Here is a 144179-nt window from a genome sequence, read left to right on the forward strand (position 1 = left end):
CAGTAAAGAATGGAAAAAGAACCAAATGCAAGTTGGTGTAGCACCATCAATATTAGGCAAAACTGATGTTAGGGCAAAATTATTATTAGAAATAAAGTACTCTAGAACAATTGTATTAGTCAGGGCTCTCCAAGAAACAGGATGTTCATATACTAGTGTGTATAAATATATAGAAAGATATTTATTTTTTAAATTGACTCCCAAGATTAGGGAGGCTAGCAAGTCCAAAATCTTCAAAGCTCGAGTCCCAGTGAAGTCTAAGGGTTGACAACCTGCTATAGATCCAGGAGATCTGATGTCCCAGTTCAAAGGCAGTCAGGCTGGAGAATTCTCTCTTACTCAGAGTAGGGCCAGCTCTTAGTTCTATTCAGGTCTTCAACTGATTAGATAAGGCTCACCATATCATGAAGGGCAATCTACTTTACTTAGTGGACTTATTTTATTACCCTCATTCAAAAATATCTTCAAAGAAACTCCCAGTATACTAGTAATGTTTGAACAAATTTTGGGGTACCCATGGCCCAGTCAAGTTGAGAAATAAAATTAACCATAACAATAATAGTAGAAGCAACAAACCAGGAAGATAAATAGAGTCCTAAATGTATGTTCTCCTCATGAAAGAACCATAAAATTTATAAAGAAAAAATTGAGAGTACTGCAGGAGACATGAAGTGAAAAAACCCACAAATACTGTGGGAAATTGTAGCACACCTTTTAAAGAAGCTTATATATAAAACATTGGTTAGAGTTTTGTAGATTTGTACATCATTTTGAATAAGTGATCAAATCGATCTAATATAGAGAGAGCCCTACACTCAACATATAGAGACTGCAAATCCTTTACATGTGTACCTAAAACAATTTTTTTAACTGAGCACATAGTCTGCTAAAAAAGAATTTTCCACTTAAGTTTTATACAGAGATATTATTTGACCCTAAAGCAATATAATTAGAAATTACTTATATGTAGAGGACCAAACCCCTCCCAATTCCCTGCATTTTTGAAAGCTTACAAAGCCACATCCTAAACCAAAATGAAAACAATGAATTCACTGTTTTGTTTGTAAATCTGTAGAACACAACCAGACCCCATAATTTCATGGTATTATAACAACATCATAATGATGCTTATGTTCAGCTTATGGAATATTGGAGTGTAGCCTACCATTTTACCAATGTATACACATGTTGTAAACTGTCAAAACTAGGATTTTGACAACTGGTCCATATATGTAGGTAATACATATTTACTGTCTATTGTCCTGACATATTTGAGAATATTATTGAATGACGTCTAATATTAAATTTCATTTTTAAACAAGCTGGTTAAAGCCAGTATTAATAATTCAATATACAACACAGAGAATTTTCATGATAAACAGACTGAGGGACTACCATGGACCGAAGCAAACTAGGGACACAAGACAAGTAAATAAAACACAGGATGTTGGATTGGAACTTGGACCAGAAAAAGGACATTAGTGAGAAAACTGGCAAAATTTGAATTGAGTATTTACATTAATTAAGAACATTGCATTAGTGTTCATTATCTGTTTTAATTACTGTGCTGGGGTTTGTAAGCTGTTCATAGTAGGGGGACTTAGATGAAAGGTATATGGGAACTAGATGTGTTGTTTTTTTGCAACTTTTCTGTAAGTCTAAGTCTAAAACTATATCAAACTAAAATGTTTTTAAGTTAACTTTACAATTCAAACTTCTGTCTCCCCAAGTCCTCTTAAATAAATAAAAAAAATTTTTTTCTCTAACATTGGGTAAATTTTAGCAAACTCAAAAAGAGGAGAGAGAGAGAGAGAGCTGCTTACTATAATATTTCTACCTTTATGGCTACAAAGTCACAAGGACATAGTCATTGAATTCAGCAAAGGAGAATCAATCAATTCTGAAAACAGTGTGACCTTCGGAAAAGAGGAGTTATTTTGCCAGATCTCTGACTTTTTGTTTTATTTACTCTTTATCTACCATCGACCAACCGTCTCCAAATTAATATGGATAGCTCACCATTAAAAATCATAAACAGAGTACAAGTGTATAAAACAGATCAAAGAAAAGGTGTTCTCATCAAAGATAGGGTGGAGGCTTAAGCGTCTTCCATGTAGCATTCCCACATGCCATTGCCCATCCATACTTTAGACCTCTGAGATTGGTTCCAGAACATTCCAGAACAGCTTGAAAAGAACCATCACAGAACATGGGACATTTGATTGACACCTTACAAATTATGAGTACAGTTGAACCCAAATAATGACATTAAATCTACTACTTAACCAGGGCACTGCTTCTCATATAGGGATGAAATTGTTCTGCTTGTCTCTTGAAAGGAGCAGTTCCAAAAGGACCCTCCTGTGTGAAAAGTGCAGAGGTCAATCCTCCGAACATCCTCATTGCCACCTTTGTGTCCTCCAGGCATTAAATACTAACAATGCATGTGTGTGACCCATGTGCACTTCAGTTACATAAGTTAAATCTAGGAACATATTTTGTGGGATTTTTTTCATTCTTCAGAAGGAAAAGAGTTGTGCAGCTGGGATTAAATGCTGAGGACCAGGCAGGTACTGTGGAAATCACTGCCCGCTCTTCTAGCCTCCAAATTATTCTCCTGCAGAGGGTGCCACTGGCAGCACCCTCCCGTGATAGAGCCATCAAGTCTGAGATTTATTATGAGTTTTCTTTTCAGGTATTTAATGGGAAGCGTCCCATAGGTGTGTTCGCATTACAGAGATGGATGAAGATTAATTGTGTGCCCAGGTGCTGAAATGCATTGACGTATTTTGTAAGATTTAAGTTGTGCTAATGCTTTACCAGAATTCTCAAGGACTAAAAGAAAAAGCAAAGCAACCATCATTTCCCTCTAGGAAACAGCAACTCTTCCTTCACCTTGAAGCCTAAGATTTTATTTCTGTACTGGAGCCCTGGTGCATGAAACTCATGCATGGGGGGTGGGGATCCCTCAGCCCAGCCTGCACCCTCTCCAATCCAGGACCCCTTGGGGGATGTCCGACTGCCTGTTTAGGCCCAATCCTGGGGATAGAGCCTAGACTGGCAGTTTGACATCCCTCTCACAATCCTGGACCGCTGGCTTCTAATTGCTCACCTGCCTGCCGGCCTAGTCATCTCTAACTGCCCCCCCCCCACCGGCCTGATCGCCCCTCACTGCTTCTGCGTGCCGACCTGATTGCCCCCAACAGCCCCCCACTGCCTGCCAGGTCACACCCAACTACCCCCTCCCTGCTGGCATGGTTGCTCCTAACTGCCCTCACACACACCAGCCTGGTCACCCCCAACTGTCCCTCTCTGCTGGCCTGATTGCCCCTAACTTCCCCTCCCCGCCAGACTAGTAATCCTTCACTGCCCCCCCTGCCAGCCTAATCGCCCCTAACTGCCCCCTACTGGCCTGATAGCCCCTCACGGTCCCTCCACCAGCCTGGTTGCCCCAGGCAGCCTGCTGTTCAGTCATTTGGTCATCCCTCACTAACCCCCCTGACAGCCTGGTCACCCTACACAGCCTGCTTGTTCAATCGTTTAGTCGTCCCTCACTAACCTCCCTGCTGGCGTGCTCATAGCAGCCATCTCGTGAGGGTGTGAGGGTTACTTTGCATATTGCCTCTTTATTATATAGGATTCCTGGATGATCCCAATGGGAGACCTTGGAGGTTGACCAGATGCCCCATGATCCCTTAGTCTCCCTACCCAATGTAATATACTTACTCCTGAATTGTACGTCATTCAGAGCCTAAGACTCGGGGAAAATACGGGGCCAGCTATCATTTCAGTACAAGTGGCCTTGGCCAAAAACAAAGTTAAATCAAACTCCTGGATGTTCATCTTACTGCATTTGCTTACTTTAGCAAGGATGCTGGAACTCCAGCTCATATTTTTTCCCTTACACATGTCTAAGACTCCACATGTGGGTGACAACATTCTCTTACATTGTGGGGGACTTACCTCTAGTCACTCTCATTAAGCTCTGGAAGGAGAAATGAGTCCATCTCTGTTTTTGTGATTTGGGAGAAGAGTGATGTCATTAGCAAGTGAGGTTGCTGTGGAAGTCCAACAGTTAGCCCACTTGTGATTAAGAGAAAGAAGGCGTTTCAAACCCTGTCTTGTCTTTGTGCACTATGAAATCAGTTATTCAGCCTGGGGGGCGGGTCCAAAACAGGATGCCTATTTCCAGGGGCTGCAAACCACAGCCTTGGGAGAACAGGAGATACCTAGTTCAGTCAATAAAAAGCGGATAAATGTCCCTAGCACTCACTGCCCCCATCAGATGGCTCTGAGACACATGCAGCACACAGCTCTCCTAGGGGCAGACAGGACCTCTGCAAACAGAAGCTGCAAAGATTGTCAAATGGAATCCACATGACATTATCTCGCATTGCCAGCTGACCTTCACAAAGCGGACAAGCTTCAAGAACTTCAGATCTGAAATGATACAAATAGGCAGATTAAACATGAAGAAGTAGCAGAAGTGACCTTTCTCCTGCTTCTATCGTGAGCTTTTTCTTAGACAGATTAAAGGAAAAGATTTCATTTCCACAATAATTGGAAAATAATCAAGAAGATAAATACTTCTCCCCCTTATCATGTTCCTATCTGTTCAGGATGCTCATGTGAAGGAGTACAGGATTACTGGAACAACAGCAGTCATTTTGTAACCATGGGGTATCAGCATGAGAACAAAGCTAAGCATGCTAACGAGGGAAGAAAGGAAAGAAAGAAAGAGCATAGGTCCTTGATGACATCACAGAGCTGCTATTCCATCTTGCAAAGACATATTGCACAGTTTGTTTAATACCTTCATGACTTTAGCCACTGTGAGTCAGGTTTTCTGTCATTTACAGCCAAATGCATACTAAATGATAGCATTTTCTATTAACAAAATGGTAGAAATCTCAGCTTTTGGGGGAAGAAAACATGTTCGTAAATGTTTGGAAAGACACAGATGACTGTGTTTCCTTAATCTGTAATTTGTAGTTAAAAATGATGTAAAACTGTTATCCCTAAAAAATAAAAAATCTACAGCTGCAAACTTGAGGAACTTAGACTCCTCTGATCTTTTTAAAAGTCTTTCCCCCAAACATGACTGAGAATGAACAGAAAAGACACATCTTCTATTCGTGTGCCGTTACTCCTGAGTGGCAAAGGAAGAAGGAAGGCAAATAGCCAGAGCTCCACAAAGTCTTTGCATAACAGTTTGAAAAACAAATGGCAGGGGTTTGGAAAACAAATATTCCAGCCTGATTGGGTAAAGCTCACAAGGCCTTTCTCCCCCTTGGAATTATGCATCTCTGTGAAGGGTTTTTCATTCTTTAGTTTTGACAGCTATTGAAATCAAGCAGTAAAACAGACAGAATTTATAAATTGACATTTGAATTGCTGTGTTTTAAAACTTTAGCCAAATTTTGCAAAAATAATAAAGTATTTATTACTCTTAGTATATTATGTTATTATTAATGATTTATGTTATTAATATATGTAATTTAAAATTACTTAAATATTATTTCTAAAAGTATCTCATCTTTTAAATGCTTTTTTTGTGAATGTTTTATGATCATAATTTATAATTGATTCATACAGTGATTAAATCCTCTAAAATTTTACTGGAAAATGTCACATGGCAAATTTTGGAAACTGTGTTTTGTTTACCACTGAGATCTATGATGTTGACTGTGACTGCCTGTCCCCAGCCCTGACCCTCACTGGATCGGGCACACAGGTTGGTACCAGGGAAGGCTGCCTTTTCACTCACCTGCTCTAACGTGGCTGTCCTTTGGGATTTGCTGCTTGTTTACTCTCCTGTAGCATTCACATGCATTAGTTCAGGGACTGTAAAAAAAAGCCCTTAATAATGTGTTTTCCCCTTTCCCATTGATCTCCATCAAAAGGGATAATTATTTAAGAAACAGCAGCATTTGAAGAGTAGCATGAGAACTTACCAGACAGTTGGGTGAGGCCAGGATGAATGCTATTTCACCTCACATTTGGCCAACTTGTATAAGACTGAAGACCAGACTCTCTAGAAGATAAAAGTGAAACTGAAACTTCCACTTTTCAAAAACTGATGAATTCCAGGTGATAAGCAGCCAGGCATTTAGGGGAGGAAAGGAATCCATCCAGGTCCCCCAAAGCCACCAGCAGCTAAAGGACCGAGAAATGCCTTGGACAACATTCTTTTTGAAAGGATGAAAACTGCGAATGGAGCCTTGGCTTTTCCTGGCAGGAGGAACGGTGTGAACAGAGGAAACAGAGGCCGGGGTGGCTTGGTCAGCCTGAGGGTAGGCGTCCAGCACACTCCAGCTCTGACATCACTGTCCAGAGGGGTCAACTGCCCTGTCCACAATGTGTGTCCACTGAGGGGCTGGGGTTGGTGGGACGCTAATGAACGAATACTCACTACCTCATCTCTCTTCTGCTGAAACTTACTTCTTGATGGGAGCGAATTGTCAAATTGTCAAATGACTACAAAGGCTCCTGGCAAACTCCAATTTTCAGTTAACTCAATTATTAAAGAAGAAGCAGGTCACTCTCTTCCTCAAAATGACCTTTCTACCAGGAAGCTGGTTTAATTTTCTAATTGTTCTGAAATTACTATAATTTTACAAAATGAGCCACAGTTTCCTTATAAAAGCTCTAAGATAGGGGTAGGAAAAAAAATGTCAACTTTAAATATTTACTGCTTTGTCATTGAGCAGCTAAAAACCTATTTCAATTTATTCTTGTCGACCATAGTTTAGTCTATTAAATATTGAGCTCCTGAGTTCTGTGATCTGCAGGAAATATCAGAAATCAAACTCCAAGTTCAAGTATAACTTATATGTTTGGGTCCTCGGGCAAGCCACTTAACCTCCGGGTCTAATGAGAATAAAGGGTATGCTGACCTACCTCATAGGGTGAGTGGAAAGATTAACTAATTAATAATGGTTGAGTACTTTGAAAGTAGAGGTGCTATGCAAATGTAAGTAGCATTATTATTAATGTTTCACTTAAAATTAGAGCTTGCAGGGATAACAATTTTGATGTAAGAACATAGTGAATATTCCAAAATGAATCCTTTATTCTAATTTCACTTAAATCATAAAGAGAAATGTGTAACTAAATATTTTATATTATTGTGAAATAGATAAAATAGTCACTTGCTATTTTATTTAAGGAAAGATTAGGTAAGAAAATAAGATAATATTTTTAGGGACTTTTTCAAGTCTAGAAAGCAAAGGAGAGAGGGGAATTCAATTCTAAACCTTATCATTTTATTTGGGTTAATCAAATTCTAGGCAAAATAAATTAACCTTTTATTATGGATGTCTTTCAATGTAAAAACTGAAACCATAAAAGTCCTAAAAGAAAACTTAGTAGAAAAGCACTTTGGCATGGCAATTATTATTATTTTTTGTATATGATACCAAAAGTACAAGTAACATAAACACAAATCAGTTAGTGGGGCTACATTAAACTAGAAAGCTCTACACATCAAGCAAAACAACATACAGAATGAAAAAGCAACCTATGAAACAGAAGAAAATGTTTGTAAAGCATATATAGGAAAAAGGATTAATATCCAAAATATATAAGAAACTCGTACAACTCATAGCAAATAAAATAGCAATCAAATTAAAATGGACAAAGCATCTGGACAGATGCTTTTCCAAAGACATACAAATGGTCAACAAGTATGTGGAAAGATGCTCAACATTGCTAGTCATTAGGGAAATGCAAGTCCACACTTCAATGAACTGTTGCCTCACACCTGTTAGAATAGCTATTATCAAAAAGGCAAGAGATAATAAGTGTTGGTGTGAATGTGGAAAAAAGGGAACCCTCGTACACTACTGGTGGGAATGCAGGTCAGTGCAGCCACTGTGGAAAACAGTATGGAAGTTACTCAAAATATTAAAAGTATAAATAGAATATGATCAGCAATTCCACTTCTGAGCATTTATCCAAAGGAAAACAAATCACTATCTTGAAGAGATATCTGCACTCTCTGTTCAAGCATTATTTACAACTAGAGGCCAGATGTAGGCCTTGAATGCACCGGTAGGGTCCCTCAGCCTGGCCTGCTCCCTCTTGCAATCCGGGACCCCTCAGGGATGTTGAACTGCTGGTTTCCGCTGAAACCAGCAGTCCAACATCCCCTGAGGGATGTAGTAGTGGGGCCTGGAGCCACACCACTCCCACTCATCCCCACCCCGCTGCACCACCCAGTAGCGTGCTGCCGTGGAGGCCAAGAGGCTCGAACCACCACAGCTGCACTTGCCAGCCATGAGCCCCGGTGTCTGGTGCCTGTCAGAACATCTGCCCCCTGGAGGTCTGTGTATGTCATAGCAACCAATTGACCAGTCATTCAGTCTTTTGGTCACTTAGGCTTTTATATATATAGATAGCCAAGGCATGGAAGCAACCTACATGTCCACTGATGGATGAATGGATTACAAAAATCTTATATAATAAAAGTCTAATATGCTAAGTGTCCTGTCGTGTGGTCATCCGTTCAACCAATCAAAGTGTAATATGCTAATAATATGCTAAGGCTGCTCAACCACTTGTTATAACATGCACTGACCACCAAGGGGCAGATAGTCGACAGGTCGACCAGTTGCTATGATGTGCACTGACTACCAGGGGGCAGATACTCAATGTAGGAGCTTCCCCCTGGTGGTCAGTGCACGCCCACAGGGGGAGCGCTGCTCAGCCAGAAGCGACAGCGCTAAGGATGTTTGACTGCCAGTTTAGGAGCAGACCTAAGCCATCAGTCCCAGACATCCCCCGAGGGCTCCCAAACTGCAAGAGAGTGAAGGCTGGGCTGATGGACCCCCTTAAGTGCACAAATTTCATGCACCAGCCCTCTAGTGTGAATATATTTGGTTATGAGAAAGAAGGAAACTTTTCATTTGCAACAACATGGGTAGACATTGAGGGCATTATGTTAAGTGAAAAATGTCAGACAGAGAAAGACAAATATGATATGATCCTACTTATATGTGGAATCTAAGAAAACTGAATTCATATAAAAAGAGTGGAATAGTGCTGCCATGTGGGCAGGGAAGAGAGATATTGGTGAAAGAGTATAGCCTTTTAGTTATGAGATGAATGATTTTCAGGGACTAAAGTGCATCGTGGTGATTATAGTTAATAGTACTATGTTGTACATTTGAAGTGGCTATGAGAGATCTTAAACTCACCATGGCAACAACCATGGTAATTATATGTTAACTAATTTTATTGTGGTAAATTTTTTGCTATATGTATCACATTGTACACCTTTAACTTAATTTATATCAATTATATCTCAAAAAAAGTGGAAAGAAAACTAATGAAAACAAAAAGAATTCCTAGATGGTAACTGTCACTTTTATTGACTCTTGAATGTGCTAAAGTTATTTTATATATCATCTATATATATAAAACTCTAAGCGACCGTTCAACCGTTTGACCGGTGGCTATGATGTGCACTGACCACCGGAGGCAGACATTCAACACAGAAGCTGCCCCCTGGTGCTCAGTGAGCTCCCACAGCAGGAGTGCCGCTCAGCTGACCAACGGGTGCCAAACTCCAGGTTCACGGCTGGCAAATGCAGCTGTGGCTGCACAAGCCTCTCCCCTCACCTCCCTCCCCCACTCCCCTACCCGGCAGCACTACTGAGCGGTGGTGACAGCAGGCACAGTGGGGCCAGGATGAGCAGGAGCAGCACAGTGCCTGGCCTGGGCTCAGGCTCCTCCCCAGCCGTCTGCCACTTCATGTACTACTACTTCCCCAAGGGGTCCCGGATTACAAGAGGGCACAGGCCAAGCTGAGGGACCCCACCAGTGCACGAATCCATGCACTGGGCCTCCAGTTTACATAAAAACTGTACTATACTTCAAAAATATTTCTCAGAGCTTACAGTCTTAAAACATAAAAATAATATTTAAAATTTTAAATATGTGAACATAGGAAAATAGAGATAAATTTAACAGTAGAAGGGTTCTGTTAATTATTGCAGCAAACAATACTTGTAGTAGCCCTTGTATGTTCATTTATATTTTACAAATTATATTTCTTTTTATTAATTTTATTGGGGTAACATTAATTAATAAGATTATATAGGTTTCAAGTGTACATTTCTATGATACATCATCTGCATATTGCATTCTGTGCCCACCACCCAAAGTCAAATCATCTTCCATCAGCATATATTTAGCCCACTTTACCCTCTACTACCCCACACTCCCTTTCCCTCTGGTAATCACGATACCGTTGTCTGAGTCTATGAGTTTTTGTTTGTTTCTTTTTTTTGTTTGTTCATTTGTTGCTTTCGGTTTTAGATCTCACATATGAATGAAATAATATGGTTTTTGACTTTTTCTGACTGACATATTTTGCTTAGCATGATATTCTTAAGGTCCATCCATGTTGTTGCAAATGGCAGTGTTTCATAATTTCTTATGGCTGAAAGGATTCCATTATATACGTGTACCACATCTTCTTTAAACAATCATCTATCTAAGGACACGTTGGTTATTTCCATGTATTGGCCACCATGAATAATGCTGTGATGAACATAGGAGTGCATATATCTTTGCAAATGAATGCTTTTAAGTTTTTTTAGTAGACACCCAGAAGAGGGATTGCTGGGTCATATAATAGCTACATTGTTAATTTGTTGAGGAACCTCCATACTGTTTTTCCATAGTGGCTGTACCAGTTTACATTCCCACCAGCAGTGAAAGTGGGTTCCTTTTTCTCCACACCCTCTCCGACATTTATTATTTGTCTTGTTGATAATAGCCATTACATTCAAAGAAGATTTGATACTATCATGCTCAAATTCTTCCAAAAAATTGAAGGAGAGACAATATTTCCTAACACATTTTATGAGGCCAACATAACCCTGCTACCAAAACCTGGCAGGGATACCAAAAATTACATTTCCAAAAAAAAAATCTCATTTAATTATGCATTGTTTTCATCTGTGAGCCTCTTAGCAACCACGGTGGGGGGAAAAAAGTAGTTTACACAGTCTACGTTAAAAAAAAAATCTTACACATTTTCTTGGACTATTTCCTGAAAAAATATATTACTTGAACTTTTCATTAATGACTTCAGGGAGCAACTAGTTTTCATCTTTCTCAATATTTTGCAAATTGACAAAAGTTGTCTTCATAGGAACTTTTGCCACATCATTTCTCAACATATGCAGAGCTTCTATCTCCAAATCCTAATTCAGTGCTGACAGGTCTTCAAGAACATAAGTGAATATGGTACAAATAAAATTAAGAGCATCCCTCAAACTATTCTTGCTGTGTTGAACACTAATATTAAAAGTAAACAAAACTTGTGTGTGTGTGCGTGCGTGTGTGTGTTCCAATCAATTAAATCAGGAACTTTATATTTAGGAACATCAGAATTCAGGCTCTAAACATGCAAGTAAATTGCAGCTATTAAACACATTTAAAACCACAGGAAAGTGAGCCTGCATTTTGCATTCCTCCTTGAGCAAAGTGTGAAGTACAGGAGAAAAGAAGCTATGTTTCGAGAAATCTCCATGTGCCAGGTGCTTGACAGATACTTTCTCAAGCAGCTCAACAAAAGACTGGTGAAGAGGTTGGAACCGTTTCTCCAATGAGGAAACCGGGGCGTGGAAAGGTTAGACGGCCTGGTGTCTGAATGTGGACCCTTCGCCGTGCTGCTGGTCGCATCCCAGAGCTCTTTTGTTTCTGTGTAAAATAAAAGCATGGTCATTAGATACAAAGGTCACCCTTGTCTGATGTGTGGGTCTGAGTCTCTGACTTTGTTCAAACAAAACTGGTGGCTCCATTTGTGAGATACCCTTATGTTATTGGTACCTGCTCCTTTTTCTTCATATGAAAAAACTCCAGATATTCTCTGCTGGCTGGTGATGCTGCCTTCATAGACAAGCAAATAGTCTTAACTTCAATTACATTTACTACATCAGGAAGCAGAATACGCTTGATTTTGTCCTTTAGACATAACCTAATGACAGACCAATATTGAAAGTAAGCAATTGCCTCAAGTCCATTTCAATTCACAGCATCCAATATGTCTAGTATAAAATAATAAAGTGTTCCTAGAAATATTAGAAGAAACACCATTATTTAATTACCATAAGGCCTTCCGGGACAGAAATAAAACATGATTTAGGTGGATGAGCAAGAGGGGGTGGGGGAGGGGTAAGGACCGAAAAGACATTATACAGATGAAACATGAAATGCTCGTAGAAAAGAAAGCAAATTGTGGATCAGCCAGCAAAATGATAGATGAAATGCTAAATAAAATAAAATAATAAAAAAGGAGAAATAAATTCCACAATGCTATTTTGTATTATTGAGGCTGAAACAAATAGTTGAAGCTCGAAGGGGCAATGACACTTCAGAGATTAAATAAAGTAATGTGTTTTCGGAGCCAACAGGAAGAGAAGTCCTGAGATAAACTTTTCCGTTTCTATTTCTTACAAGATGGCCTATTCCTTTAAAGGCAGCAGGCAGACAAATGTGTTCTGACCTTGGTGGCTAGAAACAAAATAACAGGCATCTAACAAAAGTGTATTCAATGAGAAGTTGGTTAAGAAAATACTAAATAAAAATATGCCTAATATCCATAGTAAGAAAGAAATCTAAAGTTGTAAGGAAGCCAACTTACTATAAAACATCAGTTATTTTACTCCTGAGATTCACTCCTCAGAAATATAGATGCCCCGTGGTTAGATGGGCAGGATTGATTGAAAAAGTATAGAATATAGCTCAACAGATGGTAAAATTCGACATGGGAACTGAATTCTGTCAATTCACTTTATAAAGTGCTTCGGAACCCCAGGCCATCGTTTATGCCGTGATTTCGGTCACCCCCTCTCTGTGAACATGGGAGTTTCTTCCCTTAGATTAGCCTGAGTCCCAGTACCCACACTGTCTGAAGGGATTTTTAAATTCATTGCAAAGTTTAGGCTTCAGACTAGCTGATATCTTAGTTATTTTCCCTGGGTCAAAAAAATAATAAGAAGGCATATTTCATTTTAATTTCTATAAAATATTAAAATAAAATAAATTTTAAATAATTTTAAATTTATATAGAGGCTCTCAGAAATATTAAATAATTTTTTAAAAATAGAAATAGAGAAAAATGACAGTGCCTGCACCAGAGGATATTATTTTAAGACCTTAGAATGACTCAGGTTTACTTCTTGCTCCCACTCCGTGCCCTGTGTTGTCCCCGCTCTGGGACCTGGATGACCACAGCAGTGGGAACATGGCTGGACACTGGCACAGAGGAAAGAGACTCCCACCCTGCTCGACAACGCAATGACATCCGTAACAGATGATGTGAGGTCCTGCTATGTAATGATGTAGGGCACCACTGTGCAACCTTTTCATCTCATGGTGTATGTAAACTAATGACTAAAATTCATTGACAAAAAAAATAGGTATAATTTTGATTCATTCACACAGGACAGCTATTGTTGTATTTCTGTTGTCATTGTTTTTATTTGACAATCTAAGGGAAAAGAGGTCAGTGCCCCTGACTAAATAGTCAAGTATTACATGTTATAAAAATTCTTGCAGTACATGGGTCAAAAGTCGCTGATGTAAAAAATGCTCACAAGTGATGTTAAGTGAATACAAGTAGAAATAAAAGTTGTACATAAAGTTCCATTGCAGAGAGGGAGGCCGGAAGGTGATACTGCAGAACCATTCGCAATATTCCTCCTGGGGTCATGGGTGGAGTGGGAATTGGTGAAACCCTTCCAGACAACAAAATATTGCAACATCCTCAAAATGCATTATGCCCATTGAATTGGTGATTATATTTTTAGAAAGATAGCCAAAGCATATAGTAAAAATGCTATTGATTAAAAAATAAACTTCTATACCTAAAAATTAAGAAGCCACAAAGAAATTATAACTAAATCCATCAAAGTCATATATAAAATTTTAGGTTTTCTTTCACAGCCAAATAAAAAGTGAGAAAATTATTATAAATATACTACATTGTATATTTTATAAGTTTACATCCATATATTTATGTAAATATATTTTATAAGCATATATTTATATATGAATATGAATATATATACCATACAAATGATATATACATTTTTGCAGTTATATTTATTACCACAAAAATTTAAAAATAACCTGAATATCCATAAATAGGAATTAGTTATATAAGCTTTGACCACCGATAAAAAAGAATGTACTTATGAAATGTTAATTGGGATACAAAATTCCCCAGACAAGAAAGCCCCAATTATGTATAGTGAAAAAAAAAAAAAGAAAATGTAGGAATATTTTAGCAGGTTCATATTATGAAAGCTTTTCATTTATACTCTTATATTTTGTGTACTTCCAGTTTTCTTCAAAGTTCACTTTTATAACAGATAAAATATGTTTAAGTTTTTATTTAAAAGTCAAAAAATATTGGTTTGAGTTGAAAGAGAATTATCAAATAATTTTAACATTGACTCTTAAGATTCCAATGCAGTCCCAAATGACAATCTTTTTTAAACATTAACTTTTAATTTTTGTAGGAGGAATATTTTAATATCGTTTCTGGTCTCATTTCTTAATTGGTATGATATTCAGGTACCAATTCATATATACCTAGATAAAAACAAACCAATGCAGGCTGTTTCAATGGGCATTTTGTGCTGAGAGGAAAATCTTGCCCCTACAAGCGTGCACTATTTCCTTGGAACAAGAAAATTGTTTGGGTGACTCATCTACACCAATGTGCTAGTTTGCTATGGGCAATTCCCCTAAAAAGCTATTTGAACAAAAGAGTGCTTAGGACATCAACTCACTGAATGACACTCTTCGTAGAATCTGGCAGGAGGGACATAAAAGTGACACTTTGTGGTCCAGCTGCAGAGTCTGGTGGGTGAGTGACTTGGGCAGATCAGATCCTTCTAGGGATCCACTGTGATTGAGTTGAATGATGCCCACGGGCTCATAAAGTCCAGCTGCAGCCCAAATTGCTCCCCTGTTCCTTAAGATCTCAGTGAGATAAGAGAGAGCAGCCCCAACCAACCGCTGTCCCAGGCAACCACAGTGGCAACAAATACCACTTTCTTCAGGTCATGATTCTCACATTAGGGACAAAACTGAAGAATCTGAGGTTAATGAGAAGCTTGAGTCATGTGAAAATGCATCACCGGATCTGTAAATACAGATAATTCCATTTGTATTGAATGATGAGGCACATTGAAAAGCACAATCGTGGATTAGATTACCTGATTTGTCACCCTTGCTCTGTGATCAACCAAAGTCTTTGCACAGGTCCCCAAATCTCCTCCCATTCCTCATCTATAAGATGGGGGAATGATAACCACCCCAAACTGTGATTTTTTTGAAGCTCAATTTCAGAAAGAAAAAAAAACAAAAACGCCCTATGTAAATTGAAGAAAGCCCTTTGTAAACTGTGAAGTGTTTTACAAAGAAAGCGAGATTGTACTAGTTCCTCATACACCGAGCTTTGTGACTCGCTGGGCATCATGTACTGGAGATGCCAGATGATGACTTCAGAGTACCAGCCACACCTGGAATCATCATACATGTCCAGCAAGAAGACTGGTGGCTTCATCCGGGGTAGCCCGCCATAAACAAGCTCCCCTGTGTCACCTTGTCATCGTGGGGCCTCCTGCTCACGGAAGGTCCGGCTGATCCTGGAAGGAGATGTGTAAAGCACACTTCTAATCATTCTGCAGCCACTGTGGTCCTGACCCAGAGAATCTAATCTGAAATTAGTGGGCATCTAATTGCTTTTTAATTTAAAGCAATTAGAGAGAAGGATGCCACCAAACACCATTTGTGAAGAAAGTAGCTCGATGGCAAGTGAAGAAATGCAGGTTGGACATCTGTGAATTGAAAATGTACTTCTGTGCATAGCCAGCCCTCAAATGCCTGAAATCAATGGGATGGAAAGGAAAGTTATTATATCTGCCCACAGTAGTGTGTGGCCATAATTGTAATAGTTTCATTTTAAAATATGGATCCTTTGAGCTTCCTCTTTAGTAACTTATCTTGTAACTTCTTGATAACCCTTATACTTGCACTGAAACTCAGAATATAAAGCCATTTGCTGGGCCTTGAACCTAAGAGGAGGAACTCTGAGCCTGATCAGCAATTAAAGGAAAACGGAAAGGATGCCCTATTTCTTTCCCCTCCTTCCTTCCCTCCCTCCCCCCATTCTTCTCTTTCCCTCCCTCCTTCTCTCCCTCCCTCCCTTCCTCCCTTCCTTCCTTCCTTCCTTCCTTCCTTCCTTCCTTCCTTCCTTCCTCCTTCTTGCATTCAATAAGTACTTACCCACTATTTACATGCCATTCTTATGGGAATGTAAAAATGAAACAGAAGTATCATATTTCTAAATATAACACAAAACCATAAGAAAGGGAGAAGCACCAAATTTATTATGTGTTTCTCAGAAGCTTTCAGAAATCTTTTCCATGATATATATCAAGGAAAATCTATGAGAGTGTAGGGAATAGTGGAATTTGGGGCTTTTCCTAAACAGGCAAAGAGAGGGACTTAATTCAGGACAAGTATATATTTAAATTCTGCAATCTGAAAAACATGTGCTTCCCTAGATAATAGCAAACAAGATGAAAACTGATGTCTGAGTTCAGGATATGGGAGCAGATACGCTGAGAAGAATAGGACATCACCTATGTCCTCTCTGGAAATTTGACTCAAGGATGGGCTTTGAGTCAGACTCCTTTCCTACAAAAAGCTGTCTACCAGGTGGTAGACACTGTGCCAACCCTGCTGGGAGATCCGCATGTGAGTAAGACCTGGGCCCCACTTCCAGAGGCTGGTAGGCTGGGGAGGGAGAGAGACGCTGTCTTCTCCCCCTAAAATATGACAGGATAATGGGAAACACAACGTGATACAAGCCAAACGATGCCTGGAGGAGAGGGACCGAGGCCTGGGAAACAACCAGAATTGCTTACTGGCTGGTGGGATGACTGTGGAAGATAATTGCGACTTCATAAGGGTGGAAAGGAAAGCCAGAGGAGCTGAGTGTGAGGAAGGGCAGCAGCAGAGACGAGATCTGCTCCTCTAGGGCTGAGGGAACGAAGATGGTGTGGACACTGGAGGTGAGTCCGCAGTTAGGGATTCACTGGATGGAGGAGAAGGAGAGTCTGGGAAGACGGGCAGGAGGAATCCAGTCCAATCTGCCAGCCACAGAGGCCCTTTCTCCCTACTGATGGCCAAGGGTGCTTGGCCTCTGGTCTAGAAGACCCCAGATGTCAGTGCCCTTAGGGACCCTCCCCCCAGCTGCCTAGGGGAGCAGCCCTGGGCTTCCTGTGCACACTCTGAGGTCATTCCTGCAAGGTCGAGTTTACTGTGACAAGGCTGTGCCACGGGGACAGTCACCAGCGGAAGGAGTAGTGCGTATCCCTCATGAAAGCACGAGCACCCGTAACATCTGTTTTCCTGGTCTGTGATGCTACTGGCAGGACATGATTTTATGATAATCCTAGATTTCCAGCTCTCGGGCAGCCAGTCACTGAGAACAATGGCATTTGCCAAAGACTTTTGTACTTTGAATTTGGCCAGGCTGCTCTTCCCTGGGATGCAAGACCGTGCCCAGCCCAGCCTGCCTGCCCCTGCGTGGGCATCCCTCGGTCTGGGCGACCTGCCATGCGGTCCCTCTCTCTGGAAACTGTGCACTGCACGCTCATTTCTCAGCGAACAATGAAGACATTGCGGTTGTTTCCACCCATGCGCAGTTTATGAGGAGCTGATGGTACCGGCAGCAGTTGCAGGAAAATCTCAAACTGCAGTTACAGGAAAAGCTCCCACATGTGGGTAATTATGTCCCGATTCAGAGAGTTTCCAGAAGAATGGAACAGCACAGACACAGTTTTATTTTTTGTTTTTCCTCCTGGATCATGGGGGACTAATGAAGAAAAAAAGGGGAAAAATAATATGCTAGCTAGGTATGAAAAACTAAGGGATTCTGATGGTAATAGACGATTACATCATGCATTACCATGGCAACTAAACTTATAAAATAACAATTATGTTAGCAGAAGTTATTTGAAATAGCTTCCTTGATAGTTGATATACAACTCCGGTGAAAAGATGAGACAGATAAATAGAAAGATTTGTTCTTTCAATTGAGGTTTGATTCACTATTTGTCTCTGCTCTTGATTTTTCCCCATTATCCTCTGAACTCCTTTAGAGGAGAGAAATATTCTTTTGTCTCTTTGATGGAATAAAAGCAATGCTTAAACCCTTTTCTCTACCTTTTTCTGTTTGGGAAGAGCTGCGCCATTATTTACTTTACTCAAAAGGAAGCCGTGCGCACGTTCAGCAGGTACAACACATGTAACAATAAGAAAAAGACCGTGGGGAAGTGTTTCCCCAGAACAAAAATAAAATGAAAAGAAAGCGTCAGTGAAACCAGCTACAAAGTTCACTCCGGTTTTGAAGGCACAAAGTAGAAGTGGTTTGAATCTACTGCTTCTGTAAGTTTGGGTTCATTTTTGTTGAAATCCAAGGTATGAAAGAAACATAATAGGCTAAATTTACCTAGTGGAATTGAAAATTTTTCATTCAAATACACCTTATAAGTACCTTGCTACAAAGTCCTTTTAATTTTTAAAAAGGTATTTGAAGTTCTTCAGAGTCAAAATGTTCCGAATAATTTAGTGACCTAATAGACTTATTTTACAACCAATATTTCCTTTCTCTTTCTTCCTTTCTTCCTTTCTTTCTTTCTTCTCTCTCTCACTCTTTCTTTTTTTTCATTTCACGAAATGTGGAAAACATTAGCTAAAATTGTGTTGGTCTGCACAATTTTATTCGGTTAAAGACAGGTTTTATGATACATTTAGCCCTTTAAATGACACTAATAGTCTCTGGAGACACGTGGGTTTTCCTCTCGTGCAACAATTAAGTCCATTTCAATGCTATTTGGATAAGTTGAAACAATTCAGTTACTGTATGTCTGCTGCTAGGTCTGCACTGTAAGCCCAGAGGAGGGGACCAAAAGTTACCTAAATAACATAGTTCTACCCAGCTTTAGACATGCACCGAACTATTGGCTTTTCCCACGTTTCACTCCCTTATTTTTCTCTCATTTCTTATATGAGGGGAATGCTGAGACCTGAGTATAAGGGGAGTGACTGGGTAATGAGCATTATTAATCACAATTGGGTTCTCTCCTCCTCCCTCCCTGGAGTTGGGAGTGTGATTCCACCAGAACCGAGGCGGGTTTACTTGACTTATTTATCGCATTTTTCTAATCAAGTGAGTTGGAATAAATATGTGGCATAATCACACATACACATTCTGCAGTTCAGGTGAAAGCATATTTTTGTAGGTACAAATCTGCTCAGAAGATATATTTGTATGCCGCTCAATTATAAAAGCTCAATTATCATCAAATTATTACTGACGGAGAAGTAAGGAAGTCAGAGGAAGTAATTTAGCGAATTCCAGATCTACACATTTGGCTGAGCTCATACTTTTAAGTTTAATCGCTGGGAGAAAAGTCAAAGTCTAGGAATGCCTCCACTCAACCAAGGTCCCCAGGTAATATTATTCACTCCTGTCAGACATCTGATCTGGTGAAATTACCTTATTAGAGAAATTGCTGGCAAAAGTTCTTTTTTCTTTAATATGGGCACATGTTCTTTTGTCGTTCTATGGGGGAAGAAATAGAGATTCTTAATGAAGCTGGAGACATGATTTCAAGATTCTAGAGATGTGGAGGCATTGCGGATGCCTTTCCCTCTCCCTGGGTTCTCATCTCCGAGTCCAGAAGGAACTTCAAGAAGCAGCAAAGGCCATGGACACAGACTATTGTGCAGTGAGGGCCTGGGGGCGAGAGAAGGGGGGCGATGCAGGGTGGAGAGGGTCAATGGAGGGAAAAGGGGACATCTGTAATACTTTCAACAATAAAAATAAACTTAAAAAAAAACCCTCAAAACAACCACCAAAACAAATGAACCAAACAGGGCCCCTCTCTGGAAGCCTGGTTTCAATTGCTCATCAGCATATTTTCACAGGCCCTGCTTTTTTCACAATTTCCTCTTAAATTCAGTAATAATCAAGACACTCAGGAAATAATAGAGTCTTGTCACCAGCCCTCATGCATTTGAGGATGAAGAAGAAACATGAGTCACTGTCTGCATCACTTTGCCACAGACAGGAAGGGCGCCCAGTGAGGAAAGTCTGTGCGCCCAGGGCCACGCTCGTTCTTCAGCGGCTGTATTTCTTCCCACACCTGCCCTCTTCCAGCCACCCAGCCTCCAAGCACAGGGCGCCTCCCGCCCTGGTCTCACCGGGTCATGCAGCGCTCCATGGTGCCATTGTCTGTGCATCATTTTGTCCTCTCCCCTCAGGGAGATGAGAACTGCCTGAAGTGGTGAAGCCATGGTTTGGCCCGTGTGGATACCCAATAAACCTAGCGTGGTGTTGAAAACTCTGTGGGCCAACATCAGGTTCTCCAGGCCTGGTGGGTTAATAGTCATAGTAAAGAGGCTTTTCCATTGAGTACATACATAATGAAAAAAGAAAGAAAGAAAGGACTAGAGAAACAAGGTAGTATATGTCTCACCATGAAAGCATGAGAAGGAAATAATTTTTGCAAATCCAAAAGAAAAATGGAGTACTTACAAATTTATTATCTTTTTATATATATTTTGTTGTAGTGAATAAGGGTTTTTCTCAGTATTGGGATTAAACAAGTTGAAGATATGATACGCATGTTTGTATAAAAATTTAAGAAATGTATATAGCTCCTGTCAAATAAAGTTATGTCTTCAGAAAGCTTTCTGGTTCAAAACTGTATAAAACACCATTTTATTGTTTTAAACAAGAAAGTTGTAAAGATAAATGAAAATGTCTTTAAAATAGACAGAGAAGGCAATAGATCTTTAAATGCAATGCGTTTTTAAGTAATTTTTGTAACATGCTCTCAAATTGTCCCTGGGAATGCAGTTTCTATGGTGAATGTTAAAGCAGTAGGTTTGAAGCTCATACCAGAACTTCAATATTGAACGTCTGTACACTTTCTCTTTCCTTCTTTCTGTAATTGGACAAAGAAATGTTAGTTTTGTGCTCAAATAATATATTATAAGAGGAGATAGGGATCAATACAATTTCAAACTAAATAAGCTCTCTCTGTTTTTATTTCTCATCATTTACGAAACAAAGTGCCTCCATGTTTCTGTCCACATTTTTAATACAGCAAAGAATCTCTAAGCCAGCTAGTGTTTTAATATAATGGTAACAGTTCCCTAAATTTCTCCTGGGTATTAGAATGTTAAAGCATCATTTCATATTGTTAATTTCCCATCAGATCCAGGTGTCTCATCTCCGATACCTTAAAATTAAAAGAATTGTGATTAAATTCACCAAATATTTAAATATAAATGAAAAGTCAAGAACCATGTAAACTGCTGAGAATAAAGAATAAATAAAACACAGTTTCTATGATTAAGGAGCCAGAGGGTTTGGTTAACGCTGAGTTCAGGTTATTTAGGATTCCTAACAAAGAAAACTAAGCCCATTTGAACAACTTTATACTTGCAAAAAAAAGAGAAGCTTTTGCTATTTGTAATTTTATTTTATTATTTAACTCAAAATTTAAGTTTCGCCATAAAGCAGGATGAAAAATCTACAATTCAGAGGATACTGTTGGACCAAAGTCCTTCTAACAGTAGAGATGAGTGCATCATGTCAACAATCATCTTTTTCCCCCCCATTTCTTACGAACTGAAGGTAATAGTTTCTCATTCTAATCAGAAGAGCATAGGCTTTAGAACAAACACACACGGAATTCAAATCCCAACTATGTTTCTTATGAGCTCAGTGGCTTCCAGAAATTCCTTCGCCCGCATGAGCACCCAGTTCTCTGTGCTAACAATGAAGTCAGGTTCTCCGGGAGGGTCAAAGAAAGCCAAGCTGGTGAGGCCCTTGGCACCTATGAGTCAGCCCTTCAGTGGCAACTAACGTTCATTACCTGATGCAACAGACCTCATCCTTGACATTATGAAAATGTGGTAGTTATCAATGAAAAAGTGGGCATCTTTGGGTATTTTAAATTTAAAATGTTTGCCAGAAGAACTTAAACTTCATGCCCCTGGAGGAGCCAGCTAGCCAATGGTGATATGGACCTTAAGCACTTGCTTTCAAATGTAAACAGTTGTAAGAAGCTCGTTGATTTCTGTCTTCTATCTTTCCCAAATAATCAGGACAAGTTTGTTTGGAGGTAGGTCAGGGAAGGACTGTGCTTGTTACAATTACAACAGGCAGACCTGCTGGGTGGATGTTAAGACTAAGGAATCAGACATTTTAGACCAGGGGTGGGCAAACTTTTTCACTCGAGGACCACAATGGGTTCTTAAACAAAAACATGGATGGAGTGTTTGTGTGAACTAATATAAATTCAAAGTAAACATCATTACATAAAAGGGTATGGTCTCTTTTTTTTTAGTTTTATTCATTTCAAAAGGGCGGGATGATAACGGCCTGCGGGCCGTAGTTTGCCCCCGGCTGTTTTAGACTCAAACCTCAGCTCCCTCCTTCCCCAGGGGTGTAACTTTGGATAATTTACTTATTCTGAGTCTCAGCATACTCACTTAAAAACAGGCGTCCGTCAGGTTAGTAAAATCTATTAAGACAATGCATGCAAAGTGCTTGGCTCAGTGCTTGACACGATAAATGCCCACAAATGGCAGCTGTTTTAATATTGAAGGTGATGATTGTGATGATGATGCAAAGTAGACTTCCTAGGGGTGGTGTGGCAAACATCTTATCTTTCTTTTAAATTATGGAAGCATTGCTCTTAAAGAGTTTGGTTAGAACACAACTTTAGTATGTCAAGAGGTTCTCAGCTCTATGTGGCATTGAAATGGATGCAACATTGAGGAAGTCCAAAACTGGAATTATTTATTTCCACTTTGGGTGACATTCACAATTATAACCTGAAACTCCATGCAGGCAAGCTGTGGCCCAGTAAATACTTCAGCTTAATTATTTGGATATAAGTCATATTGTAAGAGAAGAAATTGTGTTTAATATTTGATTCTCAATTCATAAAGAAGACATAAGATTCTAAATATCTTTTCAAAGTCAAAATAAGCCAAGCAAAGTACTCTCATATAATTCAAAAGACAATGAAGAAGAACTCAAAAAACTCTTAAATCTACTTTAATTTATGTTTAAACATTTAATTGGGGTAACTGAAAGAAAGCTTCTCAAAATACACATCAATGGATTTCATATCCGTTATCCCTGTGATAGTTAGTGGAACTATTTAGAAACACAGGTACTCAGAATCGGTAAGCCACAGGTCCAGTCGCCTTCCGCAGAAGAAAACCTGAGCATAACTAACTTACATGCAATATCTGTTCCCTGGTGTGAATATCGCATACATTGTGGAATCACCACTTCAAGTCTGGCTCAAATGTTATCACTACCACCTTACACAGTGTGGGCTTGAATGTTGGTGAAAATGCTGCCTTGTAGTCAGATTCAAACTGTTCTTGCTTCAAACTACCAGCAAGCACATAAGTATTTCAGTGAAAGAACTTTTCTAGCTGCCCACCACCCCCTAACTCCTCCCCGGCCTGGAGGATGAGGGCGAGGGACCTGAGTGGGCTCAGAGTGCCAGGGTTCTAAATTGTATTGTGATTTCTTGAAGGTTATCCCAGAGTAGGAGCACTCACATCCCCTTATGTTCTGACTTGCTTGATCAAGAGTGATGAAAAGATTAGAATAATAGAATCCAGCCTCATAGCTCCATGCACAGCCTGGATGAACACCGTTACTGACACACCATCGACATCTGTGGCAATTATAAGTAGCCTCATGCTTCACTTACAGGCAAACTTGGGGCATAGGGAGGGGACTGGGTCCCTACAGAACATCATCAATGTTGTCTTTCATGTGTGCTTTTAGAAAAAAAGGCTCAAATCACTGTTCTAGATAAGGGCTGGGCAAACGTGTCCTATGAAGGGACATACAATAAATATTTCAGGCTCTGTGTTCCCAGAGTCTCCACTGTAGCTACTGAACTCTGCTGCATAGTGTGGAAGCAGTCTTCAACAGTATAGTACAGTACAGTACAATGCAGTGCAATGCAATACATTACAATACAATACAGTACAGTACAGTATGATGCAACACAACACAATGCACTACAATGCAATGCAATACATTGCAATACAGTACAGTACAATACAACACAATGCAATGCAATACATTATAGTACAATAGAGTACAATGCAGTGCGATATGGTACAGTACAATATATACATTACAGTATAGCACAATGCAATACAATAAAGTATAAGACAATACAATGCAATACACTACACCACAACATGACACAACAGGACAGGACACAGCACAACACAACACATATATGACTGAACAATGCTGTGTGCCAAAAAACTTTTTGAAAAAGGAAGAACTCCTACCATTTGCAACAGCATAGATGGAGCTGGAGAGCATTATGCTAAGTGAAATAAGTCAGTCAGAGAAAGGTAAATATCACATGATCTCATTCATTTGTGGATTATAATGAACAACATAAACTGATGAACAAAAACAGATCCAGAGACAGAGAAGCATCAACCAGACCGTCAAATCTCAGAAGGAAGGTAGGGGAGGGTGGGGGTAAGGGGAAGAGATCAACCAAAGGACTTGTATGCATGCATATAAGCCTAACCAATGGACACAGACACCAGGGGGGTGAGGGCATGAACTGGTGGAGGGGGTAATGGGGGGATAAGGACACATATGCAATACCTTAATCAAAAAAACCTTTATTTTTGAAAAGTAAAATTTGAATATCATAGGATTTTCATATGCCATGAAATATTATTCATCTCCTGATTTTTTAAAAAATCATATAAAACTATTCCTAGCTCAGGATCCAACACAATCAGGTGGCAGCTGGATTTGACTCATAGACCCCAGTTTGAGGAACTTCTCTGTGAATCATCAAGAAAATCAAGAGACCAATAGTGAGTTCATGATGGGTCAGGATTTGTAACCAACACTAAAATGATCAAGCATGTACAAATATCCAAGTACTTTCTGCAAATATTAAGGATAGATAAACTACACTAGAAGATATATTTAAAATCACAGGATATTAACAGGTTAACCCACCTAGAAATGCAGCAGAAAGTTAAAAAAAAATATCCTCGCATTTCATAAAGGAAGAAGATGTCTTCCATTTAAAATCTTAATTAGCCTAATGCAATATTTATTTTTAAAGTTATAGCTAACTGCTGGTGAAATTTAAAACATGGCATCTATGTCCCAAATCACAAAAGAAGAAAATGAAGTCTATATTTCAAAATTCAGGAAACAAATAGTCATGAAAATAATTCTTTAAAAATACAGTGTAGAAAAGACAACTAAGGCCCGACATTCTCTTGTATTTATTAAGCAAGAGGTGACCCAAGGCCTCACAGCTACAATTCACTTAGACCACATTCTAAAACAGGAAACTAATAAAAATGTATGGAAAAAAATCTTTTTATGTATTTAAAAATACTCTTGCAAATTACTATTTGGCGAAAGAGGAAATTAAAAGTGCAATAATAGAAAAAAATAATTCATAAGTATTACAGATTAAAATCTGTGTAACTAAAGCTGTACCCATAGTAAATTTATTTCCTCATCTGCATTCTATATGAAAAGAAGACTAGTGAAGGTTTCCAATCACGATTTTAGAAAATAATTACAAACCTTCCTAATTCAAAGAAAGCAGGAGGAAAAAAACAAAGAAAAGAAGAAATAAACTATCAATTTTGTTAACATATATTGTTTTCTTCCTTTCTTCAGAAAAAATGTCCTATAATCCATTTTTTCCAAATATCTATGTTTTATTATTATGAGGCATATTTTTATACTTTTAGTCTCTCTTTTTAGTTTTTAACTATCCTCTCCAACAGATTTTTTTCCCCAAGACATTGTATTGTTAAGTTGATCATGAACTCCTTGGAGATAAGAGATTTGTATTCACCTTTGGGTGCCCAGAATTCCCCAAAGTGCCTATCACTGGTGAGCACTTGATTGAATGAATGAGTTAGTATAGCCACAATAACTAGTACGTGTATACTGCACATCTAAGTAAATATACACCTTATCCTCCATGAAATAGTCATGTCAACAGTAATCCACTCTCTATTACAAGCCAACATGTGACCTTCTGTTTAAATTCTATTAATGTGATGATGAACAAGCAGTCTGATGAGGTAGTTCACCATATCAATTAAATTAGTTGTGGATGCCAGTTCCAGCCCAGAGTACACCACTTTCCCCAGGAGTGGGGAGAACAGAGTAGGGAGGCTGCATATTGAAATCTGCAGTCTGTGTGGCCTCATCAGAGTGAAATTCAGAATCATAACGTGACTCCTTCCATTCTAATCATCTATTTTCCTTAGGCCACTTGTCATTTGTTGGCCACAGAGTGAATTCTAAGCTTTCCATCCTTGTGTTGGCACATGACATACTGGATTTAATTCCCATATGAGGACGTCTCTATCTGGGTTGAGATGAAAGAAAAGGTTGAATTAAAAGGTTGCACGTTTTTCTTTGTAAAGATCACTAAATAGTAGCACCTGAACATCCCATATGTCTGAAATACAATGCAGAGAAGTAGAAAGATTAATTTATTTCCTGTTCAAACTTGGTTTCCATTTGATTTAACTGAAATAATTGCCATTGAATATCTTCCCACAGGTCAACTCCATTCCCTCAGAAATGAACAACCAGGGGACAAAACCTTAACACAGTATTCAGACTGACGCCAAGGGAGGCCAATCCAAATGCATGATAACATCTATCACCAATTTCAAAGCTCTTCTGTCCTGTTTTCCTCTTTCAAACCCACTCTGCCTTAATTTATTGTTACTAGTCTCTTCCCCCAAAGCCGCCTGTCAACCAATGTATGTAATACTACGCCACTCAGCATTCTCTGCATTAGGTAATGCTGGCCTTAAACGACAGTGCAGGCCATTTCTTTGTATGAAAAACCCTGGGATAATGTTGACCATCATGAATATTTAACTGGAGATCTCTGTTTGTGAATGTTGTGTATCTGTGCAGCACATATTTGCCAGACTCGGATAGCCACAGTGAAATGATCCCTAACCAAAGTGTGCGAAGGAACGAGGGATGTGAAGTCCAGACATCACGGGAAACCCCATGTCAGGGCTTTGGGAGGTGATTACTAGTACCTTCTGAGCTGTGGAACTCTGAACTCTGAAATCAAGGGATGTCCGTGGAATTTCACATGGAGGCGGGGGGGGGGGGCAGCAAGGAGGTGGGCGTGAAGGAGGGAGATAAAAGTAGAAAGGAAAAAAGAGAGTAAAAATGAAATAATGGACAAATAAATAGGAGCTGAAAATCATTAGTGTCAATTAGCCTTGTGCTGCTCATATGTGACCAAATGTAAAAATGGTTTGGGGACTGAGTTGCTGAAAAATTCAACAGATAGAATTGGGGCATAGTCATGTCCTTCTGGAAGGCTTAATTTGGGGTGTGGGGAAATAGAGTTTTATGTTTCATATTCTTCATCACTCTGATGAGCAGCATGTTCTAGTGAGAGAGAGAAAATGACAACTAATGGAGTCTGTAGGCAAGAGGACAATGGAAGGACAAGAGGCTCTCTACAACATGAATCCTTTCTATTTAAAAGCAGAAAAAAGCTGCTCTTATCCAATGAAAAGGACAGTGTAAATACTTTGTAAACACAAAAAAACGTAGTTGTTTTAAATAGGGCTGTAAAGGAAGGCAGAATTTTTTATGGCACAAACTGCATGTTGGAAGGCCTGAAGGATGAGTTGCCAGGTTACATAAACCCCAGCCCTGTGCTCAATAGTGTGTTTCTACTACATCACAACCCAATCCCACCCCACCCCACCCCAACACACACTGAAAGGAATAAGGACCGGGAAACATGTATCCATTCAGCAAATTACTAAACATTTAAGTATATGAGGTGGTCAAACGAGAGTACAGAGTGGGCTGTTTATAACTGCCGGCTAGGAAATTGGAAACCTGATGAGAATTTCTGGAGACTGGACCGAGAATCAAGACATATGTCGCCTAGTCCTGATTCCCAAACGCCCTGGGGAAGCTGTCACTCATAGCTTTTGACCTGGTTACCTCCATCTTTAAACTGAAAGCATGGGATTTAGTGATCGCAAGGACATTTCTGCTATAGTATTTAAGGAAAATAAGATGGCAGCAAAATCGGATACATACATTCAGTATAGATATGTTTAGACTAAACCTATCTTTACTTTGTGTGCCTTCTAATCTTATCTGTCCATGTTTAGTTCTTTGATTTCTTTCACCAGTATTTTGTAGTTTTCAGCATACATGTTCTGTGTGTTTTTTAGATTTACACCTAAGACTTTCACCTTACATATACAACAAAATTTCACTCGCTGACAAATGTAAGAATTACTGTAATTGATAAAGTCCAAAAGTAGTGATACGCTTCCAAGAGAAGGCCTCCTGAATGTATCCTGTGCATTGCCATCATGCTCAGCAATGGCTGTGGGTAGGGGGTGGGGAGAAGGGTTGGGGGCCACTGTATTTTCTCCTAGAGACAAACTGCTGTGGGAGGCTCTGAGCTTCCCAGGGACCAGACTTTGATATATAGTGAAATTAGGAACTGGAGAGAGAGACCTCATCAAGCCATTGGGTCACCATGCCCAGGCAGTGGCAACAAGACACCATAATGAGGAGTTAGCATGTGAAATACTCAATTGCGTCATACAATGTCAGTGGCAAATGTGCCCACTTACACCCCATCCCGCCTGCCCTCGTGAGTCCCATGATGACAGAGTTTAAGTCCTCGTTATCCCTTCTCATTGGAAGGGCTCCCGGGACCCTGCTATTCTCCAGCCTCCTGTGCACAATGAATAGTTACACAGAATCCCCCCTGAGCAGTGAAACTTCATCTCCTGCTCTTTGGATCCACTTAATTCATAACCATGTCATGTTTTTAAGCATTTCAGTTCCATAAATACATGCCAAACAATATCTTGTCCCTTTAGCATCCCATATTTGTTTTACTTTAAAAAAGGGGAAATAGAGAAATAGTAATTCATTCTCCTGTAGTTACGAGTGTCTTCTAGCTTTTATTTTAAATTGTGAGAACAAAACAAGCAGAATTTACTGATCAGGCAATTGTACATTTCGGCTAACGCTGCTGAGTACTAGACATTTTCTTCATACGACTCCTACTTCATGTGCCTTCCCTTCCCTTCCTGTCCTTTTTTTCCCACTTTCCATGCCTCTTAGAAATAACACAGGAGATGTCTGCCTACGACATTGCTCCATTTCCTGGTATCCCTGGATTGTGAGCTCTCAGAAAAGCCCTGGCCCAATCCACTCTTTCTGGAAAGGCTGGCTGATGGCATGTCAGCCATGAGAGGTACAGGTGTGGCTGGTACTCCCCTCTCATTAGTTGCCAGGCCGGCCAGCAGTTGGCATTACATGGGGGAGAGGACACAGACTTAGCTGTCAGCTCAATGGTGTAGAAACACACTCCCCAAAAAGAGAAAGAAAGAACTATAAACTTTTAGCAGGAAATGAAATGCTGGTTTCTTGATGAAAAACTGGCAGCTAAGAAAAATAGAATTAAAATTTTGCAAGGTATCCCCATTTAATCTGCTTCCCACCTCCACCTTTTCCCCTAGTAACAGACCTTTGAGAGCCACTTTTGCAGGAGATAATGGACATATGCTTATACCTAATCAGTCTGCTTCTTTATGCTCTTGAAGGATATTAGGAAACTCCAACCGGTCTCCTACCTGCTTTGCTCACCAGCAGAGCCTTGGCCAAGTCAACCAGGGCAGTCCCTATCCCTTTAACAGTCACTGCACTGAATGACTGAACTCGGCTGGTGGCCCTGTCAGTCTGACCTTCTCATGCAGGACGGGGCCTCCCACAAATGAGAGGCTGCAGGACACAGACAGCATTGGGGGGGCTGCGGGGGGGGGGGGACACGGTGCTTCTCTGTTTGTAACGAGGCTGGAGATCTTCGAGGGCAACGGGAAAAAACTGGAAAAAGCAGGAAAGCAGGCAAATTACTGGAATCTAGCAGAGACAAGTACAAATCAATTATCCTCAAAAGTAGATGTAAAATGAAGCTGCACAAATACATAAGGCACTTACATTGTATTAAAATAATGCTGAAATTATAGAGCTGTCTGTCATCCGGAGGCCGCTAGGTGCCTCTCCCTGCGTGCTGCAGTTTTGTGTCTTCAGGAAAGGATGGAAGAACAGACATGAGAGTCACTGGGCAGAGGCCGTCAGAAACCACATGGGAAGTACTCCCCCACTACGTGCAGAAGTCAAGGTGAAGCGCCCCAATGCGGGCTGTGCTTCCATTTACAGGTAACACTATGCTCCAGGGACCAAACTAGCTGAAGTTAGCTGAACCCCCATCTCCACTAAGAAGCAAAAATAAACAAAATATTCACAGCTGGGCTATGGAGTGTGAGCAGGTAACATTGTAGATGGGCTATTTTCTTATGGGACTGCAGGATTATTGTGAAAAGGATGACATAGTTTTCTTTCTCAGACACGAAGAGCAAACAATAGGAAGCAGCAAGGCCTTCGGAGGACAAGGCAAAGCTTCATAGGTTCCCTTCTCAACCACCCAAAGCAGGACTCAAAGTTTTCAGACTGCCCAGACGTGACTTTTCTAAAGTTTTATTTTCCAACTGTCACTCTTGCTAACCTTTAAAACAATACCAGTAGATCATTGCTAAAGCAAAATGCTTTATACTCTTTTCATCACTGAAAAAGAGACCATAACCCTGGGACTCTTCCAATATGTAATTTTTAGTATTTTTTTAAAATGTAATAATTGAGACTAAATAAAATGATGTTTCTCTCATTAAGGAATTGGTCTGTGCCGTCCTCACATGGCCCCTGCAATCCCTGGGTTCAACGGGGCTGGGGGGCGGGGGTGGGGTAAGGGGAGAAGAGGGAATGGCAAGAGAATTCCACAGCCAGGAAAGCTCTCTTCTCTACCCCAGGATGCTCCTCCCGCTTTGTGCTGCAGAGTGTCTCCTGATGGCTGTGCGTTATTGTTCAATGAAGAGCTGGTTTACAGACAAAGGTGGCCTGTCAGAAGTTCTGAATAGCTCAAAGCTAATTGCTGACCCTAACAGGCCCAATTAGCTGTTTCAGGCTCAGCAAGGCAGCCCCTGGGACCCATCCTTTCTCGCACACATATTGTGAAACTCTCCCTGCGCCGGTACCTTGGCTGTAGGCTTTGTAGTCACCATTCAACAGATCAAAGGTTTATTAGAAAGAATGACGGCCATATCGGCCTCAGCAGACCTGACACGGGCATCCCATAAAGCTAGACACACATCACAGGAAAACCCAAAGCACCCACAGGATGAGCAAGAACCCAAGGTGGTATTTTTAGCACAGGTCTCAAATGATGCCTTGATGGCTATAATTTGATAACATAATTACAAGCATTTAGTTCCAATAAACTCCCCAATAATCAACACCCACTGGTGTTGGGAACAAGCACATCCCTCCCATCTCCAGCCCTGCCTGAGCTCAAGCACACCCACATAAGCACACATGTTGGGCATCTGTTTTCTTTTCCTAAAATGTGAGCATGTTCTTCTTGTTCTAGAAGTCATACATGATCATGATAGAAAATGTGGAAACAGGCAATGGGAAAACAAATGAGAAAGAAGAGCACCCATAATTGCCCTATGCAAAATTTGGACTTTAAGTTCCTAAAATTTTCTCAAGTTACTTAAGATGCCTCATAAATTTCATGAGTAGTGACAACATGGCCATCATGGGCCGTGGTTTGCTCCCCATTCTCGAATACTCTTGTCCACTTAAATAGTTTTCAATGTTTTTGCTATTCTGAACACTGTATATAAAACTTGTTCCATATTTTTGGGTTGTTGTCTTAGGATTTATTTCTAAAGTCAAATTATTTGATCAAAAGATATTGACTCATGTTGTCAAATTGATGTCCAACAACACTGAAATAACTTTTCTCTGTCCAGTGTCGTTTGATGGTGGTTTACCAAAATGCTTGTCAGCATCGTTACCCTTTTTGGGGAAATATTTATGAAATTTTATGCTAAGTGATTATTGTAATTAAACTTTTGCCATATGTGTATTAGAAGTTAGTGAGTTATTTGATGTCCTTCATTTATCTACTGGGCTTTCAATGGCTTTTCTAATTGATCGCATGATTTCTTTATGTAGCATAAACAGTCCTCCTTCACTGTTATTCATTATTCTATATTTTTCTTTCAATGTAGCAACCATTTTTATCTAGTCAAATCTATCAGTTTTCCTACTTATTCCATTGATTTGATTTTTTCACATCAAGAATGAGATACATATTAATCCACATTTTTAAAAAATCTCAAGTAAACAACCTAACTTTACACCTCAAGAAACTAGAAAAGAAAAAAGAACAACCTAAACTCAAAGTTTGCAGAAAGAAGGAAATAACAAAGATCAGAGCTGAAATATATGAAATAGAGGCCAGAAAAATAATAGAAAAAATCAAGGAAATAAAAAGCTGTGTTTTTTAAAAGATAAGCAAAATTGACAAACTTTTAGTATACTAAGAAAATCAACAGAAGACAAAATAAAAATGAAAGAGATAGAATTACAACTGATACCACAGAAATACAAAAGATCATATAAGACTACTACAACCAATATATACCAAAAAAGTGCACAACCTAGAAGAAATACATAAGCTTCTAGAAACATATAACCTACCAAGACTGAATCATAAAGAAATAAAAAAGCTGAACAGATCAAATGCCTAAGAAGATTTAATCCATAATCAACAATTTCTCAACAATAAAAAGCCCAAAACCAGATGGTTTCACTGGTCAATTTCTAGAAAGCATTTAAAGAATGCTTCTCAAAGTCTAGTTATCAAAGTCGTCTAAAAATTTGAAGAGGGAACATTCTCCAGCTCACCCTCTGAGGCCAGCATTATCCTGATATGATACACCACATTAACAAAATGAAGGATAAAAATTGTAAGATTATTTTAACATATGCAGAAAATGCATTTGACAAAATAAAGTATCCTTTCATGATTAAAAAGAACTCTTGACCAATCGGATATAAAAGGAACACACCTTAACATAATAAAGGCTACATATGACCACTCACATAGCATTTAGTGGTAACTAGCTGAAAGCTTTTCCTCTAAGATCAGGAACAAGACAAGGATCACTCTCATTGCTCCTATTCAACATAGTCCTAGGAGTCCTAACCAAAGCAATCAGTTAAGAGAAAGAAGTAACAGATCTGAATTGGAACAGGAGAAGTAACATTTTCTTTATTTGTAGACTAGAGGCCCATTGCACGAAGAGATTTATGCAATAGGCCTTCCCTTCCCCTGGCTGCTGGCACTGGTTTTCCTCCAGCACCCGGGACCCAGGCCTTCGCTCCGGACAGAGCCTTCAGTCTTTGCTCTGCCACTTCGCTCCTATGTATGCAAATTAACCGTCATCTTTGTTGGGTTAATTTGCATACTCTCCTGATTGGCTGGTGAGCATAGCGGAGGGACAGTTAATTTACATGTTTGTCTATTATTAGGTAAGATGATATCATTTTATGGAGAGAAAATCCTAAAGACTCTACAAAAAAAAAAAAAACTGTTAAGAACTAATCAACACATTCAGTAAAGTTGCAGGATATAAAATCAACAAAGAAATCAGTAGTATTTGTATGTACATATGACTGCAGATTATCTGGAGAAGAAATAAAGAAAATAATCTCACTCACAATAGCATCAAAAACAATAAAATACTTAGGAATAAATTTAACCAAGGGGGGGACACTGAGTTTAGTCATCTCTTCCTTTTGCATCCTATTGATCCTAAATTTGTCATATGGCCCCACTCCACTGGAGAGAGAGAGGTGGACCACACTTTCTCTACAGGGCAAAAGGCAGAGTAGTGGGGTGATCAGTTTAAAGGAAGTTGAGGATACCAGGACCTGGTGGACATCCAATTTTCTGTCAAGACACCACCCTTGCCAAAACCGGTTTGGCTCAGTGGATAGAGCGTCGGCCTGCGGACTGAAAGGTCCCAGGTTCGATTCCGGTCAAGGGCATGTACCTGGGTTGCGGGCACATCCCCAGTAGGAGATGTGCAGGAGGCAGCTGATCGATGTTTCTCTCTCATCGATGTTTCTAACTCTCTATCTCTCTCCCTTCCTCTCTGTAAAAAATCAATAAAATATATTAAAAAAAAAAGACCCCTTCACTAAGTACATGCTGGAGCTGATTTTCCTGGGAAATCGTGGCAATCTCCTTATGTTGACTCCCAGACATCCCAAAGTCTTGGGAAAGGGTTTCTGCACATGGATAGCATGCACTCTCAGGAATTCCCTTGGACTTTTAGTTTAATAATCCCTTTAACAGAGGAATTTAATTTAATCTGACATCTTTTGTTCCTTGAGAACTGCCTGCAGCTCATTGCAATGAAATCTTCTCCTATGTATTTACAGACCCTTTCAAATGCACTATGGAATTTGCTCAGGATTGAAACACAGTGTACCAATCTCTGTTTAATAAGCTCTGCCTTCTGCATTACTCTCCTTGAAAACCAGAATATTTGCCTTGTTTCCAGCCCCCCTCCTCTTGCAGGTCCCTTCCAGGGTAGGACCAAACACTTCCTTCTCATTCTTCAAGTCCCATGATGTCCAGTGATACGTAAGCCAGAAGCCAAAACTCTTCAGTTGCAGGGCGATCTGTGTCAATCCTTCCACAGGCTTGTTTTATGCTACCTTGAAGCAAGATTTATTTTTACCCTTTTCAGTTTGAGAATTATTCTCCTTGACAGAGAAAATGGGGACAAAATAGATACAGAGATCTTCTGCTTTATCTATGTCACTGGCTTCAAGCTAAAGACCTGTTTGGACCTGTCTTTTTTTTCTGAACCTATCTAAAATGTCTCTGATACTTCCTGGCATTCTTCATACAATTCTATATCACAGTCTCATCTAATTTTCTGTTGCTCTGGGTCTCTATTAGCTTACCTTTCCATGTGTCTCTATTCATTATTATGGGTTTATTTTTATTGAAAATTTTAAACAGTAACCCTTTAAACATGCAGATATTATTCTGCCATCCTCAGGTATAAATCCTCCTAATGGTTTCCCATTGCTCCCAGAATTCAGGCAGTAATTCCTAGAAATCTCTGAAAGCCCTGTCCACCTTTCATCTCATCGCATGTTTCACTCTGTTTACTCACTACCTAGAGTGGCCTTCCTTTAGCTTCCACTCGCCATGCTTGTCCACCAAGCGTCTTTGTACATACAGTTCTTTCCAGATAAAATGCTTTCTGTTCCTCCTTTGCCACTTTGTATGGAATCTGGAGGAGCAACCTCCTGCATGGCTCCTTCCTGACCTCCCCACAGTTGCTAGTTCACCTTTGTTTATGCTATGATTGCATTAATTTCTGTCTCTTCTAGCCACACACCACACCGTAAACTTCACAAGGGCAATGATGTAGCAAAGGGCATACTGTAGACACTAAATAAAAAGTTCAGAATAAGTAGATTATTACAAACACATTTTGAGAGCTTTCTAATTATTTTAACATATGGAATTTCAAATAACCTTTAATAATGTGCATTGAGAAACCCTCAGAAAAAGCCATAGAGTGTCTCACATAAATTACACCATTGAGTCACTTACTTCACGTGCGAATTAGTTCAGATAAATAGTATTTCAAGGGAAATATATTGGCAAAAGCAACTTTCTACTTTGTCAAAGCAGAGATCTCATAAAATGCTTCATGTTATTAGAAGAGGTGAACTTGATTCTCTGGAACATCTTAGGTGAACAATCATATTATTTAAAAATAAGGACACTTTTCTTTCCCTTTCTGATGGGTATTCTTATTTATTTTTATTATCTTATTATAATGCCTAGAAGCTTCTAGAAGATATTTAATAGTAATAGTAATAAAATTCCTTTTGTTAATTTTCTGGAGAATTCTTCTCATGCTTGGCTTTTTAGTCAACTATACTATACATTGAATAAGATGATTTTTTGTAGTTTGAAATGAATATCCGTTGTCCCAGCATCTCTCTAATCTTAGGTTACATAAAGAATGTGTGTTTTAATTGGCAAAGTTATTACATTTTACTAAATACCTTTTGGACATTTGTCAAAGTAATGTGGTTTTCCTCCTTTAACATAATAATCATAGCCAACATTTGTTTATCACTGGGAGACTAAGAGCCAAATGTGTTATGCCTATCTCATTTAATTTCTGAACAATAATATGATTTAAATACAGTTTTTCATGTTCCTTTGCCAAATGAGGAAAATCGTTTAACTAGATTCAGTATCTGGTGGGTGGTAAAACCAGAATATGAAGAAGTTATGTCTGATCCCAGAACAAATGTGACTTTTGTAAGAATGTGATAAACCACATATTATTTATTTGCTAGTAGTAATTCTATCTATATTCTTTGTGTGTTTAATTTGCTAGTGTTTCATTAAGAATTTCTATATTTATATTCCTGGATTTTTTTCCTTTTTTTTTTTTTGGTCTTTCTTTTCTTATTCATGCTATAATTACCAGGTTTGGTATCAGAATGTAAAATCTTTATACACTACATTGGAAACATCCCCATCACATTATCCTTCATGAAAGTTTATAACTCAGGAACCTTTCGCCCTATTCTTATCCAAAATATAGCCGAATTACCCACCTTTTTGCCCTTCCTCTTTTCATTGCATATTTGTACCCAGATGTGAGTACAGAGACTTTCCTCATTCCTCTCAAATTGGCTAATCCTCCACTGTGGCCTAAATCACTATTTATTAATTTAGCCATCTATTTCTGGACATTGGGGTTGCCTCTGATATTTTGTATTCACAAAATTGTATAGCCTTACATTTGAGTTCATTCATTTTGTGGAGGTATCTATTCAGATTCTTAGAGGAGTTTTTATTGGCCAAAGGGTCAAAGTATATATAATTTTGTTAAATATTGGCAAATTATCTTTATAAATTGCACATATGTAAAAATATCTATTTTTCCACAGTTTCATCACCAGTAGCTTCTCAAACTTTGGGTTATTTTGCAAATCAGATAGGAGAGAACTGAATTTCCATGGAGCTTTAATTTGGATTTCTCTTCTAATGGGTAAAGTTATCCACGTTTTCACCTGAAGAAGGAAATTGATGATATTTTGCTCTGTAAACAATCTATTAATTATTGTTAGTATTTAATACAGGAAATGTTTGTTTACATCAGGGATGGGGAAACCATTTTTTGCCAAGGGCCATGTGGATATTTAAACATAATTTGAGGACCACACAACATTACCAACTTAAAAATTAGCCTGCTATATTTGGTCAAACATTTAATTAACTCACCCTTAATGCCTTGGCAGGGCCAGTTCAAATGATTTTGCAGGCCTTATACGGCTCCCGGGCCAGAAGTTCCCCGCCCCTGATTTACATCCACCAATATGTCTTCCATTTTCAATTTTTTTTTAATTTATTGAGATTTTATTTGTGATTTGATAACTTTACAATTTGAGTAAATTTTCCATGGGCTCCAGAGAGCCAGCTTGAGTCCTCAGAGCGAAGCCTGGACTCAGATTCACTAGGCAGGTGGCTGTTGTCATCAGCCACTGGGTTGTGGGAGGTTTGCTGTGCAGTAGTAGACATCTGATACACCATCGTCAACTGTGGTCATTACAGCCCCAGAGCTCAGCCCCTTAAATTCTCAGGAAGGTCATCAATTCACAAAGAAAAATGAGGCTTTGAATGAACTATTTTCTCTGTCGGTTTTTTGGCCCAAATTCTTCCCTCCCTTCCTCTTCCTAGGAGTACAGTGGCGTTTCTAGCTTTCACTAACTTCCTTTGACCCATTCCATTCCTCCGGGAACTGATTTTTGAGGCTCCATGGGCCACCCTTTATCACCTGTCCCCATCTGCATTACGTCCAGCAGAAATCATAACACTTCAGTAGCTGGTTTACCCTTTCCTCGCAGCTTCCCCAACACACCACACTTGTGTAGTGACCAGGCCATTTCTGTAGCAAGAAGGAGTTGAGACAACTTGGCATTTTTCATCATACGCCATCCTTAAAACACTTCATACAGTCAGGTGAGGCAGTGCTGAGAGGAGCACAATGTGACCGTTTATTTTCTGGTGAAATTTATTGAAAAAAACCTTACAGATTGCCTCAGTGTGCTGGCCTTCTAGATGAAACAACAGCTTTAGTTTTGTTTTGAAACTGCATAGCTTTGTGTTTAAGAGCTCAGATTGTGTCTTTGAAGTCAGACTGCTTGGATTCCAATTGCAGACTAGACTTTGGCGAGATATTTCACTAATCTGTGCCTCAGTTTCCTGGCCTGTGAAATGAGGAAGCTACTAGTACCCATCTCATGGGGTTACATGAGGCTTAAATAATTACCATTTACTCTGTAGAGCATATTAAAATTCAATTAATCGATGTTGGCAACTATTTTCATGTTTGTAATAGTTTAACTTTTATATGTGTAAATATTTAACTTTGACATATCATTGGCCATTTCTTTCTCATGAGGAAGTCCTTAATTTTTTTAAGTTTATATTAAAACACTTAAATATTCTAGATCAGGGGTCCTCAAACTACAGCCCATGGGCCACATGCAAATACAAATATTGTATTTGTTTCCGTTTTGTTTTTTTACTTCAAAATAAGATATATGCAGTGTGCATAGGAATTTGTTCATAGTTGTTTTTTAAACTATAGTCCGGCCCTCCAATAGTCTGAGGGACAGTGAACTGGCCCCCTGTTTAAAAAGTTTGAGGACCCCTGTTCTAGATTTTCCCACAGATAATCTAAAATATGGTAACACACTGCAAATATATATAAATATATATACATATATATATGTCAGATATATTTAATTTAATCTTTTGTTTCCTAGCTGCTGAATGAATGTTATACCTTCCATTTATAATGAAACAAAAGACTTCCTAACATACTACGAACTCGATGGAGACCAGCAAAAAAAAGCATGGGGTGGCGATGAAAACTGAATGTTTCTCCCTGAACACATTCAAGTTTCTGATATCTGCTATAACAGAAAGTCACTTTCCTTGGTTGCTCATCTTCCAATTTCTCCTGGCCATTCGGTATCCAGTTTTACTAAGCTGTTAAAATGAGTTCTAACCTGCTCTAACACCCGAAGTCCATGAAGTGCTAAAGAAAATACTGCATATAAAATGCATGGACAGGCAGAAAAGGTTTACATAATGTTAATGTAGACAAATGGCATGTACAAAATTTTATCTAGCTGCAATTTAATTAGATTAATTGGATCAATATAATTATTAGTGCTATGTTACTCTAGTTAGACTTAAGAGCTACACACACACACACACACACACACACACACACACACACACCAGCTAAAAAATGGTTTACAACCGTAAAACATTATAATAGCACACAGAGTCCTGATGCAGTAACACATCAATTTCACCATGAACACACCATTAAGAGTGGGAGTTTGTAGGACACTCAAGAGACACATAAAATGCTACCCTGGTAGGAAAAAAAATTTGATAATGTGGACTGAAAAATATCCCTACTGTCAAAAAAAATGTTTATTTCACATTAATCCCAAGTTTAAGTCTGGTCATGATTACACAAAAGTGAATTTAACAAACAGGTTCTGGAGTTAACCTAATGAATAAAACAGACTTACTGTGGCTTTAGTAAAAAACCCTGTAGAAGTTAAGTGTCAAACACCCACTAAATCACAGATATGACTAAGTGGTTGGGCCATCCATTGAACACCTCTTGGATGGCACGGTCCATAAGCACCCCATAACGTTTAGGTAAGATGGGTGAATGAAGTTCTCAATCAATGAGAAGACAAGTAGCCAGACTAATTGGTCTTCTGGGTCTGGGGAAGAGACTGCTCCACCCTGGCCTCTCTGATTTGTTTTGTTTGTTTGTTTGTTTGCTTAATGCTTACTGTCATATCTCCTTAATTACAAAAATAAATGTTTATGGTTACATCTAAGTGATCTTAATGGAGTTAAAAAGATGCATTGACTAGAATAATCACTAATGTAGATAACAACTAATGTGTTCATCTTCATCAATACAGTCAAAAATTTTTGTTAATCCTCGCCTGATGATATTTTTCCTATTGATTTTTAGAGAGTGGAAGTGAGGGAGTGGGAGAGAGAGAGAAAAAAACATTGATGTGAGAGAGACACATTGATTGGTTGCCTCCCACACGTGCCCCTATCAGTGCCTGGGATCAACCTGAAACCCAGGTACATGCCCTTGACCAGGAATTGAATCCTCAACCCCTTATGTGCAGGCTGATCCTCTACCACTGAGCAATACCAGCCAGCACAATACAGTCAATTTTTGTGTTTACAGGCCTACCAGATGCTTTTCAGTTTGGCTTTTATGTGAAACCTAACATAGTTAAAAATTACAAAATTGACAGAAGCTATAGAAAAATAACCAATTATTCTATTCAGATATATTGCTGATTTTAGATTGTAAAGGATTTTTTTTAAAAAAAGAAAACAAAGAAGAGGGAGAGAAAGAGAGAGAAATATAAAATCTTGCAATTGATTTGTATAGACTAACGTTTAACTTAAACCACACCTGGGTGCGGCTCTGCAATGGAGCTCATTTCCCTCACTCTCTGCTGGACTCCTCAATTCCCAATGCCCTGAGGCCAATGCCTCCTCATTATTGTGACCCAATTGGTACTTTGACAAAATGTTAACATCTATTTTGAAGAGAATGGCGTACATCTGATATTTTTTCATCTTTCCATTCTTAGGCATAAATTAAGATATTCTGCTAAATGTTAGCTTCTGCAGCTTAATTACACTGAATACACTATGGTTGATAGTGTTTACATACTGCAAACTACTTAACATCTTATACATAGAAGGAACGATGTGTTTAAATATGGTGCGTGGCTTGTGATTTGAATAATCATCAAGCATTGGCATCACCAAGTGTGTGTTTTTTGAATTATAATTAATGTTTCTTGTATTATATCTTCAATTTTTACTCTAGAAAATGTTGCATTGTAATGATACATTCAAGATCAAATTAATGCACTTCGAAAGTAATTTGGGCTATCTTTCATTTAGGAATATCATAATTTGGTGGTGGTGTTTGAGAAAGAAAATTTGTGTAAATATTTCAATTAGTGCCCAGTTTCTGCATCTGATTTTTAGAGAATATAGTGGGATAGTCTGAAGGATAGTCAGCTCCCAGATAGAATTTTGTTCTTCTCACCCATTGTTTCTCAAACTAGGGAATAAAGTCCAGACAAATTATATCATCAGAACACACAACAAGAGTGAGTTAGACGCAATATAGGCCTCTTGGACATGTAATATACTGCATTGGTAGAGAGTGCATTGAGGAAGCAAGAATACAAGGTCAGGGTTGAACACAAACTCAAATTAGTGACTCTGAGAACTCCTTAGTCGACTCATCCACAACTTCCTCACCTGTAGAGAGACTCGTCATGGTCTCAAATCATCAACAAGAGGATCAAATCATCGCTGAAGACATTAAATTATCTGATGTGTACGATATGGTCATAGCATGCTATGCGGTTCATAATAGATAGTCAATAGATATTAGCAATTATTACACTCAGTTTGCATTAGTCTTCAAAATAACCCTTACCTAGTATAAATAGAAGAGTGAAAAGGGGCTGTAGTTTACTAATCCCCAGAGGAGAAAATCACCACTCAGTCATTAATGCTCTCAGACCAAAGTTGACAAGAGGCTACCATTTGGGAGAAATTGCAGAGACTTTCCTGTTTCCAGATGTCCCAGGAGTGTCCCAGCGCTGTTTCCAATCAGATCACCTGAGAGGTTGAAATCTACATGTTAGTGTGTACTCATCCATCATTGAACAATTATTTGATTATTGAGCACCTCCCATGTGACTGATCCTAAGGATCTGCAGTTGATAAACACAAATACCCGCTTTCCTCAAACATACATTCTGGTAACTCACCTCTTTCTGGAATGGAAACAAAGACATTTCCTACCTCACTTGGTTGTAACAATAATTAAGCAAAGTAATGCATAGAAAACACCTCACATTGTGCCTCTCAGTTGTCAATCACATTTGAAATATTAGGGTTACTATTACCATGATTATTTGTATCATGATCATTATTATTACTTAGCAATAGCTCAGGAGCTCACAGGAACGCATTTGCCTATCACCCCCTCTCCTTGCCCCATGGCATTGGAGCTTTGCAGGATATTCCTTCAGCAGTACAATGAAGTAGGACTCAATAGGGCTCTAATAGGAACACTGAGATACACAAATAGATCAGTATTGACCGGGTGTTGGTCCTATTTATCAGCATACCGAGTTGTCTAATCTCACACTCCAACATAAAGATGAATGTGTATCTGGAAACTCTTGTAGATACAAATGTGTGCCATATACCAGAAATGACATCAACCACCAAATTAATGTGTGTGGGCTTGACACGAAAGCATAATTAACAATGTTTATAGCCTTAATTTCAACATAATGATGTGAAATTAGAACATTATGATCTGAAGTTAGAAACCAAGACATTTTGTAGTGTATGTTTTTTTATGACGGTATTTAAGGTATCTTAGACTTTTAAAGCACATGCTACTAAAAAACATTCCACAGAAATACATTTCTCTTTACTTTGCTTCTATCATTTTTAAATTGATTTTTAAGATGCTGTTAAAAACTGATGTTCAAGATGGTCTCTTTTTTTTAAGGAAAGTTAAATGAATTTCAGATTTTCAAAGGCACATACTGAGGTTTGGAATTGAGAATAAGCCTGACATTGAAAAAGCACTCTTCGTTTTAATTTATTCAAGCAGGATTGCTAAACCTTTAATAAACCACATAGGAATTCGTCTGGCCATTTCAATGACGGCAACAAATATCATTAACAAATGTGAAACAGCCAAACATCTCAAAAGCAAATGCATGGAAATTCAATTACAGGGAAAACGGGGCAGGGGAATAGCCACATTTCCGACTTTGTGTTCTCAGGACTAGGCAGCTAGGAACGGAAGAAATTTTATTTTTTGCTCAAGATATTAACTAGGAAAGAAAAATCATCTGAAAGCTTAAGGTTCTGATCATACAGCAGATTCCAGGCTTCTGAAAAATCTCACCAGGAATTAGCTGAGCAGAGAGAGAAGCTTTCAAGATGGGATACAATGTGATGAAGAATGACTTGGACAAAGAGCTGGAATCCCTCGGAGACACACCCTCGTTGCTGGTGGCCACGCTGGCACAGTTGACTTATGGGAACCAATGTCTCCAGCCCTGAAAACGCAGTCAGTCGGATATCCTTCAACATAAGTGTTTAAAGCACCGGTTTACAATTACAGAATTTAAAATAAGCTGCTCAAAATGGTTTCCTTGGGGAAAATGCTCACTTAAAAATGCCAACAGCTGCAAAAAGGAGATGATCCTAAAATGGAGCATTTTAGACAGCTTCCTACCACCAGTGATGGGAACATCAGACAAAAGGTGGAGCCCCTTGCCCCCGCCCTTGACAATGACCTCACTAAGAGCCACACAGGGCTTCTGAGAAAGAGCTGGAGGCTGGAGTGTCTCCGATGAGGAAGAGCCGGCTCATCCAGGGAGGGTGCAGAGTAATGCCCATTGTAAATTCGGCCTGGAAAGCTTCTCTCTAGAAAAAACACAAGGAAGCCCATCTCAGAGGCACTGCATTTGACTTGCAATTTGTTAGTGAGCTTTTAAATAAACAGTCAGCTGGGGCCCAGGGTGACTCTAACAGCAGAGAGATGCTGGGCAGAGGGGGAGACACATTTCCAACCACCTCTTCCTGCCTGCCCTGCCCTGTGTGGGCTGCTAGGGGACTGGAGAGGCCCATAGGGTGAGGCAATAGGAGGGATGAGTCTCCTTAGAGGCACAGGCCAGGAGCATGGGGTGGGGGGAGGAGGGGAGCCAAGCTCTGCCTGCTGGAAATGTTCTGCTCACTTTTATACCAGGATGGCCCCACTGTTCCTATGCGACCCTCACATGGCCAACTGTCCTGCCCTGACCCCTCCGACTCTGTCTCTGCCCTGGTATCTGTGTCTCACCCAGCCAGGAGGAATCTCTGTGCTCACTCTGGACGCTGCTGTGGCGCCTCACCGAGAGGTCAGGGTTCACTCTGGAGCCCATCTCTGTCTCTAGGAGGCCTTTTTCCCTGACACAGAGGAAAACAGTTGTGCGGGTGGGAACATCAGGAGTAGCATCTTGATAAGAGTCTAACATATCAGGTTCAAGAAGATCCTCATCGTGTTAAACTTCTTGCTGCTCTGTGGAATTGAAAAATATTTGGTAAATAACCCTCATTTTCCTATACCTCAGTATCACTCTCCTTTCCAGTGACTACGTTAAAACTTCTTCCTTCTCCTATCTCAACCCTGATTCCCCACATCAAACCCAACTGCTTTGTTCCAGGACATCTGCCTCATTTATATTCCTCTCTATCTGTCTTTACAAAATCCACCATCAGCTAAGGGTCATCTCGCCTCTTAATCTGCTGCGGACCACCCACCATCCTGGGACACAGCCACAGTGAGGTTCTCGGACTCCAGGGTGCCTAATAACGGTGCATCCTTCATAAAATAATGCACAGGTCTGGGCTCCAGAGTAGGGTCCAGAAGTTCATCTCTAGCCAGGTGACATGTGATTTTGAGGTGGTGGTCCACAAACTATGGAAGATGAGTCACAGATGAGTCGTGTTTATCTGCCACGATCTAACTGCTTTAAACTGGGTGTATGGTAGGTGACAAATTGAAAGAACTGTCAGTTCAACCTGAAACCCCAAAGGAGTGACTTCCGGTGACTCCTTAGAAATTATGAGACATTCTTTTTCTTGAACCTTCTGGTGATCAGTAAGACCTGCATCAATGAGACCTCTAGGATAAGGCAAGACCTTAAATTGCTCCTTAATGTCCCTGGGTCACTTCCCATGTTGGCTCAGGGTCTCAGGTAATCAGTCACCTGGGCACAAATACCATGGTCTGCAGATGTTTAATAGAGGTAGAGACGCAAGGCTTTAGACAAAATTTTATGCATGAACATGAGATCATGTTTGTTTCATTTGTAGGGACAACTTAAAAATGTACATATTTAAATGTGTTTCTCTATTTAGTCTTCAATGTTCAGTATTGCTTTTTTCAGACATGTAAAGGAAACTTAACTTTTGAGAAAAGTAGGAGACTTTTTGTTGTTATTTTAATCTGTTTTGGACTTGATTATCCCCAAAGAAAATTCAATAAACATGAGTAAAATGTCAGCAGAAAGATATAATTCTATTTTTATAAATATGAAAGTTTCTTACAGAATGCTTCTCTCCTGGTTTTGAAGGTATTGAAGACTCACTCTGATAGCTAATTAATGGTAAAAATAAGTCACATTAACAATGCTCAATTAAAATGCAGTCACCAGTGGAGCACCCGAAATTAACAGGTTGGGCTGTACTCCATATCCACACCCATATGGGAGCAATGGCTCTGACCCACTGTCTCCTCTGGGGCTGTCCATTCCAGCAACAGTTAAAATAAATAGACAGTAGTTCTATCCAAGTGTTCACAGAACCAGGAGAAAGAATTTGGGAGAGACACTTAAAATAGAGTCAATTGAGGAGGTTCCTTTTCACCTACAGAGTCTCAGAATCCTCTCAAAAACTGTTGGGTGGGGTGTTTTGGGTTTTTTGGGTTTGGTTTTATTTTTATTGATGCAATTAAAAAAACATTCACTTCATAATGCACGAATTGCAGCTTTCTATATCTTTTAACAAACTCCATAGGGGTAAAGATCAAGGCTATCTCTACCTGCAATTTGCAAGCAAAGCTCTAAGCCTTTTCTCTCTCAGAAGAGATGAGGGAAATGGCACAATAAAATTCCTTCTGCAAGAAAACAATATATAACTGCATTAAAGAAAAGGCTAATTTGAGCTTGTGAGCTCTACTGAATATATATATATATATATATATATATATATATATATATATATATATATATCTTTTCTTTTCGTTCTATCCTTTTAGTTCTGTTTGTAATGCAGCTTCAAAAATATAGAACCGAGTCTTGTTTATTTCCTGCTATGCAGCTATCCAAAGATTTTGAGCCTGTTTTGGAAAAAAAAATTAATTTGGAAAGCATCTTATTCTGTAGTATTTCAAATTTAGAATTCCACTTCGCTGCAAAATGAAAACAAAGAGATAAAGCACAGTCCTGTGTGTTTCAAGTTCAGATGCATCTCAGCCACATTCCATAGATTATTTTGATTTAGTTTTAACAAAATACCACATTAAATCACTCTAATGAGCTGTTTCTGTTCCCCTCTCAGCTCAAGGTCATTAGGTACAAGACAGCATCTTTCTGCACCGTCTTCACTATTTCATGCCATAGATGTCAGAAAAGACTTTGATGGTTTTTCCACGGTGGAGTATGGGACACAACTGTTCCTGGAGGAGCAGGCTGTCCCCTAGCAGGGAAGTCATTTGTCACGCTTCTGCAGGACCAGGTCCAGGCTCTTCACGTACATGTCTGGTCCTGGGAGAAAGGTTCACCAACCCTGCTTCTTTCCTGCTTGCTCAGAAACAGGCTCATCTCTGGGTTTGCCTCACCAGGACACCCCATCCACATGTATACATCCTGGGGGTGAAGAGAAAAACCTTAAAATATCTGTCATTAAATGAATTGTGTGTGGGGTGTTTTTTTTTTTTTAGAGTAACAACTATCTTTGTAATTAATGAAGTTGCAAATGCATCCTGCTCACCAAGTATGAAGCCGCACATTCCGTTCACCCAAGATAGGCCAGGCACTTCCTCCTGCCTGCAGTGAGACGCAGACAGCAAGGTGAAGCCACCAGGTATTGGAAAGTGACTGGCTTAACGTTACAGTGTGATGTGCTAATTATAGAGGAACGGCTCGAGTTCCGGCTTCCAATTAGGGGCTGGGCAACCTCATCAGTTCTTTTTGCAGTTGTTAGCATGTCTAATTATTTATCTCCTAGTGTAATTTCTGTGAAAGCTAGTATTCCAGTGAATGGTGTGGTGGGTGGACTCCCATTGACGTGGGGCCTGGTGGCAACACTCTAGGAAACAAAAATCTAGATGAATGGTCAGCAAAGTTTTCTAAAATGGAAGGGCAAGCCCCAGAAGAGGTCCCATTGGCAGAAAAATGACCGTTCTTCCCTCAACAAGCATGGAGCTTCGGCAAACCTCCAAGCCCCATTCTCTAGAGGAGACGAATCATCCACCACACCTTCAGAAGTACCCGAAAGAACGTTTGCCTTCACTGCAGGGATGGTTTAAGAGAAATGTGCAGCTCAGGCACAGGCATAGCAACCAACCCAACCAAAGACAGAATGGGACCTGCTTCTCCTGTCGCCTTCCAAAGTCCAACTAGGTGCTCATGAAAGTGTAAAGACCTAACCCATGAATTATTGAGAATAAAACTGGCAGTGATTCACATTATTAAACAGTTCTTACTGCTGTCGAGAAGTATTTGCAGTCAGGTCAGTATAATTTTTACTATGTGTGTTATTATTATGTTGTGGCTGCTCTCTCTTAACCAAGTAACATTTGTGTGCACTGGGGTGTCAGTGACAAGAAGACGTATTGTCATCTGTGATCACATCTTAAAGGCATTGCTACCAATCTCAAAGATAAAATTCTGCCCAATGAGATTTGTGTGAGGAGATTTCCGAACACACAAAGGTGTTAAGCAACTGGGGGGAATCAGGTGTGAGGGTGAAGTGGTTTGCAAGTGGTACCCATCTTAGGTTCAACAGAGACATTCTGAATGAAGACCATCCAGCCCACCAGCAATATCACAATCAGAATCCCTTCTCTCTGCTAAGACGTAATCACTCTTCACTTCCTTTGCCATCTGATCCTTACCAGGTGCAGAAACAGGTGAGTCGCTCCCTCTCTGATGTTGGATGAGGGGATGTTGGTACAGAAAGGGATTGAGGTTGAACAAAGCTTGTGGGTGTAGGAATAGTGAGCCGGTTAATGACAAGAAGTGGGTAAAGGAGTGGGGAATGGAGAGGGGCCAGCACTAACTCTCCAAGGCCCTGGGATCAGTTTCCCTATGAGAATTAAGCTACTATCAGCACAGCACAACCAGAGGCTGACAAAACAAGATCCCATCCAACAACTGGTGTCGTGCCTTCATGTCCAACAAGAATTAACAACACTTCCACTAAACATATTACTGGGTGGTGGGAGAGAACCTTTGGCATTGTAAGAAGAAGTAGGTCTGAAATAGAAGCATGGGAAAGGGTAGTCACATAGGCAAAGTGTCACAAAACTCATCTATGTACAGATCTTAGGAGCAGGTTCACTGTCACCTGGACAAAGTGCCCACTCTGCTTAACAGGTGTGTCACATTATGAAGCTGGGCATTAGGACAATCATACCTGGTGCTCTTGGTCTGACTGCCCGTCCCCCGGGCACTCCTCTGAATGTCTGACTTCCCAAGAAGCTTGCCTTCAGGGAGAGAACGTGTCGGTCAGGATGAAGCGAACATCTGGTCTACCTGACAGTTATATTACTCACTGTAAATTAATGAACTGGCACTCTGGTTTCCTATGTCAGTCTCCAGTGAGATGTGTTAACATGAGTCAGCGTTCTTGAACTCTGGGACCCTGAAAAAATCCGAGCCTGCACAGGAGGGACGAACCTGAGCCAGGCCAGAAGACCATTCTGTAAGGTTTCCAACGGTCTCAGTTAAATTAAAATGTCATCCCCAAAGATTAACACCTAAACAATCATTTTTTCAATCAAAAGTTGGCCTTAGAATTTGGAGGCAGTGTGATGTAATCCAGAGACACTGGGTCAGCATTTGGGCTAAGTCAAGACCAGGCAGTAATCAGTGTGGGTGCCATGGACAAAATGATGGAGAAGGACCAGGTGACCACTAAGACCTCAGGGGCCTTAAACTGCTACATGGGGGCAGGAAATGGGCTGGAGATATTTTAATATTGAGGAATGACCTTGTAAGTATTAAGGGTCAGAAATCCATGTAAAGGGAAACCCCTTGAAGGAATTTTGAAATATTTATAGAGCTCTTCCCCAAATGACATTTCTTATGTGATCATGATGGCAACATGACAATAACATACTTGTTGTCATAAAAGAACAACACAGACCTTGACTGTTTCTCTCCAATGAAGCCACTGCTTAATAAAAAAGAGAAAGAAGAGAAATAGGAAGCAGACTGCTGTTACTGTAGCCCTAGATAGAGTCCCTTGCAGGTTGTCTGTGGTTGTTACAGCTCACAGCCCACAGCGTGGGTGCAGGTGCATACACATGTCTCTACAACACCCAATCACACGGAAAGAGCGGACTGAAAGTGGAGCCGGGCAGGCTCTCCTCGGTCTCTAACACCTCTGTGACTCAGTGGATCTGCAGAGGGCTGTCTGGATGTTGTAGGGCCTGGTGAGCTCTCCTGGGAGTGCAATTACAGGGCATCATGATGAAAGGTAGCCCTGGGGACTGTGCAAAGTGGCAGCCCAAGGCCCAAGAACGGTCAGACAGCACCTTTCCCAGACACATCCCCCGAATTACTGAGTGAGACACACAGCATGGAAACCAAGGACACCATGCAGCCCTCCATCCCTATGGCTCTGTTTCCCATTTTCACATCCATTACCTTCCCCGCACTGAGTCATTCCGATTCTGACAAATCTCAGAAAAATTGCAGGCGGGGTTCTCTCCGACTGTCGGGGGATGGCTCGCTGTGCTATTTAGTTTCCCGCAGTCAGGTCACACACTCCGAATGGCATGCATTGCCTTCATTAGGAGTAAGTCCGTGAATAATGACCGCCCTGCTGTTCTGTTCGGGGGAGTGTGGACCGTTAGGGTGCTGGCCGCATCCAGCATCGTTCAGACAGTTGTCTGTTCCGGAGCGGGGAGGTAGATCACATGGCAGATAATAGCACAGTAGGGACAGAGCCCGGGGGAGGAAAATCGAATAATACCTGAGCCATTTCCTGTGCTATTTGCAGGAATAGAATATTGGGAAATTTCAAAGACATTTGATAATTCTAAACAGCTCGTTAAATTGCCCAGCTCACTCGGAGAGAGAGAGCTTCCAAATCTGCATTCAGATGGCTGAGGGGGGCGTCGGGAATGACTCCTGCACAGATTTTTGGCGAGCATCGAGCATCGGGCACGTTTTTTTCCTGAAGACATTCTCTCTATTGCCTGCTGCTCGCTGCTTCATAACACTTGACAAATTCATGGTTCTTAAAAGCCCCCGTAAATGTTTTGTCAATGGCTCCATTTTATCAGGGAGTTCTCAGAGCTGGTCCCGATAGCCAGCAAGTCCTCATTCCCCATTCCTTCTTTATCTTTATTTGCATGCATTTTCCAACATAAAAAGGCTGTTATTATGGCTATCAGAGTCCTCGTTATGATTATCATGATGGGAACCACAGAAAAGAGTCGCCATCGGCACTCTGGACATTCCCACGGCCTTCAGATTCTCACCACTCCTGAGAAACCAATAAAAATAAATAAATAAAGCCAGGGAAAGCCCAATGCAGAGGCATCTTAAGTTATCAGGCTGCTTCAGGAAAGACACACATGCCCACGTCCACGTCCACGCCTGATAAGAATGTGTACGTTAAGCAGAGAGCAGGGCGTGACTCCACCTCAGAAACGAAGGAATTCTTCATAGGACGCATCCGGGCAGGAGGGGTTGGAGGGCATGTGGCTGGGAGAGAGGCAGCAGAGAGCCCTGAGGCGATGATGGACATGGCAGAGAGGGAGTCGGGAGGAAGGGGGAGAGGATGTGAGTGAGATTGCACTGGAGACGGAAAATTATGGACCTGTTAGGAATATGAATCCCCACAGCTGCGCGGAGGAGGCCCGCCGATGGAAACTTGTTGGGAATACTTTCCTGGACAAGTTCTATTAAAAATGAGATAGTGAACTGTAAATACAGGGTCATGTGCTCAGTATTTTGTCAGGACACCAGCCTGCTCCACTCCCAACAGCACAATCTGCAGGATATTACACCAGGACCGTGAGAAACAGCCGCACACGTTGCCATTGCTCAGGACGGCTACCTTTTAAACACCAGCATGTAAATGAAATACTTCCCGGCTGGGCCACCCCGGGCCTGGTACCCAGGTGACCACAGGGGGGTGGACGGGATGGAATGCAGCTCCCCTCCAGGCCTGGGGAGGCCAGGGCAGCCCAACAGCAGACACATTAAAAGAAAAAGAAATCCAACTGGAAACCAATTTTCCTTGAACAGCTGTTCATCGATGTTTAATTTCTGCCTGGAAGTCCACTTTTCAGAGACGGTGTAATCACGCTGCAGAGCTGGGGCTCGGCAGTCATACATAAATAATACCCGCCCTTCTCCTCCAATCCTGAGCCAGTGCTCACAGTGATCACTAAGATATTTCACAACACTTCTGAGAGCGCCCGGGCTGTTAGGGGGTTCGTGAGGATTGTGCAAAGATATTCTTCCCCAAATGACACCAAGCGGGGCCCTCCGCTAGCAGCGCTCATCTGGGGCCGCCCGGGAAATCTTGGAGCTGTTCTCCGAATTCCTCATTCATTTCTGGGATGGCCCGTCTGACGTTAGTGGCATTAGCATTAAATCACAGCCGGGACACTAAATCACACCCTCAGAGGGGGCGAAGCCCGCGTGACTGGGATGGAATAGCGTCCTGGGCTCCCCGGGCAGGTGCACTGCCAGTGCCTGCAGGGCAGAGCGCAGTTAATAAAGGGAACAGGTGACACCAGCCCTGCCGACTCCATCTTTAACTGAAGGACTTGACCTCATGACCTGGACGGTTACAGGTGGAGCTGACATGACACCTGGGGCTGCTGGGTCAGGCCAGCCTCCCGTCTCCCCTCTCCTGAGAGGAGGGGGTGAAGGAGAGAGGATTTCAACAAAGGAGTGAAGTGTTCACATTGGAGGTGGGGGTGTGGGGGAAGAGGACACTGAGAGCCCTGGCTCCTCAGGTGGGAGGACTCAGGATGGTTCCAGAAAACAGCATGTGGCAAAAGAAACTAGAAAGATAACCTGGAAAGTGAGATAAAGGTACTAAATTCGCTCCTTACCTACTTTACAGGTTGCCTTAGGCTTGGCCTTGGTCCACTGGACACAGAACATACACAGATCCACACGTGAGTGTATATGATCTCCCTGTGGGGAGGCCTTCATCTCCACGCCCATCTCTCCCGGTAGTTGCTCCTCCTCAGAAACCCCTGTGACCCTTGCCCTCTGGCTGTCAGAGTGTTCTCACAGCAGAAGTGGCATCGGGGCAGAACCCAGTGGGGATCACAGGCCTCTGCCGTCACTGGGCCTGGTTCATATCCTGTGTGAGCCCTGTGGACATGCCACTGAGTTATTACCAGGCTGTAAATCCAAGACTTTAACATTTATAAAGCCCAGAGAACTGCTAAACCCAAATGTGGTTTCAGAAAGTGACACCAATGAAGCTGTTGGAAAGGGGCTCATTTCCTATGTTATCGGGTGGGGTGGGGGCTGGGGGGAAACCCACAGCCCAAAGGGGTCAGGGCTGTGCAGTTTCCTCTCAGTGGCTCGGAGCAGACTGAGCATTTTTCGAAATTCAATTACCACCTTCAGGGGATTGAATAGTGATCCCCAAAGAGATACGTCCATGTCCCAACCCCCAGAGGTTATACATGTGGAAAAGAGCCCTTATTTGGGAAAAGGAGTTATTCCCCAATAACTCCTTAACCCCTAGAAACCACTAATCTGCTTTCTGAACCTATATATTTACCTATTCTGGACATTTCATATAAGTGGAATCATATGTTATGTAACTTTTTATGTCAGTTTTCTTTCACTTGGAATAATGTGTTTGAGGTTCATACATTCTGTGGCATGTATCTGAACTTCATTCCTTTTTCTGGCTGAGTGATATTCCATCCTGTGGAGAGAATACATTTTGTTCATCCTTGCTCTTGTTGAAGGATAGTTAGTTCATTGTTTCCACTTTGGGGCTACTGTGCCACTCTGTGGCTAGTTGGAATAGCACTGCTATGAACACATATGTTCATTTATCTGTTTGAACCCTTTTTTCAATTTGTCAGGATCTATACCTGGGAGTAGAATTGCTGGGTCAAATGGCAGTTCCATTTTTAATTTTTTAAGGAAGCTCCATACTGCTTTCCACAGTGACTGCACCAGTGTGCATTGCCATCAACAGTGCACAAGGGTTCCCTTTTCTCCACATCCTCACCAACAGTTGTAATTGTGTATTTATTGGTGATAGCCATTCTGAAGGGTGTGAGGGGATATCTTGTTGTGGTTTTGATTTGCATCTCTCTGATGAGTAATAGCATTGAGCATCTTTTCATATGTCTATTGACCATCTGTATTTCCTCTTTGGAGAAGTGTCTATTCAGGTCCTTTGCCCATTTTTTAATTGGATTGTTGTTGTTGTTTTTTAGGGGGTGGTGTTGAATTGTATAAATTCTTTATAATTTTTGGATATTAACCCCTTTACATTGTGATATTTCCCCCTTTAAGGAGCTATAAGGGCAAGAATATCTGTGTTGTCTTCAATGAAGACTCCATCAGAGACGCTGGCCTCATTTTGCAACCTAAGCAAGCTTGCTGTGGGTCTGACTGAGTGGCTGCATCAGGGCAAAGACAGATCTCTGCTCCCTGACCTCAGTACAGACACATATCCCTAGACTTTTCAGTCCATGGTTGATATCCTTGGACTGGCCAGGCTAAGTAGCAACATGATCATTTAAATTATTCCACTCACATGAAATCGTTGAATTAAGCTGTTAGGAAATATTCTATTGAAGTATAGTCCAAACTTCTCTTGCCATAAATTGATGCAAAGAATGCTTATCTATTTACTATACTCAGGTCCCAAAAGCTAGAGAGAAAGAGAATGAAAATGAGGGAGTGTCTTAGAGAAATATATACAAACTAGAGGTCAGGTGCACAAAAATTCATGCACTCCGGGGTTCCCTCAGACCAGCCTGCGCCCTCTCACAGTCCAGGAGCCCTCAGGGGATGTCCAACTGACAGCTTAGGCCTGCTCCCACAGTCCGGCCTCCCTCTGTGGGAGGTGACAGGCAGGCTGATAGGGGAACTGCGCTGCCTGGTGAGCAGCCGGCCTTGCCCCCCATCACCCTGCCACCACAACCAGTGGCCTCCCTCTGCAGGAGGTGACCATCAGGCCAATCAGGATGGTGCCAGCCATCAAGTGGCCAGCCCAGCCCCCCATCACCCCTCTGCTGCTGCCCCCAATCACCATTCCCTCCCTCTGCCCACTGGCACCCGCCTTAGCTGGCCTGGCGCCACCCGCTCGCTGGCTCCGCCCCCCACTGACTGATTGTTCTCCCATTCAGTCAATTTGCATATTAGGCTTTTATTATATAGGATAAGCCAACAGTACTCTAGAGGTGATATGTTTGAAGAGCTATTATGAATGTATTAAAAGAAAGAAAAACCAATCAATCCAGCAATAATCCCAGAGGTCCAGCTTCAGCTGTCGTCAAGGTTACACATTGGAGGGCTTGACGTGCAACCTCAAGCCCTGTGCCCTCAGTGGTGCTGGGGGAGACGGGCAGACTCTGAGGTCTGTCACTTGGGCCCCCAGGCCCATTGCCCCTTGGTGAGCAATTTCTGTCCATTTTCATGTGGCCACTGTAGGTGTCAGTGAGTTGTGATGATATCTTCACAAGCAGGTGCTGTTCTTGATGAGTTGTTGGTCTACACCAGCCGTGGGCAAACTACGGCCCATGGGCCGGATCCGGCCCGTTTGAAATGAATAAAACTATTGAAAAAAAAGACCGTACCCTTTTATGTAATGATGTCTACTTTGAATTTATATTAGTTCACACAAACACTCCATCCATGCTTTTGTTCCAGCCCTCCGGTCCAGTTTAAGAACCCATTGTGGCCCTCGAGTCAAAAAGTTTGCCCACCCCTGGCCTACACCTATGGTTGAAATCCATGTAGACAGCATTTTGGAGGCCTAGTGACACTGCTCCAGTCACAGAGACTGAGGACCCGCCTACGAAGCTGTTTAAGACTCTGGAACCAGGATATGTGTGATAACACAGGAACAAACATGCATTAGCAATTCTGCATTAGAAATTCTGTTTCAAGGGCAGGGACCCAACCAGGTGACCCAGCAGGTGAACAATGCAGCTAAGAGGTAGTTGCTGGACAGAGTGTTTGGTGGGAGGACCATCCTGCCCAATCTGCATACATGCATTGCAGTTCAGGAGCATCAGGCCTAAGTCCCGGAGTGGGCAGGAACAGCTTGACCACAGCCCAACACTCTGGTGAGACCAGCTCTATCAGGTCCCTTTCTCCAAAAAACAAACCAAACGAACTCTTCCCCCTTTCATCCCAGCAGTTGAGAGCCCATGCAAGTTACCCAAGGGTCACATCCACTGACCCACAGTCTTGCTCCCCAGACAGCAGCCAGGAGTGTCCATGTGACAGCAGTTCAGAGCTGGTGTGGCCGAGGGCCATGTCCCCCTGGAAAAAGGGGGCCCGCGGAATAATCAGTGGCAGGAAGCTACCTGGCCACTCCATCGTTTCTTAAATAATAAATAACTTCTGTTTAGACACCTTCAAATAGGATCTCTTAGTAAAGCCAGGTCTATCAGTGTTCGTATTGGTAAAAATATCAGCACATTGTATTCCCTTCTTAGATGCTCTGTCTACTGAACAACAAATGGACCGAAGGGCACTTTTCCATACGCAGTAAGTGGCTGAATTCTGGCGCGATGCTGAGTTCACAGCAGGTTTCCTGGAGGCTGCCCAGCTCCCTGGGGTGCTACGAGGGGAGGCCCACCCCACTCCACCGGCAGGTGTGCTGCTGACCTACAGGTGGCCTGGGGTCTGGCAGGGAAGCCAGTGGGGATGCTTTGTTGGCTCAGGGTGTTGCCAGCATCCACTATGGTCCAGCTGCCAAGCATGCCCACGCCCCTCCCATTCGACCCTCCCAGCCAGCACAGGGGACCCAGCAGCTCTGAGAACGCAGTGCCCAGTGGTGGGCTGCCCACAGCTGATAATGGTGAGTGATGGTGGCAGCGCAGCACAGTGGCTGCAGCCAAAGCTTGTGGCAGTGTTGGGCTATCAGGCTGCCACACAGGAAACCCACATGGACAGGAGACTGACAGCTTCAGACTGCGGCCAGAATCCGGACCCCACCCTGGCTGAGGACTGCAGGACTGGCCGGCAAGAGCCTCCCACGCTGCTCCCCTCTGGGCCTGGCATGCTCCCCCGGCAGCCGTGTGCAGCCACGGAAACAGAGAGAACCTGGAGGAGCCAATTGCATTCCAGAGTTAGGGTAGCAGAGGTCTGCAACAGGAAAATGTAGGGCAGGCTTCATAACGCTTCTTTTTCCCCTCTCCCTAGCTCATTCTCATCCCCGGGAAGATCAGATGAAGATGAAGGTATTGATCTGTGCAGCATAATCTAATTTCAAAAGAAAAACTCTCCAGGTGCCATATTCATTCACAGGCAGCAGCAGCGAATGTGGTCAGCAGCCGCTGGCATCTTTTCTAGGACTGTAGCCATCTCCACGGCAGTCTCCAAGCCTAGAGATAGATGTCCTCCCTCCCAGAGGGCCAGAGAAAGGACACAGAGGGACACAGAGGGATGCAGAGGCTGGCAACACGGCGTCCTTGTGAAGATCACAGACTAGCAAATGCAGGCCATTCCCTGGAGCTGCCCACCAGCCCGGGTCCTTGTGGTCATGTCTGACATTTCTTTATAGTCTTGCACACATTAACGGACTCTCTCTGTCTTGTGGTGATTTGGAACCAATCTTTGGCCCACAGCTGCCCCCCCCCCCCCCGCCCCGCCCCGCAATCAAGGTTTTCTTGGGCTTCCTCCGTTCTCCATAAAAAACATGCAGTGGGGTGGGGTGTAGGATAGTGCACTGGCGGGTATTTCCCTCCCTGCAGGTAGTTTAAAGTTTTGGCAGGGCTTCGGTGGGAAGAGGAGCATACAAAGGAATGGTGAGGCCGACTTCTGGTAGGGGTTGGAAAAGGAAAAATAATCAAAATGGGTAAATTTATGTCCCTGTGAAAAGACCTCCACTGTTGAAAAGTCTCCTAAAGAAACAAGCGCAATGCAATAGGGACTAGAGTACAGCACAGCACGGCAGACAGAGCAGGCACCGGGAGTATGAGAGACCCCAGTGACTCAGATCTCACCATTTGGCCACCGTCACAGTCATGATGCAAACACAAAGGATGCAAAACCTGTGGGTGGCAGTTCCATGAGTAACAGGATAATTACAGGGTCTCCAAGCATCTCCTGGTAACACACATGCTAATTACAAAAAGTTAGAACAGTGCCTTTAAAGTAACATTGCTAGAAAAACAGTAACCTCACAGTGGCCAAACTGCAGAGCCCACAAAACCATTTGATCAAAGTTGACATCACCAGAAATCAGGCAATCGACACCCTGTACCTCCCGATACATTATTAAAAATACATCAACTTGGTGATATTAAGAAAAAAATACATAGTTGGGATCTAATCAAGAGGAACATCAGACAAATACAAAGGGAGGTTCATTCCATAAATAAATGACTTGTGTAGATTAAGAATACCAAGGTCATTAAAGACAAAGAAAAATGAATGGACCAGTCCAGATTAAAAGAGGTGAAGAGCCACGATAACTGAATACAACTTTTGGTCCCCCTTTTTTTTTCTATAAGGGACATTATCAGAAAAATTGGTGGTTTGACTAAGATCTGTAGATTAGCTAATAGTATAATAATACTAATGTTAAAATGTCTTGATTTTTATATCTGGACCATGGTTTTGTTAAAAATAGTGTCATTGCTTTTGGTACATGACCACCGAAGTATTTAAGGGTAAAAGGGAATAATATCTGAAATTTATTCTTAAATGGTTTAGAAAAGAACAAATAGATATATAGAGAAAGATAGAGACAATGATTAAGGAAGTGGTACAAAATGTTAACACTGGGGAGTCTGGGTGAAGGGTATACAGGTATTCTTTGAATCATTTATATATCTTTTGTTCAATTCTAAAATTATGTTAAAATACAAAGTAAAAAAATACATAAAAATTAGAACTTGTTACCTCCATGAAAAAAGAGTCTAGTTCAGTGAGTTCCCAGTGAAGTTCCGTTAAAATAAATTTCTATTAAAATAATATCTGTGAGACCTAACCAGTTTGGCTCAGTGGATACAGCGTCAGCCTGCAGACTCAACGGTCCCAGGTTCGATTCAGGTCAAGGGCATGTATCTTGGTTGCGGGCACATCCCCAGTGGGGGGGGGTGGGGTGCGGGAGGCAGCTGATCGATGTTTCTCTCTCATCGATGTTTCTAACTCTCTGTCTCTCTCCTTCCTCTCTGTAAAAAATCAATAAAATATATTTAAAAAATAATAATAATATCTGTGAGATTATTTCAAAAGTATGCACATGCACAAAACACACTCTAAAACATGCCACTTCTATATAAAATTGCACATATTAAAAGCTCATTTCATCGCCATGGTGTTGAGACCAATACCCAGGTCCCTACTGCTCCGTGTCTGCTTTGCCTCTGTGTTTCTAGTTCTTTAGTCAATGTCCCTAACAAACAAGAGTTTGATGTGTTTGTTTGTTTTACTGTTTTCTATAATTATTCCCAACATCTTTAAAGCCAATCGAATGTGTACCAGTCTATATTTAGGTTAGTAATATCTCTTAATTAAGTACCATCTGTAAACGTCATGAGTTTGTTGTTTTATCTCCTTTTATTGGATCATTAATTAAGAGATAAATTAAAGCTAGTCCAATAGCAAATGCAGATATTGGCCAGGATATAAGACCGTTTATGGTTGGCCCATGTTTGTAGCCTCTCTGACTCTTATTCTGAGTACATCTGCAAGTCGTAATAATACAAATACTACAATAATTACTAAATAAATTATCATGTAAGAATGAACTCTGTTTTGCAAACTCACACCTGTAAACCTACTATTTCCAGCTCCTATATATACAAGGAAAATAGCAAAAGTTGATGTAGCTTTATTTATAATAGATAAGATAAATTAACTGTACTGGCCCAGCCAGTGGGGCACCAGGAGGTTGCCAGTTGGATTCCTAGTCAGGGATCATGCCCAAGTTGTGAGCTTGATCCCCAGTAGGGGGCATGAGGAGGCAGCCAATCATGTTTCTCATTGATGTTTCTATCTCTCTCCCTCTCCTCTCTCTGAAATCAATAAAAACATATATTTTTAAATATATTTAAAAAATAACTTCACTAGAAATTTCAACTCACTGGATAGATTTTAAAATTTCCTATATTTCTATGCCTCTAATAACATTGCTGTAAAAATTATAAGGCAAAATTTGATATCACTACAAATAGAGTCTTACAAATCTATTGTAACAGTGGTGGTGTTAATATCTCTTTCTTAATATATGCATCAAGCAAACAATGTCGATACATAGAACATCTGAATGGCAAAGCTAACAAGTTTACTCTAATGAATATATGTCAAATACTACAGCCATAACCAGGAGACCTGACATGACATTAATGTCAATGATGCAGCAAGCATTTAGAAAAATTAACTATGTTTTAGTTTATAGGACTTCAAATAGAAGGGACCTTCCTTAACTTGGAAAAGGGGTACATAAAAACTGATAGTACGTACCATTTTAAATACTGAAAAGTACTAGAAGGATTTCCTTTAAGATAAGAATAAGACTGAGATACATGTTATGTATTCTGCTTGACATAGTTTTGGGAATCTTAGCTGCACAATAAGTTAACAAAAATAAAAGTATAAGGAAATAGAGAGAGAAAGAAGACAATTATTATTCTTAGACAATATGATTGCCCACATAGAATATGACCAAAATCTATAAATTGATTTTTCAAATTGATAAGATGATTTAGTAAAGTTGTTGGACAAAAACAAATACATACAAAAGTAAATTGAATTTCTCTGCATGAGCAAATATCCAATGTGCAGTGTAGAAAGAGATGCCATTACAATGTCAATCAAAATGTAAGGACTCTAGAAACACACCAAACAAAAGTATTCAAAATTTGATGGAGAATGTATTAAAATTTTGTTGAAAGATATTAGCAATTACCTAAATAGATAGACATACCATATTTATGAGTAGGAAATCTGAACACAGGCCCTCTTCACATTTAACGTGTCTCATACCTACAAATTTTAGTTACCACAGTGTAATTATATAACACCCCTCCCCCACAACACAGTTCAACTGTGTGTTTCCAGGGTGAGTTTATAGGAAATAACTGAATAAAGTAGGAGCTCTGCTTCTAGCTCTCTGTCCCCAAATCAGGACATAAGTAACTGATGGGTATCACAGTCAGTAACCAACCACGTCACATCTTCTAAAGTTGGTTGGCAAGTAGCGATTTGTTATTACGTTCAGTCTCAGAGAGCAAAACTTTCAGTTGTATTGCTTCCTTGGTTCCCAGTAATCAACCCACATGTCATTTTACAAAGAGGGATAATTGGAAGAGGAACTTGGCAACAAAGATGTGAGATACATTCATTTCCTATTGCTGCTGTAAAAAGTTACGACAGCTCTGGCCGGTGGTCTGAGTGGTTAGAGAGTCCACCCACTCACCGAAGGGTTGGATTCCTGGTTAAGGGCACCTGGTTTGCAGGTTCGCTCTCCACCCTGGCTCAGTTGGGACACATGCAGGAGGCAACCAGTTCATGTGTCTCTCACATTGATGTTTCTCTCTCCCTCCCTCCCTCTCTCTCTTTCTCTCTCCCTCTCTGTCTCTTTCTCCCTCCCTCCTTCTCTTCTACTCTCTCTGAAAAGCCATGGAAAAAAATATCCTCAAGTGAGGTTTAACAAAAAAAGTTACAACAAATTTAGTGGCTTAAAAACAATGCAAATTTATTCTCTTAGAGTTCTGGAGATCAGGAGTCTGAAATGAATCTTATTGGCTAAAATCAAAAGGTTAGCATAGCTGGATCTTTCCAGAAGGTCCAGAGGAATCTGTCCCAGGCCTCTTCCAACATCTATAGGCAGCTTGGTACTCCATGGCTCATAGTGATATCAGCTCCATCTCCACCTCTCTTCACTCCACCTTCTCTCTCTGATCTCCTGTATCCTGAGGTTCCATTGGGGCTACCTGGATAGTAGAGCCATCTTCTCACCTCAAAATCCTTAATTAATCCCATCTGCAGAGACTTTCTGCCATATAAGGTAATAGTCACAAGGTCTGGGGATTAGGACATGGACCTTGAGGGCTATTATTCAGCCTACCATGCAGCAAACAAGGAAAACATATAACACTACAGGTGACATTGGAGGTGATCATGAGACAGCTGACCGTGGGGATGTTGGCAGGATCACTGTTTCCAAGACTCCATACGCGTCCAGCAGAACTTCATGAAGGCAACTTACAACCGAAAATGAGGAGAGCAGTGTGACAAAGGGATGAAGATGTCTCAGAGGAAGTGAAAAAACTCCCAGATATCTTGCAATGAAAGTGCAGAGAATGAAAGGTTGGAAGCTGATCCAAACTTAGAAAAGAGTATGACAATTCTACAAGGTATAGCAAAGATGCTGAGGCCATATCCAAGTTCAATGCCGAGAAGGCAAACACTGAACGATTCTTAATTAGTGTTTTACAAAGAAATAAAACACTGTAGATCCCAGTGTTGCTTATGTTTTAAATGACAGTGTTCTACATAAGCATTGGTTTTCCTCTTTTTTTCACTTTCTACATATGTGTAACTCTACAAGAAATGTTAATGTTTGACAAGAGGTGCTACAGGTCACAGAGCATCCTAATTATCAGGACAGCGTTGCCTGGTTCTGGCTCGCACAGGCATCTGACATCCCCACAGTCTTGCAGGTAAGGACAGCCTGTCATGTCAAATGTCAGCCTGAAGTAGAGACCAGGAGACTCTCTGTGGCGGCCGTCAGACCAAGTGGGAGGCACCATAAATAAGACGGTGTGACGTGGGCACTAGGATAACTAGGTCTCTGGAACAGAACACAACACGGATACTTGTACCTACTAGGAAAGGAAGAATTACTCCAGATGGATAGAGTGACTGCATTCAATCACTTTAAACATTCAAATTCAAAAAGCAAAACTTCAACTTCCAGGAAAAAAGTATAAATGAAATCATTATACAAGGTTAGGAAATGTCTTGATAGAGCTCTATGAGGGAAAAATTCATATATTGGACTTCAAGAATCACAGTAAGAAAAATAAATGCTCCAGATTGGAAGAAGTGATGTGCAATAGATATAACTGAGAGTCTCATTATGCAGAATAAATAAAAAACTTCTATAAAACAGTTAGAAAAAGAATTACCACTCAAAATAAAATTGAACAAAAGACACCAGTGGACAGTTCCCAGAAAAAAAGAAAGCTGAATGGACAATAAATATATGAAATTTTTAACCTTATACACAATCAAGAAAATATGCATTAATACCACATTATCCAGAGTGGCAAACATCATAAGTTCTAGCAATAGTTGACAAGGAGTTAAAACAATGAAAACTCTCATGTACTGTTGATGATAGTGTACATATATAAAAGAACTTTGGGGAAAACTGGCATTACTTAGAAAATTTTATTATCTGCCTATTTTAAAACCTAGCATTTACAGTTGTCATAGACCCTAGAGAATGTCACCCAAATGTACCCCAGAGAATAAACAGAGTACACTGCCCGTGTGTGAAAAGTCAGGAATGACCCTACATCTACGCTGAGAGATTAAATAAACAAAATGTTGAGGCATTCACACAATCCACTAGCAAAGTGAAAAGGAATGGTCATAGCTACAGGTACCAACACTCAATGTGGGCAGAAGACCAATTAAATGATCAGACTGACATTTTGTAAAGTTCATTCCAGACCCAGGGCAGACAAGGGATGGGGAGTGAGGCAGATGGAAGGCAGAGAGAGGAATCCTTGGAGTCCAGGCAAGAGGGAGGGAGGTGTGATCTCTGATTAGGTAGGGTCAGGGGGAGGAGGGAAGAGAGGACAGGCGGGACCTTCAGAACACAGAGACACAGGACGTGGTGACAAACTGGGCAAAGGTGGAAGGTGGGGTAGGAGAATGGCAGCTGAGTCTGTGGAGTTTCTAATCTGAGCTACAGGTAGAAGCTATGCAGGAAACACAGGAGGAGAAATAAAGGTTGGAGAGAAAAACTAAGGATAGAGTTTGAACATGTTGAGTGACACAGAGACAATCTATTTATGAGTCGTTCTTTTGTTAATGTTTTCTAACTCAGGGACAGTGTCTTTGGGTTTCCTATGTAAAAAATAAAACACACACACACACACACACACACACCTCCAGTTCCTTGAGAATGAGGTTGACAGCTAATGGGCAAAACACTGGGTGACGCTGGATGACCAGGAACAGTCATTCCTCTGCCACCTCAGGACCAGGGAGGAGTCCCTCACTTGCCTGACTCTTTGCTCCCAGGTCAGAGCCGAGCCCAGCAACTCTGCCTGAGACTCCTTCCCTTTTGGAGCCACGGGCTATGCTCTACATAATGTGAAACTTCTAAGGGTGCAGTCTGGCTGTGTTTGTAACCCAACCAATGCAGGTATCTCAAGCGACTGCATCCCTGGAGTGTGTTCATATGCTTAGAAAGTGTATACCTGATTTCACAGTGAACTGTGTAGCACAGAGACTCCCTGGTTCAGAACCACAGGGCTCTTCACTCAGGGCCACATGTTAGACCTTAATTAGTGAGGCAGGAGATTCTTTCACTCTCGTCCTACTCTGAGGCCACTGTAAGGTAGACTATTTTGATTGGTTCATCATGCAAATTATGGAGTCCTTGCCCCTGAACCACAGTTGTACCAGGAGGTCGGGTTGAGACGGGATTCTAGTGAAAACCATGGCTGATCCTTTAAGCAAAACACCCACACATTTCCTGGAGCTGCTAAGTATGTTTTCATGCATAGATCTGTTCAAGACATTGCCAAATAAGGTTTTTCACTGAATGCAATGATCTGACTTACTTACATGTGGAAATTTTACTCACTCAGACTACGGATGCTGAGTCTGGGATCCATTTGAGTGAACTCTGCATGAAACCCCTTGAAGATGACACAGGCCTCTCCCTCCTGTCATCCAACCGTTCCTTTGCTGCCTTTTAGACTTAGCAACCACCATGGGCACAGTCTCCCCACACTCAGCTCCTACTGCTTTTGAGTGCAATGTAGACACCACACAGCACAATCCTGTACACTGCCTTTACTCACCCGTAGAGTCCCCAACAGGACTGAAACCATGGGATACAACGTTGAACCTAGCTGAAGGGCTGCTGCTCCCAGTAGAAGATGTTCCATTAAAATGCCACCTGCTCTTCCCAATGCTCTACAACATGAGGCACATGCAAGTCCTAGGATGAATGTGCTCACACAGCCCTTCAATGCACAGCTTCCTGCACGGATGGGCTGGGTGCTGGATGAGGAACTGCGCCTCTGATCCAACAAACTCTCCTCTCCTATGGGCAACACTGAAGACCCGGGTACTTGGAGTCACAGTGACCTCAGCCCCTCAGATTGGCTATGACATTGCGAGTCACATGGCCTCCCTACGTCATTTTGATTTCCTAGAGCGAGGTTTCCTCATCTATAACATGAATATGACAGTGTCTCTCTCACAGGAAGGGTTCTATGAGCACCAGGTGAAATGAAGTATTTTGAGTGTTTATACAGTGCCCAGCACATAGGACTCAGTCCCCCAATGCTGACTGTTACTATTCAAATCAGATCACCGGACCATCTCCTGTGCCCATTCTGCTCTGTCACAGGTATTTATTGTTACAACGTGGGTTTGTCCCAAGGTGTGATACCTCACAGAGATTCTCACTAGATTCTTAGCCACAGATCTTTGGGAAGACTAACTCCTTAATGGGCTGTGTCAAGAAATCAGAGCCAAACTTCAGACAATAAGGACATGGGGGTGGACAAACAGCCAAGATCCTGGTTCCATAGAAAACTCTTTAGTTAAGGTCAGGTTAGTAAGAGCCGAGGCCCCGAGTGTGAGGCACTCACTTTCCTCATGTCTAGGGAAAGAAAGGCCTTTCTCAAATAGTATCACCCACCACAGAGATGTGTGGGTGGCGGGGTCTATGCATCCTGAAGGCCCCGAGGAAAATGCAGGAACATCAGGCTGAAACTCACACCCCCAGTTATGTAGACAAGGGTAAGGTATCTGCTTAGAGGGGCATTTCCAAAGGCCACAAGTACCCTAGAGGAATGCTGGGAAATGCTGAGTTTACCTGACTCCTTTAGTGCAGAATTCTCTAGGGAGCCTGCAGGAGGTGAGATGTGCTATGGGCCAGCAAGAAACTTTGGGGTATTTGTGTATCTCACACCTGGTGTATCACAGGGTCCTTTTCACAGAGCACCCGTTGCCCTCATGAGGAAGACAGGAAACACTGGTGTGCAGTATCCTGGAAGCAAAACAGATCAAACAAGAGTATATGTGGGTGTATGTGTGTGTTTGTGCATGTGTATATGTGTGCATGCCTATGTGTATTGTGTGCACATGTGTGTGCACACGTAGCAGCTGTGTGTGAGCATGCATGTGTACGTGTGTGCATGTGTATGCATGCATGTGTGCACATGTGCCTACCTGTGTTTTTGGGATGTTCGCTGTTGTTTTCAGACATTACCTACTCTGCTCCTTCGAACTTTACGAAGGTGCTACAATACCTAAACTATTTGAAAACCCATGTCTTGTACAAAACATCTGAATAAACATTTTTATTTAACATTTTCTTGACCGTTTCCCTGGAGCCCAGCACAAGTCGCCTAATAAATGTGTTTGATGGAAAGGCTGTCTTCATATCAAAATAGTATAGAGACACACACAGAGACATAGGTTCCATCCTTCCAGAGATCTGATGATGGAAAATGTTCCAGAAACTGGCGTGGGACAGTGAAATTCCCCATCGGCAGACCTGGACACTGTTGTTGATGTGTGCATTGCCATAGCATTTTCTATTTCAAAAATTCTGAACACTGATCAGGAAAAGTCATCTGTTCTTGCTTCAGAGCATCAGTAGTTTTCTACTCCTGCTGAAAGCAGACTTTATGCCTTACCTCTCATTTTCCGAATCTGTCTCATGTTTCAAATATTTATTCCGGCTGGCAAGCACACAGAGCACTCCCTTTTCTTGGTTTCCTACCCCCTCCTAACATTTTTATACTGCTTTTTAATTAAAAGAAAAGTTTAAGATGTAATCCAACATGTCAGGAGAAAAAGAAAGGAGAAAGGATCCCTGAGAGGGAAAAAGAAAGTCACATATTTGCAGATTTTTAATGAAGAGGTTTTTAAAATATTTTCTTACACACACAAAGTTAATGCTTCAGTAGGTGAGTTGTAAACGCGTCTCTTCGTCCATAATTATACGTGAAATGTTCTTTAATGTGCAATAATAATGTTCACGCTGTGCTATTTTGCAGCTAATAATTACACACAACAGCGTGGGGCAGGAGAACTAACGGAAAGTTTTCCTCCTTAATGTCTCACCCACATCTCCTCTCTCCTGGTGACCTGCTTATTGGCAGCGACTCTGCTTTTTAATCCAGTCTTTCTTCTAGGAATAGAAGCGCCAGTGAGTTCGTTTCTCAAGGAAAGAATCTGAGGCAAGACTGCTGACTGGCTAAAATCACTTTCCTACAAAGTGAAGTTGCTAATAGGCTTGCTTTTTAAAAATAAGTAAATAAATACGCCCGCGCGGCGCACACACACACACACACACACACACACACACACACACACAGACACACACACACTACAGCTAAGCTTAAAATGTGCTTGCCCGAATCCTCAGGACTAAAAGGTTGCTGTGCCGTTGAACACAGTCTTACTGAGAAAAGACCGGAAGTTGACCATCAGAGCTGGTCACCAAGCCCTGGACCAGCTCTCAATGTCTTCGCAGTGGAGAAGCACATTTATCATTGAGCAGCCACATTTGTTCAGATGGACAAGCACCATTTCCCAGAGATCTTGAGGTTTGCCAGCTGTGTGTCCGCAGCGGCTTGTCCATTAGCTTCTCAGCCACAATATTCCCTTGAAATTGCTGAATATATGATGTGATTTTCTTGGGGGGAGAGGAGGGAGAAAAAGGGGGAATAAAAGATGCCACATGTATTAAGAAAAGCCATACCCGATAAATTAAGATTTGGTTGGAGACATTTGAGGAGACCAACTTCCCTCAAATTGAGTGTTCTAAGTAGTTCGGATGAATTAACTTGTGCATAAATTTGAGGAGTCATAAAAGGAATGTGTTCCGGATGCAGCCGCGGATTCCGCAGAAACAAGCATGCCTGGCTCTCAGGACACCTAATGCTCATTTGGACAGCTGCCTGGACTTCTTCAGCTAACATTTAGCTCATTTCCAGCTGCTCTCGACATACCTCCTTCTTAATGGTTCACAGTAAAGTGACCATATGGGTTAATACCAAGTCAATCCTTCGTTTTCCCTGGCTATTATGAACTAAGGAAAAGTATTCCTTGGCATAAACCGGTGGTATATGTTCAGCATACACTAAAGAGATTATTGGTGAAAGCATACATTTAACCTAAGACTATAGGACAGTCAGGCACGCAGGTCAGAAGGCCAGCTCTGCTACACAGTCCAGGACACTACAAAATTAGGTCGTCTTCTATCCCATATGCCAGAGGCTTAAACATGCTCTATGCCACATTACAGAATCCAGAAATCTCTCCTGTTTCCTATTGTAATATATAGCCAGGATTTTCTAGAAGCTTCCATAGGTTTATAGCACAACTTAAGTATTTCACAACTTAAAGTTAACAGACTACTATAAAGTTAGAAGCTGATAGGATCTTAGAAATCACATAGTCTTTCCCTTCACTTTCACAATGAAGCACACTATGGTTCAGAGGCTATGCTGCCCAAGGTTAATACAAGGTCAACCTCATTGCAACCTCTGTCACCCCATGAATCACCAAAACAGACTCCAATGGTGAGACAAATGTTTCCTTCCCAATTGCTGCTCTATATGCATGCTCAGTTTGGTGTGTGCTTTATCAAAGAGCAAGACTTGTACTTCCCCATCTGGTGATGGAGGACTAGATTATTTCAGTCTACCCTCACATATCAGAGCACAAAAAGGCATGAGAGAGCTAACCAAGCTGGATTCCTTGTTAACTATGAGGGCTAGAAGCCCTCCTCCCCATGAGGTCTTCTTTCACATGCTCCTGCTGGGAGCGGCCGGGGTATTCTCTCCACGGGCCTTCACGTGGCACTGGGTGCTTGCTGATGACATCCTGGGACAGGAGCTTTGTTACAGCCTGGCAAGGGTGACAGTCTAGGCTCCCACTTGGCTTTTGCCAAGGGCATGGGTGGGGTGGAGCCAAAGCCTTTTCCATCATGTTTAGATGAAGTAGAACACAATAGCTGGACAGGTTACTTTCCATTAGGCTGCCCCTTTCCTGGTCTTTGGCTGGAGAGAGCAGGCTCTGCCTGCACCCTTGGCATTTCTGGGTTTTCATCTTCTCCAGAACCCACTCTGGGATCCATGAACCAAAGAGAAACCCAGGGACGCTGCAGTTTCTGAGTGGGCCCTAGTCTTTCTCCCTTGATTGTTATAAGTACAGTGTCCAGCATTTTATCTGTTTTTGGTGGGAGAAATTGGAAAGAGTATATCTACTCCACTTTTCTGCATCTAGAGAACTTTCAGTAAGTGGTAAGAGATGTCACTGAGTTGACTGGTTGAGGCTCACACCAGAAGAGTCTCACCTGTAGGGAGGGAGGATTGAGAACCATTGATGAGTCTCAAAACCAAAAACAACTGAAAAGCTAAGAACTTCAGCAACTCCAGTTATGTGAATGCATTTGTTAACTTTAATTTTATCCTGAAGAGTTTTTTTTAACCTAGATTGCTTTAAATATTTCTAAAATGTAAATGTACTTTTGTAACTTATAAAATAAGTGAGTATAGATGAATTGTGTTGATTACTAAGGATTCATAATCTGACAAAGTCATTGATATTTCAACAATTCTTTGAGGAAAAAATTCAGGTATAGGAGGCAGTCAAATGTCATTTCAAAATATCCCTGGAAGTTTGGTATTGTGTTAATACAAATACCCACATCTGTTTTCTTTTTTTGAAATATTTTTCCTGTGATTCCGATATAAAATCCAGTTAGTTCAGGACTTTGATTTGTTGGATTCAAATTAATTGAAATATTAATCTTAGAACAATAAAATGGCAATTTTTAGTAATAAAAGATTAGGCAGCATATTTTGTTACAAGTAAGTAGAGTCAGAACAGAGCCTATGGAGAGCATATTTTTCATTCTCAAAGGAGATGGTCAAGGGCTTTCTAAATGAGTAGCACTGAGTTGTTGTTGTTGTTGTGTGTGTGTATGTGTTTAGCTAATATTCTCCTTGTGCCTAGAAACAAAAGTAGTAGGTAAAGAACAGCAATGGAGATTTTAAAATGTGGGAAGTCACCCAGCTGGTGTTGCTCAGTGGTTGAGCATGGACCTATGAACCAAGGAGGTCACAGTTTAATTCCTAGCCAGGGCATATGCCCCAATTGTGGGCTTAATCCCCAGTAGGAGGTATGAAAGAGGCAGCCTATCAGTGATCCTCTCTTGTCATTGATGTTTCTATCTCTCTCCCTCTTCCTTTCTCTCTGAAATCAATACAAACATATTTTTTAATTTTTTTTTTAATGCAGGAGGTCACATATAAATTAGGAAATCAAGGAAATCACACAGTGGAGTACCAGGAACATTTTGAAATAGTTATGGAACCCAGACAAGCCTGTTAGGAAGAATCAGTTCCCAATTTCCCATCGTTCTGTGATCAAAACTTCATGTGAAAATTCATCTGGAGAAAACCAAATTTCTGCAATCAGATCACCGAGTGGTTGAGAAGTAGGTGAGGTGGAGGAGAGCTAGCCACGCTGCTTCAGGGCTCACATGAAAGAACTCGGCGTTGTGATGACCCAGGGAGAGCTGGCAAATGCGTATTCACCATGCTTTTGCGTGCTCTGAAACTGACTCCAGACATTTCATAAGCAGAGCATTATTTCTTCAGGGTTAACAAAACTGACCATATTTCACTTGGTATTTATTAAAACCTAAAAGCTAGATTCCAAAATGGTCCATAGAGTGGGCTCTATGCCACCTCAGAAGATCTGATGCTCAGTGGTAAGTGTTAAAGTCTCTGATCAATGAAATTCTGTGTTTCAGGGCACATTTCTGTGAAATGCACTTCCCACAAACATAAACAAGGAGCTTCGATATTTACTATCTGAGCTCTTAGAATTCTGTGAAGGACACATTGGAATGTTGGTGAAAAGATTAAGTTTACTTACTGATGCTCAAAATACAATAATTTGTTTAATCTCACACAAGTCTTTATACTGAACAGGAAGTCTTCGTTTGGGGTCTCTCCTGGGGGCACAATTAGAGACTGGCTTGGGAGGGGTCACTGGAAGGCTCCACTGGATAAAATACCCAGGTGGCATGCTCAGTCACACACCTGGCATCTCAGTTGGAGTGGCTGGAACAGCAGGGCCTGGACTGGTAGGAAATGTGATTGTTCATCACGGAACAAACCATGGATTACACAATCAAAATGAATTAGGAAGCAGACCCAAATGAGCATGCCTCAATGGGACCCGGAGCTGACAGGAGGTACTGAGGTCTAAACCCTAGATGGTGAAGTCACAGGAAGTACCAAGGGAAGCAATATAAGAAAACTGGGAGGGAGATCCAGGCAAGTCTGGACCACTTTGGTCAATAGCATTTGTTCATGATCCCTCACCCTTCCTCACTCTTGGCATGTCTCCCTGTCCCCTCAACTTTGGGGTTGTTGATATGACATGAATAGAGTGTGAGGAAATACATTTTTCAAGGCTACTCAGAAGCCTTCAATTAGATACACTTTATGACTCTCTTGTTGCTGCACTCTGCAGTGATAAAACAAGATACATTCAGTCTGTCCCCTGTAATAGAAGCTCTACCCAGACCCTGTAGAGGCATGGAGCCACAGACAGAATCAGCTTCCATTGGACATGAAATGTGGGTAACAAGCACACCTTGCTATTATAAGACACTGAGATTTGGGGGTTGTTTCTTATGCAGCATTGCTACTGCAAAAACCGACTGATACATCTATGTCAGCATTTGTCTAAGGACACACTATTCACAATTTTACTCTTCAAAACTGTTCAAATTATAGTACTCTTGAAAGTTGCATATGTTCCCACATATGTAATAGTAATATTTTTATTATCTTACAGCCATCAAAACTCAAATAGTCCTAAGTTTGAGGAAACAAGAGTGTTCCTCATTTAAGAACAGCTGCGTTAACCATATTGTCCAAATTCTTCTCGAGGAATATTGATGAATGTAGCGTTAATATTTCCAATTGGTCCTGCTGAAAGGTTAGTCATCTAACAGCCTTCCAGCTTGCCAATATCCTGCAGGGAAATTAAAGGAAGCTTAGACTGAATGAAATCGCTTTAAAATATTTTTTTACATGGCAGACAATGTGCAGCTGAGCAGTTAAAACAATAATGCAATCATAGCACAAGAAAGGACTGGGAAACAAAACTCTCACACAAAGGTCTCATGGCAAGAACTTCATGATTAAAGAAGTCATTTGATCCTATCCTCATGGTTTTGTATAACCTCAGTTCAGTTTTTGAAACTAAAAACTTAAGTTCAGCCTCATCTGTACTGTCAAGATGAGTAAACGAAAGAACAGATGTGTCTGAGGGGAAAAGGTGAATGTGAGTGTTCATTGCTGACTTGGGTGGTAAAGAGAGTGCTCACATGGAAAGTAATTTTTTAATTGTGAAATAACTATAAGAGAGTAGAATAGTTAAATTAGTTTGTAGTCTTATTTTGATATAATTTGAAACTTATAGAATAGTTTCAAGAATAATACAGGGAACTCCCACGTATCTTTTAGCCTGATGCATCAAGCCTTTATTATATATACCCACACCTTTTCTGTACCAACTGAGAGTAAACTGAAGATGCTTCGTTTTTCTACCTTTAAATACTTCAGTATATATTTCCTAAGAACAGGCTTTTTACACAGTCCAATTATCAATAGTATGAAATTTATTATTAATAGAATAGTATAATCTAACCCATAGTCCACATTCAAATTTTAATGATCAGCTTGATTGTATCTTTTAGAGCAATTACTTCCCATTTCAGGATCATGTGTTGCATATTGTTGTCATAACTCTTTAGTCTCCTTTAAACTAGAAGGGATGCTCAGTCTTTCTTCATCTTTCTTGACCTGGACATTTTTGAAGATCACAGGCTGGTTACATTGTACAAAGTCCCTCAGTTTGGGTTTAGCTGATGTTTCCTCCAATGGAATTCAGATTATGCATTATTAGCAGGAAGTGTTCAGAAGGAAGGCTGTATCCACCAGACCTTGCTTGAACTCAACATAAATAATGTCAGTGTGATCCCTTACTGTTTTCCAGGTAGCACCATAATCTTATTATTTTTCCCTTTGTCATTTATAAGTAACTAGAGGCCCGGTGCATGAAAATTTATGCACTAGAGGGGGGGGGTCCCTCAGCCTGGCCTACCCCCTCTCACAGTCCAGGAGCCCTCAGGGGCAGGAGGTGACCCGGTGATCAGGGTAAGGCGACGCCCCATCACACCTCTGCTGCTGCCACTGCTGGCAGTGCAAGCCTCAGCTGGTCCTGGTTACCTGAGCCTTGGGTGGCCCTGGGTGACTGGGGGGCTAAGGGGACTGGGGGACTCCAGAGGCAGGTGTACGGGCCTGGCCTTGCCACACACCTGCTGCCCCAGCGGGGCTGAGGGGACTGGGCACCACCATCTTGTGGCTGTGGGTGTCGCCATCTTTTGAGGGCATGGCAGTCAATTAGCATATTCCCTCCTTATTGGCTGTGGGCGCCACCATCTTTGTGACAGTGTGAGGGTCAATTAGCATATTTCCTATTTATTATGTAGGATTTGTAGGGAGCTACTTTGTAATTATGTGCATATCCAATTTCTCACCAAACTTTCGCCCACAAATGTTAGGTCCACTGATAACTTTCTGCCTCCTGTATTCCTCCTATATTTATAGATAGCTTTCCCCAAAATGAAAGAGATTTCCCTTCTCTTTCATTTACATATGTGTACATGAATGTATGATAGTATGTATGCATCAAATCCTGTATGGGTTTATACATGTATATCAGTGTAGTGTTACAGAACATTAAAAAATAAATTAGACTGTTTCATAAGTGAAAGTGGCTTAAAAATTATGGGATGGGACTGATGTCACAGGAGCCTAAGCAGTTGGAAGGATAGATTTAAGAGAGCACTGAGCCATTAAAAATAATTAGAATAGTATCAGTTTTACCCCTCAAATTAAGGCTGCCCATAAACTACCTAGAATTGCAAACATCCTAACAGAAAACTATTCCTGAAAACCAGAAAGGCATATCATGTTTCCATAATAATTTATCATGAGCAAACACTGTAATAAAAAGAGTAATCCAAAGCAATGGCTTCATTCAAAGACTCAGAAATCAGTCTATCTCAAGATACTTTGACTAAGCATTCTAGTCAACTTGACAGTTATAAACACTATCTGGTTTCACCAGGTCCCTCCCAAATACTGCTTTGGTGTTCTGAAATCCACCACCATATGGAGCAAGCCCTAGTCTTTGTTAGTGGATAAACTTAGCCTCCATCACTTAGTAGACTTTGCTGTGCAGCATCTCAAGTGGGCAACTAGGGGACCATGCCTCTTAGTCCATTAAACTCACTCTCAGGCTGCTGTTCCTTCAAGTTCAAAGAGGAAACTTACATGGCTTTCAAGAAGGCTATTGGCTTGCTTTACTAGTAAATGGCAATGACTATTCAATATGTCCTCTAAGTACTTGGGAAGGGCTGTGTTTTGTACCATTTTTAATGTGTCTCTACATAACAAATAATTTGTTCTATTCCATTCTCAACTCATTGACTAGGAAGACATCTGAAAAAAATCAGTCCCCCTATAATCTGATGTCCCAAAGTTCCATCTCTAGAAGCCCAGAGTAAAATTTAACAGGTGCTGAAGAAGAGTGAAATCACTGTTGGCATCACATTTTACCTAGCAGTCCAACCTTGCTTATCAGGATAATAAAAGGTGCCAATACCTACCACCATCTAAAGTAGGCACTAATAATAGATAGGGATATAGGGCATCAGAGGGTCAATGATGAAATATGAGTTTAAGGCTCTTGGGGAAATGACTTGATGGCCTACCTCACAAAGAGCAGAGATGGCTCTGGATAAAACTGAGGGCTTTTCTTCTTTGATGAGCATCAGATGAAGATCACATTGATTTCATTGTTGTCATGAAATAATTTTGTAGGACAGGGAAACAGAAACAAATGCCCAGGATATACCTTTGGCTCCCATCCTTCCCAGTTTCATATTTCATGCATCCTGTTGGTGGTTAACCACTAATAATTTTATCTGGAATGGAACCAAGTATCGTACATGCTCATCATTGGCCAGTAAATCATCAACAATAATATATTGTTTCCTTGATTCTTTAAAGCAAAAAGCAAAGAAAAATATCCAAGTTAGTTCTCCACTGTAGTTTTCAGGTAATACCTGAATTCTTGGCATTTTCAACTAAATATTCACCCTTATCTAAAAAACTCCAATTTAACAGCTGCTTCTCAGCTGCTGAGGACGGGGCCAAAGGTCCCAATTTTCATTTCCATTTGCAATGGCAAGTTAGAGTTCCTATGTAAAATTAAGTCAACCTGTAGGTAAGCCTTTAAGGTTGATACCAAGGTTCTTTCACAGTCTGTGTTGGAATTTGATGTGTAAATATGATTGTCACACTCTCCTTTCTTCATAGTGGTCTTTAAGCTTAATGTTGAACTTCTGGAGTAGTGTGGCCTTATTCTTTTTCCAAATCACACCTACAGTGTGAGCATTGTGTATCTTACAGTATGTTTTCCTGTAACAGGTGTGTTAACTCGCACTTGTGTCCACTCAGCTCTAACTTATTAAGTGTTTAGTTGCTTTTCCTTTTAACTGTCAGTTTGGAATTTATTATTTTTGTATATCCCCTGTTCCTAATATAGTGCAAAATGCTAGTTCAATTGGCATCTTTGTGCCTGGGTGATTGCAACATCAAAATGTACAAGCATTGGTAAAGAGATAAAATTGTTCCAAAACCACAGCCAACCTTGATAGAATTAAGGGTTTCCTGATGTAAATGTGTTAACCACCCTATCTTTATTCCTCCCAGAACTAAAATGATGCCCTTTACAATGGAAAGCACGAACAACCAAGGGTAAGGGTACTTTTTATTGGGCACTGAACATGTGTCAGGAACTCTGTTCAGCGTTATATGCATTTTCCTCTTCAATTCTTTAAACCTAGATATGAATCCGTGATAAATGCTTGCTCAATTCAATTGTGCCAGTGACAGTCTATCGGTCACAAGGACATTGTTGCCTGCTCACAGGACACGGAGCTCCCAGAAGGAAGCTGCAGTGCAGCCTCAAGGAGAGAGCCTCAGTATTTATGGAGAGAGCACCCCGGAGAGTCCAGAAACCACCTTGGCATGCCCACTCCAGAAGAGCGTGTGCTAATGCCCTGTGATGTCTTAGCGAGGCTCTCTCAGACGGTAAGCGATCTGAGCATCATGAGGCTCCCCACTCAGGAGGATGTGACCGGCTCCCCTAGACGCAGTGGTTAGCACACTGCAGCTCTCAAGCCACATGTGGCTCTTTGGCCCCTTGAGTGTGGCTCTTCCAAAAAATACCGACTTCTGCGCATGGGCCACGAAGTTTCAATCGCACTGTACATGCGTGCCCGCACGTGGTATTTTGTGGAAGAGCCACACTCAAGGGGCCAAAGAGCTTCAAGTGGCTCGCGAGCCGCAGTTTGCTGACCACTGTGGCCTAGAGGGAATGGAGGTGATCTTCCCTCCATAGAGCATGCTTCACTTTCAGTAGAAAAGGTGTGAATTCAGTCATGGTGTTTAGGAGCTTTAGCAGCAGAACAAATGTCAGACCCCTGCCTGTGGGTCCTCAGGGAGGGGGGTGGGTGGGAGCCTGGCCCCGTGCTGTGGCACACAACCTCTCCTGTCCTGGTGGGCCACGTGCACAGGGATGTATGTGGGAAAGCACCCAGTCGAGGGGCACAGAACAGAACAGTAAAGGCCCTTAAATATGGCCTTGCCCACCCCCACCCTGGGTGTGCTCCTCCCTCCCTCCCGAGAGGAACCAAGCTGGAGCGTCAAGTGCTGCTCTGTGCCCTGGGGGTTTTGACAGGGTGGTGTGTCCATAAGCTTAGAAATGACGACATGTAATCTGCTGCAGGAAAGGGACACCCAGGACCTGGCCCCAGGCTGGCCCTCTTCCCCCGAGGTGGCACTATGGGGAGAGAGACACATGGTGGAGCTCCGACCTGCCTCTTACCATGAACAAGCTCAACATCAGCCCGGCCTCCTTGGCACTAGGCAGGTCGCCACACTTCCAGACAATGTTGTTTCGCCCCTTTTATTTTCAAAGAGAAGCACTGATTCGCGCAGACACAATATGTGGCTCCTAAAGTGTGCAAAACAGGAGAAGGGTCCCCAGGTCGCTGACTGGGCTCCCCCCTTTCCTTCTGCATTTGCCTAGGCCACACTCCCTCCTCCTGTCATTCTTCCCAAAGGCAAATTGCTAATCGAAGCTTTTGCAATGTAGCATTCCCAACATGTGTTTGATGTCACAGACTTTTAAGAATATTTTTTATCTCTCTCACCTCAGAAATTGTGTCCAACCTCGTCTCCCAGGTTTCAGGTTGCCTGTCCTCCTCTTCTGAGAACAGACCAAACTGAAGCCGTGGACACACGAGAGCTGGTGACGATGATGCAGGATCCCAGGGGTCTGGTCCCCAAACACGCCTCACTGACTGCCCAGGCGAACCAAGGCAGGTCCTCACCTGGCATTTAAAATTCCCTTCCTTCTATATATATATAGTTAGTCTTAATAAATAAATGACTTGGAACATGCGTTATATATCACTCAAATCCACGAGGACACAAATTATGTATAATACATCGGCTGTGTAATTTATTTATTAAGCAAAACGTGAATTTTCCGTGCTTGTGTTTGGAAGCAGTTTGTCACACACGGCTAAATGATGTATTCTTATTAGTCCCACTCAATTACCAAGCCATCCCTCTGCGCGCTGCGTATTTGTTAATGATAGTGCCACAACGCTGTGTCTACAATACCTGTGATTTTAGTGATTCATAACCGCTCACTAAAACTGTGAAAATGATAAATTGACTGCCGTTGATTAAATGCCGCCAACAGTATGCTTCAGTGTGTTAGTTGCGGTTAGGAGTTAAAGAAACCGCACTGCTCCGAATCATTGCAGTATCTAATTAAGCCAAGCCCTCACTAGATATAAAGAACTCATCGGGATACAAGCATGAAAATTAAAGGAAGGTCGGTGGGAGGAGAGGGAGGAAATAGCACCCTTGCCGGCACAGCCTCATTGGTTATGAGGAAATTGTCATAATAACAATTAGGAAGGGAAGGGACAATACCCGCTCCACACGGGCAGGGAAGGGAGCCCCCTCTGCCACCAGGACAGCCTTCTGATGCCCTGGGCTTTGGGATCGGCCTTGGACAGCAGCAGACCTCCGCCACTCATCAGGAAGCTCGGGGATGGCCTTTGAAACGGGAGCGAATTCCCAGAGGCTTGGGAGGAGGAGGGTGGGCAGAGGAGCAGGGAGCAGCTATTTCCATGCAGTTTCAAACAGCGTCCCTTCGGCTTCCGCTTGACAAATGGCAGCAGAAAGGAAAATATCATTTCAAACAAAGATTAATCATCTGTATGGCTTCAGCTAACTTTTTCTCCTCTTCGATGAATCCATACAGAGGTCTTAGAGCTGATATTCAAAGCAGAGAGAACAGGCCAGCCAGCCCCAGGTCCGGATTCAGGAACGGCTGCCATGAGTGCGAGAGATCCTAGAAACAGGCTGCTGTGCCGTAAAGTGTGTTTTAACATTGATTATTAGCTGCATGATCTATAACCGACCATGAGGAAAGCACCGTGTTTTTATACCCCCTTCGCAAAAGTCACTTTCACTCCTGAAACTCAACAGGGAGCCCGGTGCTAAAACCATGGACCTGAATGGCTCGCAGTCACAATCCTGGTGTGAACTTGTATAAGCGCAGCAGAGGTCGTTTCCAAATTCTAGAACAGAACCTGAGCCCTGGCACATGCACCAATTTAAACAGTCTTGAAAGCTGGGATGGTTTCCTTTATGTCAAAAATCCCTAGTGTGCTTTTAATGACATTTAAATTTTCATCCCCACATCTGAAAGCAATTCCACACTGTCCCGACAACCAGGACCTCAAGAATCTGTTTGAACCCATGCAAGTCTCTTGATCCTTAAATAAAACACCTCCCAGAGCAGTCACAGCCATTCACCATTTATAAAGGTTTTGCTCTGTTTCATTTGCCTTTTGCTTGCACTGCCAAGTGAGATGATGGTTGTGTTACCTGAGAAAAGAAATTCGTGGATGTGAAGGCCGTGGATGGTAGGAGGGTGTCCAGATGGGGAAACTTCTCCAAGGGGATGTTCCTTCCAAGTTCACTCCAGAGCAGTGGGAAGAGCTAACATTGCTTCCTGATTGGCCGCGTGCCCCTGGGTAAATAAGCCGCTCTCGGCACCTTAGATGCAGCACTTCAAAAATCACACAACTGGGCTGACATGTACAGTCTCGGTTTCCATCCGAACCTAACTTTAAGGTTCTAGACCCTTCCCACCTGCCGGAGCAGCTCAGAGACCCTGGTGAGCACATCAGCATCCCTGGCACAGCTGCCTCATGTCCTGCCGGCCACCGATACCGGGCTGGCCATCTGGGGCACACTTGGTGGCATCCCAACTAAGAATCACTGCAGTGTGGCCACCTCTCCACCGACTGGACCACATGTAATTTATACCGCTCCAGTGTGTGTTTCTTCTCACGCACCTTGCAGGTTAAAAAGCCACTCATCCTTACATCCCCATAGCAGGTGCCCTTTGAATAGGTAGTGTTTCTCAGTGACCTCTTAATCAACGCCCCCTAATATTGACAGGGATGTGATTCTGACCAAGGAGAAAACAGACCTGGGTGTTGACGTTCTCACAAATCTCTAAACCCCATCGAACCAAGATGTAGCCACATAAGTTTTTTCTAGAAACCTCTTCTCAGCACTTCATCGGCAATGTCCTAGACCAATCCTTCTCGAGCCTCCTGCCTCCCTTACCACACTTGTAGAAAAACTTTAAACTATAAGCCAATTAAGGAAAAAATAGAACCTGGATTCCATTAAGTGAAAACCCCAAAAGCAGGAAGTAATGACATACAAGAAAGCTGTCGTTTTCCACAGATCAAGTTGTTAAGCAGACCTCCTGTGAGACAAATTATACAGCGAAATGTAAATAGCAAATTTCTTAAAAGACTGTTCGGCTGTAGAGTGAACCCGTGAAAAAAGTCCCTTTTTCCACCAGCGACAGCGAGACAATTAGAAGGTGTCTGTCTTATTTGCAGCTGTGCTGATGAGCAAATAAAAAGGCAGCAAGCTCTGAGAACTGCAGGTTGAATGTATAATAATGATAATAATAATAGTTTTAAAGGTTCTTTTGGAACAATCATTTTGTTAGTCCTGCAGTATATTCTTCAGGAGAAATTTATAATGTTTGAGATACGCCTTCTGTGGAGCAGCACGGAGACACCCACAGGTGGAGAAAGCCCCCACCCCAGCCCCACCCCTGAAAATGCCCTTTCTTCACCTCCACAGTTGCAAATAAAGCAATTTGGGTTTGTTTTCTCTAATGCCGATTTGGAAATACAAAGATCTCTGGGCTCTTTACTCTGGATTGGCAGTCATTTATACCTCAGAGCGATTTTGCTTAAAACAATGCTTTGACAGTCTGTTCGATGTTCCTGTGTCTCTGGGTCTATTTTTGTTCATCCGTTTGGGGGTGGGAGAGGGCAATGGGGGGAAAAGGGGACATATGTCATACTTTCAACAATAAAGATTTATAAAAACAAAACAATGCCTTGTCCCAAACAACCAGCTAAGATCTTTGCTCTTGGCAGGGAAGCACTGCCTAGAAAGGATGGGGCTGGAAGCCTAGCAGAAGGCCAGCCACTGGGGAGGTGGGCTCATCCCACGGGGCAGGGAGACACAGGGCATGCTTACTCAATTCAGAATATACTACAGACAACTTTCTATATCTTACAGCTTAAAAATCAGAAAAACATTGAGATAGAGAATAATTTCTTCACCAAAGACAGAGGTAACACCAGATCCGGTCTTGTGATGAAAGGCCAGGGTTTTTTATAATAAGTAGAGACCCTACAGCCATCCTTGTATTTTATGATCAGCACACCATGTCTCTTTCCGTCTCACTCTCAACACTGCTTATGATCACAGTCATGGTACACAATACTTTTCATTAAAAAATGTTATATTAAAATCAAAACTTAAATAGAAAAGACCCAGCGAGGTAAGCCCTTGGAAACATCTTTTTATGACATCGTTTGAGATAGCTGGGAAGGATGGAGGTGGGGAGGAGGTACCCCAGAAATACTATCACTTTTATTTTTACTTTATTGCTGGGTAAAGCAATACAGTAGTATGCATCAAAAAAGTAAGGCTAGAAAGAAGATAACAGGTTAAAACCCTTCTGAGTAAGCACCAGCCAACAGAATAAATGGGTTTTTCCCTTTTTAGGGAGTTAGTGTTAGAAGCTACGGTGTTTCCATGGCCCACGGAAGTCAGCCGCAGTGAGCATGTTCAAGGGCTCAAGACATTGAAAACCCAAAGGGGGATCCTGTAGGGAAACGAGTTACCTGATTACAGCAAATATAATCTGCAGTTTCTACTTAGGAGGACGGATAATACCACAGATAACGGGCTGAGTGAGGAATAGCAAAAATATTAAAATTACGATGAACAGTAACAAGATAAAAAAAAAAAAACACAAAGAGAAAGGAGAGAAAAGGGGGAAGACAAATAGAAAAAGAAAGAAGAAAAATAAAAAGCTTTAGAAATTGGTCTTGCTTCCCGGGAGGATTGGGTGTTGTCTGGAGTGAGAAGAGAGGGTGGACACTGAGAAAAAGTCCTGACATTCTGACCACAGGATGGGAGGGCGACCAGGGGTTGGGAACGCTCCAGCCAGGAGTTCTGAAGTTGGACCAAGGGCCGGGATGTCCTTGGCAGAGAGGCACCTCCAACAAGTGTGCGGCCTGGTCTGGTTCTAGGGCCTGGCCATACATACCCATTCGGTATGGGGTTAAACCTGCTGGTGGAGAAATGAGAAATCACTCGAGTGATTTCTCTAGTGAATGGGAGGGAGGACCATTTTTAAAGTGCACTTAGACGGCTAGGCATCCTTAGACTGAGAATGAAAGAGCAGAGCCCAGACCTCACATTCTGGGCCCTCGGGGAGGCATCCCAGCTCTGGGACTGGGGAGCGAAGTTGGAAGAAAGTGAGAGATTCATCCCAGAACAGTGTTGTCCATGGCGCTGGGTGCCATTCGGAGATCAGAGGATGAAAACCCAATTAGTGGATCAAAGGGTAGGAAGTGAGGATGCGGAGAGAAGGCGATACATTTGGACCTCCCCCGAAAGATGCGAATGGAAAGGTGATTATGGCATGCAGCTGGAGGGAAGACTGCAAATAATTGAAGGAAAAAGGAGTGGCAGGGCAACGCTTTTGTTGGGAGGGAGGAGGAAATTTGTGAGCTAATAAAGAGCTGGACCCCGATGAAAGGAGACTCACAGGGTGGGAGGCGCTGGCGTCCCATGCTTTCTCCTTCAGCTTCCAGGAGCCTCTTCCATGGAAACTGAAGGTCCGGGGATGGGATGGTTGGAAAGTTGTGTGGCATCAAGTAGGAATGAAGGATGGGCTGGGAGCGACACGTGGTGAGGCAGCTTCTTCTCACAAGTCCCTGAGCTCAACCAGCAACTTGAGCAAGGATTCCTGTTCCTATTCCTCATTTTCTCTGCGAGGTTGACTCAGCTGCACCGGACGGCCCCTGGGTCGGGTCCATCCCTACTGCAGAGTAACGCTGATCCTTACACGGCCACTTATAAGGGGACAGTGCCAGAGATGGGAGGTTCTTCCCTCTGCTCCTGAGCAGCTCTGTCAAGCTCCTTCTCTGCAGAGGGGAGGGAGGGCTACAAGGAATGAGACACACAAAAGGCCAGCAGCTCTGGTTCCTCTTTTTTTGGCAGCTCTAGTGCCTGTTATCTGGAACCTTCTTGACAGCCAGAAAAAGGTGGGTGCCACCCAAGGCAGGAGCAGAGCACGGAGTCATGGCAGGCATCTGGGTCCTCACCTCCTGTCTTGAGTCATGAATTGACCAACAAAATAAGACCCGAAGTAGGGAAGCATGGAACAGATTGACATACCTTGATGATGTGGGGTTGGAGGGTCAAGAAGACATAAACCAAAGAATTTATGTACTTATATGCATAGCCCATGGACAAGGGAAAGAGGGTAGTGAAGACCTGGGGGGGAGGAAAGGTTTAGGAAGAGTGGAGGGAAAGGGGAGATATGGGAGAGATCTGTAATACTATCCACAAAATAATATATATTAAAAAATAAAATGTGATTGAAAGCAAAACAAACAAACAAATAATGGTTGTGTTGAAACAAAGTCTATGCCAAGTCCCCTGTGAAAGCCTGGTCTTATTCCGGCCTACCTGAATCCCTGGCATGTCTCCTCACATCCCACTCTGTGTGATGACAGGTCTTAGAGAGGCAGGGCCAGGTAAGGTGCAGACAGAAGACCAGCCGGGTGGGCATCAGCCTCTGAGCCGGGCAGGGAGAGTTCCGGGGTCCCAGCCCATACCTCAGGCAATGGCCTCCCCCCGGGGACACTGGGGAAAGCGTCACTGGCATTTCTCCCGTTCAACACTGACCGTCAGAGATTAAACTATGGTGCTGCATGCAGACGAGGTCAAGGGTTCGAGGACCAAAGGGCCTAATACTTCAGGAAGCGTTGTGACCACTGGGCACACGTGGCACAGTCATGCGTCACAGCTTTTTACTCATTTAAACATTTTTAATGGTCTTTTCTTCTTCCCATTTGAGAACTGGCCTCTTCGACACATGACCTTGGATCCTTGGGTGGTAAGAGCCACAGCACAGCTGTGCAATAAATTAATAAATCGCTCAGAATCATGCTCTGACCAAGAAGGAGCTTCCTTCCATGCCCAGACTTCTGCTGTCACTGCAGTGAGGGGATGTTCTGTTTCTCCTGCAGCCACCCGTGGCCCTTCCTGGGTGGCACCACCTACCATGTGTTTGTAAAATGGCTTAACATAAACCGAGGACCATGCACCGGGCAGAGGGCTAAGAGAGGCCCTCCCTGTGTGTGGACCCTGGGAGATGGGACAGAAGAAGGGGCAGCCACTCAGGGGCCCTTCCTCCTCGGTTCCCCCCACCCGTCGAGCAGGACGTGGGATCTGGGCCACCTTGGCTGCCCACCCCCAGGAAGGCCATCCTGCTGTGGACAGAGCTGAGCGTGTCGCCCTCCTCGCTTCTCCTTCTCACTCTGTTCCCTGCCTCCTGAAGGCGACTGAAAGGGAAGGAAGGAAGCAGCGCTGCAGCGGAGGCGCTCTCCCTGCGTGCGCCCTGCCGTCCGCGTGGCCTGTCCTCCCGGTGTCCTTCCCGGCCCCGAGTCACGCATCACTCATCCAGTCACATTGAACTCCAGATGCTCCCACCCCAGAGAACGCTCCGACTCCGGCCATTTTTCTTCATTCTCACTAACAATTTGGTAATGAAATATTGATTTTTAGTTAGATTCATATTGATGCTATTAGGTTTGCATTGATAAATCATGCTGGCCTCCTGTCTGGGCGGCTGGAGAGTGCTACACGGAGCCCTGGAGATTACAATCAACTCATTGATGTGTTAATTTGATGGATTTTTTCCTTCTCTGAGAAGGAGTGGGAGGGCAGAGGCAGATTTTTCAGCGCTGCCATTGTAAAGTTTTCACAGTGAAATCAGAGACAGTAATTGCAGGCTTCATGGTCTCCCTTTGCCTCTAATGCATCCGCATCCTCGGCTGCTCTGGCCAGGACGGTAAAAGCAGGAAAGGGGGCGGGCCGTGGGGGCTGCGAGGGCTTCCAGGGAGGGGATCCAGAGGATATGACACACCTTGTAAACACTGTCCCAGAGTCCTGTCGGGGAGGGGAAATCATCCAGTTAAATCCAATTAAGCAGGTCAGAGGCGGCCATGTAAAAGCGCTGGGAGACTCCAACGTGGCCTGGGTAGAGCCGGCCCTCAGGAACCTGGAGCAGGGCTGGGGCCCATGTGAACTGGAGAAGGGTTCCCTCCTCGGTGGTCTCGGGCATTTCCCCTCGGTTTGTTCCAGAGCAAAGTGCCGCTTAGCCAGCAGTGTCCCTGCATCTGCAGCCTGTTCAAGCAGCCTGCAGTTTGATTGATGGGCCTGTGCAAAGCAACGCCTGTCATTAAGGGACAAGACCTGGCTGCAGGGAGGATCATAGTGAGATTTCCTTCAAAGCCGGGGTGGGGGATAGGAGCCAGGAGCTCTGGGGAAAAAAAAGAAAAAGAAAAAAAAAACGGGCTTAGAAAATGCTGAGGGAGGAATTCATTTTGTTTTGTTTTTTTCTAGAGCAAAACTCTTTCACATTTAGGCCTGATATGCTCCAGCCCCTCCCATCCCTGTTCCTTCTTTCCTTCTGAGCAGGAAAGAGCAACTTCCCATCAACCAAGTCATTCCATTAAATCCGTGCCTGCATGTGTGCAAAACATTTAAGTGAGGCTGCTTTCTGAAATAGACACATACGCACATGCCTGCACACATGGGCACACACCTGCACACACAGGTACATGCCTGCACACACGGGCACAAGCACACAGAAAGGAAAAGGACGAGAAGTCGTGCCAGAGCCCTGCGCACTGTGTTTGGTGAGGAGGTCGTAGGGCCGGCCGGCCTAACTGGGCAAGAGGAAGGCCTGTCTGTCAGCTTCTGTGGTCTCAGCATTTGAAAGAGCTCCAAGGAGCAGCCAGTGTGGTTGATGTGCCCATCTCAATGCTCAAGTGGCTTGGGAAACGGCCCGAGGAGCCTGCCAGGGTGTCGGGGTCAGAAGATCCTGAGGAGGGGACCTGTGCTCACAGCAAAGACACGGGCTCCCTCCGGGGAGGGTCTTCGTCCACTTCTCGCTCACTTTGAGGCCTCAGAGTGGGCCCTTCTCAAGGTTAAAACATTCCAAACACGTGCAAGTGTGTCTGTCTGTCTGTCTGCAGAGGAAGGAGGGGGAGAGCGGAGGCTGCCAAGGATTTTTTTTGGCTGTTGGGAAGGCTTGGGAAAAAGAACTTTATGCACCACAAATCCTCTCAAGATCACCGCAATAAATAACATTTTCACTTTTCCAACTACTGTCATCCGCTCCTAAGCGCTCAGGGACCCCATTCTGCTTCCTGTGGCGGTCCATCGCGTGTCACTCTGGAAAAAGCCACCTCCAGGCTCTGGGACAAGCCTGGGCCCACACCTCTAACCCCAGGGTCCAGGTTTTGACACCAGCCCTGGGTATGAGCCCAGAGGAAGGACACAAAGTCCTGTGAGAACATTTGGTCAATTACAAAATACTGGAAAAGTCAGAAGCAGGGCTGTTGTCTGAGAAATGCAGGACGGGAAGATGGAGCGCTTCTGAAATACCTCCCCCAGGAGGGCCCAGGTCCTTAGACTAAGCAACCAGGCATCACACAGGGACCTGCCCCTGGGAGGAAGCAGAGTGTGTGGCAGGTGGATGGGTAGTCAGGAGGAACGGGGCTCAAGTACCCCAAGATGGCCCCTGAGTGACCACCCAGGACTGTCCTCGGCCATCAGCCTCAGCGATTCCCATGGAGGTTACAGCCTTTCCCAATGTCCACGTGTCTTCCTTGAACTTGTGAGTGACTATGGTTATACCTGGTCCTCACATTGACAGATACCGCCATGACCCAATGCCATACCCCTGTGCCCAGAAGAGCACAGGGCTCACCCCTGGAGGAGGTGTCACTCAGGTCTGCTCACTTCAGGGTGCCCGAGTTCAGCTGGAATGAAACTAGGGGACCCTCAGCAAGCGCTTACCCTTGGATTCATCTCCGAGCATCACTGGCTGGAAGAGGGCTCTCCAGTCAATACTATAAAAGCCACCGTCATCCTATGTCTTCTGTTGAACTTAACCATTAGGCTAAACCACAACACACTCATGTACAGTCAGCTGGGAAGATGCCCCGTTGACATGAACAACTCTAATTCAGGGGAGAACAAACCTGCCACTTCGGTTTGGCACGAGTCCCCAAAGAGGAAGCCCACGTCCCACCCGCATCCTCTCCTGCTGCCTCCAGCCTCAGGTCTCCTTGTGAGAGCCGAGCTCACCTACCAATCCCTAGTGAGAGTCTATCCCTCCCAGGATGAGCTCCTCTCCATTCCACAGGCAAAGAATCTCAATGTCCTCATCACTGTAATTCTTCCTCGCTGTATCCCCAAACCGTCGCCCCTCCTTTGCCCCATCATATTATAGTTGCAAATCACTCTTAAACATCAGTCTCATGTCTGTCTCCTCAAAAACACACCAGGCTCCCCTTTGCCTATAATGTCCCATCCAAACTCCCCACCTCACTTCACCATCCTCCTGGAGAGCCTTTTCCTGCTCCCCGCTCAAAGTCCCTCACCCATCAACAGACACCTTCCCGTGGAGCTTGGACACACCTCAGTGTCGTCCATCACCTTCATCCTGCTGCGTGGATCTTGATGTCCTATGTATTCTGCCATGTGCCTTGTGTAAATTCATAAAGGAAACGAAGATTCAAGGAATATACCTGCAAAAGATGAGCCCTTTGCCATGTTGCTGAAGCCAGGACACCAGACTGTATGTCAGAGGTCACAGAGGCCCAGGTTCCAGGCACTCAGGAAGCCCTGGCCCCCGTCTGAACTCGGTCACCCAGCCCTGCCCCTCTGAGAGCCTTCTCCTGCCATCCCACTCAGCTCACAGGCCTCCGGCTGCTGCTCCAGGCCCTGGTCCTGAGGAAAGGCCGGGAGCTTCAGGGGCACAGTGGGTGCATTAGTGAGCAAAGGTCACCCCTGCACCCCACATGTGAAGCATACCTGGCAGTGGCAAGGTCTCAAGTGGACTGATGCTGAAGGGTGAGGGCCAAGGGTGCACCCGGGCTCAAGGACTTAACATGATCCATTGGGCTTGGTTTCCTCTTTTAATTTGAATTTTTAGGCAATTTTCAAAATCTGGTAGGTTTCTCATAAATATTCATATCTGCTTTCTCTTAAAAAGTTTGGAGGAGGGGAAAATGTTCTGGAGTCAGACTGCCTTGGATCAAATCCCAGTACTACCCAGTCTGTGTTGTGCAATTTCAGGTGAGATCCTTAGCTTCTCTGTGCTTTCTTTATGAACAACATGAAGATCAGACTAATGTGTCCTTATGGCCTTGCTATGAGAATCAAGTGAGAAAATATACATAACGTGCACACAACTGTGCCTGGAACATAAAAATCTCTATCTAGATGTTAAGTATCTTTTTTTTATTTTTTTCTGGAAAGTCGATTCTGACCTAGGGGACATTTTTTGAGCCACAGATTCTGCCTCCATTGGACTGCTGGTGCCCATTCCCGTTACCTCACCAGGACACTTGTTGCCACTGCTTTCCTAGCCATTGCAGGTCACAGGGAACATGGCCCTCGATGCCATTAGTGAGGCTCCAGGAATGCTGTGAGGTGCTGGTCTGCAATCCAGCACCTAAGGAAGGAAGGAAGGGTGCTTGCGGTTTCATTTCTTTGGGAGAACAAGACAGCAGTGCTGGGATGTCAGCCCGTGCAGAGAGGGGCTGGTGAGGGCCAAAGTCTCCAGGAAGAGTCGGCAGGTGGCAAAGGCCCAGGGAGGAAGAGTGCCTTACTGGGGAATATCCCCCAGGCAGGGAGGAGGAGCTGGCAGGTGGAAGAAATCCAAGCAGGCAAATCACCTTAGAGATCTTTGAAGCCAGACTTAAGAACAGGCAGCCAGAGAAAGACGGGCTGGCTCACAGCCAACCCAGGCACCAAGGAACCCACTAAGGAGGCCACAACTCAGCCCAAAACACCTGAGTAAATCCCGGGGAGGAGCTGGCCTGGTGTTCTCACCATGGACCACAGAGCAGGGAGACCTGCCACCCCAAGGTCTATGGTCCCTGCTCCTGGGATAAACTGCCCGAGATCACAGGCCAGTGGAGGCCACCACCCGGATGTGGGCTGTGTGTCGAGCTGCAGCATCAGAATGAGGGCTTACGGAGAAGTGTAAAACCTTGCATTGTAGGAGACATCCCTCAGATTAATCCAGGCGTCTAAGCCCTGTCTTAGTCTGCCACAAGCAGTCGCCCAGGTGTGGAACCCTGGCCCCTCTGTAACACAGAAACAATCCAGTCCGTGTGTTTCTTAAAATCTAAACGTGAGCACCAAAGAAAATACAAATCACTATTCAAGTCTTAGGACTAAATAAGAATTAGCAAAAGAATTGACTACACTGAGCAGAACATGAAATCTAAGGGGCAGAAAGTTATATAAACTGCAGCTCACTTTCTCCCCAGTGGGGAGATAGTTTTCACAGTCTCACTTTCTTTTGGTTTTTACCCAGACCACGTAAAGTTTTTAACTAGGAGAAGAAGGGTAACGTGTACCCAATAAAACTTTTTAAATTGAAAATCATTACCAAGGGCTTTCTTTTAAGACAGGTGGGCTTCCGCGCTTGGATCTCACGCCCTTCTCCAATTGTCTCTTTTTGTAGCATTTACTGGCGGGGGCAGGTCAAGGAGAGCGACAATGGTGGGTTTGACTTCAAGGACCAGCATACAATTCCCTATCTGATAAAAATAACTTCTTTCATGGGGAATTTGAGAATCTGAAAATCGGCCAGGCTTCTCAGTGGGAGGTGAGCACAAAGCAAGGGCAGGGCCGTGGGCACCTTCTTAGGAGGGCCATAACACTTAAGAAACCCCTTTGGATGTTTCCGTCCCCACCTCGGTGCCATTCTTCAGGCAATCACAATAAAAGGGCTTTGTCATCGAGAACAAGGTATCTCCCTGGCAGCCCCTTTCCTGTATTTAGCTGGGCGCACACCTGTCAGGATGTTGACACCATTTCTAGTGAGGCTTTTTTCCTAATGCATTCCCTCCCCTGGAGGGGACCCTCTCCTTGACATCTGTGACAGCCCCTTGGGGAAATCATTTTGTGAAACCGGGCCTTCAATGTGAAGTTTCCTCTCTGATCCTGACCTCCCTTAATTGTCCATGTCTTCAAACGTCTCGGTTGCGTTGGGGCCACAATGGCACGTGAAGGCCCCCCGTGAGCATCCGAGGGCGCAGGTTATTCGACAAGCTGTAAGCTTTCACCAAGTCTCTCTGCCTCTTAGGAACGACGTTCACGATGATGGTGAGCCTTTGCGAACCCCACACCTGTGGGTCTTGGCAGCCTCGGCTGTGTGCTCTTTGCCTCATCGATTTCATAGCAAATGGTGCCTTCAGTCCTCTAGCAGAGCTCCCAGGGCGGAAATTTGGAAGTCCTTGTCAGAGCGCTGTAATGTAGCAAACCCAAGAGGAGAAAAGAAACCAAAGCCCCAAGGTTAAAGGGCTCTGCTGAGAGTGAGCGTGGCCCCACCTGAGCCCAGCTGCTCCCACCTGCGTTGCAATGTCCAGACAAGGCTTCCATGGGCAGCTCTGGCCCTGCCACGCCCTTTCATAAACCCAGGTCTCCACATGTGCTCGGGGAAAGTAAATAATCTGTGCATCACCTTCTGACTCCTCCTTCTCAGCCTGCCTTACGTCCATAAGCAGATCAGATTAATTCCACCTTCTAAGAATATCGGTAACGTCTTACAAACACCACTGTCAGCTCCCTGGACTCACCCACCATCACTGCACTCTGCATCGATGCAACTGCCTCCTCCTGGCTTCTCTGCTTGCACCCTTGCCCCCCACCTGGTCTACACCCAGCACAGTAGGTAATGGGGTTTTTTAATATATTTAAGTCACCCCGTATCTCTACTTTGCTCAGAACCTACCAGTGGCTCTGATTTTACTCTGGAAAAACACCAAAATCTTTCTAATGGCCAACAAGACCCTACTTGATGCAGACTCACACCACTTCCTCACCCCCTCGCCCATTGCTGTGTCCTTACCCACCGAGATCCGTCCACACCAGGCTCCTTAGGGCTTTGCACTCATCCGGTACAGGCCCAGTGAGATCTTGATACTGTCTGTCCCTGCTTCCTGGAATGCTATCTCTGTCCCCAGCCAGATGCTCACAGAGACACCTTCCTTCCATCACATCTCAGAGACCTGTGTGCCCACCTGTTAACAATGGCAAGTCCCCATCTGGCACTCCTGAACCCCTTACCCTATTCTCTGAAGGCTTAACACTTTTTAACACACCCTATCACACACCTATTTCTGAAATTTTCTATCCACACACTATCTCCCTCCACTAGAATTGAGTTCCCCCATGCCACAAGGGTCTCTGTTCTTTCCATTCAAGGATACATACCAGGCACTCAGAAAAGCTTGACACACGAGATGGTGAACAGACACCTGTTGGATGAGTTCATACCTTCCATTCTTTACAAGTTGACCTCTCCTTCCATCTCAGTCCATTGGCCCTGTGAGGACAGAAAGTGAGTCTTCTATTGCATGTGTAACTGCCTTCCGGATGGTGCCTGGTTCAGGGCAGGCAGGCAGGCAGGCAGGCAGTGTTTGAGAAATGAAGAAATGAATGAGCAAGAAGCGAGTGTGCACACACTTTCTCAATTCTTGATGTCATTCTCTTCTCCTCTGATACCAGGAGACTGTCCCACCTCCATTCTCACACTGCCAGGGAAAACAAAAGTATTACGTTTGTCCTATTAGATGAAATATGTTTGATGCATTTGGGGCACACTGTTCTTTTTATTTATTTAATTTTTTTATTTTAAAAAATATATTTTTATTGATTTTTAGAGAGAGAGAGAGGAAGGGAGAAGGATAGATAGAAACATCTATGAGAGAGATACATCTCTGCTCCGCTGCCTCTTGCATGTCCCCTACTGGGGACTGAGCCCGAAACTCCTGCAACACTGTTCTTTCTAACACTGTGGCGGGAACAGTAGGAAATGAAACTGTCCAGTGAAGCTCTCCTGTAGGCCTTACTTTTGGATGGTTTGCAATGTGTTCTGGGCTGAACTCTGTCACCCCAAAGTTCACGTGTTGCGATCCTCCGAATATGACCTTGTTTGGAAATAATCTTCAAAGAGGTGATTTAGTTAAAAGGAGGTTATTAGGGTGGGCCCTAATTCAATAGGACCGGTGACCTTACAAAAAGGGGAGATTAGGACCCAGACACACACAGAGGAATGATCATGTAAGGACACAGGGAGAAGGTGGCCGTCTACAAGCCAAAGAGAGAGGCCTCAGAAAAAACCAGCCCTGTGGACACCTTGATCTTGGACTTACAGCCTCCAGAATGGTGAGAAAATAGATGTCTGTGGTTTGAGCCCCCATCCAGTTGTACTTTGTAATGGCGGTGAAAACCCCCCAGAACATGAGATTTCCAAATTAAACCATCAATACTTGATGGCCCATGACTTTTCAGGTGAAATTGTCATGAAGAAGACAAACTCATGCTGATGAAGGACACCTGTTCATTCTAAAGCCAAATCAAAACACCAACCACAGCTGCTATTTTCATCCTATAGATCATTTGCTTCAGTCATCAGTTCTACCATAAAATGTTTTTATCATAAATGTCAACTTCTCACCATAATTAATTAATCATTCAACAACATTTTGTACTATACTGACTTCTGAAATTTACTTATTCTTTCCTTCATTATTATTTATTTACTGATAGAGAAGACGAACATTTCTTGGGTTAACTTCCTGACCTTTACATGACCCTTGCCAACTATTCACACACAATAAGCCATAAAAAAATTATTATGGATCAATTTAGCAAAAATCCAAAATTCTCTCTCGTTTTTTCTTAGCTACAGAAGAAATATCAGAAATGACATATATAAATTGGAAATCATTTCCCGCTTGCCAGCATATCTTAAATTGATGTGGCCAAGAATATTCCTTGTAATTGTTAAATTAATTTAGATATTCTTGATATATTGTTCTTCGTGTGAGAATCGCTCATCATTCTTCCTCGGCCGTTTGCCTTTTTTCCTAAGAACAGGGAAAGTTCCACGGGGCACACTCAACAGTGTCTGCTGCAGGTAGGGCCTTGGGGAGAGGACCACTCTCAGCAAGTCTCACCACTCAGGTGGCTGTTACTGCAAAGGTCACGTTACACCCAATGCATAACAGTAAGATTGCTTAGAATCATGAAGTACAGGAGAGAGATGGAATCTTTCTTAAAGGAAAGGATAAATAAGTATGTTCTTGGGGAGCACAGAGATTTCTCTGACAGAGCTCATAAGAATAAGGCAGGTCAGATTGGATTAACCACGTTTAAACACATGCATTTGGTGTAACAAACACCAGACCTGGGCTTCATAGTCTCTTCTCTCTGTGACAGTCAACCTCGCTGACTATTTAAAAATCTGACTCCTTGAAAAGATTACCAAAGGCCCTAATGGATCTGTAAGAAATCTCATGCAAGTGAGATGAACACAGAGTCTGTTTCCTCCCTCCCCCCTTACTAGTACAGCCTCTCCTCCTAAAACCAGCCACATGCACCACGTGTGAGCAGGCAGGCCCCATTGTGGTTCAAGAACAAAGTTATGGATGTCAAACCATAGTTTCTCCAATAACTTCACTTGGCCAATAAGCATCACGTGAAATTGATTCCTAATAAGGAAATGAATAAATACACTTCATAGATTTGGTGAGTGTATAGATGTGGAGGAATTATGGTCTTATCAAATAACTTGCCTCTTCCCAGCATGTTCCCATGATTTCCAGTTTAGAATCAAAGAGCTTGCATCTCACAGAGGTCCCGGGCCAGCCCTCTTTGCTCCTCTCCCACTGCTTGGTCCCCTGCCATGTACCAGCTCTGTAAGTTTGCTCAGGGCATTTAAACTTGGGTGCAATTTCTTGTCTGCAAAACGGGATTAAGCTAAGATTACTGAATCAGATTATAATCATCACATGCTGATACTTGACATTAAAGCAAAGGCTGAAATTTCCTCCTTACTATGTTGTCTGTGCATTTATGTTGCACCAACATATTACTTGAAAGTGAACACTTTTTCACTTTTTTCTTCTTTTTTGTCATCTTCCGTGCATTGACCAAGTGGGTGACAATATACCACTGAACTGGCAGTGAATTTTTAAAGAACTCTAGAGATTATTGTTTTAAATAATGTGTATCATCTTTTCCCCAAGAGACTCAAACACTATCCTTTCAAATAGCTTAATCAGGCACCCCAGTAATTTTGTACTTTTTTCTAAATTTTTAATTGACTTTGTTGAGGTGACATTGCTAATGGAATTATATAGGTTTCAGGTGTACAATTCTACAAACCATCATCTGTATATTGTACTGTGTGTTCACCACGCCATCACCATTTATCCCCCCTTTACCCTCTTCTACCTCCTCCAGCTCCCCTTTGCCTCTGGTCTCCACGATACTGCTGCTTGTGTCTACAAGGTGGGTTTTTTCTTTGCTTAACCTCCTCACCTTTTTCACCCAGTTCCCCAACCTCCCTCCCCTCTGACAGATGTCAATCTGTTCTCTGTATCCATGAGCCTATCTCCACTTTGTTTTTTAATTTATTTTGTTCATTAAATTCCACATATAAGTGAAATCATATGGTACTTGTCTTCCCTGGCTGACTTATTTTACTTGGTATAATACTCTCCAGGTCCATCCAAGCTGTGACAAAGAGTGAGATTTCTTTCTTTCTTACAGATGGCCAATTGACATATAAAAAATGCTCAATGTCACTAATCATCAAAGAGAGGAAAATTAAAATCACAATGAACTATCACCTCATACCTGTCAGAATGGATACATCAATAAACCAACAAGCAACAGCACTGGCAGGATGTGAAGAAAAGGGAACCTTGGGGTGCTGTTGGTGGGAATGCAGATGGGTGCGGCCAGTGTGGCAAGCAGTATGGAGTTACCGCAAAAAATCGAAAATGGAACTACCTTATGACCCAGTGATTCCACTTCTGGGACTGTATCCGAAGAAACCTGAAACACTAATTCAAAAGAATATATGCACTTCTATGTTCATTGCAGCATTATTTACAATAGCCAAGATCTGGAAACACCCCGAGTGCCCATCAGTAGATGAGTGGATAAAAAGGCTGTGGTACATTTACACAGTGGGATAACTTTTGTACACTTTAATGTAAAAATATTATTAATGGCACAGTATGGAAAGTATTAACTCACACGGTCCCTGTGGCTTATTATTGGGTTAGAATATTTGGGTTTAATAAACAGCGGGAATAACAGTGGAAGCCACAGCATTATGAAGACTCCTCCTTAGCAATAGTCTTGATTACATACTCATAGCTTCTTAGCATTCAGATATAAAAGAAGTTAGATAAATCCCTGATATCAAGATGTTAAAACACAGTACATTGGAAAGAGGAACGAGAAAGGAGAGAGACCTTCCACGGCTTATGGAAACAAAGAATGCCTAAAAAATAAACTAAAGCTGTTGTCAAGGGCTTCTCTCCTGGGGTGGATGGGTGTGTAATAAAGATCTTTGGAAGCGTCCACCTCTGTGGCTAGGAGCGCAGTCTCAATAGGCGACTTGAATTTCTACCCAGAATAAACCAAAGTGGTTTAAACTTTCCAATTCTGTTGTAAATGGGCATTTCATTTTCTGTGTAAGGTCAGATGATTCTCCTAGATTTACAGCCGCGTCCAGAGACAACAGTTCAAATTTATGAGTCAGATTTCTGGGGTGAAGTTTAAAACGTGAAGAATGTTAAAAAGTGTCAGGCTGGTGCCTTTGAAAATAGGCATTATTCTCGAAACATAAGCTTTCATCATGCAAATTGGATATAATTGACCTAATGATTAGAGAATACAACTTGAATTACTGCAGACCGTTATTGATTATGAAGGTATATACTTAATATACTTTGCTAGTGCCCAGCAAAGGAAGAGGTTGCCATCCCCCATGGAACTTTGTCGGAAGGCTAGTGCTTTGTTTGAGATGTGAAGACACAGTGACGAGCAGTATGTTAATAAGAGTTATGAGGCGCATTGAGTCTTAAGTAAAGAGTTACAATGAGAATTGGAGAAAGAACTACAAAAATCATTTGTTACTAAGATTAGGAAAAATAAGTGCATTTGTTTTGTGCAATGATTTTACTTAGAATCTAGTTATTTGGTGATATTTAGGTTTTACACTATTACTCTTATTACTATGTTTAAAAACATTGTTATTGAAATTCCTGCAAATAAAACTTTTTTTTTTTTTTTTTGCGCATTTGAAACTCCAACTCCTTTTCTAATAGACATAAACTTTGTTATGTAGGGGTTTTTACAGGGTTTTCTTTAAAAAATTCAATGAATCAAATACAAAAGTAAAAATCAAAATGTAACAAATTTTACTACTTATTGAAGTAGATGTCTCATCCAATTCGATGGTGCAAACATTTCCTACGAAAATCTGTGTCTGCTCTTTCAGAGTTCTCAGTCACAGTATCTATTCCCTTTACTTGGCTTTGTGTCCACTGAAAATTTCAATCTGTAGAATTATGTGCATACCCCCCAAAAATAGCTAGCCATTTGGTCTAAGTATTGGTAACCCAAAAACATGCCCTATATGAATTTAAGTATAAGATAAATGAGAGTAGGATCGTCCCTTCTGCACAGGGGGCATACTGACATTCAAAGGACTGATCCCTGGTGTCCAATCTGCCTGTCAGAAAGGATAAGGGATGATGGGAAGACCTTGGCAGAAGATAGGCTATAGTATCCGAAGGCGGGAGATGAGGCCTCTTTCTCCCATGCTTGTCACAACTGGGAGATGCCATGATCCTCTTCTCCTGGCATCACTGGCTTAGCATTCCGTGGCCCCTCATTCCTACTAACGGGGGCTCCAGAACCCCCCGTCCAAGACTCCAGCCACCCTCCACTCTGACTGGAAGGCTTGTCACAGCAAAGCCCCCCAGGACTGTCTGGTCATGTGACACTCATCCTCCTTTTACAGTTAGGTAGGGAATGAATTGTAGATAAATTTTAACCAAGAAGGAAACAAACATATCTAGAGTGGCCCAATGACCATAAACTATGCAAATATATTTGCTGACCTTCTACCAAAATGACACAACTACATTCTTTTGGCAAGTAAGAGAACCAAGTGCAAGCCAGAAAATCTCAATAACTTTTGTTCCTGTTGCCTGAATTTGGTTACTCTCTCTAATTGCCAGGGGTAAGTGTAAGCTATTTGAAACACAATAATTATTTTGGAATTCGCTGTGTATTTACCCAGATTTTGCTTGTGGAAACATATTGGCCATCATTTCTTCTAAGTACTTATGTATATAACAAAGCAAAATGGGTGATTAAGATGATTAAATGGTTTAAAGTCACCGGACCCAGGAGTTTTGTTTATTGTATTGTTGAATGGTGATGGGATATGCCCACTATGCCCAGTCTGGCACTTTTTGGCTCTTTGATTTGGGGAAAGCCATCTCACTCTTGTGAACCTCACCCTCTCGAACGATCATAAAGCTGAGAAGTAATGCAACCTCCCAAACTGTGGTAAGAATGCAGTGAGATCATGAATGTAAGTACTTGGCACAGAGCAGTGCTCAATAAACCGTAACTATTGTTTTAGCTGTTACTAATGAACAATTCATAAAGAAAATACTGTCCCTCCCACACTGGCCTACGTGTGGCTTCCTGGTAAATGTTACCGGGACTTCATCAGCCACCCTCCTCTCCAAGCCCTGAATTCGCACAGCTGGAAGTAAATCACTCATACATCCAGATTGAGTTGACAGATAGCCTTTAAACCCAAGCCAAAGAATTAAGTACATAATATTATGAAACTATTCCTCTGTGGTCCTGGGCTTGGTTTTAGTAATACTTGCAAATTCATGTCCTTGGGAACGAATGGACAACTTCAGAGGTTGTGGCTTCAGTGGTGGCTTAAGTCATTCATTCTACAGAGTTCTGGGTGCAAATGAGCAGGGACAATGGGAAACCCAGACAGAGAATGAGACTTGATCCCACCCATCAACTTATCAGATTTAGTGGGGGTCGGGGGGAAAGAAGCAAAAACAGGATGGGGGAAATAATTTAATATGTTCCTTCTTATTCTGTCGTACACATAGAAAGATGCAAAACAAGCTAAATCAATTGGCTAAAGTGTTTCTGAAAGTGCTGACATAAAACTGGAAGTTTCTGAAGGCCAAAGATTGCATTTCTTTCCTTTGGGCTACGTTAATCCACCCAGCAGCACACTTGCTGGCATAAGCTCACTGATGAGCAGAATGGGATCAACTGTTTCAAAAATGTAGAGATGTAGCATTGGAAAGGGCATACATGCCATCCACCCACTGCACACCCTGTCTTCTTACCTCGTTACTCTGTGAAACCTGCTTCACAACACAGTAACAGTCATTGCTGCTGCTGACGTCTAACGAACACAACTGGACACCAGGAGTTCTAAGCAATTCTCCTGCATGAATTCCTTTACTCTTCCCCAAATTCTCAAAAGGTGGCTGTTCTTGTCCCCATTTTACAGATAAGTAAACTGAAGTAGAGGAGTTCATGTATATAGGTTGGCTCCAGTTCCACCTTTTAACGCTGAGGCCTCGACCAGGCAGCCAGGAGCAATGCTCCGTGAAGGAACTGGCCAATCCACTGTGGGAGGATTTCCTTCAGAATTTCAGGAAGCTCATCCTATATGTCAGGGGCTCCTCAATGTCCAATAGATGGGTTCAAACAGACCCTTCTCCTCTGAGCCACTCCTTTTCCAGGCCAGGTACTCCCCCCTTCCATCCATTGGTCCTATTAAGGATTGTCCCCTGGTTCCTCACCCCTCTAGCTTATTTGTGAGCTGATTGTGTCAGTGTGAGGCTCCTCCTGCAAGTAGTTACTTTTCCACATTGGTGTTTAGTGTGGTATAATGGGGTCAAATGCTGGTGGCATTTGCTCTAGTAGCAGCTGGGAAAGACACCTGGAGGTTCCATCGAAGAGGAAGAAGGTATTGAAACTGAGGAAGATACTGAAGTGGAAGCAGACTTTGAGAAAGTATAAATTATCTGCAGATGATGTATCAGTGGTGCCAAGGAAAACTGGGCTATCATTTAGGGGGCATTTGCATGTGTACTAACCAGGGCCGAGTAGATGGCTCAGCATATGCTGGCTATTGGTTACTGGAGGTCAGGTACAGGAGCAAAAACAAGAATGCTTAATACTCAGCAATTAATGAATTTCCAACTTCCCTTGGTTTAAAAAGTTGCTTCGTAGATGGAAGAGCTGGGACCTTGATGTGAACAGACCTCAGTCTGGGTCCCTGTCGCAGGTCTTCATAGCTGCCTGGTCCCTGGCAAGAGACTCAACCTCTCCCAGCTTGAGTTCCCCATCTGGGCATTACAGGGGGCACAGTGCCTTCTGGGAGATGCCTCCAATTACCACGAGCTCCACTGGGAAGAGATAAGTCGCCCATGTTTCCATCATATAACCAGTCATAGGCACAGTGACCCAGGCCATGCAAACACACCAGCTGCAGGACAACATCCAGGCTCCTAGAACAGAGCCCAGGGAGGGCTCTATAAGTGGTAGTTGTTATCACTTTAAGAATAATGGGCTGTAGTCTGAGTTCAAACTCCGTGTGTGTGTGTGTGTGTGTGTGTGTGTGTGTGTGTGTGTGTGTGGTGTTTAGTTTTCTATATTATGATAAGTATGATGTATTTGGATTTAAATGTAAAGTCAAATTTCTTTTACACCACAGTCTGCAATTTTTTTCCAACTTGTAATCTGAATTAATGTGCTTATGCATGTGTGTACATGTGGGTATGCACATGTATGTATATGTGAATGTGTGTCTGTATATGTGAATGTGTGAATGTGTGAATGTATAATGTCAAGATCATTTGCAGGAAGGAAAGAGGCTTACTTGCCTGTCCTTACTCAGAGCTTTCAAAGTCATGACTGTCTCTGAACTCAGAGCAGAGACATGAAGACAGAAACTTGTGATTCCAATAAGAGAACTATTTGCTCTCTCAGAGCGTCCCAGTAGCTCAGTGTCTCAACACAGGTTTCTTTCACTATGAAGTTAATGTGGTTGTGACAGAATCTAATTTCATGTTTGTATGATCTTTTGAAATCTTCCAAATTTTTGTGTGTATATATGTGTGTATGTGTGAGTGCATGTGTGTAGATGTGTTGATACATGTTTGTATCTGTTATGTATATGTGTATAGATGTACATGCATGTGTATACGTGTCTGTATTTGTGTATATGTGTGCATTGTGTGTGCACACACGTGTGTATGCATGCATAATCCTGATGCCAACCCTGTGCAGTTGGCATTTTTCATTCCCACTACGGTGACTGAATGGAATTCTATGGAAGGACAGGGCATTCCTGAGTCCATGTGTCCAGGTGAGGAAAGAGCGGGTGAGCCATACTCCCATAAGAGGCATCTGGTGGGTCCATCCCAACAATCTCTGAAGTGGCCTGAATTAGTCAAAGTGGAAGCTTGTCTGCACAGAGAGTTTCACCTGAGCCTGCAGTGTAGTCAGCACCACTTTGCACCATCCGCCTCAAGGGTTTAGCTTACAAGTTCCTAAAGCAGCCGAGATCGGAGCCCAGTGCTGGCCTGACTTCTCCTGGGCACACCCTTTCTTCCTGGAACCATGCCACCAGCTGAGGCCAAAGCCCACACAGGATTTCCTGCCAAAATTTCCGGGTTCTTTTGAGCTGAATTCAGATGTTGCAGCTTTTTTCTAAAAAATAATTTGACACAACTGAATGAATTCAACAGCCTACTTTCAGGGAGGAAAAGAAATGAGAGAGCGCCCTGACCGGTTTGGCTCAGTGGATAGAGCGTCAGCCTGCGGACTGAAGGGTCCCAGGTTCAATTCCAGTCAAGGGCATGTACCTTGGTTGTGGGCACATCCCCAGTAGGGGGTATACAGGAGGCAGCTGATTGATGTTTCTCTCTCATTGATTTTTCTAACTCTCTATCGCTCTCCTTCTCCCTTCCTCTCTGTAAAAAAATCAATAAAATATATTTTTTTTAAAAAAAAAGAAATGAGAGAGTAAGAAGGAGGAAGGAAGGAAGGAAGGAAGGAAGGAAGGAAGGAAGGAAGGAAGGAAGGAAGGAAGGAAGGAAGGAAGGAAAGGGAGGGAAGAAGGGAGATTCTTAAGCTGCTGGGCTCAGCCCAAATTCTTCATCTACCCCAAATGGCATAAACACTTTGGGACCTTTTTCAGGTGGCAATTTCCATGAGCCAATGTGGAAGCTTTGAGAGTGTTCTCTTCAGAACTCAACCTTCCAGACAAGCCTCATGTGCTAAAGCGGGTAACCTGGCAAGTCTGCGACTCTTCCAGCGCAGTGAGATGGCATAGCCAGCACGGTTCCTCTGGCGTGTGACTCGTTGGACCTCACATGTACTTGTTTCCTGAAATACTCAGCATGGTGAGCTGAAGGAACTCTTCTTGTTAGGACAGGGTTTACCCAGCTTTAAGTGCGCCTTAATTCACACTCCTGCAAATGTAGAAATGATTAAGAAGTGATGTTAAATGTTTATTCTGCTCAGGGTTTGAAAGAAGGAAGAAAAAGGTGAGAGAAAGGAGTGGAGGAAGAGAAGGACAGAAAAGGAAAGGAGGTGGGAAGGAGACGCTGATGGAGGAACTCCCCAAATTAAGGGCAGTGAGCTTCCCAGCACAACCCCCATCACAAGTGCCTGCTCTGCCTACCATGCACGCTGATGACTTGCTCAACGTTCTCCTCTATACAATAAGATCATGAGAGAGACTCCAATGTAAACATGAGTGCAGCCCCTACTGAATTCAAGATCCTTTCCACAAAACCTATGAACAGTATCTCCAATTTATCAGATAAATTACCAGCAATTTTTTCTAAGGTAATCTCTGAATCTTGTCTTACCATAAAGTCTTACGAGTATTAGTATGAGATTAAAGTGCATGAAGATTTTTAAAGCTGTTATTTTGTATTGGTATATTTCCCTCCGGAAACATACCTATCTATAGTCCTACCACTGTGTTTCACCTTAGCCAATATTAATAGTATTTTAACTTTCAGGCTTTAGGTCATTATATTTAGAGGCAATATGTGTGTATTATTTAAGAAAGTCATTATTCTTTTTTTCAGTTCTAAATTTTATGTGATTTAATTTAATCTAAAGGAACTCCCAATGTTATGATGGGTATCCATGTGAAAATATGATTCACGAAAATTAAATATGCTCTAGAAAGGGTTTGAAAATTAAATTGTCTTGAAAGTACAGCCTACAAGAGAAAGCTAGAACCCGCATGCAAAGCCTAAATAGGGTGACTGCCTTCTAAAGTACAATATTTAAAAGGATGCAGGGACTCCTAAAATAATAATCAAAATGTCCCAGAAACAATTTAAAAAATCATCCCTCATAACAAAAATCACAACTGAGTGAGGAAAGTCAATCAACTGATGCTAACACTAAGATGAATAAAATACTAGAGTTATGTGACAGGGATTTTAAAGCTCTCATAGAAATGCTTCAATACGCAATTACAATATATCTTGAAACAAATGAAAAAACAGAGAAATAAATAAATCCACAATTATAATTGTTAAGTAGTTCAACACCACATTCTCCTAAACGAAAAATCAGCATGGGTATACAGTAGATCTAAGCAACACAACCGACCTACAGAACATATGGAGAATAATCCATCCAACAACAACAGAATATTCATGTTGGGGAAGGGGGGTCCCCAAGCACCCATGTAACAGTTACCAAGAAAAAAACGACCATCTCTTGATATGCTGGGCTGTAAAAGAAATCTTTAAAAATTGAAAGAAAACAAAGTATGTTCTCTGATCATATGGGATTTATTCATGATTTTTTAAAAACTCTCAGGAAACTAGGAATACAAGGATATTTCCTCAACTTGATAAAGAACATCTCCAAAGATCCTCCATCTAACATTATAATTAATGATGAAAAACTTAGTGATATTGTCTTCAAATCTGGGACAAGGCAACAATATCCACTCTCACCATTCTTATAATTTCTTGTCAGAATTCAGCTGCTAAGCCACAAACGGCTTGAGGGGAGGGACTGAGTTTTTCACTATTGTTTTTCTAAGACCTAGCCCAGCACCTGGCAAATAAAGGCTGTTCAGTAAACATTTGTTAGATTGCTAAGTCCAGCAATGAAGCTGGTCCCAGTGGGAACATCCTATAGGCAACCTGGGTACATAGTTCAGGGTGTCAGAAGAGTATTCAGAGTTGGAGATTCAGTTTCGGTGTTACCTGAGTCTGGCACTTAATAGGACTCTGACTGCAAAGGAACTTCTGGGGAACCTAGAAAGAAAGAGAGGGCGGAGAGTGGGGGGGGGGGGGAGAAGGGGGGGAGGAGAGGAAATACCATGTAGAACAGAATATATGAATGGCGGCGATGGCAAAAGGCCTAATGATTGAGGAGAAATGGACAGCAGGTCGGAGGAAAACCGGGTGCATGCTTGCAGGAAAGCCTTTGGACAGATCTTATTGGTAAAGAATCCTGGGTTTGGGTCATCAGAAAGTCGCTGTCATTGGCACTTTTGTTTGGCGGGGGAGGGGGGCGCTTTTGGGAGGGGACAGGACTGAGAGGCTGTGAGCTGAGGAATGAGGGCTGTAATGGGGAGAGAAACAGGGAAATAGGACAAACACATGGTGTTGAGGGAGCTTTTGATAGGAGGAGGGGCAGGAGCCAAGGGAAGTGAGGCATTAAAACAAAAAGTAGAATTGGGGAGGGTGACAAATGGAATGATAACCCCAAGGAGATGGGGGACATGGACCAGAGTGCCAACCAGGGAGACATGTCCCGAGAAAGTAGGTGGGAGGTAAAGTGACAGGCTCAGCACTGGGGGCTGCCGAGGCCGTGCACATGTCAGGTGTCAACATTTCCTCCGACTCATCAGTCATTTGTTGAAACAGCTGGTCCAGGGAAGGTGGAATTGTCAATAGAGTAACAATGTTTGAAAGTGGGCAGGTGAGTAATGAAAGATGTTATCTGGGAGGGAAAAAGAAGTTCCTAGGTGTCACTGACAGTTGAGCTGAAATGACAGTCTGCACCTATCCCCAGTTGCAGGCTATGCCATCCCTGGGCAGAGGGCAGTGGCCCAGGCACAGAGGGACAAAGTGGCCAAGTGAACTTTGGAGTCTGCAGGGCGGGCCGGCGGAATCTGCCTCCCCAGACTCCTTCCTGTGTCTGTGCCACCTTCTGGGCTCTTGGTTGTCAGCCAAAGTCTCGCCAGACCCCACTCTGCTGTGTTTCTGATTCGACACAATCACTGTTTCCTACAATGTTTCTATAGTCGACTAACAAAGCGTATTCATTGTCCTCACGGCAGAAAGGATTCCAAAACTCATCTTCTCCATAATTCAGACCCCAGTCAGCAGCGTGGCAGGCGCGGGGAACTTGGCCGACGCACTGGCCACCACGCCTCATGTGCTCATCCATCACCATTAGGAGCGGCATTCACAACATTTCTTTCTTTGGCATCAAGTCTGAAATGCAAAGGATTGTTAGGACAGAGAGAGATGAACCGGGGAGATACTGAGACCCAAATATGTGCTTTGTTAGAAATGAAAATGGAAATATGATTCCAGGGGAAAAGGGACGTGGTCGCAACATGGTCACACACTCCTTTCAAAATATGAAAAATAAATTCACCCTCAAGAAAAAGAAGAAAAATGGATGTGACAGATCCATTCTCTCCTATCTGGAGTTTCTCCGTGAGCCTGTGCACCAAGGATCGGTGGGAACACAAGGCCCCACCATCAGGAACGAGGCCCATGTTCACTGTTGCCGAGCCGGCCCCCTCCTCACTACCCCGGCTTTTTAACCACAATGTGATTAAGTGGCTTGTCCCCGAAATGAAAAAAGTCAGCTTCCAGCCCAAATGCAAACAGATTACATACTCCATGAGTACTGCTATCATTCCCAACATTCACCACACATTTGAATGTTTGCACCATTGATTGTATTTCTAATGCAGGAAGGAAAAAATATCCTTTAGTCACTCATTAGTTACAAAATCTTTTTGTCATCTTTGAATGTAGGGCAGAATGGTGCAACTTGGACAGCAGCAGAATTATAAAGTGTGGCCCGAAAGGAAGGGGTCCGAACAGGCCCCGCACTGGGCGTTTCCTGGCTGGGGCGGTTTCAGCAGGTCTCCCCGCCCATCAGCTGTGACACCCAGAAACACATGTGCCTTGATTTAGCTGGCACGTACCTGTCTTTGCTTACATCAGGTAGATTTTTCCAGATACCTAAACCTAGGTGTGGATAAACTGTGCCTGGGACACAGTATGTACTCAATATTTGTGAAATGCTTCCTGAAATTATGCAAATGAGAAGTCCCTTTGATCTCACCGGAAGTGCCCCTCCTAAAGGATTCTGACATAACTGAAACCCTCACAACTTCCCCGCTGATGATAATACCGTTTTTCAATTTGTTATAGAATTATTATGACCATTTCCGAACCAAATTTTGGAATACTAATTCTAATACAGACTTTTTTCTGACTTTTAAACTGATTTATATAAATATTCATTATTACATTATACTGTTAGTGAATGTCTTTACTGGAAAATCTTTAAATTACCTGAATTCAGAACTGTCTCAAAAAAGTCCAAAATAACTATCAGACAAGATCTACAGATCCATCACAGATCAGAGTTAAACAGCTGGAGCCTGGGGATGATCGATGTGAGTGACTCTCATCTCCAAAGAGACATGATTTGATAAACTGCACAGTCCCCAAATGTACCCTGTGCAGTTTAGAGAGAGACCAGTGATACAATATGAATATAGAAAGACTACTATAATCTGCCACTATGCCATCTTTCTCTTTTTTTGACTTTATTGTTACTGTTGACACTATTACAGATGTCACAATGTCCCTGTTTCCCCTCCCCCTCCTTGCTCATCTCCACCCAGCCCTCGTCCCCCTTTCCTCTGACCATCACCACACTGTTGGCTGTGTCCATGGGCCATGCAGACATGTTCTTTGACTAATCCTTTCACCTTCATTCATCCGATCTTCACCCCCTCCCCCCTGACAGCTGTAAGTCTGTTCCTATCATCTTTCTTTCACTGGGAGGGAGGCGGTAAATTCCTTCATCACGTGGCAACAGTGCTTCAGGCCTCTCTGTCCACAGTTTGCAGTCTATGGATCCACGCCTGAGTGTTTGTCCTATAATCCGCCCGCCTGCACAAAGACGGTGATATTTGCTCAGGGACAGCTCTGCCACTTCCCACCTCCCAAAACCAAGGGTCACAATCAACGCTTGACACTGAGATGGGACACATAATGGCCAGGTAGCACCTAGCAATTCTAGATAGATTCCCATAGCAAGATGATCTAAAAGGCTTCAAGATGTCTAAAGAAATAATGAAATCCCAATATTCTCTTCACTTTTGAAATACACAGATCAGCCAATTATCAAGCGATGAACTCCCTGCCTGGAAAGGTGTGTATCATAGAAAATAAACTAAAAACCACTTGCCATTGTGTGAAAGCTAGAGAAAGAGCATGACTAATTGGGGAGGGGAGGGGACCATTTCAGCTCTATTTCCCCCCCCCCCCAAAAAAAAAAAAAAAAAAAACACAGGAGGAAACCTTTGAAGAACTTGGTTTCACCCAGCTTTGTGACTTAACTTGTTAACTAGCTGCATGAGCCAGACAACCCGACAGAGTCCCTCATAGTGAAAGATGATAAACCCAGAAACAAAATGAAATGATTTGGACTTTCCAGCCCCAATACCTATGCTTTGCTACATTCTAATTTAATGTGCAATGTGTAAAACACTTGATTTTGATAAAGGCAGAATAATGACTCACAAAAGACAGGCTCTCCCCAAATATTGTTGACTGAGGGGCGTGTGTCGCTCAGAGGGGGGCCCACAGATGAGGACACAATGCTGTTCCCCAGCAGCTGTGTCGTCTCCTGTCCAGACTCAGAGAAGACCCTGCGTGTCTCTCGCTAAGGGCTAACCTGAGGTGACATAAGTGAGCATTAACATGCTCTCAATCTTTATCAGAAAGGGACCCGCCTCAAACATCTCGGGACTTTCTGCAGGATCCGTGGTGGTGCTGTTGAGCTGCACACTTTCTCCGTCTCGAATTTTCTCTTCCTCCCTTCTCCTGCCTCAGTCCCCCTTTTTCTAATTTAACTCGAGAAAATGACATGTTAATTTCAGCTCCACCTCTGCTGGGTCATTCTCAGGTCAGCAGCCGAGAGGCGTCAGGGAAGAAGGAAGACAGCGCTCCAACGGCAGGGCAGTGTGACCCAGCCATCAATCACGCTGACGCGCGCTTGAACAATGACAGTCATCTGTCAGAACGCGGGAGGTGGCGCCTCATTAACACACCGCTCACCTGCCCTGAGCTACACCTCGCTTATAATAATATCCATCATTCACCTCCAAGGTGTTGCTTTCTTCTGCTGATGAAATAGCAGGCGCTCTGTTCCTCCCGCCCTCAGAGTCCACTGCTAAGTGGCTTGTGGAGGGGACGAAGGAGTGGTTGGATGGGGCTGGGCAGGATGCAGCAGCTGCGGCGGGGAGGTTGGGGGGGGAGTAGAGTGCCATCAGGAGTGAAAAGCAGCAGCTCAATTTGCTTATAGTTAGAGGTCAATCGATGGGTCCCCTGGGAGTGGAGCTACCACATGCAAACCAAGGTAACTAAAGTGATCAGCGTCCAAGGCCTGTCCCTTGTGGTCCTCAGTGGAGGGCTCTTCTGGACAGAAATATTCTAGAATCTCGTGTTAGTTTTCACCTAGTTCCTTGTAAATACAGATAACTGGAAGATAAAGTAATCTGTTTATAAGGTCTACAGCTAATCTCCGTTAAGTGCCCGGTGTCTGCCTCTAGCACACAGCTTTTAATTCCACAAAAACAAACAAACAAACAAACAAACAAAAAACCCTGAAGCCCTGCCCACAAAAAGAATTCTTCCAGAGACAGTTTCACTGTGGAACTATATTTACATTTTAAGAGACTGCCAAGCAGTGTCGCCATGCAACCTGCACAGCCTGTGGAACCCCAGGTGCTGGGTGTGTCTTCCATGGGCCATAAACAGACTCTTTCACGAAGTTTCAGTGGTAAGTCCAGAATTTGACCGGAGCCGCCATCTAGTACTGCTCATAAATTACAAGAATTTGTTAGTTTTTCACTGTCCGCACTGTAAGATAACTACACACACAGTCTCGCACACACGTATACACACAGTAGGCCCTTTTTAATCTTAAAAACGGTAAATCATAACATATCTTTTTTTTTCCTGGTGGGAAGAGTAGCCAAAGACCACTAAAGCTGGAAGGACCTCGTGGACGACAAGCCGAGGCTGAGAGTGGCAAGGTGACCCCTCTGAGGCCGTCCCGAGCAGACCTCCGCAGAGCCAAGGTTCAGGGTGGTCGCTCACGTGCACGGCATGGACAGGCCATGGGGACCAGGGAGAGAAGAACAGGTGCTGTGAGGCCGAAAGGCCATTCCACAGGACAGTGTGGGGTTCTCTCATAGGGAATCAGGAGGCCAAGGACAAATTAAAGTAGCCAGAGAAACAAGCCTTCCCTAGTCAGCAACCACAGAAAAGATGCCTTGAAGGGTCTCACCAACTTGACATGGAGCCACACGTCTTTCTCCATGTCGTCCTCGGATGAAGCAGGTGTGATTGCACACATGCTATTGGTGGTCATGTCCTGGTGCAGAAGCAACACACTGAGGGGAGCCCACTGAGTCCCTTGGGTGTCGAGGTTGTGGGTGAGGCCACATGTCTGCAGCAATATCAGAGCTATCTTGTCTAGTAAGCATCCAGGTGTACAACCCCTTTCCTGCAGTTAATAAAGCCACAAAGATCTGAAAACTGGCAATGTTTTCGTAGCTCCTTTCTCAACAAAATCAGACCTAACCTACAGTGACTGCGACTGTTTATAGTTCCCATGTATCCATGTAAGAGTAAACATTCCTATGTTCCGCTGCAACTGTATTTATGTACCTGATTCTGGAGCGCTGCGTCCGACTCCTCCGTGTTATTGATTATACAACATACGCACCCTATTGCCTCTCAAAATTCAAAAAAGAGTCTGAATTCTAAAACGCCATCAGGCGTTCTGGAACTTTCCTGTCTCAAACACGAAGGGCTCTGCAAATTTCCATCTAGACATCAGACGACATGCTGTCACTCCTGGAGAAAACAGAACAACTGCAACAAAAATAACACGTCGTTTATCGTGTTGTTTCTGGAAACCCCGTGTTGAAACTCCTGTCAATTATCGTTTTCCCTCCGTTCCTGGGTAACAAGAGAAGGTCCTGGTGAACAGCAGGCAGTCAGGAGCTCGGGCTGATACACTTTCTCAAGGGAAGAAGGACTCGCTCTGCAAATGATACTCCCCCGACAGCAGCCACGGGTCAATCCACGGAGCACGGGTGGCACCCCAGAGGACAGGTGAGAAATCAGATGGACACATGAACACTTGTTTCGCCAAATCTTCATGCTTCTCTCTGACTTGAAAAGCCATTATCACAGTTGCTCCAAGGAGGGAATAAAACATGAGCTTACCCAATTCTAACTCCCAAGAACTTAATCTATAGCACGCAGGATTAAAATATTGATTTTGCAGTAGGCGACTGGAAGGTGAGAGGTGGAGTTTGATGCCAGAATCTTCCATGTAAAAGAAACCAAATCTCACATCTAGGGACTGCCATCCTGTTCACCATAGCAGACCTTTCCCCGACACCTGCCGGTTTCCTTCCATGCACAGACAGTGTTTTCAAAACTTGGTATTTTAAATCAGCCACCTGGGGGTCAGAGTAAGATGTTCCCCAATCACAGGGGAACGAGCCTTCCTAAAACACAAGCCAAAGTCAACATAGAAAATGTACAGGTAACACGCATGCTATTTTTTAATAAATTCTCTCTTTCTCTGTGTGCTTGTCTCTCTGTCTTTACTTCTCCCTTCCCCTCTTCCGTACTCTCTCTTTTCTCTCTCTCTCTGGTGTCTCTCTCTTCATCCCCCTCCTCCCTTTATATAGTGCTCTCTTTCTCTGTTTGTCCCTCTGTCTCTCATTTTTTTCTTCCCTCTCTCTCCCTCACTATCTCCCGCACTATCTCTATCTCTATCTCTCTCACTGTCTCTCCCTTTATATGTTATATCTCTCTCTTTCTCTCTCTTTATCTCTCTCTCCCTGCCCCCCACCTCTCTCCTGCTTCCCTCTCTCCTTAATTGCCCGGCCTTTACAAACCCATGCCTGTGACAGAAACGCCCGTCTATTGCTCTGTCAATGTGCCTGGCTGGGAAAGCTATTGGGTTTATAGAAGAGACAAACATTTCAGGCTTGCCATTCTGGGGTAATGAAGCATGGCAACAAAATATACCTGTGCAACATTTGATAAAGATGAGCTGACACGCCAGTCCAAATAGGTTCTTTTGTGTGTCTGCACGTGTCTACCATCATCGCTTTCATCTCCAACAGGAAGGGAGCAATAACAGCAGCAGCTGGCAGGGACCATCAGGGAAGAGCCGCTCACACAATTAAACGTCATTTACCTCTGGCCTTGATTTCACTCCCACTACCCTTAATTTATTATAGGTTTTCTCCCTTTCTATGCAGAAAAAAAAGAAGAAGTGGCTCAATTTTTCTTTCTTTCTCTTGCTATCTAATTCCTGGAAAAGACAATGGGCAGAGTCCCTGGGTGCTTAGCATTGGGTCTTAAGGTAAAATGCTGCTCGGTGGGGTTTTTATGGCTTTTATTGTTGTTTGATTAATGTAGAGCAGAATTGAACCCTACAGTTACACATGGGTACATCAGCCAGAGAGCGGCCTACTGTACTTCCTGCTTTGCTTTACAGAAATCATCTTTTGTTGCTTAATCTTCAGACAGAGAGAGAAGGGAAAAGAGAGACAGGAGGGGGGAGAGAAAGAGAGAGAGAGAGAGAGAGAGAGAGAGAGAGAGAGAGAGAGAGAATTGAGCAGAGAGATTAAGAATACAGGCAGTCCAGTGGCTGAATGTGACCTATGGAATCATTTCTGATTCCTTCTGACTCCTCATCTCATCTGAGTTGGATTTTTCCAGTTCCTCTTTGGATTTCTGGGTCCAGTCACCCTCCACGTACTTCCTTTCTTTAGGACAGCCATGGTGGCCATCCTAGGTGTCTGGGCTGGGAGACCCTGAGGCACCGTGAGGGGTCAGCCCACCCCCATGCTGCTCTCTGTAACCCTGACTTCACAAAGGCCTACACGGGATGTGCCTTTATAGTCTTTACAGAGAAGCACATCCTATTTATAACAGCAACGCAGAGAAACTAAAAGGGCATAATAGCCACTCTGTATTATAAAGCTCTTCTGTCGAAAGGGCTGGACAAAGTGCCGTGGGTTATTTGATTTCTCTCTTCTTCTGATGACAGTCACAGTTTTTGGTGCTGCACATAATGGCAACAATGAACACTTTGTGAGCAGGTGACCTCCCAGAGAACCAGACACACACAGGTCTTGCTTTTGTTCCCTCATCTAATCACCGGCCCCGCATTAGGCCTCTATGCAGACATATAAACTCTAGTTAACCTCTACACTCAAATAGGACGGGCCCTCAATTTGCCCACATCACAGGAAGACTCCTCTAAGTGGAAATTTCCATGCAACATCATTTGGGTAAGGATAAGTGTTTTCACTCCCTCAGACCTTGTGGAAGGATCGTGCGAACACAATAGAAAACTTGTCTAGAGGGAGCAGGGACAAGCACGTTGAATTTAGTCTAAAGCAGCCGTGGGGAACCTTTATTCTGCCAAGGGCCATTTGGATCTCTATAACATCATTTGTGGGGCATATAAACTTATCAACTTAAAAATTAGCCGGCTGTATTTGATTAAACATTTAATTAACTCACCCCTAATGCCTTGGCAGCACCAGACCAAATGATTTCTCTGGCCTTATACAGCTCGAAGGCCAGACATTCCCCACCCCTCAAAAGGACCCAGAGTCAGGTATTTTCCCTGCCACTGATTAATTGAGAAAGTCTTAATATCATTGCACTCCTGGTTCCTCTGTATAACATTAGAAGAGGAAGGTTAGAGGTTCCGGAGGAAGAGGTGGAGAAAACCCAATGGGCAATGTGCATAAAAGCACCCTGCATACTGCAGAAGGCTATTCAGTTTTATTCCCTTTTGAAAGTTCAAAGTAGTTTATAAGGATCAAAGCAAATTCCTAAGGAATAAGAGAATGAAGTTGTGTTCAATCTCAAAAAATGCTTCTTACAGGGTCTAAGTTTTATGAAATTCTCAGGCTTCTATCTTGTCAAAGCCATTACACTTCATTCTTTTAGTTTGCAAAGTCAAGGTGAAAATGTCCCTTGAGAGTTAGCACAATGAGAATCATTAATGGAAGTCGTTCAGTGAGTTGACTATTATTTCGTTGGTAATAGCAAACACACGCCTAACAAGAGGACATGTATTTTAGCAGAAATTGCATAAACTCATCACAAAATCAGCCCATTTGTTAACCACACAAAAATTTTGGCATTAACAGTATTCTTAAGGTAAATTTAAAAGTTCTATTATTTCCCTATTGTTTCAAGTGTTAACTCAAAATTATTGAGGTATCATTTGACAATCATCAATTTGGAGCAATGCATGTGGCCATGTAACTACCACCAGCATCAAGATATACAGTCTTTCCATCATTCTGGGGCTGGGATGAGGTGAGGTTAGAGTCACAGTGAACAGCATGGTATGGCTTGACTAGAGGGAACATTTGGATCTTTATAACATCATTTGTGGGCCATATAAACTTATCTAGGTGAGGCCTCTCACTGACTGTTCTCACTAAGGACAGGCTATCTGCAAGGTAGTGAGTTCACAGCCCTTTGATCTGGTCTTCTTGGTCCGATTGGCTCTGTTACTGCACGCAGGCAAACTGGGCCTGGCTGTGTATCTGGTTTCTCTATCTCATCACTCAGAACCTCAGCTTCTCTCTGCAATCCACAGGATGCCACGGAAGCTGAAACCCCAGGAAGCACTTGGTGTTTCAGGTCTGCTCCCTAGGCCCACACATCCCGTCACCCCCTCACTGACAGCTGCTCAGCAGAGGACCCACGACTGTTCCTCAGACAGATCTGCACTTCTCCCATGGACACCCGTGGTCCCAGAGGAAAGTCCACCTGGCTTCCCGCTCCACTGGGTGTGGCATGAAATTAACTACTCAGGAAGTCAAGGGAAAAGGAGTTGCTTAAAGGAGAGGGGACCAGGACCGCACTGCTGCGAGGTGGGAACTTGTCAGGAGCGGTGCTGGGCCAGCCCGATGAGGTGCTGCAGGATTCGTCAGATGGCCTTAGTCCTCTCATGCTTGGCAAGACACAGCCCCAGCTACTCCAGTGGGAGGGGATGGAGACAACTGGAAATGTTCAGAATGATTGACCAAAATGCTTTAGCAGCCTCTACACCAAGAGTCATTCATCTGAATATGGCTCTGAGTCTACTTGATTTCAATAGAAAGAAACAACTTCTTTTGAAATGGATAGTGACAGCAAAGTTCAGGGATAACAGACTGGCAAAGACAAGGCTGTGCTTCTTAAAACAAACAACAGAAAACCTTTCTAGCTGTGTTTGCATAGTTTTGCTCGGGTGGTTTTAAGGCCATCATGAGAGCTGTTCATAGTCCCATTCCTGACCTGTCCTCCCACCATTTGAAGGCACAGGGACTCATAGGGTGGTTTCTGAAAAGAGTAGGTCCAGATGGACTGGATGGGACATAGGGTCATGGGGCAAGAGGAGAGGGTCCCTACCCTGCTATGCTTCCTTCTGCCCCTTCATGTGCAAAGGAATGAAAACTTCACATGAACAAAGGCGAAGCAGGGCAAAGTGAAGAAGGACGGCAAGAGAGAATGATACATTGACCCTAATGGGAAAAGAACCTGTGTGTGTGTGTGTGTGTGTGTGTGTGTGTGTGTGTGTGTGTGTCACACGCGTGTCTGTCTCTGCACCGATGCTTGGACTATCATCAGAAGGACAACGGAACAAGGTCAAGGGAAAACACTCTGGTGAATCACTCTTAAGCAGGCAGCAGAATTAGGACTGATTTATGAATGTATTTCCACAATTTACTTGAAAATTTGTAACGTCTCTGCAGCCTGGCAAGAAAAAAAAGGCGAGGGTGCTGTGAAGGAGTGCCTCTGGTCCACGTTATTGTGAAATTATCCCATGCTACCTGCTCTAATCCCCCGAAAACAAATTAAATCCTCACTAAGCTGACTTTAAATCAATAGTTTCATTTAAGAATAGTGTGACTTAATAAAAATAAAAAACTAACTGGTCCAGCCAATTTAAGAGGGAAATAAATCATTGCCCAAGGAAAAATAGCAGATTTGACTTGTATATGGGTCCAGCTCTGTTGAAGGGGGGGAGAGTCTACATCTAAATTAACTCTGGCCACGAAGGAAGCTCATCAACCCCATTCAAGAACCTGCTTTACATGTGTCTCAAGAGCAAGGGTGCTGGTCACCCCCAAAATGAGAAGTTGCATTGCAATCAGAATTTTGAAAAAAATAATCACTCGAAAACACAAGATGACACCCCATGGAATCCGTCTTCAGCAACCCTGCACAACAGTCAAGGGAGCACGTGTGTGGACTAAGAAACGCCTTTAGATTATAGAGAAGCGGAGAGGTTTCTTGGGAAGTTGTGTCAGTGAAGGACGTGGTTTTCTGAACAAGCCAGTACAAAGTAGAATAGGTGTGGGTGATGAGCAACAGTAATTCTAACAGACACACATGTATTTGTGAATCTTCTTCTAAGAAAACAAGATTTGAGTAGACATTTTTTTGGAATTATACAAGAGATATTGTTGCCATTTTATGAAAAATAAGAAAGCCCGCTAGGAATAAAAACTACAAGTTTACTCATGAGGTCTTTGCAGTGGTTATAGGGAAAACTCTGCAATATCATAATTCTAAACTAATACTTTATCCCATTTAACGAAGTACTTGTTTATTAATCATATAAATTAGAAAATTGCTTAGGACCCAATGCTTGCCTACTTAATTTATTGTTATGTATTTCGGGTACATAAACATTAAACTGAGTGCCTTCAGACCATGACACATCAATATTATCAGTGTCACCATTACCACCAGAACATTTTTAAATTTTCATAATTATAAATGTCAATTCCAGTTACTTACTGATGTTGGCTATCAATAGGGTGCTTTTATTTAACATGTTGACACTAACAAATAAGCAAGTTTATCCTTTTTTAAAGTAAGATTTAAACAAAAAAAAAAGCCAAGCAACATCACTTGTTCCTTTCCATAGTCCCTCTCTTAAGGACTAAATTTAATTAAATTTGTTGATCAGAAAAAACATTTGGCCAAATAAATTGAGAAACCAGTTTCTTAAGGCAGTGTGATTTGGTGGAGACACTTCAGCTCAGCTCCAGGCTCCAGGGGTTCAACCCCTGCTTCCGTATCTATAATCCTATTTCATCTATCTAGTGATTTGACATTCTGACCTCCGTTTTATCTTCCACAAAATGGGGGTAATGGTGCCTGGTCACTTTAGAGAGTCATGAAGAGGCCCTGACTAGGCAATGATACTGCAAGGGGAGTAATGATTGGGCCTCCAGAGATGAGCATTTTAATCAATTCCAACACAGAAAACATTGGCTGACATTTAAGTACATTTGTCCAGGGTGATGGGATAATCGTATGACCATCTTATGAATGAGATCTCTAGGAAGGATTATTGCAAAACATGGCAACTACAGGGCTTGTCATCCTAGGGCTAACTAAGGGGAAACTCACAGCTTTGCCCATTCCAGTCTGTGGTTCAGAGCTTAGGCTGATGGGCTCAAGGGATCTGGAAGGATTTCTCCAAACTTGTTTGAACTTGAACGGTGAGCAAGGTAAATTAGTGGGTATTTCCTGGCGTCCATCTTATTACTACTACAAGCCAACAACTGATAGCTACGCACTCACAATGGCTTTGTTTCTATTTGTAGTAAATTAGGAGGGTTTTCCTTTTCTGGAAGGTCAATCTTTTGTGCTCAACACCCACTCAAGTGAAAACTTTCACGATGATGAAGCAATTCCATAGCAGTCTCTCCTTGAAAAGTGCTTTAAAACCATTTTGTGAAATACCCTTCTCGCTCGCCCTGGGAGGTAGGCCTGTGTTTTATAAATGAAAAATGAGCAAGAGGCCTGGATAATGTGGTTGAAGGCAGATACATAATGCAATACATAACAATAAATTAAATAGGCAAGTCCCATCTCTCAAAGACCTTTGACCTTGTTTCCTAAGGACAGCTGGATGCATTCTGGGCCCTGCAGCCCAGACACCTTGACCCCAGCCCAGCCATTTCCAAGACAGAGGCTTTAGAGCAGCACCCTGGGGCTGCCTCTGTCAGGAATCCCAGGATCCACACAAGCTTCCCGGGTGCCCTCCCTGGTCTGTCCTGTAGGGCAGGCTCAGGCCTCTGCAGTTTGCACCCAGAGGATTCTTCTCACCAGACGAGTTTGGGAAATAATAGCCTACAAACCGGACTCAAGGCCAGTGCTCTAACCTTGGCAAGAAGCTAGTGAGACATCCGTGCCTCTTGCGTAACACAGCATGAGTTCTGTCCAGCCTAGTGCACAGCCCAAGTGGCGGGTCATGGATGGACATGGGGTTCCAGGACTGACATGCAAGTCATTAAACAGGACACACAAGTGCTCACAGAGGCCAGGACTCCCAGATCCGAGTGTCCTTCCAGCATGGGCAGAGCTCCTGGGGCTCAAGCATTGAAAGAGGAGCATCGGTTAAAGAACCAAATATTCCCTTCCAAACTCCCAAGCAGGAGGCTCAACAATGACATAACTTATGTAAGAAAACATCTAGCCATTCACCAGAACTCTGACGCTCCCAGAAAAGGTGACAGAATCAGGTGGAAGAATTCAGCCAACCTCTGAATGCTTTAAATGAGACTTATCTGACCAAATCAGTGAACTTTTTGATTCACTCCCCCTGGGTGAGCACCAACCACAGAGCCTTGGGTATTAATTTCCAGCATGCATGGATAAGATTGGGGACCACTGCCTACATTGTATCTTTAACTTCATCTACTAAAGAAATTGCTCTGCGATCATTAAAAATCCAGAGAGAACTGGCCAGACACCTGGGGAGCCTGGGGAGATGCATTCTGTCACCACTTGCTTCTTCCTGCATCAGGGCACTGGGGAGGAGCCTGGTGGTCAGCCCAGCAACTAGATGGGCAAAGACCAATGGTCACAGTTCTTACCTTTGCCCACGTGGTCAGCCACATTTCCTACATTTGTTTCACATGTGGAGTTACACACTCCCTTTGCAAATAAATTGTAAAGCCTCAGAATACATCACATAAAAATCAAACAATTCAAATATTTTTATGATACACAAACAACAGCTGCAGAAATCCATAAAAATAGCATATGGGTGTTCACATCCCCTCGGGGCCCTGAAATGGCCAGGCTTGGTCCGGAACCCTAGAACTTCACTGCCCACCTCAGCCCAGCCCATCACTTTCTCCTGAGAGTCACATCCCCAAGGCACAGAGACCCCGGCACTGTGGACCTGGGCCCGGCTCCGCCGGGCAGGATTGACCCTCATTTTACAATGCAGGAACTTCAAAAGATGTTTATAGAGAAAAGCACGCAGAAATGCAGTCTCTCTACAAATCCCCTATACTGACAGAGCTTCCAGGATGACAGAGGAGGCTGCAAAAACTCAAGTGGGATGACTCCAAAAACAAGTTTCAGCCATTTCTGAAGAGTGGCTGTTCAATCCTGACATTGATGAGGCACCATTCAATGCTGAGCTGCCCTGCATTCGACGGGTTGACTTGACGGAATCTGGGTCTTAGATGGTGATGTCCTGTTTCCTCCTGTGAACCCTGAAAATGCTGCTGGGACACCAACCTGCACAGATTTCTTGGGACCCAGCCCGACGGAGGAGCTGCGTTCCAACCTGAGGTTCCCAGAGCCATCATGGGTGGCAGCCAACTTCCCCTCATCTTTATTTCCATGGAAACATCATCAGAAAGGACATCTTCAGACAACAGCTAATATCAGGACCAGGAAGTGAAGAGACATGGTGCAAGTGGGATCGACCCAATCGTCAAGTGGATGATGGTGAGATGCCACCTTTTCCTGGGCGGTCCTTCAGAACATGGCACATACCCTGCCTCCAGGGACTCAGTGTGTCTCCCCATTGTACTGCACTCCTACAAGGTAGGAAGTAAGACTGCAGGGGTGGGCAAACTTTTTGACTCGAGGGCCACAATGGGTTCTTAAACTGGACCGGAGGGCCGGAACAAAAGCATGGATGGAGTGTTTGTGTGAACTAATATAAATTCAAAGTAAACATCATTACATAAAAGGGTACGGTCTTTTTTTTTTTTTTTTTTTTTTTAGTTTTATTCATTTCAACGTGCCGGATCCGGCCCACAGGCTGTAGTTTGCCCACTGATGGTTTAGAGCATCTAGCACCTAGCAGGTGTTCCCTAAACCTCTGTTCCATGAATGAATAATTATGTTCTGTGGTAACACCTGTTTGAGGACAGTCACCTTCCTGCGTGGATTACCATTTCTGTGTTTTAATTCTTGGCATCTAACAGATACCCATGAAAGTGTTGATTTTTTTTAATACATGAAGAGTTAAGTGTCCTGTCGGCTCATGAATCTTTATAGAACTATCACCAGTGTTGTTATACCCATGTGCTGAGTGTCTACTTTGCCCCAGGTGCTGGACCACATGCATATACTCTCAAAACATTTACACACAACTCAGTGTCACAGGAAGCACCTTGGGGCCATCAAAGACTCTTATGGAAAAATATCTCAAGTCAAAACAATGGAAACACAGAAGGTAAGATATTTTCCCGGAAGGAAATGAGACCTAGAGTTACTACAGTACTTGGCAACTCTATGTCAGCCACCTAGCATGAGCATGAAATGCCTGGTCCGCATGCCTGCTTAAGCACCCCACTGAGATGAGGGAAATGGCAGGAGGGGATGATGGGGAACTGCATTTTCTTCTTAAACAAAAACTACATCACACCCTAGAATCTAATATCTGGTTTCTGGAACTTGTTGAGCTTCTGAATGATATTTGCCACTAAAACTATGCAAGTATCTATTTTGATGAGTGACAATTAGCACAGGGACACAAGCTTACATATGAAAATAGCACAGAGGATAAAATTCTGAGGATTCATGGATAATTCTGAAATAATACTAAATGTGCTATTAATATGCAAAGTTTGTCTAGTTCCCAAAATATTTCCAGAGGGAAGAATTCAGCAACAGAGGAATAAAATGATCTGTGAACATCTTCTGGCTTACCTGTTCCAAAGATGTTGTCCCTCAGAAGAACCAATAAGCAAGCCAAGTCGTCCATCCAACATGCCCTCGGACTAGATAAGAGTTTACGGACCGCAGAGAAAAAGGAGAAAGATTGACACGAAAAGGTGGGAGTACAGTTGCAGTAGATTCCTGGGAGGCTGCAAAACCTGAAAGAATTTGATAAGACCCAGAATTCCCCATGGCCCAAGACAGCACTCCAGAGGATAGTCCAGAGAGAAGTGCGGCAAAGTGTTGGTCAGCCAGCCCGTGGAAGAAAGAAAGATTCCTGTGTCCTATCCAAGTCGCTCTCCAGGGTCAGTGTGAACTTTGATGGGACAATGGCCAGGACTGCTGTTCCCAAATGGGCAGGTGGCCCCACACTGAGGCCCGAGAAGGTTGTCCTCAGCACCTCACCCATGCTGGAGAGCAGCAATGGGTCATTGCAGGGGCTAATTGTCTCAGTTCCTGTCAGTGTCCGAGAAGGGGGAGCTTGACTTGGACATTAAATCAAATTATTAACAACCAAAGAATTTGTATTTCTTGCACAAGAATTTGGGCACCAATACTTTTATCTCCTATAAGTCAGTCCGTGGCATAAAAGCTGATGGAGTCAACTTAGCATCACAAGTGAGTGTTACCTTTCATGTTGGGCAGAACAGTCGGCGAGTTCAAGTGTGCCTTGGCCACAGAGCCAATGTTCGCAGACTAGAATGTCCTGTTCCCACACATTGACCTTCAAACTGACATCCACTTATTTGTTGTTTGCATATGTTGTGGTCAAGGGACCGAAGCAGGAAGTGTGGATGAGGAGGGCAGGGGTCACACCTGCATCAGAACACCGGCTTCCCCGGCGTCCTGTTTTAATGTGCATTTTCCCTTCATAAACGCTTTTATTAATAGTTACCTCTAGGACTTAACTGGAGAATTAAACAATGTCACCGAGAGATCTCTGGGGAAGGATAGCTTCCCAAAGATCTCCTTTCTAAGCCAAGAATTCTTGGAGCCAGAACGGGCAGTTCTTGCTTCCAAATGCACCACTGCATTCCAGCTGGGAAGCAGAGCTGCCATAGGATGGGCTCACAGGTGATGGACGGCCAGGCCACCTCTGAGGTAGGGACGGAGAGTTCCAAGCAAACGTGATCTCTTAATCTAGCCTGCCTCCTTTTGGACAGGGCCCCTGAGGTACCCCCAGAGCATTCGGAGAAGGTAGAGAGCATGGGACTCTGGGAGAATCACTCCGGAGACCCAGCTCACAGCAGCTGGTCCTCGCCAGCTTGTTCTTCCGAAAATTATTCAGATAAATCACGAGCCAGACATCTGGATTGATTTTGTTGGTTGTTGTTTTTTTCTTTTCACATTCATTTTTATCCTTCAAGTAATCACTGCCTGTTCATTTCCTCTTACAATAATTATCTGCATTGAATTGATAGGAAGTGAAGATTCATTTCCTTCTGGTTAGTCATCAGTTGCCAACGAGTGCTGGTCTTCAGACCCCTCTATGCACTGGGTCCCCTTCTTCCCACTGTTTCTGCCATCCAACTAATCAAAGTGGCCATCACCTCAGCCTGCAGCCCCATCTGGACTCATTATGCTTTTTTTTCAATTTCCAGGTCACTCTCCTCAAACCAAATCCTTTATCTCATCATGGATTGCCTGCCATAGGCAAATCAACAGACCTCTTACCTCCATTCATAAGCCCTCTGCTCCAAGCAGGCTGATCACATGCCCTCTCCCACAGTATCACCAAGCAAGCATAGGGGAGGCTGACAAAACTCCTACTCAGCTTGAGACAAGCATTCGCTCTCTATTCTATGGGCCTCAGTGTCATCAAGACTGGAAATTCAGCCCCCCTTCTACTCCAAAGCTGTAACTCTCACTCCATGCCTCTGCTCATGCACATTCCCCCTCTAAATGTTCCCTGCCAGTTTCTCTGCCTCAGTTTACTCATCTATAAAATGGGGAATCATCAGAACGCCCACCATGAAGAATGATGAGGCTTAAACAAAACTATTCATAGTAAGCGTTTAGAACAGTGCCTGGCTCCTAGTAGGAATCGGTAAATGATAGCTTAATTATTTCTACCATTTTTATCATCTCATTCTTACTCCCCTCAAACACCAGCCCACATCCATAACCTCCAGGAATCCTTCCATGACAACCATCACCAATGGTCATCTCTCCTTTTTAAGAATATACAGCATTAATGGCATCTTCCTTTTGCTTAAGACATAACCATATGTACTCTCCTGATGCCATTTCTGGAATTCCTGTGTCACCTAACCTGAGATACCATTCCTCTAGCCAGTTACAGAGGTGCCCATGCTGTGCTTTGTAGGCAGCCAGGTACCTTCCATGGTGCTTCGTCTGTTGCTGAACAGCTGGAGTTACAGACACTGGGAACTCCCGAGGGAGGCAGGGCATCCCCGAGTGCCTGGAGAAGGGCGTGTCGGTGAGCTGTGAGTCAGCCAGCTCCCCGACCCAGAAATTCACTTCACAGAAGGTGAAGGAGTCACTGGCACATCCACTTTCAGGGGATGCTCTCTGTCCCATGGATCTGCAAGGAGGAGGAGCCCCCTGGCTACCTGACCCCCTTGCGGTGCTAGAAGGCCCAGAGACTTGGGGGACCGTCAGGATTGGGGGCCACCCTTAAATTCGACATCATACTGTATCCTTTGCCCATAACACCCCATCTCAACATAGAATGTCCTAAAAGCGAAGAGGGAGAGGCCAGAGTGAGAAAGTGGTGCATGGAGTTCCGTGCCACTCAAACACGCACACTCGGCATGTCATAATGGAAACATCAATCTTAAAGGAATTACATCAGTCTCAGAGGGCGCCATTGCCAGGAAGAGCACCACCCACAGCAGCCCGTCCTCCAGGCTGGTTCTACTTATCTCCCCAGATCAAATGCACAGGAACCCATGAATCATCCAGCGCTCTAATGAGAGGAGCCTGTGCGGAGACTGACAAGACCGAAGCCCCACGTTCTCCGCCGATAAAAGTTGAACAAGAACAGGCAGCTCCTGCTTCCCTTGACCTCAGTTCTGCTTTAGCAGAAACAGCTTAACAGGGAAAAATACTGACACTAATGTTTTCCATAAGCAGCCAGAAGTCATCTGCAACACTTCAGCACAAAGTGGAAGGAGGCGCGTGCCCCTGGGGCGTCCACGGATCGAACACCTTTAAGGCACTACGTGTCGGGAGCATCCAGGTGAGCGCCAGAGCCGTAGCAGGAGAAGGACCGCGTTCTAGGAGCGCCTTCATCTTGGAACGTTCTCTGGCAGATCCTTCCAGATCGCGGTGTCTTCCCTCCACAGCGATCTGAGGAAGTTGGAAGCCTTCATGCTTTAAACGGGAAATCAGTCCCGGGTCCCACCGGGATGCCGTGTCACACAGGGGTCAGTTGCAGTGTGAATAGTGTGTCCCGCTTCTCCTGGTGCTGATGGGTTTTCTGAGGCCCCTTCAGGAAACCAGGAGAACTGTGAGGGAAGCCTTCTGGGGGGAGGCCTTGGCCGTGGAACAAAAGTCATTTTAGGCTAAAGCAACCCATGTGAGGTCTCCTTCCTCTCCAGAGCTCGCCAGGACCTTTCAAAAGAGCCAGCACGGATACTGTGAAGACGGAATGTTCTCAGGGGCCCCGGAAGATTAAGTCTTGACAGTGAGATCAATGAGCTGCAAGGAGGCCCCTAAATGAGGATTCCTCAACATCACACTATTGATGCTCAGAGCTGGATGACTCCCTGTGGTGGGGGCTGCCCTGTGCATTGTAGAAGCTTCTACCCATGAGATAGGAACAGCACCCCCTAGCGTGACAACCAAGAAGGTGACAAAACGTGCAGCCTGTTGGGAACCTCAGCCCTAAATGTGGGAGGAAGGTCTCCTTCGTTGGTGACACCAGATTTCAGCCAATGCCTGTCACCTGACTAAAGGAACCGGCATATGTTACACAATCAGACCTCAGCTGTGGGTGAAGAGGACGGAAAGGATATCTTCTTACGTTCTCCCCAGAGATTTCCAATAAGAAGAATTCCGAATGAGCTGGGTGATCCCGGCGGCCCCAGGGTTCCTTGTGTTTCATGCATGGGACCCAGACCAAGGGTGCTCAGTTCACACCTTATGAATAACTGCCTCATCCTCCCCAGAGGACAAACCCTCTGGCTTTCCAAGGACACCCAGACAGGTTGCTTAATGATCATGGGGACATTGCGGCACCGATTTTTAAAATGAAACACGTATAAATAACCTGAGTCTCAGGGCTATTTCTCTCTGGTCTTGATGCCGCTCTCGTCTTAAAATAATTCACAGGACTTCTGCACAGAGAGAAGGTCCAGGGCTGTTTTCCTTGCATCACTTTGCAGGGGTACTTATCCAAACCCCAAACAAGGCCCGGAAACCGAGGCACCCTGGTGGGCTCCTGCAGCTCTGAGTCCCCTGTGGTCTCGCAAAGGGTCACTTGGTGAGAGGCCAAGCTGCCAGACGCCTTCCCTCGCAGCCTTTTTAATTTCCTCTCTTCCTTCCTTTATTCTCAGAGATACTACATCTTTACATAAAAGGCAGTGCACAACTTTACAGGAAATTTTATTTTAAGTAGAATGTTCTTGAATTTACAAAAGAAGAAGAAAGAAGAAAGGCAGGGAGGAGGAGGAGGAAGCGAAAAAGAAAAGTTTTTTCTTGATAACTTGCCTGGAGCTCTTGGCTCAGGCCGTTGGCCTGGTTCCCACTCACTTCCTTTTTGTACAATCGGATACTTTCAGACAACTAGTCAATGGCGGCAGAGCCAACAAGAAAAGGACCGGCTCGATGACTGTTTTTCTGAGGCCTCGCTCTGCACAGGAGATGTGCTGCATCTGCCTTTCTCTGGGCCTCCCTGTGCTTGACGCTCCCTTTCTTCCACGGGGCATCCTCCCTGAGCTGGCTATGTGGGCAGGACTCACCTCGGTGGGTGGCCACCCTCACATCTCCGTGATGTCCCCTTTCCTCTTCAGTGGGGTCCCCTCCCAGCACCCTTCATAATCACAGGTATGGGTAGTTTGGGGACAGCCCCCTGAGGACCCACTTCTTTCCTCATTAACACCTAAAGCCCGTCATAGAAACCAAAGCATTCTGCCTGACAGACAACTGTCTCGGTTTGTCTCCCTTTTCTGGTTTACTGAAAACACACATCTCATGGCTTACTGCGAAAGCAACCTGTGGAAGAGCATTTCTTCCTCCTTTTGACAGTGTTACTGGAACGGGAACCGTCTTGTCTCTCTCACATCTGTGTGCTTTGATGCTGTCGCCTGCACCGGCGGCGGAGCCCGGGATGGCTGCGATGTCATTCTCGCCTACATCGATAACCCCGTGGGCTTTGGGTTGTTTGCAGTGGTGCCCAGCCTCCCCGAGGACAGGTACTCGCATGAAGCCCTCTATCCTTTCTTACAGTGGTTTTATAGCATCACCAGTCTGGATTTTTTTCTAGATCGGGTGAAGTCACTGGGCAATTGAAGGAATGAAAAGGGGCACAATGCTGGATGGCAGGAGGGAAAGCTGAGGGCATCTTGTCTAACCCACATGCCCTCTCTCTCTGAGCGCCAGTGAACAATTTATTGCAAAGGTAACTTTCTCTGGCACTGGACTGATCTTATCCCCAGGATGAAACAAGTGGGAAGTCTACCTCTAACACTGCCCACTTCCTCTTGGGAAGGAAAACGTGAGAAAGAGAGACATGTCTATGCTCTATTGAAGGGTGGTGTGGGCCACCAACCATCACCAAAAACAACAAAACACCCTTTGACACAAAAGGTGATCCTTTCATCAGACTTCTTCTCTCTTTTTAAAGAAAAAAAAACGCAAAGGAAGTAGGGAATAACGAAAAGTGAGAGACAATGAGGGCGACGCAATGAAGGGAAGGAGGACATTATGTAATGATAAAGTGTTGGCCCACCAAGAAAAGGTAACAATTCTGAAGGTGTATGTGTCAAATAAAAGAGCTGCAAACTGTGTGAAGCAAACACTGATAGAATTGAAAGTAGAAACAGACAAATCGAGAATTATAGTTAGAGACTTCATTACTCCACTCTCAACAATTGATAGAAAAACAACACAGAAAATCAGCAAAGATATAAATGAACCTATCAACATCATCAACCAATAGGATCTAAGTGAAACTTACAGAACACTCCACCCAACAACAAACAGCAGAATGCACGTTCTGTTCAAGTGCCCATTACCAAGAAGCACCATATTCTGAGCCATAAAAGAAACCTTGCAAAATTTAAAAGAATTAATATCAACAATGTGTTTTTTTTCTGACCATACTTAAACTAGAAACTAGAATCAAATTAAAAATCAATAATAAAGCCAAAAACAGCTCCCAACATTTGAAAACTAATGATAAAACTGCTAAATAATTTATGGGACAAAAGAGAAAAAATACTCAAATCACTAATATCGAAATAGAACAGGAGATATCACTACAGGCGCTATAGACATCAAAAGAATAAAGAAATACCCCAAGCAATGCTACAACAAAATTTAACAGATGAAATGATCAGTTCCTGGAAAAAAAAAAATACAAAATGCCTCATCTTATCTCATGTAAAATAGGTTTTTAAGTATTCAAATAACTATTAAAGTAATTGAATTTCTTATTTGAAAACTCTTGGAAAAAAATATCTCCAGGCCCAGAAAATTTCACTAGAGAAGTCTACCAAGATTGAAAGAGGAATTAGCACCTATACTACACAATTTCAGTAAATATAAGAGAGAACACTACACAATTCATTTTATGAAATCCATATTGCCTTGATGCCAAGAACAAAGATGATATTAAAAAAAAAACTACAGACTGACATCCCTCATGAATATAGACATAAAAAATCCTTAACAAAATATTAGCAACAAAGAATTCAGCAATTCTATTATTTATTATTAGCTTTTATTATAAATAGAATTAAGCTAAGGTTTGATGTACAAGTGAGGTTTATTCCAGGGAGGCAAGACTGGTTCAATGTTTGAGCAGTTCCTGACAGACACCAGCTCTGCCCCACTGCAAGGCGTGGACCTCCTTTCCCCAGAATGTTCTCTCCACCCCACCCCCATGCACCCTGGTTCCATGGGGCTAGCTCCTTCTCCAGAGTCTCAACTTAAACACCACTTCCTTGCCCACCCTAAATAAGTAAGCTCCCTCCGACACATTCTTCCTCTGCCTCTTGCTAGTTTCTGTCATGAAGCGGGTTATATCTTGAAGTTATTTACATTTCTTTGCTGCTTAATTAAGTTTCTCTCTGTCTGGAGCCATGTTAACCAAGAGCTCTCTCTGTTCTCTAGAAATGCTCTAGAACTGTGCTGATCAGCATGGCAGCCAACAGCCCCACATGGCCATTCAGCCCTTTAAAAATGTGGCTAGTGCCCTAACTGGCTTGGCTCAGTCGATAGAGCATCGGCCTGCAGACTGAAGGGTCCCAGGTTCGATTCCGGTCAAGGGCAGGTACCTTGGTTGTGGGCACATCCTCAGTGGGGAGTGTGCAGGAAGCAGCTGAATCGATGTTTCTAACTCTCTATCCCTCTCCCTTCCTCTCTATAAAAAATCAATAAAATATATATATTTTTAAATGTGGCTAGTACCACCTAGGAACTGTGTGCTAAATGTCACTTAATTTATATTGTTTTTCCTACCTTGATTTTTATTTTTATTTTTAGTGTTGAAAGTATTGTATATGTCCCCTTTTCCCCCCCATTGACCTCTCCCACCCCGTCCCCACCCCCCCACCCCCCAGGCCTTCACCACCCTATTGTCTGTGTCCATGGGTTATGCATATACACAAATAAGTTCATTGGTTGATCTCTTCCCATCCACACCTCCCCCCCCCCCCGACCTTATTTTAAATTTAAAAAGCCACATATGGCTAGTGGCTCTTGTGTTCTGGCTCCCTAGGATCTCAGCTTTGGACCTACAAATGTAATGTCCACTACATTGACACCTGTGTACCTAACAACCAGCACAGGACAAGGTACAAAGTTGTTATTCAAAAAATACTTTAAATGAATGAAAATGCAACCTTACTTTTTATTTGCATCTTGAGAGCTTGTTTGGAGGTTCTAGCAGGGGAGCACAGCTACTCGTATACCCTTGACCGAAGACTGGTCCTCTCCTCGGGGGGGGGGGGGTCATCCTCTTCGACCGAGCGCGCAGCTTCGGGAGGGACGCACATGGATCGGTGAGGGAGGAGGGGGACACCCGCCTAGCCAGCCAGATCAGCCGAATCAACCCTGGCGATCAATGGGGTGACAGATGTCGCAGCCAGATCGCCCTCACATCCTTTATTTGCATCTTTCAAATTATAATGAGGTTGAACATATTTTCAGATATTCATTGACCATCCTTTATATTTCTTTTTTGGCATGGGCTGTCCATTTTTCTGTTTAGCTCTTGATTCTTTTAAGCACTTTTAAATAATAGAAAATTAATATATAAATATTGGACTCCCCAATATATTGCAAATACTTTGAGAAGATTGTAGTTGATATTTTTATTGTGGCCTTTGCCATTTGGAAGTTCTAAATTTGCATGGAATCAGTTTTATCAATCTATTTTTATGGTTTCTGGGCATAAACTGTAAATGCTTTCTATTCCTTCTTATCCCAGCGTTTTTCATGAGAAAGAAAACCCCAATCATAGTTCAGAATTTCTACTCGCATCCTGTCAGTTATTCCTCTTTTTCAGAAGAGTAGTTAAGTCTCCACATCGGTGGCCAGTAACAACTATGAGTAGAAGTGGCTGAAAATTAGCATGTGCTGAGAGTAGTAAGGAGAAGAGTTTCATAGTCACTGAATTAAAATTTCATTTGGGGGTTAACTGCTTCTATTTCCTAAGAGGGAAATAGCTGTTAAGAAACCCCACCCCCCAGGATGGGTGTTCAGAGGGGTGGCCAGGAGTGAGTGCTGATGGGCAGGAAGCTCACCTTGGTCCTCCAGTCACATGATAGCCTGAAACACAGCTCTGCAAGGGGCTTAAAATAAAAGCCTAACACCTCCCCTCACCCTCTTCTCTAGGGCCTTGCCTAACAGCATGGTCATAAAGCAGGAACCCTGCCTACATCACCAGGCAGGTGGGAGCTAAGACTACCTTGGGGACCAGCATGGTGGTCTCTGCCCCTGGACCCCAGCACACTTCTGCAGGCACATCAGGGGCCTGGGGTGGGAGGGGCGAGCACACTTCATTAGCAAATGCCAGACACCTCTCCCCTCTTACGTCTTACCCACTGCTCTCCAAATTATCGTGCTTCTCACTGTCATTTAATAAGAGTTCCCACTGTTGTGACACCTGACAGGCACTGCCTATGTTGGGGGATCATCCGAAATGTGAGCAATTCATTGTTGACTGGAACAAATACCTGTCAATTCCAGACTGACAATTTCTACTTATGTTAAATTGCAGGAAAAAGATAAAACACCCTCTCCTATGATATTATGAAAAGAAATAAGGAAATATTTGATATGTGCTTTTACAGGTTTGAACAAAACCTTAAGCTGTAGCTTTCATATTTTCAAAAAACAGAAAGGAAGAGGAAGAATGAAGAGAACAGAGCTGACACTGTATCAGATTGATGGCTACCTCCCCAGGTCTCCTCTTCACACACATACACATGCAGCTTTGCATTGAGACTCCATCACATCGAAATGAAGAAGAAAAAAAAAAGAAAAAAAAAACACTGGATCTCGTTACCAATAAAGTGAATTAGGAAAATGTTTCTGGCGCCAAAAGTCTCTCCTTCCTCAAATGAGCCTAATTAGAAGGGCCATAAAGATCTTCATAGTTTCCTCGAACACGTACAGGTGTGGGCCTAGTGAATCTCTTCCGTAGGAAACTCCAGCCCTTTCCCTAATGGCACATTTTCTTAATGGCCTTGCTGTTCCCAAGTTCATTCCATTGCACTATTGCTTGTTATTTCCGACATGAGTTAATATTGCACTTGAAAACACTGAGTGGCATTCCTCCACCACATCCCCTCTCCCCACCTGCAGAGGAAGTGGGAGAGAGAGAGGCCAGTAAAGAGGACCCCAAAATCCTGGGAGCACATTTAAAACTCGAATTGGAGGAAGAAGATCTGCTCTATCTGGATGCTAGAATAAGTACCTCTCAAAATAAGGATGAGAAACATCTCCCCCAACATACACACAAATATGATAAGACCCTAAAGGTAAAGAAGGGAACTGGACCCCCACGGTGCTGGACTAAGGTAAAAGGCAGGTGTGTGACCAGAGCCAGCCTGGAAGCCCACTGTGTCACCATCCCACCCAAGACGGAAGCCAATACCGAGAAGCACATTTTGCTTATATTCTGGCAGTCGGGAGCAAGCCCCACAAACAAACACCTTTTTTTGCATCAGTAATCTTTGTTTGCATTAATGATCTGCTGCGTTGCCCATCACAAATTCACTAATGACGAATCCATTCGCTTCAATGTTTTCCATGCAGATCTGTCCCTACAGAAGTCCCATAAAGCTGAGGGATGTGGTGGCAGGTGTCCTGGGGATCCTCTGGTGCAGCACTCAGCCTGCCCCAGATCTACAGATGGAAAAGCCAAGGTCCAGAGCAGTGACTTCTCAAGGTCACACCGTCAGTCCCTGTCAAGGACAACGCTAAAACACAGGCCTCCTAAGCCCCAGATCCGTGCTCCAAGCCAGAACACGGTGACTCTGGTTAGATGGAAAACAGAAATATTTACAAGGTCCTGGGAGGGTCTTATTTCTTGAATGGAAAGTGAAGACCTGACATTTTTTAAGACCGCTGGTCAGCTCCAGACAAGCCACATTAAATGATGAAGTGGGAACAGGGACTGAAAAATCTAAGGGCGGAAAAAAAAATTTTTTTAAGCAAATTGCTGTAGATTTCAAAGCACTTAGAATTATTATTTTCCTTTCATATCCTTGGCTCCTTCTTGGATTCTGGGTCCTGTTCAAATGTTAGTTTTGCTGGAGTGTTTTATTGAGGCCAAATTAACATCCAAACTGGAATTAATGCTCACCTTTGTTCTGCAAACTTAGACTCCCAGATGTCGCTTAGGTGTTGAACACATTTTAACACTCAAGAACATTTCACGCCAGAAAAACACATCAATTTACCAAAAGGCAAGAACCTCAAACTAAACCCTAATCCATATTGGCTGCTAGGAAGGGATTTCCCTCCACCCCTCCCCTCCTCCTTCCTCGCTCTCCCCCTGCCTGGGTATTTCTCGTGCATTGTGTCATCCTGGGACCAGGGGCTGCTGGGGGACTGGAGTCTCTCCTGCAATTCTCAGTTCCTCAAACAGTGTGACCTGCCTTCTGTCAGCCCCAAGGCAGGAGGAGGGAGATAAATCTTGTTCCCTGTGCGTTGTCACGTCTCTGGGTGTGCTGGGGCTTCCACGCGAGGTCTCTGGGCACTGGAGTGCCAAGACTCCACACGGCTGAATACCGGGTTCGATCGTCTTGGCAGAGGCATGGACTTTGCACAGACAAATTAACATTGTTTCATCTCATTTTGACACCATAATGTCTTTTCCATACACCTGCTCTGACATTTTCATGAAATCATTGCCTCCCAATCAACCGAGTGGGGAATTAGCATTGTTCCACCAAACATTCTGAAAAGTGTGGCTTATTTTTCATATCTAAATATCTCATTCCCATCTGCCTCTTTGGAGAGATAAATTCAAGATCTAACACCCTGCAAATTTAAAAGTCTAAAATATGCATATTTTGCTTTACAATCTCTCTATTTACAGCACAGACCATGCATAGCTGTAGTCATACATAGGTAAATGGATAACTTTACAGTACATCACACCTAGGACTTTCATGGAAAATGAATGTTCCCATGTTTTGATGTGTTAAATTAACAAATACTTCTGGATTGACATTCCTGAAGTTTCAAATAATGGTAATTAGTATCGTTATGATTAATGTGAGTGATATTGTTTTTGAAATGTTTTTATATAGCTGCTACCATTTGTGCCACAATAAACTCCAATAAGATTATTTTATTATTGGCTTAACTATACAGGCAGAAAATTCCTGCTCAGAGATGTTGCATGTGGTGTTTAATTATTGGGGGAGAAGGGGTACAAGTTCAGACTTTCAAAACCTCCTTTCATGGGGCACACTGGGAGAGAACTGTCTTAGTGACTGCACGCCACAACTTCTAATTTCTGCTAAAATGAATTTCTAAATCCTTCAGTTTTTTGCTTTATTTTTTAACAAGAGGCCCAATGCATGAAATTCGGGAGGGGGGGTGTCCCTCAGCCCAGCCTGCATCTCTCCAACCTGGACCCCTCGGGGATGTCTGACTGCTAGTCGAATATCCCTCTCAGAATCCGGGACTGCTGGCTCCCAACCGCTCACCTGCCTGCCTGCCTGCCTTCCTGATCACCCCCTAACCACTCCCCTGCTGGACTGGTTGCCCCTAACTGCCCTCCCCTGCAGCCCCAGTCCTCCCCAACTGCCCTCCCCTGCCGGCTCAGTCACCCCTAACTGCCCTCCCCTGCAGGCCCAGTCCTCCCCAACTGCCCTCCCCTGCCAGCCCAGTCCTCCCCAACTGCCCTCCCCTGCCAGCCCAGTCACCCCTAACTGCCCTCCCCTGCAGGCCATCTTGTGATGACATGGAGACAGCCATCTTGTGACGACATGGGTGTGACCATCTTATGACCACATGGGGGCGCCCATCTTATGTGAGGGTGTGATGGCCAATTTGCATATTACCTCTTTATTATATAGGATGTGTCATTTTGTGATCCAAGATATAGCTCTCCTAAATCATGTTGTGTGGGTGACAGGCAGCTAACTGAATGTTTACAAATGTCGCCATGGAATTGGATGGTGTGGACAGCTCTTTCAATGGAGCCTCACCTGTCGTTCCTCTGGGCGTAGTGGGCAGGAAACTTCTATGGCTGGCTGATAAAGAAAAATGTAAAGGAAACATATGGAAATTGTTCCCATTCATATTAAAATGGCAGAAATTGTTCTTCAGTTTGCCCAGCAAGGAGTGTTTTCACAAATTTGAAATTAGCATTCCTTTAATTACCTTCCACTTTCCCCTCACCTCCAACACTTCTACTCATCCTGAAAAACCTCAGCCAAATGCCATTTTTCCATTAAGTCTTCCAGATAAAACTCATAATTATTAACCTTTTACACATTCATTTTCAGCAAACACACTGAACTATACACTTGGTCTAAATCATTGATGTCTGTGTTCATGTCAATTTCCCACTATTTCTACCCCCAACATGGAATCCTCCAGGGCAGGAACATGGTGTTAATTTTCAAATCTCTCTTTTTTATTGAATTTATTGGGGTTACATTGGTTAATAAAATTATAGAGATTTCAGAAGGACAATTCCATAATATGTAATCTGTATATTGCATTGTATTCACCACCCCAAGTCATGTCTCTTTCCATCACCATTTATGCCCCCTTTACCCTCTCCTGCCTATTCTCCTGACTATTGTCTGTCTATGAGCTTTTGTTTTTTTTCAATGATTAGTACACAGAAAGCTTATTAAATGAACAAAGTTTATAACAGCCTTCCAAAACAAAACATTAACTTCCATCCCCTCAAAGTGATCTCCCTCACTATCTACAGGGCAGGTAGAAAAATTATTAAATCAATATATCTCCAAATCAATGCCACAAATATTGATCTCCCCATTCTGTTTAGTGATGCAGTGTGTGCACAAACATGCCAGTTAGTGCCATTCTTTTCCTAGTAACTAGTGTTTCAGTGCACGGATTCGTGCACATTGAGAGGAAATTAATTAGCAGAAATATTTTTATTTTTATTTTTTAATATATTTTATTGATTTTTTACAGAGAAGAAGGGAGAGAGATAGAGAGTTAGAAACATCGATGAGAGAGAAACATCGATCAGCTGCCTCCTGCACATCTCCTACTGGGGATGTGCCCGCAACCCAGGTACATGCCCTTGACCAGAATCGAACCTGGGACCTTTCAGTCCGCAGGCCGATGCTCTATCCACTGAGCCAAACCGGTTTCGGCAGCAGAAATATTTTTATATCGCTATTCACATCTTGCTAATGAAAAGAAAATAGGATTCTACAGAGTCTCCTATCTATCTACTCCAGGACTTCTGTGAGGATCAAATGAGATGAGGCATGGGAAAATGCTTCACAAACATTGGGTTAAAGTGTAAAATGTTTGCACCTGGCTATAAAACAAGTTGGATTCCTAGGCTGAAGAAACTCCAAGGATGCTAGTCGCTAGGGAGAGGAAGCCAGGCATTGCTACATGATGTTATCACCCGGCACCCACAGCCACCGGTTGCTAGGCTGGGCTGTGGGCTGCATTTTGTGCCATGGGGTCTTGGCAGCATTGGCTGTGATTTGGTGGGGTGTCGTTCCCAGGTAGTGGTGGGACCTGTGTCCCACTTGGGGGAAGTCGAGTGTTGGTTTGTCGGCGCCAGGTCCGAGGTGCTGTTTATTTTTAAATGGCCAGTGCACATCATGGCAGCTCCTGCCTTGAGCATCTGCCACCTGATAGTCAGTGCGTATCATAGCTACCAGTTGGACAGACGGACACTTAGCCTTTTATATATATAGATGATCATGTTTATGCAATTTAGAAAATATTTTTAAATATTTACATATTTTGAACACAAGTTCCTGTGGATGCACCTGCAGTTTAAATAGAAAACATTCTATAAAAATCCAGAAGCAAGAGGTGAAGTCGCTTCAAAGAACTTTCCAACTTTATCTTCTTCTCTTAGCCTGAGTTTAAGGTTAAGTAGAAAGGTGTGTGGGGAATGTTACTTCACTATGGGTAACCCCATTCAAGTCCATTTGCTCTACTGAGCTGTTAATTCATCACACCGCTGTTCATTCTAAAGGGGGTAAGCTTGATAGAATTGATATTTTTGTGGTAATTGTCTATGGTTTAGCCTTCTCAGAGTTTGCCACAAAGAGCAAAAGCCTTAAGAAAGGATAATATTTTTCCTTTAGGTGCTATATTTTTTAACCGTGGATATTAAAAATGGAGTATTTAAGACACCCAGTATCATGAGTCATTCTACCTAATGCCAGTGAGATTATTCATGTGGGCAATGGGTCTTGGGTTCCAGAAAGCACTAGGGACCTTCTGCAGCACCTGCATTTTCATGGGCACATGACTGAGAAGGTTGATCTTTAGCCTAGTGACCTTGGTGTTGAATTGTCAGCAAAAGTCCCATTCAGGCCCCGTCCCCCCAGGGCCTGGCGAGGATGGGACGTTCCCAATCTCGGGCTCCACAGGGACTGGCTATGCTCCAATGTCACAGGAAGGAGAGCAGGGTCTCCAATGTACACGCGAAGCAGAATGGTCCTGTGCACCGAGCTCTCCATGGCTCCCAGCACCAGAGAAGCCTCTTTCAATCTCCATTGCCTTTTGTTAGAAAGTTGAGGGCCAGGTTCTCGGGAAGTAAACCTACTCAAGGTAGAAAGAGCCAGCCTCATCTTCACCCCTGCGCATGCTGGGTTAGGGCTGTGAGCACTTGGGTGTGATCCCAGCCCCGTACAGTCACAGAGCCAGATCCTGAGGAGTAGGAGCATCAGCGGACTAACAGGCCCCGGATAACAGACAAAACCTCAACCTCAGTTCCAGTTCTTAGAAGAGCCGTGGCCGTTAGGCCTTTTGCCACCAGTCGGGTTCCCGTTCACATGGGCCTGAGCTATCGTTTAGGTTTTTAAATTCCAAAGGGTTGGCAGGAGATGACGTTTGGCTTTTCAGCAATGTGCGCTCCTCTGTGTGTGCCCATAAAACATTACATGAGAAATACATGTGTAGAGAAAGGCCAAGTTAGAAGCTGAAAACTAAATGTCGTTGGCTGACATTCCCAATGCCCTCTTCAATAGGTTGTTTCATTTAAGAGCCTCAGTTCTTCTCCTTACATGCCCCCGACACGTGCAAACCCAACCCCCATCCATGGCACAGGGCTGGGTTTCATTAGTAAGCATTTCATTAAAAATAATAATAACAACAATAATAATAATGGGCTGAGTTGTAGATGGTCTTAATCACCATCATTCCGCCTGTTTGTAGCAGGAAGTGTGTCTCATCCATTTCCATCTGGCTTGTCTGTGATCGATTTCCCTTCAGGATTCTGGAGAGAACGCATGTGCCCTTCCCTCTGGCTACTCTTTATCCGAAATCTCATCAGTCTATTTATTGGGAATTCCAAGCATTACATAGGCTCAACACAATATAAATATTGGTGTCATGGGATTTGTTCTGAATTCATCCTAAACTAAGGCAACGTTTATTTCTTAGGATCCCTCCCAGACCACAGCTTCCTCCCAGGTATCCATGGTGAAACCAGCAATGTGCACAGCTGACATCCCCCTTCTGGTCTGGCTGTTTCATGAGCCGAAAGCTGGTGGGGATCAGGGGCTCCGGAAGATGAAACGAGAAAGTCAAGGATGACAATGCTGTCCACAGCTGCGGCTCCTCCATCCTGGGAACTAATGGCATGAGGAGGCCGCACTGGAATGACTGCTTTGAAAATTGGCACTCGTCCGTTATTCAGATTCTTTATTTATCGTTGTTGTTCAGCCAAGAGCCGAGGTGTGTAGGGAACTAGAGAAAGCAAGAGAGAGGGGTGGAGGGAAGACTCTAAATGTAGACAGGTTTGCAGGGTGACATCTTGGAACCATAGGAGGTAAACATGGTCTAAATCCCCTGCGTTGGGAAGATTAGTGCTCAGGGTTCTGTAAGCTAAATGCACACCGCTGAAATTTGATTGAAAACTTTGCAATGTGGAGACCGAAAATCACTAGGAAGGAGGCAGGCAGTGTTTAATCTCCTGTTGGATGACAATTCCAGATGGACTGATAGAGATGCCTGCCTCCTGATAGACCAGTCAATACTGTAGATGGCAGATACGCGCAGGAAACAGACCCTGGGGAAGGGTGGGAGTGGGGATCAGGCTCAGCTCTCAGCTCCTTGTTAGGTCAGGTGAGACCTGTTAGGCCAGGTGAGACCTGTGCTTTGTTGTATCATGTTATCCCACTACAGACCCAAAAACCTCCATATCCTTCCGGGACACCAATCAGACTGTGTGGACACGCATTTCTTCCACATGTCATTTGTCCACGACAGAGGACACCTGTCAGTCTGTCCAGAAAAGGAGTGGTCTTTGAAACAAATCTCTCTACCTCAAGAAAAGCCAGATTTTCAGACACGGAATTTTCTAGTTACTCTGTGCCTAAAATTCTCAGGGTTTTTTGTTTTTTTTTTAGTGCTCGGGCAAGAAGATATAAGCAGTCACACACACAAAAAAAACAAAGAAATCACTGGGTTTAGCCAAAGGGATGGCATACACACATCTGCAGCGAGTAAAACAGGCCAGGAGGGAGCCAGGGTTTCTGCAAGGTGAGCAGGCGGGCACATGAGTGGGAGCTCCATCACAGCCCGTGGCCCAAACACCCACAGACGCGCTGGCTGCTGGCGGGGCATCCACTGCACCACGTGTTTGGAGGGATTTAGGGAGGAGTCTTTGAACACGGTTGTCTTCATAGATTTTATTTATTAAATAACTCGTGAGGCTTTTCTTCTGGAAAATTTTCCAGCAGAAGGAAAGCCAAGAGGGAAGAACGTTTACAGCAAGAAGAGTCCCTGAGCCAGCATTGCTCTGGGTTCTTTATCAGGTGAAGCTGTTGCACCACCGTTTCTACTGGAAATGATTCTTTTCACTTCCGTCTGTAGGTATGTCCCCCCTACATGTCAGTGCCAGCTGGGGTGGGGGGGGGGGGGTGGAGGGAGAATAAATATATATCTTTTCCTTGTTTCCAGAGCTTCTTGTGTATGGCTCCACCTGCTGGATGGAATCTGGCTGTTTTGCTAAGTGTGGCTGCGGTGCTGTGTACTCGGGAATTTCTGCTTTCATACAGACCGAATAAATATACAGAGTAATTTACCTGTGCAAATTAACTATTATGCATCAACCCTCTGCAAAATTGTGTAATCAAAGTATTTTAAATGTGTTTTGGATTAAAAATAACTTCATTTTATGGAAAACAGTTTATGTTGTTGCAAGTAATCTAGAATATTTATAAATATAGCCAATTCAAGGTGAAATGTAAGTGGTGGTGTTACATCTCTGAGTGGTAACACCTATTCTCATTGCCCGCACTGCCATCCATCTCTTTCATCGGCGGTTGGAAAGGAGGCTGCATGACACAGGGTGCGTACACAACGGTGCATTCTGCTAGGTGTCCATGCACCTGGCACGTGGACAAATTCTAATAGTTCACTGAATTTACCTGATAGATCGGCAGCCATTGTAGTCTGCTGTGTAAATCCACATTTTTGCACTCTTTAAAAAGCGGATTATTATTGACCCAATAGACCATAACAAGTCCAAAGAAGCCCGTTACTGTCTGTCATGTGAATCCTTCATGGAGTGTGTTTTATTGGCCTTTTGAAGTCATCAGGGTCCATCTTGTCACTCCAGCCACCTTGCCCGTGCACCAAATGCCTGTGCTAAACACGCCTCAGAAATTGAGTCAGATTACCTTTGCTCTTATCCAATAAGCCACAGTACAAAATTGGCTATTTCTACTGCCGTTTCCAGAATTTTATTTCCCTGGATTTATAAAGACGTTGAACATTTGAAATGTGAGTGAGGAAGTGGTCATTTGATTTCAAAATAGATAAATGAGAAGAAAAAGCATGGAGGAAACTGAAGACAAGTGATGCTTTGCAGGAAGGCCGCTCAAAGCCTGCATGAATTCAGCAGCTTTGGAGGCTGGCCAACACTTCGTATATTTCTCTACTTTGCACTTTTTGGGAGTCAAATGAGATCTTTATTTATGGTTTACATGCTTATTTTGTGCTTTTCTACCTACCTGTGCTCTTCTTGCATTTAAGAAAGTGGACACTGGACTATTTTGCCAGGAGAAACTCGTAGTTACTTGTACCATCAGTAAAAGTAAAATGGGATACTTTGAGGCTGCAAGTCAGGGAGTGCGATGCTCTCCTTGGCTGGTGGGAGCTCTGTGTTGTCACCTCACACAGACATGGAACAGACCAGCAAGTCTGTGGTACTGAGCAAGCTCTTTGTGATTCTCTATCCCGACATTGCCGAAGCTGTTCACATAAGCATGGATCCCTCATCTTCAGAGACAGGACATGTTCTACAAACCGAGCAAGGGAGGAAACGTTCAGGCTGGTGTTACCCACAGGAGGTTGAGGCTTGGTGTCATTAGCTATGTACCCTTGAAGCAAATGGGTGGAATGTTTGTGAAGCTGGGAGGAAGTGTTTATGGAATGATAGTTTCAAAACATAGAGTCAGCAAAACATACCTGCTAAGGAGGCTAATGCCCTTCAAGTTATAGAAGCAAAACAGAACAGGAAGGGCGAGACCCGTGCAGTAAAACTTTACTCTTGGCCCTAAGAAACAGTAAACACACCCATTTTTGTACTGTGTTATTTCAAGCTCTAAAAGGTATAAATGATGGCTTAAAATCCGACAGTCAGTGGTGATGTGACAAATGGAAGACGGAGCACGAGCCACCTCTGACTTGCTTTTCAGTTCTATACCGACACAGGTGAATGGAGACAGCGTTAAGAACTACACATTCCTAAGGAATCTCCAGTGTGATTCTCTTGGGACAATCCCATTTATTTCAGGTTGCTGATACACCCTAAGCATTGCATCACACCTGTGTGCACTGTAGACGGAGCATATGCGCATCTTCCTAACACTGAGGAATGAAGCTCTTCCCAGAGCCACGGTCACCTGCTGTCCTCTGCGGAGAAGCCATCTGAACTCATCCCAAAGTGCTGGCTGTGTACCCCGCAGGCCTCCAGCGGCTGCCGTGTCTCGCAGCGGCGGTACAGGTGGGCAGAGAAGTCGAACCTATATTACTGTGCATCTCCTATGGGAATTCCAACCCCTTCCCGGCCCCACCAGGCCTATGGCCAGCCTGCGGCTCAGGCAAGAGAGGGTTAACACACCACAGCCGCCTGGCAGGAACCAGCTGAAACATCTGCTGGGAACCCTGCTCCTCAGCTGCATTAACCCTCAGAAAGGATCCAGAGACCCAGGACCGACGACAGCCAGCCCCACTGAGCCTCCAGGTCATTTATTCAAGGTTCACACACACACACACACACACACACACACACGCGCGCACACACACACATACATGCAAACGCAGGCACACAGGGCTCATTTTGCCTCATGATCCCTCTGCTTCTCGCCCTGGTTTGAATAGGAAGTGCTATTTCCAAGCACAGTATTTTCTAACAGGGCTATTTCTGTAACGTGCTGTGCCAAGTTGCTGTCTTTTAAAAAAATATTTGGGCACACACACTCACACACACACACTGAGCACAGAGACCTCGCAGGCTGCTGCCAAGGAGATCCCTGGGTAGCCGCTGCCCTGAGAGTAAAAATACCCTCTGGTTTGAACATCCGCTGGCCAAGGCTGGTCTGAGGTCACGGAGGGGCCAGCGTGATGGATTCTGCGGCTGCCTGTGAGGCACCATCCCCACGTCCACATGGGCTCTCTGAGCAGCACCCACGTGTGTGAGTTCTCCACGTTCACCAGGGCGAATATTTACCCCCCATTTGCCAGCAGAAGACAAACTGCCACTCTCTTTCCCTTGGAAAGAAGGAGGTGGACACTGGAAAGTATTTGAAATAAAATGAAATTCCAGGAGAATTAACTTTGTTTTTTTAGATCCCCTTCCTTTTCCTGGGTTTTATTTGAATTCTGGTCTGGCCTGCATACGGGGAAATTAGCATCCTCTGGCACCATCAAGCATGGGAGTGTTTGGCAAAGTTAGGATGCAGGCTCCTTCCCCGATGCTGTGTCACAGAGCGGCAGCCCAGAAGGCAGGCTCCCAGTGCCCGCCCTCTGGGACTCCAGGCCCGGGGATCCCTCTGCAGCCCACACCCACCTGCACTATGTGTGTGTGTGTGTGCTGTCCACACATCGGATTTCTCGGGTCGCACATTCCAGAAAGTGGACGCCCGTCACTGCTCAGCAGATGCCCACTCAGGATCAGCACGGGCTCACCCATCCAAACATGCCTTCCGCTTTAAATGCCGCACTTCAGAGAAGAGCCTTCCTGAACAATGCTGGTCAGACCCAGATTTTTCTCTCATTTTCATTAGTCCTCAGATTTCAGGCCCAAAGGGCGAACGTGGTGGCCAGTAAAAAAACGAAATTCCTGTGGAGAGAAGCCTGGGCCAGCCCCCTCCTGCAGGAAGCTGAGCCCTTCAAAGACATTTTCAGGAAAACCTGTGTGCGAAGCCCTGCAGCCCCATCTGGGGAGGAAATGAGCCCTCCAGCCGTCCTGACCAGGCTGCCACTCAGGACAAGGTCCAGGAGAGCCCAGTGGGACAGGCAGGGCGCCCAGGACCCCGCTCCCCATTGCTGCACGGTGCGCAAAGGCCGGCATTTCTGTCTGGGCCCTGTTTTCTGAATGATGGCGAGCTAGATCTTTTGTTTAAAATGAATGTAAAGAGAAGGAAAACACTGGTGAGCCTAGAACAGTGATGGCGAACTTTTTGAGCTCGGCGTGCCAGCATTTTGAAAAACCCTAACTTAACTCTGGTGCTGTGTCACATATAGAAATTTTTTGATATTTGCAACCATAGTAAAACAAAGACTTATATTTTTGATATTTATTTTATATATTTAAATGCCATTTAACAAAGAAAACTCAACCAAAAAAATGAGTTCACATGTCACCTCTGACATGCGTGTCATCGGTTCGCCATCACTGGCCTAGAATGAGAATCCTTATTCTTCTCTCATGTCCATCTGTGTCCATGTTCTACAGGCTGTCCTTTGGAGACAGAGGAGCACAGACACGTGAACACACGCAGGTGTCTTGGTGACCCCTGATGACACCTGTCTGGAGGAAGCTGATGCACAAATGGGCCATAACCCTTGGGGCTCTGTCAGGGGAGGGAGCCTCTCCAGGGAGCGCTCACCAATCCTGAGTCCAGGAAGGAGGGCAGAACTCTCTGAGCAGGAGGGAGGCAGGTCCACAAGAGAGCTCACTTATTGCCTTAAAACAGCTTCCCTGAGCAAGACAGGGGTCTCAGCCCATCCTAAGCCCACTGAATTTTAGGGACCAGAGAAGGAGAGACACCCAAGCTCCTCAGAGGTTCCTGGGGTGGGTCTGGGAGTGGCCTGTGAGCAGCACGTGGGGGCAATGACTTCCTGTTTCTCCAGGACAGGCAGCATCATTTATGACCCATTATGTAATGACAGGGGCCTTACAAATGGAAAAAACATCTTGGTCTCCTAAGATGTTGTAAATAAACGTTTCTGGAGAACGAACTGGAGTCCAGGAAGTGCTGGGGGAGGGGAGCCACTTCCCGGGGTCTGAGTCCCTTTATTTTCATGAGGCGTTAACAATGGACCAGATTCCCATGACCAGAGGAGGATAAAAACAAGAAGGCAAAGGACGAAGGACAGGGGGTGCAGGGAGGGATCAGACCGCTGGACCAGGGCCCTGGCCAGGACAGAAGTCAGAAGTCAGTCCTACCTGAGGCAGATTCCAGCGGTTCCTGCAGGGTTTTATCACAGACTCTGGTTTATTCCGAACCCTTTAATCATCTCCTTTATGGCTTCCTTAAATAAGATCTGAAACCCCTTCTCCACACACCGTGCCCTTATAAAGAAGCCCGCAGTCAAAGGACAATTCCTAAACGCCTCTGCTCCCGTTCCCTGCGACTTCTCGGCTTTAACCAAATCTCTAACCTATTTTACACGCCTGCCATTTCCCCACGGTAGGAGAAGGGAACCTTTTTTCTCTGTCTTCCCCTCCGAGGATGAACTTTCTGGGCAGGCCTGGCTCCTTGGGCGCCCCCCGCCGGGACCATTGTCTGGGGGATAATAGGGGAATGAGCGCCTTTGTGGCAGGAAGAGAGAAGACAGGCATTAGGATGATTGTGAATCCCAAGCTTTCCTCTCTTCTTTCTTTCCTTTTATTTTTTTCCCCTGGATCTAACAGCTGTTTCCCATCACAACTGGTGTTTGAAAGACATTGCAAAAATGAGTGTATCCGTATCACAATTAGTTTCACAGGGGGCTAATAACTTACTTGCCATCCATGCCGGATTTCATCGGACGCCCGGATTTATGCCTGCTTATCGGGGGGCCTCTTCTTGTGCCTGGGGCCTCGGGGAGGAGCCCTGGCTCCGCGCTGGCTTTGGGGGTTCTGGTAGAGGAAAACGCCCTCCAGGGACCCTCACCATGTCCAGTGAAGGTGGACAGGACCAGGGCTCCTTCCTGGGAGAACCCCATCCCAGGAACTCCAGAGACTGGCAGCCCAGTGTCTCTCCATCACCCCACCCCCTTTCCCGCCCCCCCCTGCTCCCCTCCTCACACTCGAAGGTCAAAGGAACTTCCAAAGTTCACATTAATTCAGACATGGAAGTGCCAAGCTTTGGTGGGGAGGCTGCCAAATTGTGCGTGTCCGGATTTCTGATGTGAGCCACCGCTGCTCTTCAGGGGCGGGCTGACTCCAGCCACTCATTTGTCTCAGGACCGCGCACTGGCCTGCGGGAGTCCCAGGGCTGAGAGGCCCCTTCTCCTTTGCTCACTCAGCAACTCTGCTCTTTGGGTTGTTTTTTTTTTTTTTAATGAAAAATTTTTATGCAAAATAGCAGACAGGCTCTTTGAGGCGGACACGTGGATCAGCTCTTGCAGGATCACGAGCAGGGACCCGGGGAAGCAGCAGCGACGGGAAGCCTTGTGTGCTGGAGGCAGCAGGGCCCATTCAGGTGCAACAGCTGGGCCTCACCAGAGCCACAGGAACAAGGCAGGGGCGGGTGTCAGCCTGGAATTTTGGACTTCACTTTGAATCGAGCAGAGCACCTCAAAACGGCCACGCAGACATCACGAATATGCCAGGCTTCTCTCTCTTTGGCCAACAGAGTCTGCAAAGGAGTAAGGCAGTCATATGAACCAGGCTAAAAGCCACGCCGTTTTGTATCTAAACTACCAGCATTGGGTTAAGGACGCTCAGAAAACCAATGAAATTCAGGGAGTGAAGCAGCGAAGCAGTGGAGAGGCCTGGACTCCAGTCCGGTCCTCCAGCTCCTGCCTCCGTCCTGGCAACGGCAGGTGAGAGCAGTGAGAACATCAGGGCAGAGAAGGAAGGCAGGAGCCCTGGAGGAGGCAGCACACACCTTGGGGGCTCACCTCCCCTCCTTCCCCCACAGGGAACCCCGCTCAGTCTTTCAATATCTAGGGAGCTGATGCCTTGGCCCAGGGTCTAGGCAGGGGTGGGGAACAAGGGCCACTTAGATATTTATAACTCCACTCACAGGCCATACAAAATTATCAACTTAAAAAATAGCCTGCTATATTTGGTCAAACATTTAATGAACTCATCCCTAATGTCTTGGCGGGGCCAGACCACATGATTTCTCGGGACTTATACAGCCTGAGGGCCAGATGTTCCCCACCCCTGGTAGAGAGTGACATACACAAGAGAGCCAGCAGGGCAAGGACCACAACAAGCAAGACTTCCCAGAGGCCCTGGTGGTTAGAGAACCCTCTGACTACACCCCAGATCAAGTGAAGTCCCCCTACATAAAGGTCGGCTCCAACATAGCCTCTCACACCCGGATGTGTCCAAAACAGGCATTTCACCAAAGCCAAGGAGGCCGCTGCTATTTTACAGATGAAAAAGGAAAAACACCTCCTGGGAACGGGCCGTCACATGGGGACCGTGCGGACAGCTGCTAAGTTTGTGCAGAGGCCCATCGGCACACAGTCCTCCTCACGCTCCAGAGCTTGGCAGCCGCCTGTGCCCGGGAAGTGAGACCTGCGTTAGCAGCAGTCATCGAAATCTGTTTGCAATTACTGAAGTAGGGGGAGAGGAACAGACTGAAAGGCCTGAGCTCGTGGTGCTAAGCGGAGCTCTTGGGTTTTATATCTGTGCTCACAAGGAGCCCGTATTTTGGAGAAACTAGACCAGAGACAGGCAAACACTCCATTCCCTTCAGTCTTGTGTTTTGGTCTGTTTTGTGTTTTCTTCTGGGAGAGGGCTCAGCGCTGGGGCGGTGGTGGTGGCTTCCTTGTTCATTGGGGGCACTGAGCAGAGAGGCCCCTCAGTCCTCACCTTACGAAATGTATCTAAAGAGAAGAAAAACACGACTGCCTGCCGTCCCAGGCGAAAGGCGATGGAAATTTGAGGCGGCGATTTTTCTTACATGTTTCTGAGCTTTTTTTCTTTTTTTTTTTTTTGCATGTGTAAAAGACAGGTCGGGTTTGGGGTGTCAGCGAAGCGCTGATTGGACTTCCTGCCCGCTAACCGAAGTCAAAGAGGAGAGAATGAAAGAGAAAAGTGACAGTCCATCCATCTCACTCGGCATGTTTATATGTTCTTCCAACCAAAAAAGAGAAAAAACTGTTTACAAAATGGAGTGTCAGGAACATTGTGTAAAAGAGCACTTATCTGGGAGACTTTGATCTCTCTCTGAAGCGCCATTAGGAGGCCAGGAGGATGATAGCTGTGCAGCGGGGGCGGCAGGAGAACCGCAGTTTCCCAGGAAAAATCACATCATCCCACTTAAA

The sequence above is a fragment of the Myotis daubentonii genome, chromosome 8, assembly GCF_963259705.1.
Source record: "Myotis daubentonii chromosome 8, mMyoDau2.1, whole genome shotgun sequence".
NCBI lineage: Eukaryota > Metazoa > Chordata > Mammalia > Chiroptera > Vespertilionidae > Myotis > Myotis daubentonii.